The sequence below is a fragment of the Oncorhynchus masou genome, chromosome 33 (assembly GCF_036934945.1).
Source record: "Oncorhynchus masou masou isolate Uvic2021 chromosome 33, UVic_Omas_1.1, whole genome shotgun sequence".
Lineage (NCBI taxonomy): Eukaryota > Metazoa > Chordata > Actinopteri > Salmoniformes > Salmonidae > Oncorhynchus > Oncorhynchus masou.
This window is the reverse complement of record NC_088244.1, coordinates 35,091,550-35,214,437: the sequence shown is the minus strand read 5'-3', so window position 1 is coordinate 35,214,437 and position 122,888 is coordinate 35,091,550. Positions and strand designations below refer to the sequence as shown.

The window sequence follows — 122,888 nt, the reverse complement described above, 5'->3', positions numbered from 1 at the left end:
CAACTCGGAGAGGGTGGAGAGGAGGATCTGATGGTTCACAGTGTCGAAGGCAGCCGATAGGTCTAGAAGGATGAGAGCAGAGGAGAGAGAGTTAGCTTTAGCAGTGCGGAGCGCCTCCGTGATACAGAGAAGAGCAGTCTCAGTTGAATGACTAGTCTTGAAACCTGACTGATTTGGATCAAGAAGGTCATTCTGAGAGAGATAGTGGGAGAGCTGGCCAAGGACGGCACGTTCAAGAGTTTTGGAGAGAAAAGAAAGAAGGGATACTGGTCTGTAGTTGTTGACATCGGAGGGATCGAGTGTAGGTTTTTTCAGAAGGGGTGCAACTCTCGCTCTCTTGAAGACGGAAGGGACGTAGCCAGCGGTCAGGGATGAGTTGATGAGCGAGGTGAGGTAAGGGAGAAGGTCTCCGGAAATGGTCTGGAGAAGAGAGGTGGGGATAGGGTCAAGCGGGCAGGTTGTTGGGCGGCCGGCCGTCACAAGAAGCGAGATTTCATCTGGAGAGAGAGGGGAGAAAGAGGTCAGAGCACAGGGTAGGGCAGTGTGAGCAGAACCAGCGGTGTCGTTTGACTTAGCAAACGAGGATCGGATGTCGTCGACCTTCTTTTCAAAATGGTTGACGAAGTCATCTGCAGAGAGGGAGGAGGGGGGGGGAGGGGGAGGAGGATTCAGAAGGGAGGAGAAGGTGGCAAAGAGCTTCCTAGGGTTAGAGGCAGATGCTTGGAATTTAGAGTGGAAGAAAGTGGCTTTAGCAGCAGAGACAGAGGAGGAAAATGTAGAGAGGAGGGAGTGAAAGGATGCCAGGTAAGTGGTCACATGGTGGCTCCAATCGGTCCTCCTGAAAAACTAATTGTCCCGTCAGATACATTATCAAATAGATATTAGAAAAACACCTTGAGGATTGATTATAAACAACGTTTGCCATGTTTCTGTCGATATCATGGAGCTAATTTGGAATATTTTTCGGCTTTGTGGTGACCGCAATTTCCGGGCGATTTCTCAGCCAAACGTGAAGAACAAATGGAGCTATTTCGTAAACAATTTAATTTGATTGCTTTTCTGATTATCGTGACAAGGTTGCCTGCTGCTAGCAAGGCATAATGCTATGCTATCGATAAACTTACACAAATGCTTGTCTAGCGTTGGCTGTAAAGCATTTTATGAAAATCTGAGATGACAGGGTGATTAACAAAAGGCTAAGCTGTGTCTCAATATATTTCATTTGTGATTTTCATGAATAGGAATATTTTCTAGGGATATTTATGTCCGTTGCGTTAAGCTAATTAGTTTCAGGCGATGATTACGCTCCCGCATGCGGGTTTGGGAGTCACAAAATTTATCATATATATATATATATATATATATATATATATATATATATATATATATATATATATATATACACAGTGCCTTGCGAAAGTATTCGGCCCCCTTGAACTTTGCGACCTTTTGCCACATTTCAGGCTTCAAACATAAAGATATAAAACTGTGAAGAATCAACAACAAATGGGACACAATCATGAAGTGGAACGACATTTATTGGATATTTCAAACTTTTTTAACAAATCAAAAACTGAAAAATTGGGCGTGCAAAATTATTCAGCCCCTTTACTTTCAGTGCCTCAAACTCTCTCCAGAAGTTCAGTGAGGATCTCTGAATGATCCAATGTTGACCTAAATGACTAATGATGATAAATACAATCCACCTGTGTGGAATCAAGTCTCCGTATAAATGCACCTGAACTGTGATAGTCTCAGAGGTCCGTTAAAAGCGCAGAGAGCATCATGAAGAACAAGGAACGCCCATGATCACTCTGGATGAACTGCAGAGATCTACAGCTGAGGTGGGAGACTCTGTCCATAGGACAACAATCAGTCGTATATTGCACAAATCTGGCCTTTATGGAAGAGTGGCAAGAAGAAAGCCATTTCTTAAAGATATCCATAAAAAGTGTTGTTTAAAGTTTGCCACATGCCACCTGGGAGACACACCAAACATGTGGAAGAAGGTGCTCTGGTCAGATGAAACCAAAATTGAACTTTTTGGCAACAATGCAAAACATTATGTTTGGCGTAAAAGCAACACAGCTCATCACCCTGAACACACCAAACCCACTGTCAAACATGGTGGTGGCAGCATCATGGTTTGGGCCTGCTTTTCTTCAGCAGGGACAGGGAAGATGGTTAAAATTGATGTGAAGATGGATGGAGCCAAATACAGGACCATTCTGGAAGAAAACCTGATGAGTCTGCAGAAGACCTGAGACTGGGACGGAGATTTGTCTTCCAACAAGACAATGATCCAAAACATAAAGCAAAATCTACAATGGAATGGTTCAAAAATAAACATATCCAGGTGTTAGAATGGCCAAGTCAAAGTCCAGACCTGAATCCAATCGAGAATCTGTGGAAAGAACTGAAAACTGCTGTTCACAAATGCTCTCCATCCAACCTCACTAAGCTTGAGCTGTTTTGCAAGGAGGAATGGGAAAAAATGTCAGTCTCTGGATGTGCAATACTGATAGAGACATACCCCAAGCGACTTACAGCTGTAATCGCAGCAAAAGGTGGCGCTACAAAGTATTAACTTAAGGGGGCTGAATAATTTTGCACGCCCAATTTTTCAGTTTGTGATTAAAAGGTTTGAAATATCCAATAAATGTCGTTCCACTTCATGATTGTGTCCCACTTGTTGTTGATTCTTCACAAAAAAATACAGTTTTATATCTTTATGTTTGAAGCCTGAAATGTGGCAAAAGGTCGCAAAGTTCAAGGGGGCCGAATACTTTCGCAAGGCACTGTATATATTATTAAGATACACAACTAGTCTAAAGGCCAGTTTTATTGCTTCTTTAATCAGGACAACAGTTTTCAGCTGTGCTAACATAATTGCAAAAGTGTTTTCTAATGATCAATTAGCCTTTTAAAATTATAAACTTGGATTAGCGAACACAACGTGCCATTGGAACACAGGAGTGATGGTTGCTGATAATGGACCTCTGTACGCCTATTTAGATATTCCTTTAAAAACCTGCCGTTTCCAGATGAATAGTCATTTACAACATTAACAATGTCTACACTGTATTTCTGATCAATCTGACGCTATTTCAATTGACAAAATATTGCTTTTCTTTCAAAAACAAGGACATTTCTAAGTGACCCCAAATGTTTGAACAGTATATAAAACACAGGCAATATATAAAACACAAACGCAAATCATGTTTTTGACTGCAGTGGGCCTTTAAGAATTATTTCATCAAGATGGTGTATTGTCTCGTCTTCTGAATGTATTCAGTGAATCATTCCAGCCTCCTCCATCATGTCTTTGGGTGGGTGGTCAAAGTCTCACATTGTCTAATGAATACCTGGCTTGCAACCAAACCAGGCCTCATTATCATGGGCTTTCTCCTAGACAGGGCCCAGCTTGGAAATACATATTTAGATAAAGTCTCTGCCTCAAGGCTTGTGAAACCTTATCTTGATGTCGGTAGAACATGTGTGCATATATTCATGCTCACTTCCCACTGTTAATCCACTTAAAAGCTTCTGATGCGTGAGACGTCAATTTTTAGATAGTGGTATGGTATTTAATGATGTGCCTTGCTGTTTGATTTGTCTTTTTATTTGTCTTGGAATATGCTGGCTGTCTTGATCCAAAGACCGACTGGTTTTGAGTGGACAGAGTAATATCCATACAGCTATTTGTGTTACCATATCCTCAATACATAATAACAAAATCAAATAAAAAAGGTTATAGTATGATTTTTTTTCTTCACATTACAATTAATTGAATGTCTTGAGACTGATAGATGCTGATGATAGTCAATCAAAGATAATCCTCTTTGTAAAGGTCTCAGTACGCAGGAAATGCAGCTTGTAAAGGCATCACTAGTCACTCAATAACCATTTTGAAGCATATGGAGGAAAACAATGGTACACATGACCTTCATGCTTAATTTACAGAACTGCTTATAATTCAGACCATTCTTTGTACCACTTGTTCATAAGTGAACAATAATAAGATAATGAGCAAAGAAAAGGGAGTCTTGAATGTAAAATAAGGGTTAAATTACCCCTTGTAGTGCAATTAAAACTGGCCTCTCCATGAACTTTCTCTGGGCTCACTTGAGGTTCCCTCAGGCTGTTTAGGCCAGGGAAATGCTGACAGCACAGTACAGGCTCTACTTATAGAAGGAACATTGATTGCACTATCACTGCAGTTCTCAATTAATTACTTATGAATCTGAGGATACAGGCAAGAAATTGGATTTGATAACTTTATTATCTTTGTTTATTGTTCAATTTGTAGGATTCTTCATAAAATTCCTAGTTTAGATTTGCCCTTGAAAAATATTACCCAAATCCTATTTGTTAAAAGCTTTTGTGTAATTCTTATTTCTGTATAACTTACCTCAATATATGTCTATTATCATGTATCATTGTCACACCAGGATCTGTTTCACATGTCTTTGTGATTGTCTCCACCCCTCTCCAGGTGTCGCCCATCTTCCCCATTATCCCCTGTGTATTTATACCTGTGTTCTCTGTTAGTCTGTTGCCAGTTCATCTAGTCAACCAGCGGGTTGTCTCAGCTCCTGCCTTTCCCCCAGTCGCTCAGTTTCTAATCCTCCTGGTTTTGACCCTATCCTGCGTCTGAACCCGCCTGCCTGACCACTCTATCTGAGCCTGCCTGCTGTCCTGTACCTTTGCCCCACTACTCTGGATTATTGACCCCTGCCTGCCTTGACCTGTCGTTTGCCTGCCCCTGTTGCTGTATTAAACATGGTTACTTCAACAGTCTGCATCTGGGTCTTACCTTCATACCTGATAGTACGAACTGGCCATGACTGACCCAGCAGACCCGGGCCAGCGGTGCAACGCCATCTCCTCCCAAGGAGCCTCCATTGGTAGGCACAAGCAATTACTTTGTGGTCTTATGGAGGGGGTCCAAATGTTGGCTGAGCGCCATGACCGATACAGGACGGCAGGACGACTTGTATAATGACTGACAAACTGCCCAGAGAATATATGAAACAAAATAGAATAATAGTAAATGTATGGTCGGTAGCGTATTGCTGCCACTCAGAAAAATATTTTTTGATGTCATTATTCCGAGATGAGATCACGCTACTACTGTCATGCATAGGTGTAATAGGTGGCAGGTAAGTCAGGCGCAGGAGAGTCAAATGGAGTGTAAAATGGAGTCTTTTAATAAAGTCCACGGAGTATGCTCCATAACACTAAATGTACATAAACGAACAAACATGGGTTCAAGGACTCAACGCGCACCTATACAACAATCACACTATACTGACAATAAAACAATCTCTGACAAAGACATGAGGGGAAACAGAGGGTAAAATACACAACAGGTAATGAATGGGATTGAAAACAGGTGTGTGGGAAGACAAGACAAAACCAATGGAAAATGAAAAAAGGATCAATGATGGCTAGAAGACCGGTGACGTCGAACGCCGAGCACTGCCCGAACAAGGAGAGGCAACGACTTCGGCAGAAGTAGTGACAACTGCGAAACAATTGAATAACTCATTATAACGAGAAAGAAAATGTTATAACAAGAAATATGTCATTATTATGAAATAATCCAGTTGCACATTATTGCTTGGCTTCCTCTCCTGCACAGGTTGACCTTATGGCTGGTTTGAGTCTATCAACTTTTTATTGCTCCTCGGTTTGAAGCATTTGGATATATTGGTGTCATTGAGCAATATAGATGGTGTTGTCATTAGTTTATGTATATTGTGGAGAATTCTGTGTTCTGCAAGGCTCTACAGGCATAAAAAACATTCAGACCTCCTTGACATAGGGTTATTCCTTATTGATCAGCAGATGCAGCTGTAGGAGTGGTGGTGGCCACTGGAGGGCAACTTTAACACTGGAGCATATGTAGGAGCTCATCGTCATGAAGTTAATCTATTATACTGTTAAAAAGTCACCACTTGCCCAGTACCTTGCCCTAAACCTTAGTCACTTTTCTAGCCAGCTACCACTCTGTATCCTACCCTGCACTCGAGACTGCTGCACTATGTAACAAATTTTGATATGCTACAGCCGTATTCTAAAACAAATTAAATAGTTTTTTCCCCTCATCATGCTACACACCAATACCCAATAATGACGAAGCAAATACAGACTAAGAAATATTAGCACATTTTAAATAAATAAAACAATGGAGATATCACATTTACAGTGGGGCAAAAAAGTATTTAATCAAGCCGCCAATTGGGTATATCACAAAGTATTGAGAAACTTTTGTTATTGACCAAATACTTATTTTCCACCATAATTTGCAAATAAATTCATTAAAAATCCTACAATGGGATTTTCTGGATTTGTTTTTCTCATTTTGTCTGTCATAGTTGAAGTGTACCTATGATGAAAATTACAGGCCTCTCTCGTCTTTTTAAGTGGGAGAACTTGCACAATTGGTGGCTGCCTAAATACTTTTTTGCCCCACTGTACATTACAATTCAGACCTTTTACTCTGTACTTTTGTAACGGTTTTCTTTAGTTGAAGGAGAGGAGGACCAAAATGCAGCATGGTTAGTGTTCAACATATTTAATATCAACGAGAACACTACAAAATACAAAATAACAAAAGTGAAAACCGAAACAGTCCTATCTTGTGCAATGACAGAAGACAATCACCCACAAAATACCCAAAGAACATGGCTGCCTAAATATGGTTCCCAATTAGAGACAACGACAGACAGCTGCCTCTAATTGAGAACCAATCTAGGCAACTGTAGACATACAAAACTACCTAGAAAGGACACAGCCCCATAAACATATAAAACCCCTAGACCAGGCAAAACACATAAATCCCCCATGTCACACCCTGACCTAACCAAAATAATAAAGAAAACAAAGATAACTAAGGCCAGGGCGTGACAACTTTGCCCCTTTTTTTTCAATTTTCGCCTAAATTTACATAGCCAAATCTAACTGCCTGAAGCTCAGGACCTGAAGCAAGGATATGCAAATTCTTGATACCATTTGCAAAGAAACATTTTGAAGTTTGTGGAAATGTGACATGAATATAGGAGAATATAACACATTAGATCTGGTAAAAGATAATATATAGAAAAAAAAAAAAAAAAATGTATTTTTTTGTACCATCTTTGAAATGCAAAAGAAAGGCCATGATGTATTATTCCAGCGCAGGTGCAATTTTTATTTTGGACACTAGATGGCAGCAGTGTATGTGCACAGTTTTAGACTGATCCAATGAACCATTGCATTTCTGTTCAAAATTTTGTGTCAAGACTGCCCAAATGTGCCTAATTGGTTTATTAATAACTTTTCATAACTGTACACTCTCCTCAAACAATAGCATGATATTATTTCACTGTAATAGGTACTGTAAATTGGACATTGCCGTTAGATGAACAAGAATTTAAGCTTTCTGCCAATATTAGATATGTTTATGTCCGGTGAAATGTTCTTGTTTCTTACAACGTCATGCTAATCAAATTAGCGCACATTAGCTCAACCTTCCCGAGGGTTGGACACCGATCTGTAGAGATCCTTGAGAGTTTAAAAGCATGCCAGTCCTGACCTAAGCCTGTGTTCCTGGCCTTAACCCAAGCATCATCTCTTTTATGAATGACTTTGATAATTCCAGAGTGTACCAGGCATTCGATCTACCTTTAACCCTTCATTTTTTTGAAGGGAACATGATTATTGTCACGGATCCCGGTACTGCTGCTCATTCCGTTCACCAGCTCCGAGGTCTACGTCACCGGCCTTCTAGGCATCACTGAACTGGATTCATTACCACCAACCCCGGACTGTCTTGTCTCATTGCGCACACTTGGTTCCTATATTCCCCCTGATTAGTATGTGTATATATGTGCCCTCTGTTCCCCATTGTTCCTGTCGATTATTGTCCCATGTCCGTTGGCCTTGTGAGTACCTGTGCTACTGTGCACTTGTTATTACGGATCTTGTCACATGTGTTATTTATAGGTTTACACCTCGCTCTTTTGTTTGGGTTACATCCCTGTGTTATTTATATATTTATATATATATATATACACACACATGTGTTTGTTTTGGGCTTCGTCCCTGTCGTTTTCATTTTGTACTTTATTTTGGGTGGAGAAATAAAAAAAACTATTACGCATTCCTGCTCCTGTCTCCTATCATTATACAGCGTGGCAATTATCCACAATAGTGTTGAAGAAATCTGCCAATAGGCTCAAAGCTAAATCAGGTTCAGGGATAGATGAAATACAATCAAGGTCATTCAAATAAAGATCATGTAAGAAAAAGAGAGCCTGTTCACTGAAGGGATTAAAGTTCATCTTTGTGGAGGCACGAGGCTCAGATGTTTGTATTCTCTCATCTCCAACACAAACAGCTTTTCTTTGGGGAAGAAAAGAGTAGACACATACAGTACCAGTCAAAGGTTTGGACACAGCTACTCATCCCATGGGTTTTTCTTTATTTTTACCATTTTCTACATTGTAGAATAATAGTGAAGACATCAAAACCATGAAATAACACATATGGAATCATGTAGTAACCAAAAAAGTGTTATTTGAGATTCTTTAAAGTAGCCACCCTTTGCCTTGATGACAGCTTTCCACACATTTGGCATTTTCTCATCCAGCTTCATGAGGTATTCACCAGGAATGCATTTCAATTAACAGGTATGCCTTGTTCATTTGTGGAATTTCTTTCCTTAACGCGTTTGAGCCAATCAGTTGTGTTGTGACAAGGTAAGAGTGGTAAACAGAAGATAGTCATATTTGGTAAAAGACCAAGTCCATATTATGGCAAGAACAGCTCAAATAAGCAAAGAGAAATGACAGTCCATCACTACTTTAAGACATGAAGGTCAGTTAATCCACAAAATTTCAAGAATTCAGTCGCAAAACCATCAAGCGCTTTGATGAAACTGGCTCTCATGAGGACCACCACAGGAAAGGAAGACCCAGAGTTACTTCTGCTGCAGAGGATATGTTCATTGGAGTTAACTGCACCCCAGATTGCAGCCCAAATAAATGCTTCACAGAGATCAAGTAACAGACACATCTCAACTGTTCAGAGGAGACTGTGTGAATCAGGCCTTCATGGTCAAATTGCTGCAAAGAAACCACTACCAAAGGTCACCAAATAATAAGAAGAGACTTGCTTGGGCCATGAAACACAAGCAATGGACACTAGACTGGTGGAAATCTGTCCTTTGGTCTGATAAATTTTTTTGGGGGGATTTTTGGTTCCATCCCCTGTGTCTTTGTGAGACGCAGAGTACGTGAACAGATGCTCTCCGCATGTGTGGTTCCGACCATGAAGCATGGATGAGGAGGTGTGATGGTGTGGAGGAGCCTCCAGTGACAATCTGCGGTCCAGAGCCTTCAGCAGGGGTTCTCAGTCCGGAGTCTCTGGCGACGATCCACGGTCCGGAGCCTCCGGGGACGACCCACTGTCCGGTGCCTCTAGCGACGACCCATGGTCCGGAGATTCCAGCGAAGATCCCCGCACCAGAGCCGCCATGGAGGAAGACGTATCTGCGAGCGTAGTGGGTACTTCCCCCTGCACTGGGGGGTGGGGGGGTACTGATGGGGGAGGTACTGTCACGCCCTGACCATAGTAAGCTGTTTATTCTCTGTGTTGGTTGGGGCGTGATAGTGACTTGGGTGGGTCATCTAGGTGATATTGTATTTCTATGGTCGCCTGATATGGTTCCCAATCAGAGGCAGCTGTTTTTCGTTGTCTCTGATTGGGGATCATATTTAGGTAGCCTTTTCCGCATTTGTGTTTGTGGGATCTTGTCTACATTTAGTTGCCTGAGTGCACACCAGTAGTGTCACCTTTCTTTTGTGTTTTATTGTTTTGTTTTTGGTGAGTTTCAGTTTATTAAAATATGTGGAACTCTACTCCCGCTGCGCCTTGGTCTACTCCTTTCAACGAACGTGACAGGCAGTAGCTTCTGATTAATTTAATTTTCATCGTGAAACAGTGTTTGATGAAGTCATTGTCTGTTTGATGAAGTCATTGTATAGTTTTTTTTGTGTCTTTTCCCCCAGCATTGTCCCAGCCATATCCGCGGCAGCAGGAATAATTAAGTCCTCCACAATAGTATGGGCTCACCATATAAGCCGCTTCTAGCCCCTTCTTATTAATGGTATCTGTTGCTTTTATTACTCTGTCTTATTACTCGAAAGTCATCTTAATTATCACTCAAACTCCCATGGCTTATTTTTCAAATTGGCATGTTTTGTTGCCAAATGTCTGCGCAAGACTGAAAGTTTCATCAAGTCGTGAGATAGTACTTTTGCACATATAACACACTGTGGTTGAGGAAGGGCACTACTCACAATACATTAACCCCAAATCATAGTAGTTCTCATCATATTTGCGCCTCTTCGATGGTCCAACGTCCCTGTCTGTTGTTCGGTGCTTTCCCGGGTAAGGGGGAAGTAGCTCTTTGGCTGCTTCAGATTCACAACTGTCGGTGTATGCTGGGCTAATAACACATGTAGAATTACTGATGATAGCATTGGATGTGCTCTTGGAAGCAGAACAGGTGCATGTGTAGTACTGCTGGTAGTAGCAGTACTACCAGTAGAGCTGGTATGTGTCTCTATGGATGCAGGCCTTACTTTTTTTGAACCATTTATCAATTTTTGAGCAAACGGGTTGAGCAGCAGCTACGTTTGGCTAGATACGGACTGTTAGTGGTATTCCTGCGAGAGAGTAACAGTTAATATGATTGGATGTTAATTATTTGACTAGGCTACCTGTATTTGACATTGTATTATTATTTCGCTGAACACTTGATGATTTAATTTTATTTTTGGCAGTGAAACGAGGCTACTCAGGCGAGAAAATATGAAATATAAATTGACCATTTGAAATTGTGAAGAATAAACAATGCTGAAAAAAGTATATACATATCTAAAAAATAAATGTGAATCATTTTTATATGGCGTACCCCCGATGGCAGGGGGAAAAAAGGAAATAAAGATTTCAGACAAGGATATTTTCTGGTCAATTGTCACTGCCAGGCCGGCTGGGACTGGACGATACTATAGTTATGGTACATAGCATAATCATCAGAGTGCTCATAGTATGTGTCATAAGAGTGGGAGGCTCTTGTGGACAGTACATCAGAATCATCCGATTCAACATCTATGCTCTGTTCAGAGGTAGGGGTTGGATTTGGTACTGGAAGGGGAAGCCTAGCCAGGATGTTCTTGAGGGCAGACTCAATGGTTGCCATACGACTGTACAGTGACTTAATATCTTTGCGTTTCTCAGTACATTGAGATTTGTGCCCAGGTGAAGATGAGCGATGACATGGGTGGAACGACATCCTGTGTACAGCACTGAATCAGCGTGCAAAGAATGGATTTTCACATAAGAGAAGTGTGTTCCATGAAAAAATTAACAAAAAATAGCTTTTTGTTTCAGTGTGTCTCGGTCAGTGGTGTAAAGTTCTTAATTAAGTAAAAATGCTTTAAAGTACTACTTAAGTATTTTTTTTTGAGTATCTCTACTTTACTATTCATATTTCTGACAACTTTTACTTTTACTTCACTATGTTCCTAAAGAAAATAATGTACTTAGTACTCCATACATTTTCCGTGACACCTAAAATTACTCGTTACATTTTGAATGCTTAGCAGCACAGGAAAGTGGTCCAATTTACACACTTATCAAGAAAAGATCCCTTGTCATCCCTACTGCCTCTGATCTGGCGGACTCACTAATGTTTTATTTGTAAATGATGTCTGAGTGTTGCAGTGGGCCCCTGGCTATCCATAAAATTAAAAAAACAAGAAAATTGTGCCGTCTGGTTGGCTTAATATAAGGAATAAGAAATTATTTTACTTGCACTTTTGATACTTAAGTACATTTTAGCAGTTACATTTACTTTTTATGCTTAAGTATATTTAAAACCATATACATTTAGACTTTTACTCAAGTAGTATTATTTTTTAAATTTTCTTTTGAATTTTTACCCCCTTTTCTCCCCAATTTCATGGTATCCAATTGTTAGTAGTTACTATCTTGTCTCATCACTACAACTCCTGTACAGGCTCGGGAGAGACGAAGGTCGAAAGCCAAAACACAACCCAACCAAGCCACACTGCTTCTTAACACAGCGCGCATCCAACCCGGAAGCCAGCAATGTTTCAGAGGAAACACTGTGCACCTGGCGACCTGGTTAGCATGCACTGCGCCCGGCCCGCCACAGGAGTCGCTAGTGGGCGATGAGACAAGGATATCCCTACCGGCCAAACCCTCCCTAACCCGGATGACGCTAGGCCAATATTGCGTTGCCCCACGTACCTCCCGAACGCGGCCGGCTGCGACAGAGCCTGGGAGCGAACCCAGAGTCTCTGGTGGCACAACTCACTTTTACTCGAGTCATTTTCTATTATAGTATCTTTAATTTTACTCAAGTATGACAATTGGGTACAATTGGTGATGTTTGTGGAAATGTGAATTGAATGTAGGAGAATAACACAATAGATCTGGTAGAAGAAAATACAAAGAAAAAAACAACCATTTGAAATGCAACAGAAAGGTCCTAAATCTAACCATCACTCTGGTTGGTGTCTACACGAGGCTGATAACTTGAAGTATGAGCTAGCTACATGACATTTAGTGTAAAGTCACCCAGGTACATTTGGGCAAATCGTGAAGGACACATTTACATTGCATTTTTCTGCAGGAATATCGTCAAATCTGTATATTTGGACTTAGTAGGCATATTGTAAATTCAACATTTGCAAAACACCCAGTTTTCATAACTCTCCATGATCTTGCAATTTTTTGTCCAAAAGGAAAAGCCTTGCTATCGCAGCAAAATTGTGCGACAGATATGGGTTTCTGTAAAGCCCAGCTCATTGGCTATCTAGCTAGCTTTGTTTGACCCCGATTGGTGCTTATTGACAAAGTTACAGTCAATCAAGTGTGAGAGGGTGTCCCTCTCTGACCAAATTTGGTGTCCTATAGGATATACTACACTCCTAATGGATATAGTGAAAACTGGTTACATTCTAGGATCTCTGATTAATAAATACGAACGTAATTTGACTGGTTGAAACAACGTTTAGGGTTAGATTTTCACATATTCCTTTCTTTGCAAATTGAAAGAGTGGAAATACAAAATCGATCGTGCATGCTATATGAACCTTTTTAGGATATGAAAATGATTTTATCTAACAAAATGACACTTCATGTTATCTCTGAGACCCTTGGGATGATAAATCAGAGCAGGATTTCGGAATGTAAGTACACATTTCACCTTCATAGGTGAATTTATCAAACCTATTGCGGTGAAAAAAAAGTGTTTTGTTGTTAGGAGCTCTCCTTAAAAAATAGCATGGCATTTTTTCGCAGTAATAGTTACTGTAAATTGGACAGTGCAGTTATATTAACAAGAATTTAAAATTTCAGCCGATATAAGACATGTACAGTGGGGAGCACAAGTATTTGATACACTGCCGATAATGCAGGTTTTCCTACTTACAAAGCATATGGAGGTCTGTAATTTTTATCATAGGTACTGTGGCAAAGAAGGGGGTCGAGTGGTAAATGGCAGATATGTGAGAGCAGAACTAATAAACGGGCTCTGCCCGATCACTAAAATGGCCACCCCTGTCAGAACTACAGATCACAAAATGGCCGACCACCAAAACTTACAAGTCCCAGAAGCAAGGGGAACCCTCAGAAGGTGGAGCCAACCCACAGATAAAGGGTCAAGAAAAACCAGGAAGAGAAGAGAGTGCTGGAAGGATCTATGAACAATAGAGAAAGGGACAATAGAGATTGGCTGGATTTACCGTGTATGAGCTGGACTGTTTTGGACTTACCTGTTGGCGTTTGGACCTGGACCTACCGAGAACCCAATTCGTGTACCGAACCCTGCTATCCTTGACCTCGCCTACGGCCTGGGTGGACCAGGACGGAGAAACAAACACACAGGTACTGTCCTGTTCGAAAGAACTCTCATTCTTGGGTGATTTGGTGACAGTTTACCACTTAGTTTGTGACAAACGCTCCTAACCTTGAAGAGGTTTGCCACAGTACACTTCAACTGTGAGAGACGGAATCTAAAACAAAAATCCAGAAAATCACATTGTATGATTTTTAAGTAATTAATTTGCATTTTATTGCATGACATAAGTATTTGATACATCAGAAAAGTAGAACTTAATCATATTTGGTACAGAAACCTTTGTTTGCAATTACAGAGATCATACGTTTCCTGTAGTTGTTGACCAGGCTTGCACAAATTGCAGCAGGGATTTTGGCCCACTCCTCCATACAGACCTTGTCCAGATCCTTCAGGTTTCGGGGCTGTCACTGGGCAATACAGACTGTCAGCTCCCTCCAAAGATTTTCTATTGGGTTCAGGTCTGGAGACTGGCTAGGCCACTCCAGGACCTTGAGATGCTTCTTACGGAGCCACACCTTAGTTGCCCTGGCTGTTTCGGGTCGTTGTCATGCTGGAAGACCCAGCCATGACCCATCTTCAATGCTCTTACTGAGGGAAGGGGGTTGTTGGCCAAGATCTCGCGATACATGGCCCCATCCATCCTCCCCTTAATACGGTGCAGTCGTCCTGTCCCCTTTGCAGAAAAGCATCCCCAAAAAATTATGTTTTCACCTCCATGCTTCACGGTTGGGATGATGTTCTTGGGGTTGTACTCATCCTTCTTCTTCCTCCAAACACAGCGAGAGGAGTTTAGACCAAAAAGCTCTATTTTTGTCTCATCAGACCACATGACCTCCCATTTCTCCTCTGGATCATCCAGATGGTCATTGGCAAACTTCAGACGGGCCTGGACATGCGCTGGCTTGAGAATGTGCTGCAGCATTTTAATCCATGATGGCGGAGTGTGTTACTAATGGCTTTCTTTGAGACTGTGGTCCCAGCTCTCTTCAGGTCATTGACCAGGTCCTGCCGTGTAGTTCTGGGCTGATCGCTCACCTTCCTCATGATCATTGATGCCCCACGAGGTGAGATCTTGCACGGAGCCCCAGACCAAGGGTGATTGACCGTCATCTTGAACTTCTTCCAATGGACATGCGCTGGCTTGAGGATGTGCTGCAGCATTTTAATCCATGATGGCGGAGTGTGTTACTAATGGCTTTCTTTTAGACTGTGGTCCCAGCTCTCTTCAGGTCATTGACCAGGTCCTGCCGTGTAGTTCTGGGCTGATCGCTCACCTTCCTCATGATCATTGATGCCCCACGAGGTGAGATCTTGCACGGAGCCCCAGACCAAGGGTGATTGACCGTCATCTTGAACTTCTTCCAATTTCTAATAATTGCGCCAACAGTTGTTGCCTTCTCACCAAGCTGCTTGCCTATTGTCCTGTAGCCTTGTGCAGGTCTACAATTTTATCCCTGATGTCCTTACACAGCTCTCTGGTCTTGGCCATTGTGGAGAGGTTGGAGTCTGTTTGATTGAGTGTCTTTTATATAGGTAACGAGTTCAGGTAACAAGTTCAAACAGGTGCAGTTAATACACTGAGTGGAGAACAGGAGGACTTTTTTTTTTTTACCCCGTTTTCTCCCCAATTTCGTGGTATCCGATTGTTTTTAGTAGCTACTATCTTGTCTCATCGCTACAACTACCGTACGGGCTCGGGAGAGACGAAGGTTGAAAGTCATGCGTCCTCCGATACACAACCCAACCAAGCCGCACTGCTTCTTAACACAGCGCGCATCCAACCCGGAAGCCAGCCGCACCAATGTGTCGGAGGAAACACTGTGCACCTGGCAACCTTGGTTAGCGTGCACTGCGCCCGGCCCGCCATAGGAGTCGCTGGTGTGCGATGAGACAAGGATATCCCTACCGGCCAAGCCCTCCCTAACCAAGGCGACGCTAGGCCAATTGTGCATCGCCCCAAGGACCTCCCGGTCGCGGCCGGTTACGACAGAGCCTGTGCGCGAACCCAGAGTCTCTGATGGCACAGCTGGCGCTGCAGTACAGTGCCCTTAACCACTGCGCCACCCGGGAGGCCAGGAGGGCTTCTTAAAGAAAAACTAACAGGTCTGTGAGAGCCGGAATTCTTACTGGTTGGTAGGTGATCAAATACTTATGTCCTGCAATAAAATGCAAATGAATTACTTAAAAATCATACAATGTGATTTTCTTTATTTTTGTTTTAGATTCCGTCTCTCACAGTTGAAGTGTACCTATGATAAAAATGACAGACCTCTACATGCTTTGTAAGTAGGAAAAACCTGCAAAATCGGCGGTGTATCAAATACTTGTTCTCCCCACTGTATACAGTATGTACTGACGTTTGTTGTTTCTCTAAAATCTGCGATCCTGACACACGGCGCTGAATGATTTACAACTGCCCTGTTGATGGGACGCCTATCCCTAAGAGGTTTTTAAGCATCTCAATCGCGTGAAGGGGAAAGAGTTCCATTAGGGCGTTTGGCGACCCCGTTACAAAATGAATGACAACTCAGAAATCTCTGCAATGTACACAAACTAATGACAACACTATCTATATTGCTCAATGAAACTCATATCTCCCAATGTCACAAACCGAGGAGCAAATCAAATTTAATCAACTCAAGCGAACCACCAATAGGTCAACCTGTGCATGAGAGGGAGCCAAGCTTGCAGAGTAGCCTATGCTAGTGTTTCAGTATAATAAAGGCTATTTATCATAATAATGTGCAACTGATTATTTCATAATAATGTAATCTTATCTCGTAATAATTAAATCAACAACAAAAAAATCGTAGTGGGAGCAATACACCTAAAACTTATGAAAATTAGCATTTTATTTTTTACATGTAAAATGTTCCTCCTTTGAGACACTAGATGGAGATATTCTTCACTTTTAGTTTTTTGGCACCCTCGTCTCTCTTGACTGCTCAAGATTGAATCAAGAGCTGTAGGAGAAGCATTGGAAGGTAAAATGATTTATTTCCAGCAGAAATTACATAAGGCTGTGTTCAGTGAACAAAAACAATTCCCAGGCAGATATTTTGCTTGCCTCTTTAAAATGGCTCATATTGTAGTGCAATATTTTGTAGCCAGTGTCCAAAACTCACAAGCCCCAAGATCACACGTTTACATTTCTCTTTCAAACATATGGCTTCTAAGTGCACTGCCAATGATATTAATTGTATCTGCAAAAAAAGATATATTCTTAGCTTGCATTCATCACATTCTACACAGAGTAGATGATAATATTTTATTCCGGCAGCAGGATATTACCAGAGGTAAAAAGCCCATCGTTAAGAACTTTGACTAATGGCCTCCTGACATCACTAGACACACTGCAATATGTCTCTGCTTGATGGAAATGTACGAGAATACCTAACAACAATTAAAGGGCATGTCATGAAAATAGATTATTCCCTATTCAGTTAACATTTTGTCAAATGTAAAAAAAAATAAAAAAGACTGAGCATTTTTTGGGTGCTTTATATGTGGTGTTGTCATTGACATATAATTATGCATTTATAAAGATGCACATTAGACTGTGGTCGTGAATCAGCCGAATGGACGCGGCGTCAAAAGAGTGATTATACACACACACACACACATCTGTAAACCACACATAATTCCAGTTGGTAGTAGGATGGTACAGCAGGACTGATTAATGTAAGGCTTGCTAGACATCAGTCCCGATGACGTTGTTCCCATGACGTTGACTCCAGACATTTAAGAATTCAGCACAGTCGAATTGTTAATTATTATTAATATGACATTGCAAGTGTGGGATTGAATATCAATACACACCTCTGGAGGGAGAGATGGTAGAGAGAGAGAGAGTGGGGGGGGAGAGAAAAAGATGGACGGAGAGAGGGAGGGACTAGGAAAAACCCAGTATGGGGTAGGAACAGATAATCATAACCTGCTGAGCTAGTACACTTTAATTTCAGACAATAGCAATCATCTCCCCGTGCTCTGATGTGCTTTGCTTAATTAAATGCCATGCTAATTGTTTCATAGTATTGCTCTTCCATGGGGTGGAAGCTTTAGGGAGTTTGTAATAACACACCTTGGCTTTCCTCTATCAGGCAGACAAAAAGTGTGAATTCCTGTGAATCTCCAAGGAAATGCTTGTTATGTATGAGCTCATGTGGGGTGGATTTTATGGCTGCCAACTGGAATGTAGGTGGTTTCTTCTATGAGCTCCCCATCCAAGTGGAGCAGCAAGGGAGCATTTTCACTATTCATCAATGCCGAACAACACCTTGTTGATTTGGTCATTTTAAACCTGCCATTGTAGATGCACTTGATGTCTTAGTTCAATAAAGAGGAATAAGCATTATGTGTCACGGCTTCATTGTGGGAAGGAGGAGCGGACCAAAATGCAGCGTAGTTGTGATTCATTTTATTTAATACGGAAACTATACACGAATAAACTAACAAAATAACAAACGTACGAAAACCGACAACAGCCCTATCTGGTGCAAAACACAGAGACAGGAACAATCACCCACAAACACACAGTGAAACCCAGGCTACCTAAATATGGTTCCCAATCAGAGACAATGACTAACACCTGCCCCTGATTGAGAACCACATCAGGCCAAACACAGAAATAGACAAACAAGACTTCCAACATAGAATGCCCACTCAGATCACACCCTGACCAATCAAAACATAGAAACATACAAAGTAAACTATGGCCAGGGCGTGACAGTACCCCCCCCCAAGGTGCGGACTCCGACCGCAAAACCTGAACCTATCGGGGAGGGTCTGGGTGGGCATCTGTCCGCCGTGGCGGCTCTGGTGCTGCACGTGGCCCCCACTTCACCGCAGTCTTCCCCCACCTTGTCCGCTTCCGTGACCTCCCAGCCACGGCAACCCTACTTAACAACACGGGACAGAGGGGCAGCTCGGGACAGAGGGGCAGCTCGGGACAGAGGGGCTCTTCAGACTCCGGCAGCAGCGCCGGACAGGCGGGAGACTCCGGCAGCACAGGAGAGGAGAAAGGCTCTGGCAGATCCTGGCTGACTGGCGGATCTGGAAGAATCTGGCTGACTGGCGGATCTGGAAGAGTCTGGCAGACTGACGGTTCTGGCAGATCCTGGCAGACTGGCGGATCTGGAAGAGTCTGGCTGACTGGCGGATCTGGAAGAGTCTGGCTGACTGGCGGATCTGGAAGAGTCTGGCTGACTGGCGGATCTGGAAGAGTCTGGCGGATCTGGAAGAGTCTGGCTGACTGGCGGATCTGGAAGAGTCTGGTTGACTGGCGGATCTGGAAGAATCTGGCTGACTTGCGGATCTGGAAGAGTCTGGCAGACTGACGGTTCTGGCAGATCCTGGCAGACTGGCGGATCTGGAAGAGTCTGGCTGACTGGCGGATCTGGAAGAGTCTGGCTGACTGGCGGATCTGGAAGAGTCTGGCTGACTGGCGGATCTGGAAGAGTCTGGCGGATCTGGAAGAGTCTGGCTGACTGGCGGATCTGGAAGAGTCTGGTTGACTGGCGGATCTGGAAGAGTCTGGCTGACTGGCGGATCTGGAAGAGTCTGGTTTACTGGCGGATCTGGAAGAGTCTGGTTGACTGGCGGATCTGGAAGAGTCTGGTTGACTGGCGGATCGGGAAGAGTCTGGCTGACTGGCGGATCTGGACAAGTCTGGCTGACTGGCGGATCTGGAAGGGTCTGGCTGACTGGCGGATCTGGAAGGGTCTGGCTGACTGGCGGATCTGGAAGAGTCTGGCTGACTGGTGGATCTGGAAGAGTCTGGCTGACTGGCAGATCCTGGCAGACTGACGGCTCTGACTGCTCCATGCGGACTGGCAGCTCTGGCTGCTTCATGCTGACTGGCGGAGCTGGCTGCTCCATGCAGATTGGCTGCTCTGGCTGCTTCTTGCAGACTGGCAGCTCTGGCAGCTCCTTGCAGACTGGCAGCTCCTTGCGGACTGACAGCTCCTTGCAGACTGGCAGCTCCTTGCAGACTGGCAGCTCCTTGCAGACTGGCAGCTCCTTGCAGACAGGCAGCTCCATGCAGACTGGCAGCTCCGGCTGCTCCATGCAGACTGGCAGCTCTGGCTGCTCCATGAAGACTGACAGCTCTGGCTTCTCCATGCAGACTGACAGCTCTGGCTGCTCCATGCAGACTGACAGCTCTGGCTGCTCAATGCAGACTGGCAGCTCTGGCTGCTCCATGCAGGCTGGCAGCTCTGGCTGCTCCATGCAGGCTGGCAGCTCTGGCTGCTCCATGCAGGCTGGCAGCTCTGGCTGCTCCATGCAGGCTGGCAGCTCTGGCTGCGCTAAACAGGCAGGAGACTCCAGCAACGCTGTAGAGGCAGAAGGCTCTGGCAGCGCTAAACAGGCGGGAGACTCCAGCAGCGCAGGAGAGGAGGAAGGCTCTGACTGCGCTGAACAGGCGGGAGACTCCTGCATCGAGGGAGAGGAGAAAGGCTCGGGCAGCGCTGAACAGGCGGGAGACTCCGGCAGCGCAGGAGAGGAGGAAGGCTCCGGCAGCGCTGGAGAGGCGAGGTGCACTGTAGACCTGATGCGTGGTGCTGGCACTGGTGGTACTGTACCGAGGACACGCACAGGAAGCCTGGTGCGGGGAGCTGCCATCGGAGGGCTGGTGTGTGGAGGTGGCACAGGATGGGCTAGACCGTGAAGGCGTACTGGAGATCTTGAGAGCAGTGCTGGCACAGGACATGCAAGGCTAGGGAGGTGCACAGGAGGCCTGGTGCGTGAGGCTGGCACCAACTTCACCAGCCGACTAGCACGCACCTCAGGACAAGTATGGAGCGCTGACCCAGGTGCCATCAAATCCCCGACACGCTCCGTCGGGTGAATTCCATATTTAAAGCACCAACAAAGCAACTCCCTCATTACTCTCTCCTCCAATTTCCCCATTAACTCCTTCACAGTCTCTGTTTCGCTCACCTCCAATACTGGCTCTGGTTCTGGTCTCCTCCTTGGCTCCTCACGATAAACAGGGAGAGTGGGCTCAGGTCTGACTCCTGACTCTGCCACACTCTCCCTGAGCCCTCCCCCAAGAAATTTTAGGGGCTGACTCTCGGGCTTCCATCCGCTTCGCCGTGCTACCTAAATATGGTTCCCAATCAGAGACGATGACTAACACCTGCCCCTGATTGAGAACCATATCAGGCCAAACCCAGAAATATACAAACAAGACATCCAACATAGAATGCCCACTCAGATCACACCCTGACCAATCCAAACATACATTTACATTTACATTTAAGTCATTTAGCAGACGCTCTTATCCAGAGCGACTTACAAATTGGTGAATTCACCTTCTGACATCCAGTGGAACAGCCACTTTACAATAGTGCATCTAAATCATTAAGGGGGGGTGGTGAGAAGGATTACTTATCCTATCCTAGGTATTCCTTGAAGAGGTGGGGTTTCAGGTGTCTCCGGAAGGTGGTGATTGACTCCGCTGTCCTGGCGTCGTGAGGGAGTTTGTTCCACCATTGGGGGGCCAGAGCAGCGAACAGTTTTGACTGGGCTGAGCGGGAACTGTACTTCCTCAATGGTAGGGAGGCGAGCAGGCCAGAGGTGGATGAACGCAGTGCCCTTGCTTGGGTGTAGGGCCTGATCAGAGCCTGGAGGTACTGCGGTGCCGTTCCCCTCACAGCTCCGTAGGCAAGCACCATGGTCTTGTAGCGGATGCGAGCTTCAACTGGAAGCCAGTGGAGAGAGCGGAGGAGCGGGGTGACGTGAGAGAACTTGGGAAGGTTGAACACCAGACGGGCTGCGGCGTTCTGGATGAGTTGTAGGGGTTTAATGGCACAGGCAGGGAGCCCAGCCAACAGCGAGTTGCAGTAATCCAGACGGGAGATGACAAGTGCCTGGATTAGGACCTGCGCCGCTTCCTGTGTGAGGCAGGGTCGTACTCTGCGGATGTTGTAGAGCATGAACCTACAGGAACGGGCCACCGCCATGAAGTTGGTTGAGAACGACAGGGTGTTGTCCAGGATCACGCCAAGGTTCTTAGCGCTCTGGGAGGAGGACACAATGGAGTTGTCAACCGTGATGGCGAGATCATGGAACGGGCAGTCCTTCCCCGGGAGGAAGAGCAGCTCCGTCTTGCCGAGGTTCAGCTTGAGGTGGTGATCCGTCATCCACACTGATATGTCTGCCAGACATGCAGAGATGCGATTCGCCACCTGGTCATCAGAAGGGGAAAGGAGAAGATTAATTGTGTGTCGTCTGCATAGCAATGATAGGAGAGACCATGTGAGGTTATGACAGAGCCAAGTGACTTGGTGTATAGCGAGAATAGGAGAGGGCCTAGAACAGAGCCCTGGGGGACACCAGTGGTGAGAGCGCGTGGCGAGGAGACAGATTCTCGCCACGCCACCTGGTAGGAGCGACCTGTCAGGTAGGACGCAATCCAAGCGTGGGCCGCGCCGGAGATGCCCAACTCGGAGAGGGTGGAGAGGAGGATCTGATGGTTCACAGTATCGAAGGCAGCCGATAGGTCTAGAAGGATGAGAGCAGAGGAGAGAGAGTTAGCTTTAGCAGTGCGGAGCGCCTCCGTGATACAGAGAAGAGCAGTCTCAGTTGAATGACTAGTCTTGAAACCTGACTGATTTGGATCAAGAAGGTCATTCTGAGAGAGATAGCGGGAGAGCTGGCCAAGGACGGCACGTTCAAGAGTTTTGGAGAGAAAAGAAAGAAGGGATACTGGTCTGTAGTTGTTGACATCGGAGGGATCGAGTGTAGGTTTTTTCAGAAGGGGTGCAACTCTCGCTCTCTTGAAGACGGAAGGGACGTAGCCAGCGGTCAGGGATGAGTTGATGAGCGAGGTGAGGTAAGGGAGAAGGTCTCCGGAAATGGTCTGGAGAAGAGAGGAGGGGATAGGGTCAAGCGGGCAGGTTGTTGGGCGGCCGGCCGTCACAAGAAGCGAGATTTCATCTGGAGAGAGAGGGGAGAAAGAGGTCAGAGCACAGGGTAGGGCAGTGTGAGCAGAGCCAGCGGTGTCGTTTGACTTAGCAAACGAGGATCGGATGTCGTCGACCTTCTTTTCAAAATGGTTGACGAAGTCATCTGCAGAGAGGGAGGAGGGGGGGGGAGGAGGATTCAGGAGGGAGGAGAAGGTGGCAAAGAGCTTCCTAGGGTTAGAGGCAGATGCTTGGAATTTAGAGTGGTAGAAAGTGGCTTTAGCAGCAGAGACAGAGGAGGAAATTGTAGAGAGGAGGGAGTGAAAGGATGCCAGGTCCGCAGGGAGGCGAGTTTTCCTCCATTTCCGCTCGGCTGCCCGGAGCTCTGTTCTGTGAGCTCGCAATGAGTCATCGAGCCACGGAGCGGGAGGGGAGGACCGAGCCGGCCTGGAGGATAGGGGACATAGAGAGTCAAAGGATGCAGAAAGGGAAGAGAGGAGGGTTGAGGAGGCAGAATCAGGAGAAAGGTTGGAGAAGGTATGAGCAGAGGGAAGAGATGATAGGATGGAAGAGGAGAGAGTAGCGGGGGAGAGAGAGCGAAGGTTGGGACGGCGCGATACCATCCGAGTAGGGGCAGTGTGGGAAGTGTTGGATGAGAGCGAGAGGGAAAAGGATACAAGGTAGTGGTCGGAGACTTGGAGGGGAGTTGCAATGAGGTTAGTGGAAGAACAGCATCTAGTAAAGATGAGGTCGAGCGTATTGCCTGCCTTGTGAGTAGGGGGGAAGGTGAGAGGGTGAGGTCAAAAGAGGAGAGGAGTGGAAAGAAGGAGGCAGAGAGGAATGAGTCAAAGGTAGACGTGGGGAGGTTAAAGTCGCCCAGGACTGTGAGAGGTGAGCCGTCCTCAGGAAAGGAGCTTATCAAGGCATCAAGCTCATTGATGAACTCTCCGAGGGAACCTGGAGGGCGATAAATGATAAGGATGTTAAGCTTGAAAGGGCTGGTAACTGTGACAGCATGGAATTCAAAGGAGGCGATAGATAGATGGGTAAGGGGAGAGAGAGAGAATGACCACTTGGGAGAGATGAGGATCCCGGTGCCACCACCCCGCTGACCAGAAGCTCTCGGGGTGTGCGAGAACACGTGGGCGGACGAAGAGAGAGCAGTAGGAGTAGCAGTGTTATCTGTGGTGATCCATGTTTCCGTCAGTGCCAGGAAGTCGAGGGACTGGAGGGAGGCATAGGCTGAGATGAACTCTGCCTTGTTGGCCGCAGATCGGCAGTTCCAGAGGCTACCGGAGACCAGGAACTCCACGTGGGTCGTGCGCGCTGGGACCACCAGATTAGGGTGGCCGCGGCCACGCGGTGTGGAGCGTTTGTATGGTCTGTGCAGAGAGGAGAGAACAGGGATAGATAGACACATAGTTGACAGGGTACAGAAGAGGCTACGCTAATGCAAATGAGATTGGAATGACAAGTGGACTACACGTCTCGAATGTTCAGAAAGTTAAGCTTACGTAGCAAGAATCTTATTGACTAAAATGATTGAAATGATACAGTACTGCTGGAGTAGGCTAGCTGGTAGTGGCTGCGATGTTGACACTACACTAATCAAGTCGTTCCGTCGAGTGTAATAGTTTCTACAGTGCTGCTATTCGGGGGCTAGCTGGCTAGCTAGCAGGTTGATTGCGTAACGTTACCTTAAAAGAACGACAATAGCTGGCTAGCTAACCTAGAAAATCGCTCTAGGCTACACAATTGTCTTAGATACAAAGACGGCTATGTAGCTAGCTAGCTACGATCAAACAAAACAAACCGTTGTACTGTAATAGTTACTACAGTGCTGCTATTCGGGGGCTAGCTGGCTAGCTACGTTAAAAGAACGACAATAGCTGGCCAGCTAACCTAGAAAATCGCTCTAGGCTACACAATTGTCTTAGATACAAAGACGGCTATGTAGCTAGCTAGCTACGATCAAACAAAACAAACCGTTGTACTGTAATAGTTACTACAGTGCTGCTATTCGGGGGCTAGCTGGCTAGCTACGTTAAAAGAACGACAGTAGCTGGCCAGCTAACCTAGAAAATCGCTCTAGACTACACAATTGTCTTAGATACAAAGACGGCTATGTAGCTGGCTAGCTACGATCAAACAAATCAAACCGTTGTACTGTAATGAAGTGAAATGAAAATGTGATACTACCTGTGGAGCGACGCGGAATGTTGACCGGGTAGTTGGAGTTCAATTCGGTAGAGGTTGGCTAGCTGTTGGCTAGCTAGCTAGCAGCATCTCCTACGTTAAGGACAACAAATAGCTGGCTAGCTAACCTCGGTAAATTAAGATAATCATTCTAAGTCTACACACTCTAAACTGCACAATTATCTTGGATACGAAGACAGCGAAGACAACTATGTAGCTAGCTGACACTACGCTAATCGAGTCGTTCAGTTGAGTGTAATAGTTTCTACAGTGCTGGTGGACAGCGGATGTTAGCTAGCTGCTTAGCTAGCTGCTGGGCAGATACGTTAGGACGACGAAATACGATAATTATGCAATTATCTTTGATACAAAGACGGCTATGTAGCTAGCTAAGAAGAAATTGCTAAGATTAGACAAATCAAACCGTTGTACTATAACGAAATGTAATGAAAAGTTATACTACCTGCGGACCGAAGTGTAGATGCGACCGCTCGCTCCAACCGAGCGGTCGCATCTACATAGAAACATACAAAGTAAACTATGGCCAGGGCGTGACAGTATGTGGATTTACACCACACTGCTTCAGCACCCTCGGCAAACCAGACCCGTTTAAATACGTGTATATGAATATTTGTTATATAAAAAAAAACATTCTGTGTATTTGAGTATTTTAAAATACACAGCCCAAAACAAGTACTTTTATTTGAAAGGTTATTTGGTAAAAAAATAAAATAAATTAAAATACATATTTCAAATACTATTATCATAAATACCTGGGTTAAATGCATGGGAGTGTATTTAAGTATTTTCAAATACTTTCCAAGTGCATTTCCAAATACATTCCAATATTATACTGAAATAGTATTTCAATCCAGCTCTGCTATAAACACATTGACATAATCTGGGTAGACATGCCGGAGAGAATGTACATAGGGTGGAAGACCAAACATACAGTATAATAGTGTTGTCTTTAACATGGAAACACCGCTTTCACTTAACAGTGGTTCCTTCTATTATGCATACAGTGTCACCTAAGCAAACCTGTTATTAAGATAACATTCATATTTTAATTAATACGTAATTCCCTTCAAGGCAGATTATATCTCACCAGCGCAGGTCAGGAACAAAAAAAGAAAGAGACAATGAATTTAAGACCCTTTGTAACATCTGAGTTGTTTGGATTCAAAATCTGAGTTGTTGACCAATAGTATTACTGCAAAGTTAACCTCTAATCAGATATCCGACCTACAGTCCTGTAAAGACACAGAACCCTTGCTTCTCAGAGGTGTGACAATAGGGGTTGGCAAGAGCAACACAGAGAATGCTGAATTCCTAACACAATACAGTTGATAAGATTCCCTTCGGGGGCTGGGCCGCCCTACATACTTTTAGGGTCAGGTGGGTGACCCGTGTGCTCACTTGGTTGTTTGTTGTTCCATGCAGCCTGAGCCCATACAATTAGTTCTTTGTCAACCATGTCATAAAATGATGTTTTTCATTTAGTGGACAAAACAACTGCTTTTGTTTCCTGATGTCTCATTGGATGGCAATCAGAAGCCAACGATCTGTACCCTTGTGGTCGATTGCTGTCTGTCAGCCCTTGTTTTAAAGACTTGGTACTCATTATCACCAACGTCAACAAAACAAAGGAGATGATCGTGGACTTCAGGAAACAGCAGAGGGAGAACCCCCCCATCCACATCGACAGGACAGTGGTGGAGAGGGTAGAAAGTTTTAAGTTCCTCGGCATACACATCACGGACAAACTGAAATGGTCCACCCACACAGACAGCGTGGTGAAGAAGGTGCAGCTACGCCTCTTCAACCTCAGGAGGCTGAAGAAATTTGACTTGTCACCAAAAGCACTCACAAACTTTTACAGATGCACAATCGAGAGCATCCTGTCGGGCTGTTTCCCCGCCTGGTACGGCAACTGCTCTGCCCACAACCATAAGGCTCTCAGGTCTGCACAACGCATCACCGGGGGCAAATTACCTGCCCTCCAGGACACCTACACCACCCGATGTCACAGGAAGGCCATGAAGATCATCAAGGACAACAACCACCCGAGCCACTGCCTGTTCACCCCGTTATCATCCAGAAGGCGAGGTCAGTGCAGGTGCATCAAAGCAGGGACCGAGAGACTGAAAAACAGCTTCTATCTCAAGGCCGTGAGACAGTTAAACAGCCACCGCTAACATTGAGTACATGTAAAATGTAAAAAATGTATCACTAGCCACATTAATCAATGCCACTTAATATAATGTTTACATACCCTACATTACTCATCTCATATGTATATACTGTACTCTGTACCACCTACTGCATCTTGCCATCTTTATGTAATACATGTATCACTAACCACTTTTAACAGTGCCACTTAATATAATGTTTACATACCGTACAATACTCATCTCATATGTATATGTATATACTGTACTCTATATCATCTACTGCATCTTTATGTAATACATGTATCACTAGCCACTTTAAACTATGCCACTTTGTTTACATACCCTACATTACTCATCTCATATGTATACTGTACTCGATACCATCTACTGCATCTTGCCTATGCCGTTCTGTACCATCACTCATTCATTTATGTACATATTCTTCATCCCTTTACACTTATAAGGTAGCTGTTGTGAAATTGTTAGGTTAGGTTACTCGCATTGTCGGAACTAGAAGCACAAGCATTTCGCTACACTCGCATTAACATCTGCTAACCATGTGTATGTGACAAATAAAATTAGATTCGATTTGATTTAACGCCCCTTATTCCCATATGCAATACATGTTTAAATCCAAATTACACACACACACGGGATGGTATTCTTCCTCTCAATACAACCATTCAACGCTTGCCTGAACAGTCTAGTCTCATGTAGTTTGTCATGAAAAAAAAGCACACAAGTCTGCTTTATAATCCTGATAAATCATGTCTGATGTCAGATTTGCTGATGGTGTACGCATCATAATCAGTAACTGAATGAGAGCATGGTGATGTGCATAACATCTGCAGCCACCGAGTCCCACTGCAGGGAAATAAAGGAATAAACATGGATGGAATTAGGGAAAATGTCCCTCTGTCTTTGAAATGACATTTTGAAGTTTATACTGCCTATTCCGAACACCATCAAAGAGCTCCAACAGAACATTAGAAGTCTTTTCATTATGTCCAGTCCCTTAACTTCGTAACGTCAGCAAAAATTCTTTTTTTTATACACACATTCATCATATTTCTGTCTTGTTTTCTTCAGACATGGGGAATAAAGAGCCACTGCTGCGTCCATCCAGGCCTACCACCCACTGCAGAAACTCAGCAGACGTTCATCCCTTACATTATCCCTATCTCCTCTCCATTAACACTGCACAATCAATCATCCATGTCACATAATGTATGCAACTGTAGAGTAGCTCAGAATGACACATTTAAACAACACAGAGGAGGTTTAACTGCCACATTGACTATACCCTTCAAGAGGAAATCTGCAGTTGATACATCCATTTTTGGACTTAAATTAATGAGGGGGACATGTCCCCGCCACATTCTGACATTGCATTTTTGACCCCCCCCCCCCCCCCCCAGCTTTATCATTGTGATGCAAAATGAGGCAACTTTGTGCTTTAGGACCATGCAGATGCCTCCGGGCGGTCGGGTAGGCTGTTTGGAGTATTTATCCAACTGGATAAAAAAAAAAGTTATCTCCCCCCCACTTCTAAAACCAAAGTTGCGCCCTTGATGAAGTGCACCCATTGATTGTTGAAGAACTTAACTTATAAACGCCTCATGAGCTTAGTTCAGCTGTTGCAGCCCATCAGAATCAGAAAGTGTAGTTTTTTTACTCCAATGTTTGTAAAGAAATTAAAAGTAAACAAACACTGTATAGCCTCAAAACATGATTAAAATGTTCATTTTAACACCTTGCATCTATGGCACTATCAATTTGAGAGTGGTTACATTTCTCCAGACCCATTACTCAGCTTTATACCGAAACAGTGGTGAGGATTACGTTTTGCTATTGTTTGAACTCCGGATTACTCCTTCAAGTGGAATTTTTGTGTATTGACTGTGACTTTTAGAATTAAAATCTAATACACTCTTGTGTAGTTTTATGCAGTTTATGAAGTCAGTCATCATTATTTTCATAATTACTTCCAATGTACTAAGAGATTGATACGTTTTGCCTTAATGAGAGATAATGAGGGAGGAGATTTATAAATGGAGACACTATCTTTGACCCATCTCGGAATGTGGAACTTGCAGAATTCAGAACACGGAACACTCTGAACACTCTCAACAGTCAAAGTGAAAGAAAGTCAATATATTTTTTATAAACTCCACGAAGAAGTCAAGTGACTGTATGATGAGAAGGAAGTTTGCCGAAAAGAGAGACATGAAAGGAATCACTGAGAGATGTCTGAACGTCTTGTACTCACCATGTTAAACCGACTCAGTAGGGTGCAGTGGTGCATGTGCTTAGCTCCAGGCCCTGTCATGGCTGCTGCTGTGACTCACCGGATGCAGAATAATGTATGTCCACAACAAGGTTCACTGACTCACTGACTAACTGAGCCGGCCAAACACAGGGCTTCAGCTAAAGGTCAAGAGGTCAAATAATCAGTGTCGGTGGAGCAGACATGGCAAAATGTCACAGTGACATTATATGTCAAGCACCGGTTTAAATTCCTACAGGAGCATTAGAAACTGACATTGCATATTGTATTAAACTTGAAAATCATTGGGTGAAAGCTACTATGTTGGCGGAATGTTCTCACTGGTTTACTTATTATGCAAAACCACAACACTGCTGGACGGCATGTTATGCTACGTCAACCATGTGAACAGCTCATAATCACGAGGGAAATGTGTTCCCTGTGTTCCTCCCAACAGACTAATTCCCTGCATGTGGAATGAAATGACACCGACATGACAGTGGCCCTGCTGCTAAAGTGTTCATTCTGGTTCAGTTTGTGGAAAATAACAAGACATTAAACTCCAGGAGGCGTCGAGAGCTGGATGTTTCTGCTTCACAGACTGTCTATGGAGTGCAGCTTCGCCTCTCATCACTAGAGATATACACACACACACACACAATCTCTCTCACACACACAGTCTCATACACACACCCACACACACACACACACACACACACACACACACACACACACACACACACACACACACACACACACACACACACACACACACACACACACACACACACACACACACACACACACACACACACACACACACACACACACACACACACCCCCCGAAGACACTTGACACTTACCATAGTGGCTCCTGCCATATTGTAGAGGCAGCTGTGTTATTAGGACGGTGGATGGCGCTTGTTGAGTCTTGGTGGGCTGGAGAATGACTCAACTGGTCATTAGCTAGGAATAAAAGAACCCTGCAGCACTAACTACTGGTGTGTTTGGTGTGATGATTATCTGCCGCATGGGTGCATTTAGCTTTCAATGGCTCTCATGCGAGCTTACTGCCTGCTTTGTGCTGTATTGTAAAATGTTGCTCATGGCAAAACATTGTATATTATGTTTGAGTGGAGCAGATTCATAACACAGCAATATTAAAGAATTAACTGGCTAGGCACAAAAAAAAACATGACCTCATATTGTAATGAAAAAGTTACATCAAAACAAGATGACTTGGTGAGATGTTTTCATCCAGTAGAAGATGTGATTATTTCCTGCCAAACACACTTTAAAATTGAAACATAAGTGTTTGCGACAGTCTCAGAGAACAGTGAGGGTTGTGTTTATCCACACAGAAAGAAATCTCATACTTCTGCCTCGGAGCCGACAATCAGATCATTCTGCCCCAGTAATTTCACACACCGAAAATGTGAAATTAGACACAATGCATCAGGTAGAGGTAAGGAGAGCAGGGTCTGCACTTTTCCAAAAAGGGTTCTTCCTAGAACCCTAAAGGTTTCTTCAGCTTACAAACACCCTAGTGCTTAATTCTCTGCACAGTGTGCTCTTCATTGCTGCTTAGTTATGTCCAATGTCATCACCACACTCCCAATGGGATGCTTCAATGAATCCCATATCCATTTGACTCCCGAGTAGCAGAGCGGTCTAAGGCACTGCATCGCATTGCTCGAGGCGTCACTACAGACCCTGGTTCGGTTGTATCACAACCGGCCGTGATTGGGAGTTCCATAGGGCGGCGCACAATTGGCCCAACGTCGTCCGGGTTAGGGGAGGGTTTGGCCGGGGCAGGCCATCATTGTACATTAGAATTTGTTCTTAACTGACTTGCTTAGTTAAATAAGGGTTAAACAAATAAATACATGTACGTAAACTCTGAGGAGTGTCTGAATTGGCTCAGACTTATAATTGTTTCAATCAGATGTTTTCATGAAGTGGAATGGAGTCTGCTGTGAGAAAGAATTGGACTGAGAAGGTTTTGATGTTTTTTCCTCACAAGATATTATATTTGAATTTCTCAATGGATAGTAAGTAGGCTTATCTCATGTGTAATTCAAACAAAACAGCACATTTAGAATAAACCGCGTTTCCTCTTTCATGAAGAGGGTATGATGAACATTGTTTTTCCCTGTGACTCGAGAAAGGTATGAAATCTCAGCTGTCAATCACTTATTTGGAATCATCATTGTTATCTATTCTTTGCTGTTATCTTAGAGGATTTTTTTGTTGTTGAATTCTTGGAATATAGAACCCCTCACCCCTCCCTCCTCTCCCTTTGGGATTTGTTGCCATGGTGATGTCTATAAGCATTTTATCCCGAGGAATGTGAAATTTAGCCTCTCATTTCCTGTTGTAGCTGCTGGTACCAGTCATTGGTATGAGGCTCCATGCATCTTAAATCACTTACAAGACAAAGCATGAGCAAAGAGATGCCTACTAGTCCAGAGGCCTAGAATCCTAGGAAATTAGAAAACCATACAACCATTCTCCAATGGACAGGATACAGCATTAGGGATTTCGTTCCATTTATAACATCTGAAGGTGTGACTTTTTCAAACCAAAACTAAACACCATTGACCTATAAACAATACCAAGTTTACAGTAACCTGATCACCCACGCTCGATATCCACAGGGTGTCACAGCATCTAAATGCCTTGGATGAGACTCATTTAAATAAGAGAATTCCTGAGAGGACAATAAACCCTTTGCATAGAGTCATTTAGAGTTCACCCTGCACATATACAACTTTCCACCGATATCATACATCTATATAGATGGCATAAAAGTTCTCCTCAGAGGACAGGTTTTAGACAGATACCAGACATGACTGCTATAGTATTATTCTATCGCACGTTCCAGTAATCAACCCTCTGGATACTGTAGAGAGTGAGAAATACATTTTGGCCCCTCAGAGAGGGGAAGGTCATACTAACCCTTAGGCATTGTCTTGGGCCATTTGCCATGTGGCTGGTGGTGACAGAGAGCACATAAATTAGGGCTAAGCCTAAAAGGGTGCTGACTGGGGTCGCTGACTGGAGTACTTTAATTGTTAATAATTATAACAATTATTTAGCTTGAGCTTTTTTTCAATTGTGTACATTTTCACTAACTGGCTTAAAGCAATCTTTTTAAGTGGTTGTGGTAGTCGCACAATGTTTCTGTGCATATAGATGCGATAAAGTGATCAATGGAATTCGACCAAAACAATGGAAATGCCACAGAAATGCCACTCATGCAGAACAAATAGGAATAGCTGATTGGCAGCGGAGAGGCCAGGTGCGTCAGTGCACATGAAAGAACAGTGAAGACATGAGACACGCAGCTCAAAAGTCTCCCCTAATGATCTTGTTTAGGGACACAATTCTACTCTAGGCTGCAGTGAAACTGTAATTTGAATAACTGCACAAAATGTTCCATTCCATTCACTTCATTTGTATCAGCTTTACGTGTCCTCAACCGATTGTGTTTTTTTGTTAGTATATTTCCATTGTTTGTAACTTAATTTTTTCAACTTATTTTGTACATAATGTTTACTGACCAAAAATAACTTCTGCGATTACTCACCACGGACTGGCAGAATCCTTTTTTTCCTTTAACGAGTCTGGCGAGCCTGACGCAAATTATATACTGCTTTCTCGGGAACAGGCCTAGATCCCGTGGTTTGCGTGAAGAGGAAAAAGGGGCCAGAGGGCAAGCTGCCTAATGAGAATTTGATCGAATAAACCCCCACTTCCTTCCATTCTGCTAGCAAACGTTCAATCTTTTGGAGAATAAAATCGATGACATATGCGGAAGATTAAACTACCAACAAGACATTCAAAACTGTAATATCTTATGCTTCAAAGAGACGTGGCTGAAGGACAACACTATCAACATACAACTGTCTGGTTATTCGCTGTACCGGCAGGATAGAACAGCAGGTAAGACAGTCTGGTAAGACAAGGGGCGGCGGACTACGTATTTTTGTAAATAACAGCTGGTGCACGATATCTAAGGAAGTCTCAAGCTATTGCTCGCCCGAGGTAGAGTATCTCATGATAAGCTGTAGACCACACTATCTACCTAGAGGGTTTTCATCTGTATTTTTCGTTGCTTTTTACATACCACCACAGACTGAGGCTGGCACTAAGACAGAATTGAATGAGCTGTATTCCGACCATAAGCGACTAGTAGCGACTAGTAGCCGGGGACTTTAATGCAGGGAAACTTAAATCAGATTGACCAAATTTCTATCAGCATGTTAAATGTGCAACCAGAAGGAAAAAAACCCGGACCACCTATTTGCTCCACACACAGAGACGCATACAAACCTCTCCCTCTCCCTCCATTTGGCAAATCTGCCATAATTCTATCCTCCTGATTCTCTGCTTACAAGCAAAAATGAAAGCAGGAAGCACCCGTGGCTAGATCAATAAAAAAAGTGGTCAGATGAAGCAGATGCTAAACTCCAGGACTGTTTTGCTAACACAGACTATAATATGATCCGGGATTCCTCCGATGGCATTGAGGAGTACACCACATCAGTCACTGGCTTTATCAATAAGTGCATCGATGATGTCGTCCCCACAGTGACCGTACGTACATACCCCAACCAGAAGCTAGGGATTACATTATAATTATAATTCCAGCATCCAAACTGTGCAGCAGCCATTTAATGAATGGGAAAAGACGTCTGTTACATCACACCAAAACGTTTATCATTTGGAGATTGTCAAGACGAGCTTGGAAACTGGGTAGTTGTGCAACGGAGGGATGGATGTATTTTCTGTTTGTCGATATTGACATAGTCTATTTGATCATGGTGTTGAAAACGCAAACCGTGATATTGAAGCACCCAAAGTCTGTATGCTTTGCTTATTGGTTATGTGGTGCATTGGTGGAAAATGAATTGCATAGGGCTGATCATTGTCTGCAGCTGGCTCTGATCATGGTGTGAATGAAACAGGCAGGGAGAGTGAACTCATCCGTGGTGGTCGACAAACCCTTCTGGCCCATAGTCCTGCATTGTATCAACTGTGCCACAAAAGCATGCTGAAGTGGCAAAGTCCACATTTATAAACACAGGATCACTACAGTTATTGTTATTTGTGGTCGTGAACATTATTGTGAGGGGGGAGGCTGTGCAGTACAAGCTGAGGGTCATGTAAAACATATTTTATACGTTGGGGACGAGTTGGACCAGCAAACAACATAGCTTAGTATTTTAATTATATCTTTTATACAGTGATTTTTGCTAATCTTTGCTCATAATTATCGAAATGGGATTTCAGTAACCACATTAAATCATGACGTAATTTTACGGAAATCTACTTTGTTCGAACAGATTGTTTTAACGGCTGCCAATGACGTCATCCTTGCGCTATTTACGTAATGGCTGCTGACAATACATAGGCACATACAATGTTTTGTAGGACTTTTGTGTCTTTACCTATGTCTGCTCTTTACAGTCAATGTTCAAGGACGACAGTCATCAAACCACTGAATTATTGATTCATGTATTTATTTATTGATTCACCATTTATTTTTTGGGTCGGCAGGTAGCCTATGGGTTAGAGCGTTGGACTAGTAACCGAAAGGTTGCTCGATCGAATCCTCGAGCTGACAAGGTAAAAATCTGTCGTTCTGCCCCTGAACAAGGCAGTTAACCCACTGTTCCTAGACCGCCATTGTAAATACGAATTTGTTCTTAACTGATTTGTATGTACAGTAGATAACGGGTTTTGTGAATATAGGATATTTCGTTTTGTATACAGACGTGTGTTTTGGTGGCAATCGTTATTATAAAAATGTAAAAACCTTTATTCATTTACCTTCAGGTTTCTTCAGCATCCTGTGTTCAATACACCAGAGATGATGGTTAGAATGACAAATAGATTGTTAAATGCTGTAATGAGGACTTGGTATTGTGATATGGCTGATAATGTTCCTATTGAGTTGACATTTCGAGGGAGTAGGGAATAGCTCCTTACCAGACAGATCATGATTCTTGGTCCTTGACCAATACGGGTAGAAGGTATATGATCATTCTAATCAATGCAAATCTCCTGATATACGCTATAATCAAATACATTTTGTCTTAGTACAAACAACACAAAACAAGCTTTCAATAAAAGTATACTTACTTCCTGCAGTGGAGCTGCACAGTCATAGCATTCAAGTTGAGAACTCCAATTATTCCTTTTAAAACAGACAATACTGTCATTATCATTCTTCTTACACCATGATGTGTAGATCATGTAATTCTGTTCTGGGTTACCAATCCTGGAAAATGTTTAATGTAACATCCTTCTATTCCTGGATTGAGACATTATTGTGTGTCAATTGTCAACAATCGACCACACCATAATAATCTTCCCTCCGATGGCATGTAGGACACGTTGGTAGAGGTACTATGAAGTAATACTGTGAACGTCTCGCGGACTGAGACACCTCATGTTGCTGTGACTAACATTATGTCTCTCTCTACACCAGGATGTAATGCATCCCCCATACATTACTGTTTACAGTCTTAGACCCACATGTACGGTAGACTACATGTAATGAATTATATTTTATGTGTATGTGAGTCACCCTGAGCAGTTCACTGAAACAGTATGTCTGTATTCAACTGCAAATCCTACGAGTTTATGTAATCTTCAATGACAGGTTAATGTGTTTATAGATCATTTCCCCCTCTCATTTGACCTATTTACTAGTAGCTAGTAGCCAGGGAGCTCTAACATACAGTCTTGGGGGTGTCTATAATGAGCTTAACTGTGAGTCAAAATTGAAATATCTTCTGATTCCACTAAAGCTAAAGTTAAAAAATGTGTGACTAACATACTGTGACAGAGTGCCGTACATGCGAATACTCACTCAAATAATTAATTCCCATTCAATATCCTATTTTCCCTCGCCCCTTAACCTAACCCTAACCTTAACCCCAAACCCCTTAACCTAATCCAAAACCTAACCCCTAATTATATCCCTAAGCCTAATTGTAACCCTAATCCTAAACCTTACCCATAAACCTTAATAAGCCATTTTTCTTGTGGGGACCGGCGAAATGTCGCCACTTGTCAGAATTTTCCGTTTTTTCCTTAACCCTAACCCTAAACCTAATCCTAACCCTTATCATAACCCTAAACCTAACCCTAACCCTAATCTTAACCAGTAACCCTAACCCAAACCCTAAATCTAAACCTAAACCTAACTCCTATCCTAAGGGGTCAGCATGCTTCAGTTCGGCTGGCTCGGCTAGGTGAACCGAACGAGTGTGCTCGCATACTCCCTTAAAAGACATTTAGAAAAAAGCAGCAATAGTACTGTTTGTCCATTTTGTGAAGCCGTTTTCAGTATTTTTCCTCAAAATTAATTTATGAATTTAAGATAACTCAAGAAATCTGTCATTAAAGATGTTTGGTGCAGTATTTCTTAATGAAAAAATGTGCGTGAAAATGAGTCTTCTCTCATTGAATGACAACAAAGACTTTATTCAAGAATCCCAACTGTTGACCAATCACCAACGAAGGGGCATAGACTTCGACGACAGACTTTGGCTTGCCTCAAGAAAAAAAGTTGTGCACCTGAACAGCTTAAAAAACTCTTACCCAAGTCCAAAACTAACAAAAACATCATCAAAGTATGTGCACAAACTCTTCCGAACTGTATCGGCTGGGAAGCATGTGGACGCCTTAACCCCAAACCTAACCACTAACCCTTTACCATTACCCTAATTCTAACCCTAATTGTAACCCTAGACCTACAGTAGTACCCCTAAGCTTAAAATAGCCTTTGTCCTCATGGGGATGTGGGATATGTCCTCATGAGGTAGAATTTTCCTTGTTTTACTGTCCTTGTGGGGACTTATGGGGATTATAGGTCCCCACAAGGATAGAAGAACTAATCCCCCCCCCCCCCCACACCATATACAAAAATTGTCACATGGCTATCCCTCAGGTCAAGTTCATAGGAGTGCTGATGCTGATTAGCATAGCTTTGACTGAGTGGCCCCTTTGTCATGCATTTGCCACTCTGAATCAAGTTCAACACCTACAGCCACAGACCTGTCAGAGCACAGAGATTTACCACGCATGATGTTGACACAAAACCCCATTTACATATCAAAGTGAGGACCTCGTGCAGCAAACTCCCTCATTTACTGAGAAGAATAGTGCCCAAGCACACCTGCTACACAGTGATCAGTATTAGTAACACCCCCACCAGTCCTCATTATTTATAGATAGCCTAGCCTGACATCTTGGCCAGAAAGGTAAGAGATGTGGTGTGTGTGTGTGTGTCCCAAATGGTATCTATTTCCCTATATAGTGCACTACTTTTGACCAGGGCGCATAGTAATACACTAGGGAATAGGGTTCCATTTGGGATGCAGATTTGGAATACAAGGATGGGAAGGTTTAATGCTGAGGCTAACTGGATTAGCTTTGAGTGCTCTTAGCAGTGGCATAGAACCTTGATTAACACTTGAATTTGTCATTACCATACAGCAAAGTTTCCTTTAATGCTAAGTAGTTCTAAATAATTCAGAGAGTAGAATATAGTATTTCAATTCAGTCAGTTGCTATACAATGCAATACTGTGATCTTAAAGATGAATGAATAATGAAGAAGCTGGGTTATACATTAAATCTGTTATGTTTAATCAATGTTGTATTCTGTTTAACAGATGGGGGATGGATGGTCATTACAGGGCTGGTGGTTCACAGGAGATGGAGAGGAAATGGGGAGAACGTGGTTAGAAATGTAGGTAAATGATACTTAAGTTGTTAGTAGTTTGTTTCGGGCCCAAGCTAACTTTATGTATCACTTTAAGAACAATTTGCACCCACACTATTTGTGGACCGAAATGCCCCTGTGAACAGCCCATATGTTATAAATGCCATGCTGCACTGTACTGTAGGTAGTACGCCTAATGAACGTTTTGGGATGAATAGGGTAGCATAGATGTTTGTGTTGTGTCCCTTTCACCTCGGTGAAGCATATTACTTCAGTCAGCTGTCACAGAATTATTAAATATGGATATACATGGATTCAAAAATATATATATATTGCAATGGCACTATTTGTTTATATTAAGTCTGGATACTGCCAGTCAGCAAGGCTGTAGGGCAAACAGGACTGTCACGTCCACAATTCTATTTCTCTCTCAAGCGCATTAGCAAAATACAGCGCCGTCACACCAGTCTATCACCATGCTTAAATGAATGGTTTTCAGCAGTGGCAGACATGAGGCTGCTCTGTCCCGATAGTAATAATGTTATATTATTTATATATAAGCATTTTAATCTTTTAATTAAGTAGGGACAGACACAATTGTCTCCCCATTGATACAGTGTATAAACAACAGTCTGATGCATTACACCATTACGCTTTAGTTTATGCCACTTTCCAGTGTTTCCCACTGCTCCCATATACAGTAATACCTACCTTATGGCTTGGGCAACAGGTGGCTGGTGAGTGACCCTCCAGTATTAGCAACATACACCACAGGTAAATAAAGATGACCGGATCAGCTTGAGCAGATGGAGAAAGTAATTGACTCCTTTGAAGAGGTGCTGCCGGAAACGATTTGTTGTCTGAGCAGATCCAATCCTCATTACCTGGGAGTAACCCATGTATCCAACCAGGATCGGAGGAGACGAGGGGGCGAACAATGACAGAGATAAGCGTGCTATTATCCTAGCAACCATCTGAAGAAACACCTGCCAAAAATGGACACGACTCTTTCAACACAGCGGCTCTGTCTCTAGCCAGGTCACGCCATTTGTCTCGACTCAGTCAAGTAAGGGAGTCAAGAGGGAATCTAGGCTGGTTCGGCCTCAATATGATTTTGTATGTAGGCTAGAGGAATTGTTTGCTCCATCCCATTCTTCATTAGGTTGATTTAATCCCAATTTTATAATGTTCAAGTCAGTATCAATGTAATTAAGGCTCAGCGTCAGGGAAGTTCATGAAGAGTTTTACTATGATTGTGTGGAGACTAAGTCAAGTCAATTAAAACACTGACTGTAGATTCATGCAAATGAATGATTCATATAAAATATATCTCGAGGGTCCAACCCTTATCATAACAATGATCTGAAAATAAACCCAGTATTGTGTTCAGTCAACAGTTGAATTAAATATTACCAAGAGAATGTAGCTGTTAGTTTCAAAGGAATCCTAACACAGCAAATATCACACATTTCTTATAGTATTAAGGGCAGTGTTCTAATATAACATATCGATAAAGCATCTTAACGTACACCTGCGCATACAGAAACACTCTCATTTACCAATACACACATGTGCAGCCAAAAACACTTAAAAGGCTATTAAAGATGCAGCCACTTGCAAAAATCACTCTGAAGTCGAAACAGACAGGGATTAGGTCGGGTGATATGTCTCCCATACGCAGTCAGTCCCTCTTCCTCCTCTCTCCTCCTCCACCCTCCTTCTAACTATTGTAAACACTCAGCACGCTGAGAAACCTGAATTCAGGGCTAGACATAACATAATAAAGTTAATCCGGGACACAAAAATTAGTATAATATGTTAAGGTCCGTATGGTATGTAATTAATTTGTGGATGTCCATCATACATTTTGTATGATGTTTTTGAATTACAATTCAAATGATATGTTATGAATTGCAATTTGTTCAATATGTTATGAATTTGCTAAACATATATGTTCCGAATTCCAATTTGTTGTGGCTAACGTTAGCTAGGTGGCTAACGTTAGCTAGGTTAGGGGTCAAGGTTAAGGTTAGGTTTAAGGTTAGTGTTAAGATTTGGGTTAGGAGTTGGGTTAAAGGAATTTAGTTTAGGGGAAAGGTTAGCTAACATGCTAAGTAGTTGAAAAGTTGCTAATTTGCTAAAATTGTCTGTGATGAGTTTCAAACACACAACCTTTGGGTTGCTAGATGTTCACATTATCCAGCCCTTCCACCCTGATCAACTACCCTACTTTTGTATTTGCCTTAAGTAACCTTCTCTAATATGTAACCATACCAAACATAACATATCACACTAATTTGAGTGTCCCGGATGTACCTTTACTATGTTACGCCTAGTCTATGATACCAGGCTATAAGCACAAGCAATCACGTTGTGGAGGAGGGAGAGGGAGAAGAGAGGAGCAGGGAGCAGTGCCAGACACAGGGGATTTATTTTAGCCCAGGGAGGGAGCGATACCGGAGGGGAGTGAAACCAGAGGGGAGACCCGGAGCGGAGGGATCAGCCAACCTGAGAAAAACAAGCAGCCCACTGGTCCTAATGAGAGGCTTTTCATTACTACACACACACACAGACAGAGACAGAGGTAGTGCCATGGCGTGGGAGGAAGGGGGGGTGGGGGGAACAAGGGGAGGAGGTCTTTAGTATCCATATGAAGGTGTTGCTGGGTAAACTCATCTGTTGTGGTTCTTTTGAAGGGGGTTAGACTGAGGGAGGGGTGGGAGAACGGGGAACGGGGGAGCGAGGATGCACAGTTCCTATTCAATTGTTGCCGAGTGAACTCATCTGTTGCGTTCCATTTGCCAGAGCTTCAGAATAAATGTGATGCAATTATTCTTTCCCTAGAATAACTGGGGGCATAAATGATAAATTAAGCCTTAGCCTACACACTTGTACACATACGCTGTCCCCAACCGTAAGCCACATGTGGGCATACACACATACATATACACACACAAAATACACATACGCACAAACTTGGCCAAGATCAGACATACACTCACATTTAGACATGCACATACACACTAACCTCCAACCTGTCACACTGTCACACACACACACACACACACACACACACACACACACACACACACACACACACACACACACACACACACACACACACACACACACACACACACACACACACACACACACACACACACACACACACACACACACTCACTCTTGAGAGACAGTACAAGACAGAACAACAAGAATCAGCCGTACGTACAGAGACAAGTCTCGTTTATCTTCTGTCTATGCCGGGCGGCTGTGTGTCCGTTTGCCTGGGTGCAGTGCTGCATGCGTTACGTGGCGTGAGTCTCCTTAGAGGATCACGTTGCTGAGATACAGTGCTGAGAGACAGAGGATGCAGCTGGGAGCATGAGTCCTGACGGAGAGGAGCATGACATGTTCTGTCAGAAAGCTGTGACCCTGATTGTTGACCTCTGCCTCCAGAACCACCAGTTATTGGACCAGGACACCTGCCAGGACTTCTTGTTTCTGTTGTCCAACCAGAACTCGGACTACAAGGACCCAGGTAAGAACATTTTACAACATTGTAATAGAACATTACGCACGTTCTATTATAGTGTCTATATTCCAGAATATTCCAGGCACTATGTTTCTGCACTGTGTGAGTTGGTGACTGTAATTGGTTTTCCCTGCTGTCACTACTTTTTGTTTCTGAAACAGTGAGCTCATATTTGTGACATTAGCGCTGAATGTGCCTTTCTTGAGGTAACAACTTGTATATACAGTACAGTATGATTGGGACTTTGATTTAATTACATTTTATATGTAGATGCAATTTTCCAGAACTAATGTATTTTTTTGAAGAAAGAATTCACACATGCACACGCACACGTTCATGCTCACATTCGGTATTACTTTTTTTCTTTCACTTTTTTTTGTTACCCCCCAGTCGATGGTTGCTTGGGTAGGGGTCAGGCTGTGCCTTGGACCCATCTCAGGAGTTTGTGTGACCGCGGGGCAGAGCAACCATAAGTATACAAAAATAAACTCAGAGTGACTTTTTAGTTTGTCTGGGTGAACAGAGCTCCTATAACACTAACAAATCAGCCTTTAGCTGACTAATGACTAAGCCTTTATCCGATGATGTCCTGATCACTCAACCTTAATATTAGCATTATATAGTTGTACACCCACAACTTTCTGCCACTGAATTGAATAATATTCAGTGGTGTAAAGTCCTTAAGTAAAAATACTTTAAAGTACTACTTTTAAGTAGGATTTTTATATATATATATATATATATCTGTGCATTACTTTACTATTCATATTTTCGACAACTTTTACTTCACTATATTCCGAAAGAAAATAATGTATTTTTTACTCCATACGTTTTATCTTACACCCAAAAGTACTCGTTACATTTTGAATGTTTTAGCAGCACAGGAAAATGGTCCAATTTAAACACTTATCAAGAAAACATCCCTTGTCATCTCTACTGCCTCTGATATGGCGGACTCACTAAACACAAATGCTTTATTTGTAAATGATGTCTGAGTGTTGGAGTGTGCCCCAGGCTATCCATGAATTAAAAAAACATGAATACGCTGCCTTCTGGTTGGCTTAATATAAGTAATAAGAATTTATTTAAGGCCTCCCGAGTGGCGCAGTGGTCAAAGGCACTGCATCGCAGTTGCTAGCTGTGCCACTAGAGATCCTGGTTCGAGTCCAGGCTCTGTCGCAGCCGGCCATGACCAGGAGACCCATGGGTCAGCACACAATTGGCCCAGCGTCATCTGGGTTAGGGGAGGGTTTGGCCGGCAGGGATGACCTTGTCCCATCGCTGTGGTGGGCTGACACGGTCGCCAGGTGTACAGTGTTTCCTCCAACACATTGGTGTGGCTGGCTTCCGGGTTAAGCGGGCAGTGCGGCTTGATTGGGTTGGGTTGTGTTTCGGAGGACACATGGTTCTCGACCTTCGCTTCTCCCGAGTCCGTATGGGAGTTGCAGCGATGAGACAAGACTGTAACTACCAATTGGATACCATGCAATTGGGGAGAAAAATGGGTAAAAGTAAAAAAATATATAAAAAATACACTTTGACTTATACTTTTGATGCTTATACTTTTGATGCTTTTGATGTATATTTTAGTGATTACATATACTTTTGATACTTAAAACCTTTTGTGACTAAGGGGCAGTATTTTCATTTTTGGAAAAATAACGTCCCGTAGTAAACAGGATATTTTGTCAGGACAAGATGCTAGAATATGCATATAATTGACAGCTTAGGATAGAAAACACTCTAAAGTTTCCAAAACTGTAAGCATATTGTCTGAGAGTATAGCAGAACTGATATTGCAGGCGAAAGCCTGAGAAAAATCCAATCCGGAAGTGACTCATCTTTTGAAAGCCCTGCGTTCCAAATCGTCCCTATTGAGCAGTGAATGGGCTATCAACCAGATTACTTTTTCTCCGTATTCCCCAAGGTGTCTACAGCATTGTGACGTAGTTTTACTTACGCATTTATGTTGAAGAATACCCGTAAGCGGCTACATTGCGCAACTGGTCACCTGATGGCTCCCAGAGTGATTCTCGCATAAAATACAGAGGTACCCATTATTCCAATCGGTCCTACTGAAAAACCAATTGTCCCAGAGGATATATTATCAAATAGATATTTGAAAAAAACCTTGAAGATTAATTATAAACAACATTTGCCATGTTTCTGTCGATATTATGGAGCTAATTTGGAATATTTTTCAGCGTTTTCGTGACTGCAATTTCCGGGCGATTTCTCAGCCAAATGTGAGGAACAAACGGAGCTATTTCGCCTACAAAAATAATATTTTTGGGAAAAAATGAATACTGGCTATCTAACTGGGAGTCTCGTGAGTGAAAACATCCGAAGCTCATCAAAGGAAAACAATTTAATTTGATTGCTTTTCTGATTTCCGTGACCAAGTTACCTGCTGCTAGCTGGACAAAATGCTATGCTAGGCTATCGATAAACTTACACAAATGCTTGTCTAGCTTTGGCTGCAAAGCATATCTATGATGACAGGGTGATTAACAAAAGGCTAAGCTGTGTCTCAATATATTTCACTTGTGATTTTCATGAATAGGAATATTTTCTAGGAATACTTATGTCTGTTGCGTTATGCTAATTAGTGTCAGTCGATGATTACGCTCCCGCACCGGGATGGGGAGTTACTAGAGGTTATTAAGTATATTTAAAACCAAATACTTGTAGAATTTTACTCAAGTAGAATTTTACTGGGTCTTGTCATTTTCTATTAAGACCCTAACCCTAACCCTTTAATTTTACTCAAGGATGACAATTGAGTACTTTTTCCACCACTGACAATATTGACACTTGGATGGAAAAATGTAATGAGAGGACTCATGAGAGTCTAGACACCCTTTACTTTAGTGAAGAATCTCACAAAATGCTGAGAGGTACTTTCAAAAGTTCTCAAATGTCCCGCTGTCATCCGTTATAGGCGTCATCCCAATCATTAATTATATCGTGTACACACGGTCTATTTTTCCCATTAACATTTATCATTTATCTGAGGGCCTATCATAATGAAAAAGATGACTCATCCTACATTACAGTCATCTGCATATTGTTGGGTATTGAAATGGCTAGGACAAGTTCTGCTCATACATTTAACATAAGTGTGCAAATGTTAGCTTTTGATGACATAACCTGTAGGCCCATACATTGCAATCTATTCCAGAGAGTTTTAGAATAACATAGCCATTTATATAACAGCTCATTATAGGAAGTTGACTGATTTACTATTCATATATTTGACCATTAATTGTATTCATGATTATAAAAGATCTTGAAATATACGTATATGTCTATATGAATGGAATACGTTGTTAACATTTAAATGGTTTTGTAAATGTTTATGCATAGATGAATACATCAGTGAAACATAGAGCTACAGTATAAGACATGTTTGAAGAGCCAGCCAAAGAATTGGGACTGTAGGCAGGTACACAGCAAATGTCATTCAGCTATGTTTCTGCTAAGATGAGTCCCCTGAGGGCATGCGTCACACCATTCCTGACAAAATCCTGTGTCACTCCGCATTATCCTCAGTGAGGGAATCGAACATACTTCACCGTGCCATGGGCGTTCGCCACTAAGCTGTAGGGGCATTAAATGCCATTGCATGTTATTCACTCATCACTGCCAATCTCTTCTGCCACATGAAGGATAAACTGAAGGCGTTTGTCTTTCTTATTGTGTGGGAGAGATGTAGAGGGGAGATATAGACAGAACTCAGATCAGGCTAAAGCCTGGCACTTGCTACCTGAGACTATGTTGGGCAACTGTAGGATACTGTTTACTGTATATTGACATACCAAAGGAGAGGTTTATTATAAGACATCCATTTTGTATGAGAGGCTATATATCAAATCAAATGTATTTGTCACATGCGCAGAATACAGCAACTGTAGACTTTACTGTGAAATGCTTAAGGTGGCAAGAAAAAGTATGTGAACCCTTTGTAATGACATGGATTTCTGCATAAATTGGTCATCAATTTGATCTTATCTACATCTAAGTCACAACAATAGACAAATACAGTGTGCTTAAACTAATAACACACCAATTATTACATTTTTCTTGTCTATATTGAAAACGTCATTTAAACAAATCTCGGTATGCGATTTGGAGTGTGTCCAGTTTTTCTAGGATGATGGTGTTGATGTGAGCCATGACCAGCCTTTCAAAGCATTTCATGGCTACAGATGTGAGTTCTTGAGCATGTGGACTATGGTTGTCTGCTTGATAAATGTGGGTATTTTAGACTGGGTCAAGGAGAAGTTGAAAATGCAATTGAAGATACTTGCTAGCTGGTCAGTTCGTGCTCTGAGCACTCATTCTGGTAATCTCTGGCCCTGCGGCCTTGTGAATGCTAACCTGTTTAATGGTGTATGGTGTTACTCACATCGGCTATGGAGAGCGTGATCACACAGTCGTCCAGAACAGCTGATGCTCTCATGCATGGTTCAGTGTTGCTTGCCTCAAAGCAAGCATAGAAGGCATTTACCTGGTAGGCTCGTGTCACTGGCCAGCTCGTGGCTGGGTTTCCCTTTGTAATCCGTGATAGTTTGCAAGCCCTGCCACATCAGACGAGCGTCAGAGCCGGTGTAGTAGGATTCGATCTTAGTAATGTATTGGCGCTTTGCCTGTTTGATGGTTTGTCAGAGGGGGTGTCTGGATTTGTGTCCCACCCCTTGAAATTGGCAGCTCTAGCCTTTAGCTCAGCGCAAATGTTGCCTGTAATCCAAGGCTTCTGGTTAGGATATGAATTTAAAGTCACTGTGGGCACTGCGACCTCAATGCACTTATTTATGAAGCCGGTGACTGATGTGGTAAACTCCTCAATGACATTGGATGAATGCCGGAACATATTCCAGTCTGTGCTAACGCAACAGTCCTGTAGCTTAGCGGCCACTTCATCGGACTTCTTCTGTATTGAGCGCATCATTGGTACCTTCTGTTTGAGTTTTTGCTTGTAAGCATGAATTAAGAGGATGGAGTTATGGTCAGATTTTCCAAATGGAGGGCGAGGGAGAGTAGAGGTGATAGAGTTGTTTCGCCTCTAATTGCACAGGAGACACAATACACTATAATGTCAAAGTGGAATTATGGTTTAGACATTTTTACAAATTAATTACAAATAAAAAGCTGAAATTTGTTGAGTCAATACTTATTCAACCCCTTTGTTATGGCAAGCCTAAATAAGTTCAAGAGTAAAAATGTGCTTAACAAGCCACATAACAAGTTGCATGGACTCAGTCTGTTTGCAATAATAGTCTTTAACATGATTTATGAAAGACTACCACATCTCTGTACCCCACACTTACAGATAATTGTAAGGTCCCTCAGTCGAGCAGTGAATTTCAAACACAGAATCAACCAATTCAAGACCAGGGAGGTTTTCTAATGCCTCGCAAAAGAAGGGCACCTATTGGTAGATGGATACAAATCTGAAAAAAGCAGACACTGAATAACCCTTCGAACATGGTGAAGTTATTATTAATTAGATTTTGGATGGTGTATCAATACACCCAGTCACTACAAAGATACAGACATCCTTCAGTTGCCAGAGAGGACGGAAACCACTCAGGGATTTCACCATGAGGCCAATGGTGAATTTCTACAGTTACAGAGTTTAATGGCTGTAATATGAGAAAACTGAGGATGGATCAACAATATTGTAGTTAATCTATAATATTAACCCAAATGACAGTGAAAAGAAGGAAGCCTGTACAGAATAAAGTATTCCTAAACATGCATCCTGTTTGCGAAAGGAACTAAAATAAAACTGCAAGAAAAACTGTCTTGAATAAAAAGCATTGTGTTTGGGGCAAATACAACACATCACTGAGTACCAATCTTCATATTTTCAAAATGGTGGTGGCTGCATCATGTTATGGGTATGCTTGTCATCAGCAAGGAGTTTTCTTTAGGATAAAAAGAAACGGAATAGGGATAAGCACAGGCAAGACCCTAAAGGAACACCTGGTTCAGTCTGCTTTCCAGCAGACACTGGGAGACAAATTCTCTTTTCAGCAGGACATTAACCTAAAACAGCTTGACATTAGAGTATTTTCTGTAGATAGTTGCTAAAAAAAGACAATTAAATACATTTAATCCCACTTTGTAACACCACAACATTTGGAAAAGTCAAGGGGCGTGAATACTTTCTGAAGGCACTGTACATACATTGAATGGTATACCTTGAGAGAGATGGCTTGAATGGGTTTATATAAGATATCCACTTATTATTAGAGGCTATCCTTTTCACCTTCTAGAACATGCTTTGAGGATAATTTTTAGTGGCAGAAGATTTCATCAGAAATGTAGTGACATGTACACTCTAGATCCATCATTGTCGTGTAGAAACTCTTTATAGTTCATGTCTTAAAAATGTTTGACAGTGACATGAGGATTGACGCTGTTCAGCGAAAGGAAAATGCCAATGGGAGGTCTTGATTCAACTCATTATTGTTATTTGTCACTACCGGGAATGTATTTTAAAATAACCTTATTGTGTTGTGTTTACCTTTTTGCTGCTGCCTTTGGAGAGATAGGAGGGTATGAAAAAGCTAATGTATTTTTCTGCTGCTTTTCATGGTGGTGATTGAAGTCATTTTCTTCTTTGTGACAAAGCTCAAGAACTACGGCTTTGGGAACAAACAATCATATATCTTCAACTGTCAGACGGCAGACGCACAGCAGCAGTGGTAATGTACAGGCATGGGAATTTCCCAGAGAGCACTGTGCTTCTCGTGTAGGTTTAATGTTAGTCTTTCCTCATTTATTCAAATGCTGTTAGATTTCTAATAATTTCTAAATTTCTCCTATGTGCATTCTTTACAGAACAGGGTCTTGATATTGCTTTAGAATATTGATCTTCGTGTATGGTATTGATGGGGTTAATTTGTTGAAATTGAGTCTGGTTGTATTCCTATGAAAATGGTCATATAGAGGGACACACCTGCTGCTTCGTACGAAAATGAAGACAACGCTGTTTAATAAGATGAATGAGAGAAAAGAAAACCATCTCAGACAGATACTACTGAGATAACATTAGATTTCCCAGTTGGCAACTTCCTGGACTGACATTTATTCAGTTGATGATACAGGCTAGAAATTATACAGACTAGAAAGTGTGTCACTCAAGCTGTGGCGCATTGGTCAATGACTAGTAGCGAGCTTTTCCCATTCACTTGTGGAGCCTCGCGCACCCATGAAATGTTTGACTGATTTCACGGTGAATTCACGTTATTTGACAAGTCAACCAAATGTAAATCAAAACACGACGTTGAACTGACGTCTGTGCCCAGTGGGTCATGCTTAATACATATGCAGGTCTCATTACTAGGCACAGCTTCAAGGTGGGTGGGCTTGACAAGGCTTATGCGATCACATTGTACAGTATCTCACTCGCCTCTGTCATTGTATTACCTTCATCACTTTGGTGCCATTTTTACGAGTATGTGGTACATTTCACTCTTTCAATTTGATTACAAGTATCTGCTTTTCAAAATGCAATATTCACATTACTTTATGATTTGTTAACAATACATTTAACCAACAATTCATTAAAATGTGTATGTGTGCCATTCCGATGGTGAATGGGTAAGACAAAAATATTTAAGTGCCTTTGAACTGGGTATGGTAGTAGGTGACAGACCAGGAGTAGGGGTTTGTGTCAAGGATTGCAACGTTGGATATCCAGCAAACTTGACACAACTGTGGAAACTACTGTATGAAATTGTTTACCATTGACTATTCTTTGTATTCAGCACTTCAAAAAGAACCGTTTTGAAATGTGTATGTTATATTTTTTGCTTTCGGATTAAATGTTAGTTCAATTTGTAAGTCGCTCTGGATAAGAGTGTCTGCTAAATGACTTAAATGTAAATGTAATGTTAGCGAAATGACGAAATAGTGAGCCTATCATCAGCTGTTGTATTGGTGACTAAATTAAATGTTCTCATGGTATTTCACAGGAAACTTGGATTTCACATGATTGTCTCAGGGTTGAAAGGTGTGTTCAACTCCGATGAATGCATAATCGAAGGTTCTGAACCTAAGATGGGGGCATAACAAATGTTATCAGTTTAGACTTTTGTACTTAGAGTTTTGAAAATATATCACTTATATCTGAAATATGTGCCAAAGTGATTGGCATCACCCGGGTGCATCCCAAATGACACCCTAAATGTGCACTACTTTTAACCAGGACCCATAGAGTTCTGGTCAAAAGTAGTGCAATATATAGGCAATAGGGTGCAATTTGGGACGTAACCCAGATAATTTATTTAGAATGGTCTGGTCGCCCCTCAGTCATCTATTGGCAGGCCAGGAACGGATGACGCATTGCAGGTGAAATCCAAAACAACAAGACAAGAACATCAAACTGTGGAGATTACTGTAGAACACCCCAGAAGAACCACCCTTCAATCATTTATTTTCACACACCCACACTGACTCTGTGTTTTACAGAGACAACATTTCACAGTGAGTACACAAACACACACAAAAAAACTTTGAAAAGCAGTCCCTGTCACTGTGTGAGACAACATAGTGATTGATGCCTATGCCTCATTATTACGACATGAGCACTGCTGTGGTAGATCTTCCGACAAATACAGAATCTTATCGGAGACAACGTCACGGGTGGATTGCAATGAAGATGCTGAACTTCGCGTGGATCACTGTGTTAGCGCTGGTTCTTAAACTTAAGGCTAGGCGTCCGCTAGCGGGAATGGAGCACTGTGTTAGCGCTGGTTCTTAAACTTAAGGCTAGGCGTCCGCTAGCGGGAATGGAGCACTGTGTTAGCGCTGGTTCTTAAACTTAAGGCTAGGCGTCCCGCTAGCGGGAATGGAGCACTGTGTTAGCGCTGGTTCTTAAACTTAAGGCTAGGCGTCCCGCTAGCGGGAATGGAGCACTGTGTTAGCGCTGGTTCTTAAACTTAGGGCTAGGCGTCCCGCTAGCGGGACAACTTCCAGTAACACTGGAGGGTGCACAATTCTAATAAATAATCATAAAAATTATGGATATTAAACATTTACGTACATACAAGTGTCTTATATCGGTTGAAAGCTTAAATATGTGTTAATCTAACTGCACTGTCCGATTTACAGTAGGCTTTACAGTGAAAGCATGCCATACGATTGTTTGAGGACTGCGCCCCACATCAAAATGTTTTTCCACCGGCACAGGTTTCATAAATTCACAAATAGCGATTCAATATTCACTTACGTATCTTCCTCTGATTTGTCATCCAAAGGGTCCCAGCTATAACATGTAGTGTCGTTTTGTTTTTTAGTTTAGTTTATTAATTCGACCATTTTAAACAACAAGCACACAAAACTTAAAAGCCATACATGCATATGAATAAAATCATTGAGGGTAACACACAATAAAGTCTGGGACTTATTTCCATTCTGGTCCTCTTGAGACAAGATGGCAAGACAAGATCAAACACAGTATGGCAGTGAAATAATAAAACAAAAACATAGAAGAAGAACATCTCTCTCATCATTCCAGTTACATCATAGGGGCACAGAAGACATCAAACATATTTTTACTTTATTTTTTAAAGCTGTCCAGAGAGGATGTTGTTTTTATAGGCAGAGGCAACTCATTCCATTCTGAGGCTCCAGTATACAAGACCGTACCTTTCCCAGCATTACTCCTGAACCTGTATTAGCACACATCAGCAACATCAGCAACACCTGATCTGGTGCTGTGATTGTGTGCATCCCGAACACGAGGAAAGTCATCACTTAGATATCTGGGTGCAGGACCATAAATACTCCTGTAAACCAAACCTAGTCTAATCTGGGACACCCTAGCCTCAACAGGCAGCCAGTTTACTTCCTGAAAGCAGCTCCTGCCTGTGTGAGTACGTGGACACACCTTAAAAAACTACCCTGATCAGCTTATTCTGGGCTATCTGGAGCTTCCCCTTCATAAGTTTAGATAAGCCCACAAACCAGGAAATACTAGCATAGTCCAAATGGCATTGATTGAGGGCAGTAGCTAGCACTTTCATGGAGTCCTTATCAAGCAGCTTGGACCTCCTAGCCAAAAATATTAACCTTCCCTAGCACCTTATTGGCCATGCTCACACCTCCCCGAGCACCTTATTGGCCATGCTCACACCTCCCCGAGCACCTTATTGGCCATGCTCACACCTCCCCGAGCACCTTATTGGCCATGATCACACCTCCCCTAGCACCTTATTGGCCATGCTCACACCTCCCCTAGCACCTTATTGGCCATGCTCACACCTCCCCGAGCACCTTATTGGCCATGCTCACACCTCCCCTAGCACCTTATTGGCCATGCTCACACCTCCCCTAGCACCTTATTGGCCATGCTCACACCTCCCCTAGCACCTTATTGGCCATGCTCACACCTCCCCGAGCACCTTATTGGCCATGCTCACACGTCCCCGAGCACCTTATTGGCCATGCTCACACCTCCCCTAGCACCTTATTGGCCATGCTCACACCTCCCCTAGCACCTTATTGGCCATGCTCACACCTCCCCTAGCACCTTATTGGCCATGCTCACACCTCTCCTAGCACCTTATTGGCCATGCTCACACCTCTCCAAGCACCTTATTGGCCATGCTCACACCTCTCCTAGCACCTTATTGGCCATGCTCACACCTCCCAAGCTTCCATCAAGGATACATCCCAAGTAGCTAGCGGGAATGGCCCCATTAATTCTTTCCTTCACACGGATCAGTCGTCCTGGTCCCTTTGCAGAAAAACAGCCCTAAAGCATGATGTTTTTATCAAAAAGTTATATTTTGGTTTCATCTGACCATATGACATTCTCCCAATCTTCTTCTGGATCATCCAAATGCTCTCTAGCAAACTTCAGACGGGCCTGGACATGTACTGGCTTAGCAGGGGGACACGTCTGGCACTGAAGGATTTGAGTCCCTGGTGGCGTAGTGTATTACTGATGGTAGGCTTTGTCCCAGCTCTCAGCAGGTCATTCACTAGGTCCCCCCGTGTGGTTCTGGGATTTTTGCTCACCGTCCTCACTCAATCATTTTGACCCCACGGGGTGAGATCTTGCGTGGAGCCCCAGATCGAGGGAGATTATCAGTGGTCTTGTATGTCTTCCATTTCCTAATAATTGCTCCCACAGTTGATTTCTTCAAACCAAGCTGCTTACCTATTGCAGATTCAGTCTTCCCAGCCTGGTGCAGGTCTACAATTTTGTTTCTGGTGTCCTTTGACAGCTCTTTGGTCTTAGCCATATTGGAGTTTGGAGTGTGACTGTTTGAGGTTGTAGACAGGTGTCTTTTATAGTGATAACTAAGTTCAAACAGGTGCCATTAATACAGGTAACGAGTGGAGGACAGAGGAACCTCTTAAAGAAGTAGGTGACGAAATACTTATTTTCCACCATAATTTGCAAATAAATTCATTAAAAATCCTACAATGAGATTTTCTGGATTTTTTCCCCCTCATTTTGTCTGTCATAGTTGAAGTGTACCTATGATGAAAATTACAGGCCTCTCATATTTTTAAGTGGGAGAACTTGCACAATTGGTGGCTGACTAAATACTTTTTTGCCCCACTGTGTATCCTACGAACGGGACATTAAAAACTAATATCTTATGTTTCACCGTGGAGTCGTGGCTGAATGACGACATGAATAACATACAGCTGGCAGGTTTATATACTGTATCGCCAAGATAGAACAGCAGCCTGTGGTAAGAGAAGGGGTGGCGGTCTATGTATATTTGTAAACATTGGCTGGTGCACAAAATCTAATATTAAGGGAGAACGTTTTCCTGTTTGCCATGAGCGAACATGAAAATGCTCATCCAGAGGTGGCACTCCTAGTGGCCGGGTACAAAACAGTACAGGACTGTTTTGCTAGCACAGACTGGAATATGTTCCGGGATTCTTCCGAGGTCATTGAGGAGTAGACCACATCAGTCACTTGCTTCATCAATAAGTGCATCGACGGCGTTATCCCCAAAGTGACTGTACTTTCATACCTCAACCAGAAGCCATAGATTACAGGCAACATCCACACTGAGCTAAAAGGTATAGCTGCCACTTTCAAGGAGTGGGATTCTAACTCGGAAGCTTATAAGAAATCCCGCTATGCCCTCCGACAAACCATCAAACAGGCAAAGCATCAATATAGGACTAAGATCAAATCATACTAGACCGACTCCGACGGATGTGGCAGGGCTTGCAAACTATTACAGAATACAAAGGGAAGCACAGACAAGAGCTGCCCAGTGACAGGAGCATAACAGACAAGCTAAATTACTTCTATGCTCGCTTCGAGGCAAGTAACACTGAAACTTGCATGAAAGCATCAGCTGTTCTGGATGACTGCGTGATCACACTCTCCGCAGCCGATATGAGTAAGACCTTTAAACAGGTCAACATTCACAAGGCCGCAGGGCCAGACGGATTACCAGGACGTGTACTCCGAGCATGCGCTGACCAACTGGCAAGCATCTTCACTGACATTACATTTTCAACCTCTCTCTGTCTTGTTAAAAGCAGACCACCATAGTCCCTGTGCCCAAGAACACTAAGGTAACCTGCCTAAATGACTACCAACCCATAACACTCATGTCTGGAGCCATGGAGTGCTTTGAAAAGCTGGTCATGGCTCACATCAACACCATTATCCCAGAAACCCTAGACCCACTATAATTTGCATACCGGCGCAACAGATCCACAGACGATGCTCTCTCTATTGCACTCCACACTTCCCTTTCACACCTGGACAAAGGGAACAGCTATGTGAGAATGCTATTCATTGACTACAGCTCAGCGTTCAACACCATAGTGCCCTCAAAGCTCATCACTAAGCTAAGGACCCTGGGACTAAATACCTCCCTCTGCAACTGGATCCTGGAATTCCTGATGGGCCGCCCAAAGGTGGTAATAGTAGGCAACAACACACCCGCCACGCTGATCCTCAACACAGGGCTGGTTGAGAGAATGTCAAGAGTGTGCAAAGCTGTCAAGGCAAAGGGTGGCTACTTAGAATCTCAAATATAAATTCTATTTGGATTTTTTAAACACTTTTGGTTACAACATGATTCCATATGTGTTATTTCATAGTTTTGATGTCTTCACTATTAACCTACAATGTAGAACACTGTAAAAATAAATAAAAACCTGGAATGAGAAGGTGTGTCCAAACTTTTGACTGGTACTGTAAATAGCACTTTTCAGTAGTGCTCAAGCATGCCATTCCATGAGCCCAGAACTTTTGCCCCAACTGTAATCAATGAGCCCAATCAGTCCTCCATGACAACAAAATCATAAACAACAGAGTAGGGCTGGCTAATAAATCCTTAGTTTTGAGGATATGCTCAGCAAAGCAAAATTGGCTAATCTATACTTCCATATTTCCAAGTCCTATTCTTGAAGATCGAGATCATATTGGAATGACTGAGATACTGATAAACATTTGTTTTTAAAGATACGATTAAATTATATCATATGTAGTAGAAAGCAATGGGTTAGAAGAAGCCTACATAACCAACCCATAAAGTAAAATTTAACATCCATATGTGGCCAGCTATATAAACTTTAACATTGATTTATCCTACAATAGCTGTTGTTCAATTGTTAACAGGTCTTCTAATGCCTCTTAAGGGGAAAGTAATCCAAAAGTAACTGAATGTAATCAGATTACATTGAGTTTGGGTAATCCAAAGTTACATTACTGATTGAAACTTTGGACTGTAACGGATTACATCTAGAAAGTAACCTACCCAACCCTGCTTACCAGAAATTCGACTTCCCTGTTCACCACAGGAGCCCTTCCTATTACATATCTTAAATGCTTCATCAGAAACAACAGTTCCTTGGGCTGTATTATCTCGATGCAGAAAACACTTTTTAAAGATTGGTTATCCTCTTGAAACTCCCTATCCCGGATCCGGGATCGTGACTAAAGCCTCAGGCTGATTAGCATAACACAACGTTAACGATTTCTGAAAATCGCAAATAAAATGAAAATAATGCGCCTGCTCTCAAGCTTAGCCTTTTCTTAACAACACTGTCATCTCAGATTTTCAAAATATGCTTTTGAACCATAGCAATTGACTAATTTGTGTAAGAGTATGCTAAGCTAGCTTAGCATTTTGAGTAGCATTTAGCACGCAACATTTTCACAAAAAACAGATAACCAAATAAATAAAATCATTTACCTTTGAAGATCTTCGGATGTTTTCAATGAGGAGACTCTCAGTTACATACCAAATGCGCAGTTTTTCCTGAAAGCGTCTGTGTGTAGGAGAAATCGCTCCGTTTTGTACATCACATTTGGCTACCGAAACGAACCGAAAATTCAGTCACCTACAACGTCAAACTTTTTCCGAATTAACTTCATAATATCGACCGAAACATGGCAAACGTTGTTTGGAATCAATCCTCAAGGTGTTTTTTCACATATCTCTTCATTGATATATCGTTCGTGGAAGCCTGCATTCTTCTCTGAATTCTGTGGAAAAATACTTGCAGCTGACTTTTGCGCACCAATTTCGGCGCAGGACACCGGGCGGACACCTGGTAAATGTGGTCTCTTATGGTCAATCTTCCAATGATATGCCTACAAATACGTCACAATGCTGCAGACACCTTGGGGAAACGACAAAGGGCAGACTTACTCCTCTCGCATTCACAGCCATATAAGGAGACAATGGAAAACAGAGCCTCAAAAATCCTGCTCATTTCCTGGATGCCGTCTCATCTTGGTTTTGCCTGAAGCTCACGTTCTAGGGCACGCACAGAAAATATCTTTGCAGTTCTGGAAACGTCAGAGTGTTTTCTTTCCAAAGCTACCAATTATATGCATAGTCGAGCATCTTTTTGTGACAAAATATCTTGTTTAAAACGGGAACGTTTTTCATCCAAAAATGAAATTGCGCCCCTAGAGTTTCAAGAGGTTATACAGCATCTCTGGCCCATCTTAGAATATATGGGAATTGGCTCCAATTTCAATAATTTGATTAAAATGTTATATGCCAATCCTTCAGCCATAGTTCTAACAGGCAATGACTGCCCTACTCTGTTCAGAATGACTAGAAGCAATAGACAATACAATCCAATTTTTATTATCCATGGCACCCAAGGCAATAACACTAATTTGCTTAAAATCTATTGATCACTTCACCTAATTATATGCAGACTATATTTCAGTAAATCTAGACAATGTATCTGAATCGCATCCAAACAGATTGAAGTTTATAAATCAATTCAAATTCGTCTCAAGTTATAAAATGGATCTAACCAAATCAGCCTTACTGCCTCTCAAGACCCTGATGGAGGATCTCTACTTATGGAATCCCAATCGTTTCCCAGTTTAAATACTTGGGATTAGATATATTTCCTTCTTTAGATAAAACCATTGACAAAACCTTTAACAGAAAGCGCAAATCAATTCAATACGATCTCGTTAGATGGAATAATATGCCAGTTGCTTTAACAGGCAGAATATTTATAGTCAAAATGAATACTTTGCTACGACTTCCCATGGCTATTGGGATAAAATTCATAGTACGGTTTCAAAATGAAAATGAAATCTATACCCTTGCCGATATCATATAATGATTTGAGAACATTCTAAGATTTGAAAGATACATACTAAACAGATACAAAGTCCTCCATCATCACCCCCCCCGACAAATCAGACTATGCCTCCATCTTACTTCTAACATTCAAGCAGGAAGTACAAAAGGTAAGATCTGTTCACCTCTGGTCTGACCAATGAGAACTTATGCTACAAAACACCTTTGATCACATGGACTGGGAAATGTTCAAGGTCGCCTCCGACAATGTCAATGTGTATACAGACTCAGTCAGAGGGTACATCAGGAAATGCACAGGGGATGTTGTCCCAATAATGACTATCCCAACCAGAAACCTTGGGTAACTAGCAACATCAGCACAAAACTGAGAGGATGGACCAACGCATTTACAGTGCCTTTGTAACTGGTATGAAATGGCTAGCTAGTCAGAGGGGTGTGCGCTAATAGCGTTTCAATCGGTGACGTTACTCGCTCTGAGACCTTGAAGTAGTTGTTTCCCTTGCTCTGCAAAGGCCGCGGCTTTTGTGGAGCGATGGGTAATGGTGCTTCGAGGGTTACTGTTGTTGATGTGTGCAGAGGGTCCCTGGTTCGAGACCAGGTAGGGGTGCGAGGAGCGGGACGGAAGGAACACTTGCATTGATGCTGTTGACCCGGATCACTGGTTGCTGTGGAAAAGGGGGGTGAGTGAAATGGTTAGCGGGGTGCATGCTAATAGTGTTTCAATCGGTGAGGTCACTCACTTAGACCTTGAAGTAGTTGTTTCCCTTGCTCTGCAAGGACCACAGCTTTTGTGGAGCGATGGGTAATGATGCTTTGTGGGAGGCAGTTTTTGATGTGTGCAGAGGGTCCCTGGTTCGGGGTGAGGAGAGAGACAGAAGCAATTCTGTTACACTTTCAGAAAGTATTATACCCCTTGACTTATTATTTTGTTGTGTTACAGCCTGAATTCTAAAATCTACACACTGAATTGTGATACAGTGAATTATAAGTGAAATAATCTGTCTGTAAACAGTTGTTGGATAAATTACTTGTGTCATGCACCACGTAGATGTCCTAACCGACTTGCCAAAACTATAGTTTGTTAACAATACATTTGTGAAGTGGTTGAAGAAAGAGTTTGACTCCAACCTAAGTGAATGTAAACTTCTGACTTCAACTGTAAGTCAAAACTGTAACTAGGCTGCTCAGGAACAGTCAATGTTGTCTTGTTAAGCAGCTCCACTATATATTTGGCCTTGTTTTATGTTATTGTCCAGGTGATTTTGTCTGTGCTTAGCTCTATTCCATTTATTTTTTATCCCTAATCCTTGTTGATGACAAGCATACCCATAACAAGATGCAGCCACCACCACCATGCTTGAAAATATGAAGAGTGGTACTCAGTGACATGTTGTGTTGGATTTGCATTCAGGACATAAAGTTAATTTCTTTGACATTTTTAGCAGTTTTACTTTAGTGCCTTATTGCGAACAAGATGCATGTTTTGGAATATTTGTATACTAAACAGGTTTCCTTGTTAGGTTAGTATTGTGGAGTAACTACAATGCTGTTGATCCAGCCTCAGTTTCCTCCGATCACAGCCATTAAACTCTGTAACTGTTTTAAAGTCAGCATTGGCCTCATGGTGAAATCCAGGAATGGTGTTCTTCCTCTCCGCCAACTGAGTTAGGAAGGATGCCTTCATTAAGTTTGCCTATGACATGACGGTGATGGACCTGATCGGCGTCGAGACAGCTTACAGGAGGTTAGAGCCCTGGCAGAGTTGTGCCAAGAGAACAGCCACTCTGTCAACGTCAGCAAAACCAAGGAGATGATCGTGGACTACAGGGGGAGCACATCCCTATTGTCATCGACAGGGCTGCAGTGGAGAGGGTAAAAAGCTTCAGGTTCCTTGACAAATGACCTGACATGGTCCAATCACACCACAGCCGTGGAGAAGGCGCTACAGTGCCTCTTCAACCTCAGGCAGCTGAAGAAATTCGGCATGGGCCCCTCAGGTCCTCAAGAAATTCTACAGCTGCACTATCGAGAGCATCTTGACCGGCTGCATCACTGGTACAGCATACATCACTGGGAGGGAGCTCCCTGCCCTCCAGGACATCTACTCCAAATCGTTAAGCACTCCAGTCACCTGAGCCACAGACTGCTCACTCTGTTACCATCTGGCAAGGGGTATCAGAGCATCAGGTCTCGGACCAACAGGCTCCGAGACAGCTAGTACCACCAAGCCATCAGACTGCTGAACAGCTAATCCCAGCTGTCACCCTGCACCTTAGAGATTATTTGCAATGACTACCCACACATCCAACCCTTACACACAAAACTATACACAAACACATGTGCACTCTCAAACACACACACACCCAGCCAACACTCCTGTCCTATTAGACAGCACATTATTGATTCCAATGCATGACCAAGTCACTACATACTTTATATTTGTGAATACAGTCCTATATTACTATCCATACTGCCTCTTATTACTTCTATTACTTGTTATTTTTTGACCTGACTCCGGTTATTGTTATTGGCTGAATTACTGCATTGTTGAGGGAGCTACTACATAAGCATTTCACTGCACCATTTATACCTGCTGTAAACTGTATGTGACCAATAGATTTATTTGATTTGAAGAATTATATGACGTGTATAGAAATACATGCATGCCTGAATCTCAACTAGAAGAATTGCATTATCTCCTCAATTTTCTCATTTACAACTCACATCCGTGCTTTGAACTCAACTCATTTTCCCAGAGATGTAGATTTGTCACCGCCTATGCTGCTGACAACGCCACAGAGAGAGGTTGGGATCGTTGACTTGGCTCGAAGCAGACAGAGTTTGCATCTCAAATGCCACCCTATTCACTTTATAACACAATGACCAGGGCCCAAATAGTGCACTATATTAGGGAATGGGGTCCCATTTGGGACACCAACAGTCATTCTATTCTGTTTCCCCATCATCAGGACTGCTCTATGCAGCCTTTCATGCTGAAAGCTATAGCTCCAGCTAACCCTCTGGGGGTAAAACTCCTGCAATGCTCACTGAGTTGATGTAGAAACACTTACAACCAGACGTGGGCCCCCACTTCATCAACCACATTGATGTGCGAACATTAGACACACTTGATTTTGTCTTAAAATGTTAATGTATCCAATCAACTTGGATTTGATCTTGGAGTAGGCAACATTTCGGTGAGACTTAGAGTAGATGCCTTAGCCAAATCTGGCCTCTTCTTAGTGTTTTGGCGAATCTTGAGGATGAGTCTGTAGCCAAATGTAGCCCATTCTTCTTACATTGGTTTTGCTTGCAGTGAGGTGGCATGGTGTTATGGCTGTGGGCAGAGGGAAGTAAGAGAGCTGTTATTTACATGCACTACATTAGAGCCCTGGGGGTAATACAGTAGTATGGCAGTATAATGAAGAGGAGGTTAACATTGTCAACACCTTATTCGCTAATTGGATGAAATCGTTGTATGCGTGAAAGAACGTAATTAGTTACAAAATATCACAGCTTTTTCAGGGGCAAGCCAAAGGTATAATGTATTACATGTTGCTGGATGGTCAGTGTTGTCTATTGTTTAAGCTACACAGCAGAGCTCGTCTTGCTTTATCATCTATCATTACAGAGTGGAACTGAAAAGCAGATGAAGCATGCTTTCATTTTATTCAATCATGTTTGATATATACTTACAAATTCTCTGCCATTTATATACACGTATATTACTCTTACTCAAGATATGTAATGTTCGTGCTCAGTACTTTGTTGTAGGGTAAGTTCATAGAAATGGGGTTACTCAGCACACCTCCTGCACCCGTTGCCATTGGCCCTTTAATTTCCTGGAATCTTTCCTGGTTCCAATTCTGTGTTTTCCCTTATAGTCCCATTAACTGTCCCCTGAGGAAATCTCACTCCAAAACAAGTGTGTGTGCGTGGAAAGAAGCACTTTTCTGCTTATGAGTGTGCCAGAGCATTTGAAGGGGGGGTGTTGCATTAAAGCTAATGACAATATGTTTGTCTCACTTGCAAAGACAAAACGGAGGGGCAAATTAAGGTTTGTTGTGACATTTTATTTCTTGATTGTATTAGAGCTCTGTGCAAACCGGCTAAAGCATGAAGTGATGTTACCCATTCTGACAGGAATTGATGGAATGACCTTCTAGCTTGTTAAACTCCTGATAACCTCTCCATGGGACACTGAGGAACACGTGGAAAGAGACAGTTATGCCTCTATGATGAATTTGTCACTTATGTTCTACCTACAAAACACGGAGGTTGCATGGCCACAGGAGATTTGTGAAGCATACTGAATGAAAGGTAACTAGGGAAACAATGCATTAAGTAATGGTATTGGCTACATACAGCCGGATCTTGGATTGTCATTTAGCTGTGTTGATCTTGGCTCGTCATTTAGCTGTGTTGATCTTGGCTCATTTTACGTAAATGCTGGAATTATGAAAATGTGTTACCCTGTTCATTGGCTATGCCATTTATAGTAATTTTGTTTGCATATTTAACAGTCCAAAACATACAAATAAAAATCACAGTATTGCACTTCACATTATCAGCTTCCAGAATATGTGAAAAACCAGTCAAACCAATTTACGAGCTGTCAATAATGACCTGGGCTCAGTGTAGGAAATTCCTTCATGTTAATATATCACAGATGACAATCTGCCTGAATATGAATTGCCTTCCCCACAAGGTAATCTGCAATGAGGTGTGTAATTAAGAACATGATGAGGACGGTGCTATGCGACATCATTTGTGTGTTTTTAGTTTAAGCGATCACTGACTAAACAAATGGAAAACTGATGATGCTCTCAAACCCTTCAGATTATGACAAATACATTGGAAGAGGATAGTAATTAACTGCTGCACTGAGTAGTTTACGAGTTCAACTTTAGATTCTCAGAATGTTTCTAGTACAAGGATGTTCCTGTAACAGATTCAAGTTGAGAATATTCGAGCAACGCTCAGAAGCCCAGGAGCATATTGAATTAGTCAGGAAATCAAGTGAAACATAATGCGTGACAATTTAAAACATGCTTAAAAATGTCTCCTTTAATGTTAATATCAGTTCAGTGTGAATCCCTATTAACGTCACCCAACACAGGATTTAATGTTCTCCAGCACACAGCATGGGACCCACCCTTGGCCCTGCTCTAGTCTGCTAACCCCTCCAACGGACTCTACTGCTATAAGACAAAATAGGGGGGGGGACAGACAACGTATAGAAAGGGGGTGACAGTAACCAGGCCTCGCACACGGAGGGGAGAGGGAGCTGCTGGATGGTTGACCGTTCACACCTGGTTGTAAATTCAAAGAGAGGGAGACTCTCTCGCTCTTTATCAACCAAAGGAATGCCTTTGTCTCGAGAGACTTCTGCCCGTCCAAAACTCCAAAGTCCATAAAGTGAATGGAACATAATCTCTAATGGAACGATGTGGGAAAATGTAGAAAACTAATGTAATATTGGTTTTTATTTTGTGATGTTATTAAAAATAACGGTATGGACTAAATAGTGTAACTTGGAAAGGATACCCCTTTTATCTGGCAAGTTTTCATACAATGTGAAAATATTGTGTTTTTGTTGAGATAGGAATGTGATTTTAGGAGTCAGAAGAGAACTTCTAATAATATCCTTTGCACATTAAGTGGCCACTCCCCGAGTGAGGTCAGAAGAGCGTGTCAGAGGGACAGAGCCATCTCCTTTGGCCATAGTGCATAATAGCCTTTGTAACAAAATTAACATTAGACCAAGAAACGTGAAGCGAGAACTACATGTTTTAAATGGTCGAAACTCTGAACCTCAACACAAGGTGAAGAAATAAACTCCCCTTCCATTAGACCAGAGAGGAACAGCTGCAGCTCATGTCTATCATGGTCCGAATCCTGAATACCAACACAAGGAGGAAGAGGCGAGAATTTCACCTCAGACAATCACTGGGACAGCTGATGAGATGGCATCAGATATCAAGAAAATATTACCTAAACAAATATCCTACTATGCTCATAACCAATGGGAATCATTGACACGGCTGATTAGCCTGTCTTCAGAGGACCAATCTTCCAGAACGAGTGGAAGGGAACAGTTCCACTCGTTCTGCCCCAGACTACATGACAAGTCATTGAAGCCATAGAGAACTACGGACATTGACCTCGTGGACAATCAGAGCCTTACACCCACAACTTTCCGAGAAGGCTTGGTTCCGACCGAGATACACGACAAATGAAGGCATTTCACACAAATGCATTGATTTTTTATTCCAAACAGGCGGCGGTTCATGTGCATAAATTACACCAATTGCTCTGGTAATAAATAATGCGCAAGGCTGAGGTTTTTTCAGATCCAAGGTTATGAGCATTCAGAATAAGTATTTGATAAGAGGTAATGATTAATAAGGTAACTATTTATCTATGTTATAGGTAAAGACCTTAGTTTTATTCGGGAGATGGTAACTCTAAACAACTTCTACCGTGGTGCCCCAAATCCTAATGATTGAATTGTTACATAGTAATTTAACCTCTTGGAACTCCCCATCCCGGATCCGGGATCGTGACTAAAGCCTCAGGCTCATTAGCATAACGCAACGTTAACGATTTCTGAAAATCGCAAATAAAATGAAAATAATGCGTCTGCTCTCAAGCTTAGCCTTTTCTTAACAACACTGTCATCTCAGATTTTCAAAATATGCTTTTGAACCATAGAAATTGACTAATTTGTGTAAGAGTATGCAAAGCTAGCATAGCATTTTGAGTAGCATTTAGCACGCAACATTTTCACAAAAACCAGATAACCAAATAAATAAAATCATTTACCTTTGAAGAGCTTCTGATGTTTTCAATGAGGAGACTCTCAGTTACATACCAAATGCACAGTTTTTCCTGAAAGCGTCTGTGTGTAGGAGAAATCGGTCCGTTTTCTACATTGCATCTGGCTACCGAAACGAACCGAAAATTCAGTCACCTACAACGTCAAACTTTTTCCGAATTAACTACATAATATCGACCGAAACATGGCAAACGTTGTTTGGAATCAATCCTCAAGGTGTTTTTTCACATATCTCTTCATTGATATATCGTTCGTGGAAGCTTGCTTTCCTCTCTGAATCCCATGGAAAAATACTGGCAGCTGACTTTTGCGCACCAATTTCGGCGCAGGACACCGGGCGGACACCTGGTAAATGTGGTCTCTTATGGTCAATCTTCCAATGATCTGCCTACAAATACGTCACAATGCTGCAGACATCTTGGGGAAACGACAGAAAGGGTTGACTCACTCCTCTCGCATTCACAGCCATATAAGGAGACAATGGAAAACAGAGCCTCAAAAATCTTGCTCTTTTCCTGGATGCCGTCTCATCTTGGTTTTGCCTGAAGCTCACGTTCTAGGGCACGCACAGAATATCTTGGTAGTTCTGGACACGTCAGAGTGTTTTCTTTCGAAAGCTATCAATTATATGCATAGTCGAGCATCTTTTTGTGACAAAATATCTTGTTTAAAACGGGAACGTTTTTCATCCAAAAATGAAATAGCGCCCCCAGAGCATCAACAGGTTAATCAGGTAACAATTAAACAGTTAGTGGATTAAATAACAGTCATCAGAATGTGGGGATAGGCTCTCGATTTCTAGAGCCCAACGATGCCCCACAAAATAAAAGTCTGTATGGTGATATCCAGATCCGCACGGCTCCCTGTCCTGGAACTCGAACGGTCTGAGACTCTGCTTGGCGACGTCACCAATGGCCCCGGCTCAATCAAAAGTGGCTTTAGTGCCATCAATAGTGGCTTTCAGTACTGTGGAAGAAGATAGCCCAGAGAGAGAAGAGTAGTGTAAGGGGAACAGGAAAAATCGCATCCCTTACTTGGAGTTAAAGCTCCTAGATCTGCACTGTACCAATACCTCTCTCAGTCCTCTGCTTTTGGATCACCTCTCAACTCCACAGCCCCAGTTCGTCAACAGCGCAGCCGCCCACTTTCTCACTTGATTTCGCCAGGAAGACGTCTGATCCCGCAGACACTGGTCCAGTGCAATCACAGCAAACACCCACGACATGGACACTTGCATATGGGACCGATCCCCAAAAAGAGACATTATCCACTCAACTCCCAGCCCCAAACAACACAAAACACAGGGCTTTAAAAAGGAAATTACAGCCAATCCCCAGCTACCTGTCTGATTAGCTAACTCGTTGCTGGTGCGTCTGATCACACCAGCCCTGCCACCCACTTATCCACATAACTACCAATCCATCTCGTGACATTATCATACAACCAAGGTGGACCAAACTGAAAAATAAACTTCTGCTCTCTGTTAACTGTTATTATGTTTTGTGCCTGGTTTGTTAATGCAGTTAAGCCTCCACATGTGTTAATGTTAACACATTACAGTAATAAATAACACAAATATATGAGAACAATATTTTTTGTGAACAAATTTGGGCGTTATAATAACGTTGGTAGCAACATAGTTAATCATTGTGGAAATCAGTTGAATCTAAAGTCAAAATCCACAAGGCAATGCTCTCTCTGTAGGCTGGGTGGCTAGCTAGCTAGGATTGTCTGACATTCTGCTAGGTGGGGCGTTATATGTTCCTTCATTCATTGGATTCCTATCTCCTTTCTATAATATCTCTGGTAATGGCACCATGCAATGCACCCTGGATGAAAGAGGCAGACAAATAGGAAAAGTGTGCTAGACCCTCAGTTAAATTACAAATTTTTCGAGGTAGGAATATCTCAAAAGTATGATCAATGGCTCATTCGAGAGAAGACATCCTCCCAAGTTATGACATCGGTCAGTATTGAAATCTGACAAGTACAGTATTATAGACGTTTTTGTGATCTAAGTCACAATCCTAAGTCACAATCCTATTAACTTCCAGTGTAGTGAGAGTGATTTTATCACAGTGCTAGGTCATACTGGTCGGATTTCTGCCTGCTTGAACTCCAATAACTCAGATACATGTGAAAATATGAAATGACTCAGGGAATCAATAGAACATCACTCAGAGATGCACAAAGACAAACATTCAAAATGGGTGAACCGTTCCTGTAATACCAGAACGACACCGTTTTTCCAAAACGAAGAGCACTTTAGAAGTAGACATGTTTAGCACTTCCTCGTAATTTGCCCTTATAACGGTATTGCTGATTGAATTTAGTTTCAAAATCATGCTCATCACAACAACAGGGGACTAAAACGAACAGACAATGCATGATTATGAATCTGTCGTAGTGTACACGACGCAGAAAGGGTGTCCATGCAATCTGGCCTATAGGGTTAGAGTGAGGTTGCTCAGTGGGTTCAGTGCTAGAGACGTCCTTGGCATTCAGAGCAGATAGGAGGGAAAGATGGGTCATTATGGGAGCACATCAGGGAAAGCACTCTGCTAGATAAAGAACTTCTGGAGATGAAAACGGCAATAAATGTGGTGAAGAAGTCAATGGAACGCAGTGAGGGACAGAAGAAAGATGCCGGAGAGTTGCACATTCAAATTCCAATCTAACCAAGTGAAAATATGTAAAATCATGATTGATGTATAATAAGAGGCCCACAATGTGGGTTACTAAAGTCAGATGTTGATATATTTGGCTGTTTTCACTGGATAACATTTAGAAGTTGTCCTTTATCCGGTTTAGAAGAATTGACTGCTAAATGCTAACTCCCGTTTGTATAAACGGGTAGCATAGCTAGCATAGAGAAATCTGTGGCGGTAGTCAGTCTTTTTTAACTGTAATGCAGTTGATTGGTGATGATGACATGAACATGTGTTGGGGTTGACATCCATACAGCATTATACTCTGATTTTAACCTCAACATAGTGTGAAATACACATGTAAACAGCCTAAATGTAAGCTAATGTTGCCTGTGGGGCAATGAGGAGATTCAGGATCTTTCCCCACGGTATCATTCCCCCACTCGTTTCCATGGCATTTCCATTGTTTTGGTTGAGTTCCAATGACCTATTTACCACATCTATTTAGCTTATCCAGTTATTTTTGTCTGGTTTCATGGTCAATAAAGACATGGGATGACAATGTATTTATGTTGTCCCGTTGTATCCCATTTTTTTTTGTTGGTTTCATGGTCAATTAAGACACGGCAAATGTAATAATTGAAATGTATTGATCTACTGCTTAAATCTTTTAACGACAACTGCTCTGCAATAATATATCCCAAAAATATTGTAGGCCTATTTATTTAGACAGCATGTTTTTATCAAACAGGGCTCACATGCATTGAAATAAACAAACACTGCAAAAAGGTAGAATATCCTTGTATTGGTCTTTTTTTCCGCTTTCTATGAAAAAAGCCCCTTGGTAGAGAAGATGAGTAATGTTAATGTCAGGGCCCGCAGCAATGCTGTAGTCACAATGTCACATATAATCTGCACTGTCCGCTTCAGTGGTTTCCCTGGTAATTCATATCACAGATTACTTTCAACTGTGAGCAACACTGAATTAATTGCAGATTTGTTTGCCCTTACTACAATATAGGCTGGTGTGATACATATCACAGGGCCATTACAGCTTTCACTGATTACATTTGGAATGAATAGACCCCCCCCCCCCGTCTATTGTCAATTGGTGTGTTTGTGAAAGTCACAGTTTGTTCCAAACACTGTTTAGAGATAAACATTGGTTAGATACTGTAGCTCTAAATCCCCTGAAAGGAAAGGGCTGTAGACATTAAAGCCACCCCCATCCTCCATTGTGTATGAACTCCCTCTTATCATGCCCTTCTTTCGCTAATCTCTGCACCGCCTCAGCCCTCAGTCCATTTTTTACTTGGGTCTGTCCTCTACCTTCTTCTCTCCTTTCCCAAGTTAACAGATCGGAAGGATTTTGAAGGAGGCTATATTAAATTTCTCGAAAGGCGTCTTTGAATAACTGAGTGGATTTCGATTTCGATTTCGATTCGTATTCTCAGAGAGCAGTTCCAAGAAGGACACATCTCAACCCTGGGCTGAGCTTTCCCTTTGAACCTCTGTTCTTTAGATTCCTGCGGTAGGGTTTCAGGTACAGAGTGATCCGCAAGCCGTTCATGCCTAAGATGACAGAGGCTGTTGATGTATTGTTCAGTAGAAAGATGAATGGTGTGGAGCTATATGCTTAGAGAGGCCTGACCCGGAGATGTGCCTGTAGTTCTACTATGTATTCAGGGCAGAGCGCCTTCCCTCTACTCGGATTGGAAGGCCCCATGCTTCTTCCATGATCAACTGACAGGTACCATGTTGAATCTCTAGCTACAGACACAATGAAAGAGGCAAGTAAATCCATGCACAGTGGCAGATCATGAATCAGGCAGCACACCACTAGCACATGGCACACCCCCTCTACAAGGCAGGGATACGCAACTGTCCCTATGAGTCATTTCAAGTTGATAGGAAGTACGCTTGGAGAATGAATTATAATACCTGCCACTAAGTGAGACATGGTTAATAGGATGACTTGTCATCAAGTTTAGTCATGGATTGTATTCAGCCAGTGAATGTGCTTCATACGGTATATGGCACTGTAAAGGGTTCAATATTAAACCCTTTTGTAGTCTATATAGAACCTTTTGGCTGTATACCTATGGTCAGAATGTAAGAACCCTTTTTGGAAAAAGATTCTATATAGCCTACGAGGGTTCTACAGGTAACTGCCAAAATAAAGGCATCGGCAACATAAAGTGTCTTAATAGGGCGTGGGGCCACCACGAGCCACCAAAACAGCTTCAATGCGTCTGGAACTCTATTGGAGGGAAGCGACACCATTCTGCCAAGAGGAATTCCATAATTTGATGATTTGTTTGTCAGGATTTGGCCAGGGTTGTTCCGGGTTTTTGTCAGTAGATGTCCCCATTGTGCTTTTTGTCCCTGTGTTTTTCCCTTGATCCCCATTATTGTTTGCACCTGTGTCTCGTTTTCCCTGATTGTATTTAAACCCTTTGTTTCCCTCAGTTCTGTGCTCTGTGTTTGTATGTTAGCACCCTGCCCTAGTGTTCTGTGTGCTCTTGTCGATTCCGGGTGACGTTCTTGTGGTATTCTGTTTTTTGTTTTTGTTTATTTTTGGTGAGTTTCTTTTGAGTTCTTTTGTGTTTTACCTACCACCTTTTGGATTTGCCATTTTTGTATTTTAGGATTTTTTCTTTATTAAATTCACCGTCTTAAGTACTGCTGTGTCTGCCTCATCTTCTGGGTTCTGCTGTCTATTCGTGGCTCAGTTGGTTAAGTGACTGTTTCTCACTCCGGAGACCCAGGTTCGAAACCGGGTCCTGACATTGTTGATGGTGGTGGAAAAGGTTTTCTCAGGCAGCGCTCCAGAATCTCCCATAAGTGTTCAAGGAAGTTTGTCCTAAAATGTCTCTCCTATATCTGAGCGATATAAGGAAGGTCATGTTAATATTTATTGAACCCCATATTTTTTGGCATTAAAAAGTCTCCATATATACTTCCATTCACTTGTTTTAACTGGTACCAGGGGCCTTCGGACGAGTCTTGTGAGGCGTCCTACAGCAAAACAACCAACATGTTTGTGAAAGTCTCACCATTGCTCAGAGGGGTCATATTAGTTTGGAAGCTACAGACAGAAGTTGGCAGATCGGCTGTACTGACTTCAGACGAGTCTACTGACACTTGTGGAGGTCTTAAAGCAAAATGGAGAACACCATTGTGTTCGTGAGAGTCTCGTCTTTCCATAATAGTTTGTAGGCCAAAATGTTTGGATGCTACAGACTATTTTGTGAGAAGACCGATTTTCATGGTCCGACCAACACCGCTCTAGCTCTGTCACCTCTCACCAGAGATGCGGAAATTTGACATAGGCGGATGTGGTGGATGTGGTGAAACACATTCAATGCAAAAATTAACATCTCTCGTTTAAACTGATGGATTTTTATGGTGATTTTTTTATTTATTCTAAACTATTTTAAACCTATGCTCATTTCAGACCCCTTTTTCAAAGTGGACATTTTTATACACTAAGCATTGTGGGATGCTAAGTGCTTAATTAACCTGCTTCCAAAATACGTATCTCTTATTTACTCAAGTGTTTCCTTTATTTTGGCAGTTACCTGTATATAGAACCTTACAAAGTGCCATATATGAAGCAAGCGATAGAATCCTTTTTCGTTCTATATAGAACCCTTTTTTCTAAGAGTGTACTAAACCTACAATATTCTAGAATATTCTACTTTTGGACTGAGGGTTAAGGCTTTGACTGAGGGTTGAGGCTTTGTCATTGACCTATCACTTCAAATGCACAGTTGTGCCTTTACCACCCTGTCAAGTGTCAGTCCAGCTGTTGTCAGCTCACTGTCATAAGGTCCCTGCCCTTTTGAAGTTCTCTGTCATGAATAGTTTATGTAATACAATAAATAGCACATTTGACTCCATATCAATTTAATTCAGTATAACATATTTCTCAGATGCTCTGTGAATTGACCTGTCTATTTTCCATTAGAGGTGCATTTTCATTACATTTTAAGTAGAAAGGCAAGGACAATGTCCGTTTTTACATCTAGTAGAACAACATTTATTTGTTGTGCAGCATCCTTCAAAATACCAAGGCATGTGTCTCCAGTGGCCACTGCTTCTAAGAGTTGGCAATGTGTGATAATGTAATCTTGTGTATTAATCAGTGTACTAGGCATTGGTGTTGGTGGACATACTATACAGCAGACCCAAGATGGTATATGAAACTTGCAGTGGTTCTAATCTCTGCTCTGACACCACTGAGTAATGTTCACCATAACGGTTATTACCCTGTAGTAATGTATAGTGTGTGTGTGTGTGTGTGTGTGTGTGTGTGTGTGTGTGTGTGTGTGTGTGTGTGTGTGTGTGTGTGTGTTTGTCTGCAGCATGTTGGTAATATGTCAGCAATGGTTCGGCAGAGACTCCTCCAAGCAGGCCATGCAATAGTGGTTGAAGTTGGCATATCGTACATGACACTAGGTCCATTTTAATCTAAACTTTAACTCATAAGTCTCCATAGGGAGACTCCACTGCAATGCTAGCAGTTAATGTAAGCAGCTAAGGGATGCTCCTCTCATCTGCTCCTTCAGTACAAATCCCTCTTTTAAGGGTCCCAGTTTGAGCACCTGCCACCGTATCATGAAATAATGCATCTTTAAATCTGATAAATCTGTGTATTTTCCCGTGTGTAGTTGGGTATTTAATTGATTTCAGGTTACCTTCACTGTGGCTGCTGGCTGCTGGTAAGGATGTTTCTCTCTGTGCAGAGTCGACTGCATCAAGGCTGCTCAAGGCTAATCTGATGCCAGTGGTGTAGTGAAGGGTATATACCTTATTTTTCACTGGGCATTGCGTATACTCCCTTCTTAATCCCCAGGATGCGTATCCTAAGTAGTGTAGTGGAGGTGTACACCGTATCAATTAATAAGGCTGATGGAACAGATCAGAATGTTTAGCTTGAGACGTTCATGAACTGTTATTTGTTCACATTTTAAATGCAGCAATGTGCACGCGGTGGTAGGTCCAAGCATGAATGTGAACCGATCATGCAAGTGGTTTCATGGACAGAGATGGAAATATCCATTAGGAATTTAGAGAGGGTAGATCTAAAGATTCAACAACTATCATGGGTTTCTGTCACGACTTCCGCCGAGGTCGGTCCCTCTCCTTGTTTGGGCGGCTTTCGGCGGTCGAAATCACCGGTCTTCTAGCCATCGCCGATCCACCTTTCATTTTCCATTTGTTTTGTCTTGGTTTCCCGCACACCTGGTTTTCATTCCCGCATTACTCATCTTGCATATAACCCCCATTTCCCCCCATGTCTGTGTGTGGAATTGTTATGTGTAAATTTATGTGTACTCCAGGCTGGTTCGCGCCGGGTTATTGTAACCCGTGTGTGTTTAGTTTTCTTAGTACCGTGTTCTGTTCGCCTCAATAAAGGGCTCCGTTTGCTCCCCATTTCTGCTCCTGACTTTGCTGCAGCCAGTTACGCACACCTGTACAGTTTCTAATGTGAGTAGGATCATGCCGTTGGCTGCTAGACAGTGGAAGAAAGTTTAATGCATGTGAGGAAGTCTTTATAAAAAACAAATGTGTCTACATTTCTATGGTGGGATTTTGTGTAGAGGCTACTTTGAGGCAATGTAAGACATAATATTACAGGCCTAATCTTCTCCTGGTAGATGGAAAGCCTTTCCCAAAAATATTCTTATTTAAATGTTAACTAGCTGTGCCTGGCAGAAAGATATCATGATTATTTGCATCAATCCATTTGACCATTTGTTTTCGAACACCATCTCATGTTCAACAGAAACATTGCTAACCAAACAACAGCGCAAGTTGCCTGAACACTTGTCTTAAAGGGTAATTACATTCAAAAATCTCAAAAGTGGTTTCCTAATGTGGTTTAAGCATTGTTAAAGACATAGAACATCCACTTGTCTTTTTGCTGTAAGAAAAAGTGTGACTTTCAGAGCGAAAGCCTCTGATACCTGTGAATTTCTGACTCAGTTAACAGCCTCATTTATCTGTTTCAATAGTAGGCCTACTATTAGCTTACTGCAAAGTACAGCTTGGGTTGGCCTGACTCTGAAAGACCAATATGGGATTTATCCTTTTAGATCATTCAGCGTGTATGTCACTGTTTCTCATATAATTTCTCACAAGGGGCGCATTTCCTTTGCCGGGTGGGCCATTGGGGAATTGTTTGGCAAAATTAAAGTATACCCACTTCTTCAGGCACCACTACACCAATGACTGGTGCTAAGCTCAACAGAGAGAGGGGGAGGCTAGGAGGTATTGCTATCTCTCTCTCGCTCTTTCGCTCTCTGTGCTGCAATATCTTCTAATCTCAGACAGAGCTATCGCAGCAGACTGAGGCAAAATGTCTCCCAAGCATATTCAATCGATGTTGTATGGTTCTTGATCTGGCATGTGGATGTACATGTATTCCTCACAGCAGATCATCTCGATTCTAGAACACTAAGGGGAACAAATGGCCACAGTGTTCCATGTATTCATAGCATCATAAAGAGTCCCTTTTATCTTCATCTAACACATTTGCTTAATCTCATTCAATCTCAAAATAAAACAAACCTTTGGAGAATATGTTATCTGGGCATCTATTCAACAAGATGTTTGATATTCATAAGAGAGCGTCTCCTTTATTGATATTCATTCCGTCTAAACTTCTGTGTGTCTTCCTCCTCCTTTTGATACGCATATATTCTGTGCACAACATACAGAGTACTATTTACAGAGTATGTTATGTTATGTTTTGTCACCCACTACAAATTCACATCTATTCTCCACACACATACAGGTGTACTCTCTTCATTTGATCACTCTGTTGTCGCAGATTATTTGCCTGCATAGCAGGAAATGCTAATTGTACTGTATTCAAGGTTAACAAGGCTTCTAAAGTTTGTAATTTCCAATTTAAAATGTCCGATTTGAATTTGCCTAACAAAAAAATGTATCAAACCCTACCAAAAAGCCCCGTAAAACCCTTGGCCTACAATTTCCACACCTCTGCAGAAATCTAATTAACACAATCAAAAAATCCCTATCAAAATCCATTTCTTTAAAACTAGAGACATCCGTTTTTTTTGTTTTTTTGCATGGGCTGTGTCTCAATCCACTGCATCTGCCGATATTGCCCTGCCATATCTGCTGTGGAATGTGGCATATCTGCTGTGGAATGTGCCATATCTGCTGTGGAATGTGGCAGAGCTAGAGTGGTGTTTGTCAGCCCCTGTGACATCCAGAAAAATCGGTCTTCTCACAAAAAGCCTGCCGTTTCCGAACAGTTTGGCCTACAAACTATTGTGACCACTCTATAGAGACTCTCATGCACACGCCCACAAGCCCCCATAGGATGCCCACAAGCCTCACGGGACTCGTCTGAAGGTCCCTGCTACCAGTTTAAAAAATGAATGAAAGTACAGTGCTTTCGGAAAATAATTCAAAACCCTTGACATTTTTCACAATTTGTTACGTTACAGTCTTATTCTTTTTTTTCTTGTATTTTATCCCCCTTTTTCTCCCAAATTACGATCTTGTCTCATCGCTGCAACTCCCCAACAGGCTCAGGAGAGGTGAAGGTCAAGTCATGCGTCCTCCCGAAACATAACATGCCAAGCCACACTCCTTAACACCCGCCCGCTTTACCCGGAAGCCAGTCGCACCAATGTGTCTGAGAAAACACAGTTCATCTCAGTCAACCTGCAGGTGCCCGGGCCTCCACAAAAGAGTTGCTCGAGCACGATGACCCATGGAAAGCTCCCCAGCCAAACCCTCCCCTAACCTGGATGACGCTGGGCCAATTGTTTGCCGCCCTATGGGACTCCTGCTCACGGGCAGTTGTGACACAGCCTGGGATCAAACCAGGGTCTGTAGTGACGCCTCAAGCACTGCGACGCAGTGCCTTTGACCACTGGGCCACTTGGGAGGCCCGTTACAGCCTTATTCTAAAATGGATTCAATGAAAGAAAATCCTCATCAATTTACACACAATAAACCATAATGTTTGCAAATGTATTAGACATAAAAACAGAAATACCTTATTTACATAATTATTCAGACCCTTTGCTATGAGACTTGAGACTTGCTTGTTTCTATTGATCATCCTTGAGATGTTTCTATAACTTGATTAGAGTCCACCTGTGGTAAATTAAATTGATTGGACATGTGTTGCAGCACTGAAGGTCCCCAAGAACACAGTGACCTCCATCATTCTTAAATGGAAGAAGTTTGGAACCATCAATACTCTTCCTAGAGCTGGGTGCCCAGTGAAACTGAGCAATCTGGGGAGAAGGGCCTTGGTCAGGGAGGTGACCAAGACCCCAAAGGCACATGACAAAGCTCTTAGAGTTTGCCAATAGGCACCTATATTAATCTGAACCTAGAGGAAAGTCTTTGTCCTCAGGTCTGGAGCGAATTGAAGTAATTCCGCTACCCAAGAGTGGTAAAGTGGCCTTTACTGGTTCTAACAGCAGACCTAGAAGCTTGCTGCCAGCTTTTAGCAAACTGTTGGAAAAAATTGTGCTTGACCAAATACAATGTTATTTCTCTGTAAACAAATTAACAACAGACTTTCAGCATGCTTATAGAGAAAGGCACTCAACATGTACTGCACTGACACATGACTGATGATTAGTTGAAAGAAATTGATAAGAAGAAGATTGTGGGAGCTGTACTGTTAGATTTCAGTGCAGCCGTTGATATTATTGACCATAATCTGTTGTTGAAAAAACTTAAGTGCTATGGCTTTTCAACCTCTGCGATATCGTGGATTCAGAGCTGTCTATCTAATAGAACTCAAAGGGTTTTCTTTAATGCAAACGTCTCTAATGTCAAACATGTGAAGTGTGGTGTACCACAGGATAGCTCTCTAGGCCCTCTACTCTTTTCTATTATTACCAGTGACCTGCCACTGGCATTAAACAAAGAATGCGTGTCCATGTATGCTGATGATTCAACCATATACGCATCAGCAACCACAGCTAATGAATTCACTGAAACCCTTAACAAGGAGTTGCAATCTGTTTTGGAATGTGTGGCCTTTAATAAACTGGTCTTGAACATCTCTAAAACTAAGAACATTGTATCTGGTACAAATCATTTCTTAAGTGCTAAACCTCAGCTGAATCTGGTAATGAATGGTGTGGCTGTTGAACAAGTTGAGGAGACTAAATTACAAGGCATTACCTTAGATTGTGAACTGTCATGGTCAAAACATATAGATTCAACGGTTGTAAAGATGGGGAGAGGTCTAGCCGTAATCGAGATGTTCTGCTTTTTTGACACCACACTCCAAAAAGCAAGTTCCGCAGGCTCTAGTTTTGTCTAATTTTGATTATTGTCCATTCGTGTGGTCCAGTGCTGCAAGGAAAGACCTAGTAAAGCTGCAGCTGGCCCAGCACAGAGTGGCACGTTTTGCTCTTAATTGTAATCAGAGGTCTGATATAAATACTCTGCATGCCAGTCTCTCTTGGCTGAGACTGGCAATCCCCGGTTTAGGCAGCGATTGGACTCCAGAGGGTTAATTATAATCCACTAAATAAATCACATTTCTTGTTGCTGTAGGGTTATTTTTCTGCTGTGAGAAACTGGTCAATTTAAGATTGTACACCTGTACACACCACTATGTGAAAGCAAACTGAAGTGACTTGAGTGGGGGGTTGATCACAACAGGAATTAGGCTATTTGTGAAGTGAGTGACTATAACTGCTCTGGACTGAGTGAGGAGGGATCTGCCCCTAGACATTTTCTACGGTACAATATCCTGCTGACTGGCTTGCTCTCGCCTCGCAGTGCCATAGAAACTACGTTCCTGAGTGCAGTGGAAGCGCATTCTGTCTAGGAGCTAGCGAGGGAGGGGATCGAGAGGAGAGAGAGAGTGTGAGAGAGAGAGAGGGACTGAGTGAGTAAAGAAGAGAGAGTGAAAGAGAGAGGGAACAGGGAAACATAGTGAGAGAGACAGTCACCGGTGAGTACCATGCAAGCTGTCACTTTATATTGGATGAGTTTGTGAAAATCCTTTGCTTTGAGCTCTTTCTTTCTTTTGATCTTTGATTTCTCCAGGTGGTTTTCTCTGATGGTATGGCTGTGTGAGAAACAGGTTGTCAGTTTTTGGGGGATGAGAGGAGAGAGAGAGAGAGCCTAGCCCTGTCTTGTCTGTGTGGTGCTTTGGTCTTCGAGGCAAGCGGATGGACGGTACACCCCTGGCTTTTGTTTGCGGAATGGCTCAAGTTCATTATTGTTGCATAATTAAATTGTGTATGCATGTGGCACAGTGTGTGTGTGCGTGTGCATGTGCGTGTGCATGTGCATGTGTGTGTGTGAGTGTGCGTGTATGTGTGTTTGCCTCTTCAAAGAGGGGGCTATCCACTGATCCTTTTAAGCGGGGACAGACTGCTCTCTTCTTATTTGTTGATTATGTTCTGCCACTATTTCAATCCAACCAGTGTCAAATCAGTGTCTTCTTGGCTGTGAAACAAGTCTGACCTTCTATTTCGAATAGTGTCTCTTTCTCTTCTGTATCATTTATGAAGTACTGTGTAAATATTTGATAAGAATGATTTTCTACTGCCACAGCTTTTGGCCGCATCTTTTCTCACACCTTAGCTTCAACCTAGGGTGAATTTGCCAAAATCGGACTTATTTTCTGTCTCTTGTATCTATCTATGTATGTATTTTTGTATATCTCGTGTATTTACTGTATTTTGATCAATATACAGTACCCGCAGAGTCTATATCTCTTGTGTTTTCTAATGTATCTCTTGTGCATCCATAACTACGTAGTCAGTGGTCCTGTATAATAGTACTGTAGCAGGGGCACCTGTTTAGCTGCATAGCAGGAAATGTACAGCAGAGAGTCAGGTTAGTCACAGGTGTCTGCTATTGTTTCCTCCCATCAGGTAGTTAACCCATGTTCTCTGTGGACACATGAGCCGTGCATGGGTTTCATTATCAAACCTCAGCAGACGGATCAGGGCTCTGTCACATTGATTAACGCTCATGGTCTGCTGCCAAGCTAATGTGAGAGACGGACCAGGGTGCCCTTTGCTTGCTTTCATCTGTAGCTTGCACATGTACAACACGGATCAGACAGAACATCATTATGTAGTTCACTGTGTATTAGGATATATAAGTCACTGGGGTAAGGTACTTATAACTATACTGAACAAAAATATAAACGCAACTTGTAAAGTGTTGGACCCATGGTTCATGAGCGGATATTGAAGTCGGAAGTTTACATACACTTAAGTTGGAGTCATTAAAACTCATTTTTCAACCACTCCACAAATTTCTTGTTCAGAAACTATAGTTTTGGCAAGTCGGTTAGGACATAATTTTTCCAACAGTTGACTGTGCCTTTAAACAGCTTGGAAAATTCCAGAAAATGATGTCATGGCTTTATAAGCTTCTGATAGGCTAATTGACATCATTTGAGTCAATTGGAGGTGTACCTGTGGATGTATTTCAAGGCCTACCTTCAAAATCAGTGCCTCTTTGCTTGACATCATGGGGAAATCAAAAGAAATCAGCCAAAATCTCAGAAAAAAAACTGTAGACCTCCACAAGTCTGGTTCATTCTTGGAAGAAATGTCCAAATGCCTGAAGGTATCACGTTCATCTGTACAAACAATTGTACGCAAGTATAAACAGCATGGGACCACGCAGCCGTCATACCGCTCAGGAAGGAGACACATTTTGTCTCCTAGAAATTAACATACTTTGGTGTGAAAACTGCAATCAATCCCAGAACAACAGCAAAGGACCTTGTGAAGATGCTGGAGGAAACAGGTACAAAAGTATCTATATCCACAGTAAAACTAGTCCTATATCGACATAACTTGAAAGGCCGCTCAGCAAGGAAGAAGCCACTGCTCCAAAACCGTCATAAAAAAAGCCAGACTACGGTTTGCAACTGCATATGGGGAAAAATATCATACTTTTTGAAGAAATGTCCTCTGGTCTGATGAAACAAAAATAGAACTGTTTGGCCATAATGACCCTCGTTATGATTGGAGGAAAAAGGGGGAGGCTTGCAAGCCGAAGAATACCATCCCAACTGTGAAGCACGGGGTGGCAGCATCATATTGTGGGAGTGCTTTGCTGCAGGAGGGACTGGTGCACTTCACAAAATAGATGGCATCATTAGGGAGGAATATTATGTGGATATATTGAAGCAACATCTCAAGACATCAGTCAGGAAGTTAAAGCTTTGTCGCAACTGGGTCTTCCAAATGGACAATGACCCCAAGCATACTTCCAAAGTTGTGGCAAACTGGCTTAAGGACAACAAAGTTAAGGTATTGGAGTGGCCATCACAAAGCCCTGACCTCAAACCTATAGTAAATGTGTGGGCAGAACTGAAAAAGCATGTGTGAGCAAGGAGGCCTACAAATCTGACTCAGTTATATCAGCTCTGTCAGGAGGAATGGACCAAAATTCACCCAACTTATTGTGGGAAGCTTGTGGAGGGCTACCTGAAACGTTTGACCCAAGTTCACTAATTTAAAGGCAATGCTACCAAAAACTAATTGAGTATATGTAAACTTCTGACCCACTGGGACTGTAATAAAATAAATAAAAGCTGAAATAAATCATTCCTTCTACCATTATTCTGACATAAAGTGGTGATCCTAACTGACCTAAAACAGGGAATTTGTACTAGGATTAAATGTCAGGAATTGTGAAATAACTGAGTTTAAATGTAGTTGGCTAAGGTGTATGTAAACTTCCGACTTCAACTGTAAATGACCCCAGAAATGTTCAATATGCACTAAAAGCTTCTTTTTTTATTTATTTTGTGAACACATTTGTTTCCATCCCTATTAGTGAGCATTTCTCCATTACCAAGATAATCCATCCCCCTCAGAGGTGTGGCATAACAAGAAGCTAATTAAACAGCATGATCATTGCACAGGTACACCTTGTGCTGGGGACAATAAAAGGCCACTCTAAAATGTGCAGTTTTGTCCCACAACACAATGCCACAGATGTCTCACGTTTTGAGGGTGCGTGCTATTGGTATGCTGACTGAAGGAATGTCCACCAGAGCTGTTGCCAGATAATTTAATGTACATTTCTCTACCATAAGCTGCCTCCAACGTAATTTTATAGAATATGGCAATACATCCAACCGGCTTCACAACCACAGACCACATGCAACCATGCCAGCTCAGGACCTCCACATCCGGCTTCTTCACCAGCGGGAACATCTGAGTCCAGCCACCTAGACAGCTGATGAAACTGAGGAGAATTTCCATCTGTAATAAAGCCCTTTTGTGGGGAAAAGCTAATTCTGATTGGTTGGGCCTGGCTCCGCAGTGGGCGGGCCTTGCTCCCAAGTGGGTGGGCCTATGCCTTCCCAGGCCCACCCATGGCTGCGCCCCTGCCCAGTCATGTGAAATCCAGACCAGGGCCTAATTTATTTATTTCAATTGATTGATTCCTTACATGAACTGTAACTCAGTAAAATCGTTGAAATAGTTATTTTAAATTTACATTTCATGAATTGATTTGCATTGGTATTGATAGGGATAGGATCTCTTGTTGGCAGTGGATTGTGTCTATAAAGAATTTTTCTGCCAACCTCAAATTGCTTTAGATTGTTTGTGGATGGCTGGGCATTCAGTGAAGAATGATGATTGCATCTCTGTGGTAGGTATTGGTCCCCCATAGAGATAAGACTTTTTTATCTCTGGGTCCCCCACATACCTTCACCTGTTCCTACGGTGCTGTTCCAGGCTGCCCGTCACTCTGTTACCAGCAGAGTACAGCAGTAGGAGGGAGCCTAAACTAAATAAATCCTTTCCTGCCTAATCAGTTTTCCTTTGAGTCATGCCAAAGACTGGACCCTGGTGGCGTACGAGGCGGGCAAGCGGGCAAGAGGCTGGCGGCGTGTGTGCAGGCAGGCAGCAGCCGTGACATGATTGTGGTTGATTAGAATGACCGCAGGGGTCTTTCTCTCTCTCTCTTTTTCTGAGGAAGAAAACAGAGGGATGGATGGTCTTTTTTCTTCATGCTGCACATTTGACAACTTCTTGTTAAAATGTCACTTGCCTGTAAAAAGCCCCAGTGAGGCAGCTCAATGTGTGACTAGTGATGCACAATGGAGCAATAAACGTCACTGAGTAATGTGCGTGTGGCACGGTTTTCCACAGTTTCCAATGGCCTTTTGGAGATACAATCTGTGGATGCAGCCCTGACGCTGTCAAACGTGCCCTTCTGGGAGATACATGATGAAAGGCTCGATGGTGATGGTAGCCATTCCTCGAGTTCATGTTCACCTTCAATGCATCATGAGGAAGTTGCCCTCTGACTCCGACCACTGTGGCATCTCTCATTGGTTCAGAGACTCATAACGATGATGCATCAACATCATCTCTGAATGCTGGCTGGAAGTTGTGTTTCACGGGCAGAGGACCAAGGTCAGATTACATCAAGGCCATTGTAACAGATGTCATCGTTAATGCTCTTGCGTCGTGTAATAAAGAAAGGAATGCCTGCCAGTGGCCCCAGTTGGTCACAGCACATTAGATGTGCAATGCTTGATGTTGCTGATGGCTGTAGATAACATTAACCCCTTGGATAGAATTTTCAGACTGGGATTTGCAATAATCAATGACAAAAATGAAAACAATATGACAAAATACAACATGTGTAAGTACCTCATAATAGATAGTGACATCACAGTAGATGTGCAAAGCTCAATTTTGTTGACGGCTTGATTACATGAATCTGTAACTCTGTATTAGCAGGGAGCTAAATACATTTAGAGACCATTACATTTAGAGCATGCTAGCTAACTTGTTCATTCAAAAGCACATCACAGGAAGCACCCCATATCTAACAAGTACCATACACATATACATCAGGAAATGTACATAGTGTACATGTTGTAAACTGAATATAGTATTTCAGACTGGGAAGAATTGGCATTTGCAATCTTCCTCTATCTGCAAGCGTAGCCAATGACAGTACAGTTATTGAACCAACCATTTGGAATACATAAACACTGAAAACATATTTCTGCATTGGGAAGTGTAAACAACCAACCCTTTTACACCGCTGTAGAAACCAATATTTAACAGCAGTTTGGAGTAGTGGCTACTGACTAGGGAATGGCTTATTCAAAGACGCTGTGAGTTTTTCAACACAGGATTTCAATGGACTGAAAAATGGATGTAAGCTGTCAAGAAGGAAAAACATGAAGGTTGTCAAGTGTCAGAATTCCAAACTGACCATGACTGGTCCTGTTGAATACATTTAGAATGAACATGAAACACTCTTGATCAAAAGGAGTAAGTAGGCTACTCATCTCATTTTAAACTCTGCAGTGGACCTATATGCGGTGTGGGAGTGTAATGATTGTCGTTGGGAGAAGGAGAAGAGGACCAAAGTGCAGAGTGGTACGTATTCATAATGATTTTAATAAAGATGAATACTGGAACAAAAACAACAAACCAACAAATGAACAGTTCTGCAATGTGCAACAAAAACACTAAACAGAATAACTACCCACACTCATAGTGGGAAAACAGGCTGCCTAAGTATGGTTCTCAATCAGAGACAACGATTGCCAGCTGCCTCTGGTTGGGAACCGTACCAGGCCAAATGCATAGAAATAGAAAACATAGAACACCAAACATAGAATGCCCACCCCAACTCACGCCCTGACCAAACTAAAATAGAGACAAAAAAAGGAACCAAGGTGACGTGATGTGACCAAGGTGACCAAGGTGAACCAAGGTGACCAACGTGACAGCACCCCCCCCAAAGGTGCGGACTCCGGCCGCAAAACCTAAACCCATTGGGGAAGGTCTGGGTGGGCATCTGTCCGCGGTGGCGGCTCTGGCGCGGGACGTGGACCCCCTTCCACCATAGTCTTGGCCCACTTAAGGGGCGCCTTTGGAGCGGCAACCCTCGCCGCCGACCTCGGATTGGGGACCATTGCTGCAGGCCCCGAATAGACGGGAGACTCCGGCAGTGCCGGACAGGCGGGAGACTCTGGCGGGGCCAGAGTGAAGGGCGACTCCGGCAGCTCCTGACTGACGGGTGGCTCCGGCAGCTCCTGACTGACCGGCGGCTCCGGCAGCTTCTGACTGACGGGTGGCTCCGGCAGCTCCTGACTGCCAGAGCCTATGTGAGAATGCTGTTCATCGACTACAGCTCGGCATTTAACACCATAGTGCCATCCAAGCTCGTCATCAAGCTCGAGACCCTGGGTCTCGACCCCGCCCTGTGCAACTGGGTACTGGACTTCCTGACGGGCCGCCCCCAGGTGGTGAGGGTAGGCAACAACATCTCCACCCCGCTGATCCTCAACACTGGGGCCCCACAAGGGTGCGTTCTGAGCCCTCTCCTGTACTCCCTGTTCACCCACGACTGCGTGGCCACGCACGCCTCCAACTCAATCATCAAGTTTGCGGACGACACAACAGTGGTAGGCTTGATTACCAACAACGACGAGACGTCCTACAGGGAGGAGGTGAGGGCCCTCGGAGTGTGGTGTCAGGAAAATAACCTCACACTCAACGTCAACAAAACTATAAGGAGATGATTGTGGACTTCAGGAAACAGCAGAGGGAACACCCCCCTATCCACATCGATGGAACAGTAGTGGAGAGGGTAGTAAGTTTTAAGTTCCTCGGCATACACATCACAGACAAACTGAATTGGTCCACTCACACAGACAGCATCGTGAAGAAGGCGCAGCAGCGCCTCTTCAACCTCAGGAGGCTGAAGAAATTTGGCTTGTCACCAAAAGAAACTCACAAACTTCTACAGATGCACAATAGAGAGCATCCTGGCGGGCTGTATCACCGCCTGGTACGGCAACTGCTCCGCCCACAACCATAAGGCTCTCCAGAGGGTAGTGAGGTCTGCACAACGCATCACCGGGGGCAAACTACCTGCCCTCCAGGACACCTACACCACCCGATGTTACAGGAAGGCCATAAAGATCATCAAGGACAACAACCACCCGAGCCACTGCCTGTTCACCCCGCTATCATCCAGAAGGCGAGGTCAGTACAGGTGCATCAAAGCTGGGACCGAGAGACAGAAAAACAGCTTCTATCTAAAGGCCATCAGACTGTTAAACAGCAACCACTAATATTGAGTGGCTGCTGCCAACACACTGACTCAACTCCAGCCACTTTAATAATGGGAATTGATAGGAAATTATGTAAAATATATCACTAGCCACTTTAAACAATGCTACCTTATATAATGTTACTTACCCTACATTATTCATCTCATATGTATACGTATATACTGTACTCTATATCATCTACTGCGTCCTTATGTAATACATGTATCACTAGCCACTTTAACTATGCCACTTTGTTTACATACTCATCTCATATGTATATACTGTACTCGATACCATCTACTGTATCTTGCCTATGCTGCTCTGTACCATCACTCATTCATATATCTTTATGTACATATTCTTTATCCCCTTACACTTGTGTATAAAACAGTTTGTTTTGGAATTGTTAGTTAGATTACTTGTTGATTATTACTGCATTGTCGGAACTAGAAGCACAAGCATTTCGCTACACTCGCATTAACATCTGCTAACCATGTGTATGTGACAAATAACCTTTGATTTGATTTGATTTGTAACTACCCACACCCATAGTGGGAAAACAGGCTGTCTAAGTATGGTTCTCAATCAGAGACAAGAATTGCCAGCTGCCTCTGATTGGGAACCATACCAGGCCAAACACATAGATATAGAAAACATAGAACACAAAACATAGAATGCCCACCCCAACTCACACCCTGACCAAACTAAAATAGAGACATAAAAAAGGAACTAAGGCCAGGACATGCCAGGGAGGTTGAAACCTAAAGAGATAGTGAGAGGAAGCAGAAAGCCCATGACCTGAACTTTGAGTAGCCTCACCCACAGCCGTTGATTGAAGTGGTGTCAATCATCGCAACACTATACTGAGAGCATTTGAACTAGTCTAATGCACCACATGCTCTCGTCTTAATGCATCCTCATGCTGTCATTTGCAATATCCCTCTGTGATAATGTCCCTTTATCAGTGTTGTGCCTGTGCAACTTCGGGGTCGTTGTCACGCTGGCATAAAGTGTCGGGAGACAGGTGCAGGAATGCGTAATGTTTTTTAAATCATACCCAAATTACGGCGTGCCGTGTAAAAGAACTGGGACGAAAACCAAACAGACACTATACAAAACAGGGTTGAAAGGGCACACGTATACTAGTACAAATCAGTGGGAATAGGTGACAGGTGTCCGTAATGAAAGTTCCCGGAGGGATCCGTGGCAGTACCCCGACATGCGGCACCAGCAGTTCAATGACACCGGCCTCGGGGACGCGCACAGGAACGCAGTGCGGGTCGAGCAGGACCCGATGCAGCTGCCGAAGTTGCGTAGTTGTCAGAAGGGCCAGTAGCAGACGGACAGGTTGTGGCGGCATCGGACGGGCCAGTTGTAGCTGCCGAAGTTGCGTAGTTGTCAGAAGGGCCAGTAGCAGACGGACAGGTTGTGGCGGCATCGGACGGGCCAGTTGTAGCTGCCGAAGTTGCGTAGTTGTCAGAAGGGCCAGTAGCAGACGGACAGGTTGTGGCGGCATCGGACGGGCCAGTTGTAGCTGCCGAAGTTGCGTAGTTGTCAGAAGGGCCAGTAGCAGACGGACAGGTTGTGGCGGCATCGGACGGGCCAGTTGTAGCTGCTGAAGTTGCGTAGTTGTCAGAAGGGCCAGTAGCAGACGGACAGGTTGTGGCGGCATCGGACGGGCCAGTTGTAGCTGCTGAAGTTGCGTAGTTGTCAGAAGGGCCAGTAGCAGACGGACAGGTTGTGGCGGCATCGGACGGGCCAGTTGTAGCTGCTGAAGTTGCGTAGTTGTCAGAAGGGCCAGTAGCAGACGGACAGGTTGTGGCGGCATCGGACGGGCCAGTTGTAGCTGCTGAAGTTGCGTAGTTGTCAGAAGGGCCAGTAGCAGACGGACAGGTTGTGGCGGCATCGGACGGGCCAGTTGTAGCTGCTGAAGTTGCGTAGTTGTCAGAAGGGCCAGTAGCAGATGGACAGGTTGTGGCGGCATCGGACGGGCCAGTTGTAGCTGCTGAAGTTGCATCGTCGGAAGGACTGCTTGTGGCAACGTCAGACGACCCAGTTGCAGCTGCCCCAGTCGCAGCGTCGTCGGACGGGTTATTCCCGCTGTCTTCCTTAAAGGTCCATTATTCTGTCACGTTGGTTTGAAGATGAAGTTGATGAAGATGAAGTTTTTTATGAAGCCCAAATTACGGGGACGAATACCAAACAAACATGTAACAAAACACAGGATAGAATCCCAAAACAAAAGAGCGAAGAGTACTTCGAATAAATAACACACGCGCACAGTGATTAACTCACTGGACTAGACCTGTAATTATCTGCTCAATCCACAATGGCACGAAAGCCAAAACACGCAGCACAGGTATTCACACGCACCAACAGACATTGTAACAATCATCAACAGGACACTGGTAAACCAAGGACACACTTATACAATTACTAATCACTGTGAATAAGGGCCAGGTGGGCGTAATGGAAGTTCTGGAGGGATCCGTGACAGTCGTCTTAGACTCCATTAAATGTCCATCTAGCTTAGCGCTTTAATAAACTATCAAGATGTGTTAATAACCTAATAATAGGAAGCAAGACTTATCTCCATTTTTATTATATTCATCCACATATCTTTTCATACCCAATCAAAGGCAATAAGAAGCCATCTGCCTTTCCACTCTATGTACCAGCACTCATATCTTTATATATGACAACTGGTAGTTAGTGGTTATTCATTGCTGAGAAATGGCTTGTTTTTTGGGCAATAAAGCATTTTGTGGGAATTAAGCTTTTTTTTGATATCTATTTAGATGTTAAATGGGCTTAATCTATTTTTTTATAGCAGCTCGAATGAGACCTGACAGTTTTATTGTGATACCTTTGGAAATTAAAACCTATGGCATGGCACAGTGTTGGGCTGGGCTGCTGCAACCTGATCTCAGAGCAAAGGGTTTTATGTTTTGCTAAAAAATGTGTGCCACTCCATTTAGTATGATATGCTACTTTACTTTAGGTTACATTACATTGTTCTAACAATGCAATAGTGGTCACATTTGACACGTTAAGGATGCTATATTACGTTCAACTGCTTTAGTATGATATGCTACATTAGGGTTAAGGTTAAGGTTAGGGTTAGGATTTAGGTTAAAGGGTCAAAGGGCTTTAAGGTTAAGGTTAGCGGAAGGGTTAGTTAACATACTAAGTAGTTGCAAAGTAGCTAAAATGCAGTAAGTAGTTACGAATTAGCTAAAGTTTTCTGTGATGAGATTTGAACATGAAATCTTTGGGTTGCTAGACGTTTGCATTGCATGCCTACCCATCCATCCAACCTGACCAATCACCCTCCTTTCGTTTTTAACCTACTGTCCATACCAAACGTAACATACAGTATCAAACTAATTTGAGTGTCCTGGATTTACATTTACTAAGTTACATCTAGTCAATGTAATATAGCCTAATGTAAAGTAACATATCATGCTAAATGGAGTGGCATGAGTGAGTGAGTGAGTGAGTGAGTGAGTGAGTGAGTGAGTGAGTGAGTGAGTGAGTGGTTAACAGGAGTGGCTGGGTTTCAACGAGGCGAAGTCATGATACTCCCATACTGTATAATCAGTTAGGATCTTCTCATATGTTGAAGTTATGCAGAGTGTGTCAGGAGTTAACATTTCCTCACAGAGGATTTAAGCAATTGTATAGAATGCATAGAAATAGAATGACTAGAACATGGCATCATTGACTTGAATGGGGACGCCCGTTTTATTCATTTATTCATTGTATTCATTTATTCTATTTCTATACTTTTAATCCTTCCGATTGCCGAAATCCGATCAGATAACTTTTAAGAAACTGGGTCTTGGAGATAAAAATGAGGAATAAAAGCAGGGTTGGCATGCCGATTGGCACAGGCCCCCTCATTTTCTTTCCATTTGTACACTGAAAATGCACAAGAGAGCTTATTATTTATAATGCACATAATTATTTCATATTTTTGCGCCTGTAATAGGCATTATGAATTTAATATGAAGAAGACATGACCAGAGGGCTATCATTGTCAGTTTATTGTCCTCGTGAAAGCAGGGCGTGGAATTTACATGTACACATTTTATGTCATTTCGCAGACACTCTTATCCAGACTTATTTACTGGAGCAATTAGAGTTAAGTGCCTTGCTCAAGGGCACATTGACACATTTTTCACCTTGTCGGCTCGGGGAATTGAACCAGCTGCCCAAACGTTCTAACTGCTAATATACCTGCCGCCCTATACATGTATTACAATACATATAATACACCATTCATTTCTATTGGGCGCAACATCATCTGAAACACAGCTAAAACAAGCTGCAAATGCATCCAGCAAGTTTGTAGAGTCACACGCTTGATGTAGTCATTGCGTGCTAGGAATATGGGACCAAATACTACACTTTTGACTACTTTAATACCAGACTGGCCTCAGAGCCATACGAAACACATTCCACGTATTTCTGAACACCTCCAAGACGTATAATATCTATTCATAGAAATTAAAGAAGGGAGGATGGGTGGGCATAATCTGCGACCGTCTAGAAATCTAAAGGACGCATGTTCAAGTCGAATGGGGAACAACTGTAGCATTTTAGCTAACCCTTATTTTTAAACTTAACCCAATTAATCTAAGCTTCTACGTACTGTAAGTTCACAGAACCTTTGTCCTTTTAGTTCCCCTAACCTTTCACGTAAATTATCCTAACCTTTGTTGTTAGTTCACCTTGCCATCAACGTAAATTCTCACCGTAATTGTCCTTTGTTGTTACCATGCAACAAGCAACCTGGTCTCAGAGAAAGACATACTGAGTGTACAAGATATTAGGGTCACCTTCCTAATATTGAGTTGCACCCCCTTTTGTCCTCAGAACAGCCTCAATTCGTTGGGGCATGGACTCTACAAGGTGTCGAAAGCGTTCCGCAGGGATGCTGGCCCATGTTGACTCCAATGCTTCCCACAGTTGGGTCAAGTTGACTGGATGTCCTTTGGGAGGTGGACCCTTCTTGACTGTTGAGCATGAAAAACCCAGCAACGTTGAGTTTCTTGATACACTCAAACCAGTTCGCCTGGCACCTACTACCATTCCTCGTTCAAAGGCCTTCTTTAACCGGTTTCCTCCCCTTCATCTACACTGATTGAAGTGGATTTAACAGTTGACATCAATAAGGGATCATAGTTTCCACCTGGATGCACCTGGTCAGGCTATGTCACGGAAAGTGTTCTTAATGTTTTGTACACTCAGTGTATGCTCTCAATTTAAAATGATACCAGTAGACATTTGTATGATGTTGTACAACCACTATTCCATTCATTATGTAAGCTAACATATCATACTAAATGCAGTGTCACAGATTTAAGTACAGAATAATATGAATTGCCCTGAGACAACGTTGTTAACACACATAAGAGAATTTATCCAAATACTTAGGACTAGATACATGAAGTGCTGTCATTTCTAAACAGTAAAACAGATATGCATGAAAATACCCTAAAATAAAAAGTGACATTCTGTACTGTCGCCTTATTTGAAACATTTGATCTCAAATCCAAAATGCTGGTGTATAGAGCCTAATTAAAAGTTTCAGCTTCACTGTCCAAATAAATACGTAGGGAAGTGTATTTAGGGCAGTCCACTCGGTGACAGGGTTGAGCACAGGGCAGGGCTGAAGGCTGTAGGCAAGGCATGAAGCAGAGAGCCAGGAGGCAGGCAGGGGACACGGCAGGGTGAAAGTCAACAGACTGCAAGGGCTGGTCAGGCGTTAAGGCTTGTAAGGGCTTGGCCTAGTGCTTCCAGAGAGGCTGAGTGGATGGTCCAAGGTCTGAGCTGGGCAGGTGTGGAGTGTTCTCTGCCAGCTGGAGATGGGAAGAGTAGGGGGATTGCTTTCAGCAGTGGAGAGAAAAGAAATAGGAATATGGAATAAAAAGGTAGCTAGTGCTGGCAGAAAGGATTGTCCAAGGTCAGGCTTATCTGGTAGCTGGAGACTGAGTAGAGTAAGGTGTAAGGGAAACGTTGCACTGTAAACAAGCTTATATGTTTAAATACAAAACATTCATCCATGGAATGACTTCAGTGCCTACCTCTCTGTGTGAACCTGTGAGAGAAGCTGGGGCCTTATTCATCAAAGGTACACCAGTTTACACGCAAAGGTTGGTATTTATACTTTTTTAACTTGATGGGAATGTGTGAGTATTTCTACACACTTAAAAAAAAACACGTACGCACAACTTTTAGTGGTTGATCAATTGTATTGCAAATATTATTATTTTGGGGGGGAAAATGGAGGTGTTTGATCCACAGGAATTATATTAATGCTAGGGTAAAACAAACATTAAAACATAGGCCTAATGATAAAACAGGTGCATTTGCCAATGGTAAGAAGATCGCATAGCAGCATGTAGCCTAATAAAAGTAACTGCCAAAATAATGGTAACACTTAAGTAAATTAACAATACAAAGTATATTGAAATCAGGTGCTTCCACACAGGTGTGGGTCCTGAGTTTATTAAGCAATTCATTAATTTAATCTCAGAGCGTATACCAAGGCAGGACGTTTTCCCTCCAGAAAAACGTTTCCATCAAATTGACTTGTTGCGGATAAAAGGCTGTGCGTGATGACGTAGTGCACAAACAAAATTCTTTTGATAAATACAAGTTCAATGGGTATCCGTCACATTTTGAACTTCACTGATGGTTTTCGCACATAAAATGTTTTGAGTTACCAATATTTTGAGTTACAAAGAATAAGAGCCTTTATATTATATATATTATATATATATATAATGGAGCATCTAGCTTATCACCTTGCACCTTCACCACCCTGTGAAATTCATCACTTGTTTCATCTGTAGCCTAATGAACTGCATGTTTTCCTGAGTCGTGGTGGGAGGAACACACAGCATGTCATTTAATTCGATATGTTGGTTATTACATCAATATCTGGCCTGTCATTTAAATGTTTTATCCAACATGTACTTCACTCGCTTAGAAAGGTTGGATGGAGACTTGGTTATAGAAACCAAAGAATGTATTGATGAACAAAAAATATTGTGTGTGGAGGAAATGGAATGGGATAATTACAAGGAAATGTGATGATGGCCTGGAGATGGTGGGTGTGAGTATGTGGGTCTGGGCAGGTGTGATGTAGTTGATTGTTTAAAAATGTAGGATGTAGCATTTACTTTTAAATGGTTTGAATAGGCAATCAATATTGCAGAATACGCTGACAGTGTTTGGCACTCGCTATAGGAGGCATGCATTTTTTTTGTCAAGGCCCAGTTCCAACTTATCCAAATCATATAGCAAATGAGGGCATTTTTGCTACCATGGAAGGTGGGCTATTTCTAAGCGAGGTTGCAACGCTCGTTCATGAACACACAAAAATAGTAAGGCTCTGATGAAAACGTGTATATGTTGCGCGCGACAGTTTAATAAATTGCAATCATTTGTTGCTCCCGCAAATCCTAGGATGTCCACATATGCCAAAACATAGTGAGAAATGTACACATGGTTGATTCATGAGGCCCCTGGAGAGGAGCTGGAGAATCCTGGCAGTCGGTTAAGAGGGCCTGGCTGGCACACCAAAAGCTGTTTGTCAGAGATAGAGGCTCCTGGTCAGCAGGCAGACTAATTGCCTGATAGGACCAGGGGCCTCATTTATCAATCATGCATAAATCTCACAAAATTGTTATGGTCCTTTGTAACGTAGATTGTAGAGCAAGGTGCTTGTAATGCCATGTTGCAGGGTTTGATTCCCAGGATCCCCAAAAACAGTAGGTCCGGGACAAGGTAGCACATCCGGTGAACAGGTCAGGGTTCCATAGCCACAAGCAGAACAGTTGAAACTGGAGCAGCAGCACGGCCAGGTGGACTGGGGACAGCCAGGAGTCATCAGTCCAGGTAGTCCTGAGGCATGGTCCTAGGGCTCAGGGTCATCCACGAGGGAAAGGAGAGAGGGAGAGAGAGAGAATTAGAGGGACTATACTGATATTCACACAGGACACCAGATAAGACAGGAGAACTACACCAGATATAACAGACTGACTCTAGCCCCTTGGCACAGACTATTGTAACATACAGTGCATTCAGAAAGTATTAAGACCCTTTGACTTTTTCCACATTTTGTTATGTTACAGCCTTCTTCTAAAATGTATTAAATGTGTTTTTTTCCCTCATCAATCTACACACAGTACCCCATAAGGACAAAGCGAAAACAGATTCTAGACATATTTTAGACAAATGTTTTACAAATAAAAAACAGAAATACCTTATTTACATAAGTATTCAGACCCTTTGCTATGACACTCAAAATTGAGCTCAGGTGCATTCTGTCTCCATGGATCATCCTTGAGATGTTGCTACAACTTAATTGGTTGGAGTCCACCTGTGATAAACTCTATTAATTGGACATGATTTGGAAAGGCACACACCTGTCTATATAAGGTCCCACAGTTGACAGTGCATGTCAGAGCAAAAAACAATCAATGAGGTTCAAGGAATTGTCTGTAGAGCTGTTGTTGTCTTTCAAAGGCAGGGACTGGGAGAGTAGTCATGATCGAGGGAAAGATGAACGGAGCAAAGTCCAGAGAGATCCTTGATGAAAACCTGCTCCAGAGCGCTCAGGACCTCAGACTGAGGCGAAGGTTCACCTTTCCAACAAGAAGACGAACCTAAGCACACAGCCAAGACAGCACAGGAGTAGCTTCGGGACAAGTCTTTGAATGTCCTTGAGTGGCACAGCCAGAGCCCAGACTTGAACCTGATCGAACATCTTTGGAGGGACCTGAAAATAACTGTGCAGCAAATTTCCCCATCCAACCTAACAGAGCTTGATAGGATCTGCAGAGAAGAATGGGAGAAACTCCCCAAATACAGGTGTGCCAGGCTTGTAGCGTCATACCCAAGAAGACTCGAGGCTGTAATCACTGCCAAAGGTGCTTCACCAAAGTACTGAGTAAAGGGTCTGAATACTTATGTAAATGTGTATACATTTGCGAAAAATTCTAAAAACCTGTTTTTGCTTTGTCATTATGGGGTATTGTGTGTAGATTGATGAGGAGGGAGGGGAATGATTTAATCTATTTCAGAATAAGGCTGTAACATAACAAATGTGGAAAAAGTCAAGGGTTCTGAATACTTTCCAAATGCACTATATGTACAGCAGGACCAAATCGGAGAGATAGTTAGGAACAAGCCCATGTAATGCTTTGTAGGTTAGAAGTAAGACCTTTAAATCATCCCTAGCCTTAACTAGAAGCCACTGTAGAGAATGTGCTGCCATCAACTTCCTTATGTCTAAAACACAGGCTTCCAGGGTAGGCCATTTTTGGGCTTCACCATGTTTCATCGAAATGTACAGCTGTGTGTCGTCTGCATAGCAGTGACAGTTGACATTGTGTTTCTGAACAACATCACCAAGAGGTAGAATATATAGTGAAAACAATAGTGGTCCTTAAAAGGAACCTAGAAGAACACTGAAACGTACAATTGATTTGTCAGAGGACAAACCATCCACAGAGGCAAACTGATATCTATCGGACAGATAAGATGCAAACCAGGCAAGAAGTTGTCCGTGTAGAGCAATTAGGGTTTCCAATCTCTCCAAAACAATGTGGTGATCGATGGTGTCAAAGTGGCACTAAGGTCTAGGAGCACGAAGACAGATGCAGAGCCTCGGTCTGGGGCCATTAAAAGGTCATTCACCACCTTCATAAGCACAGTCTCAGTACTATGATGGGGTCTAAAACCAGACAGAAGCATTTTGTATACATTATTTGTCTTCAGGAAGGCATTGAGTTGCTGTACAACTGCTTTTTCTTACATTTTTGAGAGGAACTTGGTCAAGGTTTGGCTTTTTCAAAAGAGGCTTTATTACTGACACTTTCTGTGAGTTTGGTACACATAGTGAGCCGTTTATTATGTTGAACATAGGAGGGCCAAGCACAGGAAGTAGCTTTTTCAGTAGTTTAGTTGGAATAGGGTCCAGTATGCAGCTGGAAGGTTTAAAGGCCATGACTATTTTTGTGAATGTGTCAAGAGATACAGGATAAAAAACTTCAGTGTGCCCATTGATCCTAGCTCCTGGCAGTTCTGTGCAGACTCAGAAGAACTGAGCTTTGGAGACAATTCATGAATTCATCACTGCTGAAGTGAAATCCTCTTTTGGGGAACGATGCTTTTTAACTAGTTTTGCGACAGTATAAAAAATACATTTGGGATTGTTCCTTTTCTCCACAATTAGGTTGGAGAAATAGGCTGATCGAGCAGCAGTGATGTCTCTTTGATAATGCACGGTACTTTCCTTCCAATCTAGTCAGAAGACTTCCAGTTTGGTGAAGCGCCATTTCCGTTCCAATTTTCTGGAAGCTTGCTTCAGGGCCGGGGTATTTTCTGCATACCAGGGAGCTCATTTCTTGTGACAAATGTTTTTTGTTTTTAGGGGTGTGACTGCATCTAGGGTATTATGCAAGGTTACATTTAGATCCTCAGTTAGGTGGTTAACAGATTTTTGTACTCCGACGTCCATGGGTAGGTGGAGGGAGTCTAGGAAAGGGAATCTAGGAATCTTTGGGTTGTCCGAGAATTTAAAGCATGGCTTTTGATAATCCTTGATTGGGGTCTGAACAGATTATTTGTTGCAATTGCAAGCATAGTAAGATGGTGGTCCGATAGTCGTCCGATAGTCCAGGATTATGCAGAGAAATCCACAATATTTATTCCAAGGGACAAAACTAGATCCAGTGTAAGACTGTGGCAATGCGTAGGTCTGGAGAAATGTTGGACAAAACTCACTGAGTTGATGAAACTCACTGAGTTGACTCCAAAAGCCTTAAGGAGTGGGTCTGTGGTCTATTCTATGTGAATATTGAAGACACCAAAATGTGAATATTATCTGCCATGACTACAAGGTCCGATAGCAATTTAGGGAACTCAGTGAGGAATGCTGTATACAGCCCAGGAGGCCTATAACCAGTAGCTGTAAAAAGTGATTGAGTAGGCTGCATAGACTTCATGACTAGAAGCTCAAAGATGTATAGAAACGTTTTGTCGTAAATGTTAGCAGCACCTCCGCCTTTGTGGGATGTGTGGGGGATGTGCTTAATAGTGTAACAAGGAGGAGAGTCCTCATTTAACACAAATTAATCAGGCTTGAGCCATGTTTAAGTCAAGCTGTCACGTTCTGACCTTAGTTCCTTTGTTTTGTCTTTGTTTTGGTATGGTCAGGGCGTGAGTTGGGGTAGGCAGTCTATGTTTGGCCTGGTATGGTTCTCAATCAGAGGCAGCTGTCAATCATTGTCCCCGATTGAGAACCATACTTAGGTAGCCTGGATTCACTTTTGAGTTGTGGGTGATTGTTTCCTGTGTTCCACACGGAACTGTTTCAGTTTGTTATTTTTGTATTTTGTCGTGTTCAGTTTATTATATTAAATATGGACACTTACCACGCTGCGCATTGGTCCTCTGCTTCTCCTTCATACGACGACCGTTACACAGGCCAATCACATCAAGGTTATGATCAGTGATTAGTTCATTGACTATGACTGCCTTGGAAGTGAGGGATCTAACAAACCTCTACAGGAATGGTGGGTCCCCCTCAGAACGGTTCAGCTAACGTAGGCTAATGTGATTAGCATGTGATTGTAAGTAACAATAACATTTCCCAGGACATAGACAAATCTGATATTGGCAGAAATCTTAAATTCTTGTTAATATACAGTAACTGCACTGTCCAATTTACAGACGTTTACATACACCTTTGCCAAATACATTTAAACTCAGGTTCACCATTCCTTACATTTAGTCCTAGTAACAATTCCCTGTTTTAGGTCAGTTAGGATCACCACTTTATTTTAAGTGGTGAATGTGAAATGTCAGAATAATAGTAGAGAATTATTTATTTCAGCTTTTATTTCTTTCACCACATTCCCAGTGGGTCAGAAGTTTACATACACTCAATTAGTATTTGGTAGCATTGCCTTTAAATTGTTTAACTTGGGTCAAACGTTCTGGGTAGCCTTCCACAAGCTTCCCACAATAAGTTAGGTGAATTTTGACCCATTCCTCCTGACAGAGCTGGTGTAAGTGAGTTAGGTTTGAAGGCCTCCTTGCTCACTCACACTTTTTCAGTTCTGCCCACAAATTTTCTATAGGATTGAGTTCAGGGCTTTGTCATGGCCACTCCAATACCTTGACTTTGTTGTCCTCAAGCCATTTTGTCACAACTTTGGAAGTATGCTTGGGGTCATTGTCCATTTGGAAGACCTATTTGCGACCAAAGCCTTAACTTCCTGACTGATGTCTTGAGATGTTGCTTCAGTATATCCAAATAACCCCCGTGCCACCCCGTGCTTCACAGTTGGGAAGGTGTTCTTCGACTTGCAAGCCTCCCCCTTTTACCTCCAAACATAACGATGGTCATTATGGCCAAACAGTTCCATTTTTGTTTCGTCAGACCAGACCAGAGGACATTTCTCCAAAAAGTACGATCTTTGTCCCCACGTGCAGTTGCAAACCGTAGTCTGGCTTTCTTATGGCGGTTTTGGAGCAGTGGCTTCTTCCTTGCTGAGCGGCCTTTCAGGTTACTTCAATATAGGACTAGTTTTACTGTGGATATAGATACTTTTGTACATGTGTTCTCCAGCATCTTCACAAGATCCTTTGCTGTGGTTCTGGGATTGATTTGTACTTTTCGCACCAAAGTACGTTCATCTCTAGGAGACAAAACGCGTCTCTTTCCTGAGTGGTATGACGTCTGCGTGGTGCCATGGTGTTTATACTTGTGTGCAATTGTTTGTACAGATGAACGTGGTACCTTTAGGCATTTGGAAATTGCTCCCAAGGATGAACCAGACTTGTGGAGGTCTACAATTATTTTTCTGAGGTCTTGGCTGATTTCTATTTATTTTCCCATGATGTCAAGCAAAGAGGGACTGAGTTTGAAGGTAGGCCTTGAAATACATCCACAGGTACACCTCCAATTGACTCAAATGATGTCAATTAGCCTATCAGAAGCTTCTAAAGCTATCACATAATTTTCTGGAATTATCCAAGCTGTTTAAAGGCACAGTCAACTTTGTGTATGTAAACTTCTGACCCACTGGAATTGTGATACAGTGAAATAATCTGCCTGTGAACAATTGTTGGAAAAATTACTTGTGGCATGCATAAAGTAGATGTCTTAACCGACTTGCCAAAGCGATAGTTTGTTAACAAGAAATTTGTGGAGTGTTTGAAAAACGAGTTTTAATGACTTCAACCTAAGTGTATGTAAACTTCTGACTTCAGCTGTATTACAGTGAAAGAATACCATGCTATTGTTTGAGGAGAGGAGAGTGGAATAGTACATTTTTAGCCAGTTAGATTTGGGTCCTGAGCTACAGGCAGTTAGATTTGGGTCCTGAGCTACAGGCAGTTAGATTTGGGTATGTCATTTTAGCGTCGAAAATTGAAAAAAAGTGTCCTAACATTAAGAGGTTTTCGCCCTATTTTATATGTGAGATATCTCTTTCAATAATGACAGTGTCACGGTGCTGACTTTTGCCCAATACTTGCAGCAAAAGCCTCTACCCCATCCTCTGGCTAGGCAGAGTACTTTAGGATTTATGTTACTTCGGTGTAACAAGGGCCTTGCCGTGCGGCCCTACCAACCTTCCTATGTATTCGTAATGGCCCTTCGCGTGAGTTGGGTTTGTTCCTTCTTTCACGTTGTCACTCCCTTATTTTCCGGTCTAGTATGAGGCCTTGGATAGATATACTCCTATTTAAATATTCTTAAACGTTATGGATTCCTCCTATATTTCCTTACCCTCAAGTTATCTTTACCTATGTATATATCAATACGTAATAACAACTCCTAGTAGTTATTATGCTCGTCAGCTAGTAGTCACTCGGAAACTAGTATTGGTATATGTTTTGACTCTCTTAAAAATATATTATTGTCCACACAATGAAATATTCTTTAGTGCAATCACTTTAACCTATAACCAGGGTCACTTTCTGTTCAGTGAGAGTGTCAAAGGCATTTGCTCTCCAGATCGTTAATCTGGCCTAGTTGTCAAAGTTTCAAGCTTTTATTAAGTCACTCTGTTTCTTGTCTTATACACATCATTACAATTCAATGGTTTTACAGTTTCTCAATACAACAATAATGCTCAATCAATCCTCAATGCTTTAAGCTATGCCAGATAATATTGCAAAACTTTAAATGCGTTAACACTTCTAACAATATTGACAAAATAGCAAAAATAGTTCAATTACCTTAAATGCTCAGCCCCTTGGTCACTTTTCCGTAATCGGTATTCTCGCAGCTATGACGCTAGATTCCGAATTCCAGTATCTTAATACACTTACAAATCTGTGTATAGACTCAATATGTTGTAACTGGTATTTTGCTGTTTCCTTGTATTGCCAATCACATCTGTACCTGATATCTCACTGAGTGACTGCCACTTCGTCTGTATTCAAGAGGTGTTTAGACCTTTGTGTTTCGTAGACTCAGTCTCGGGGTTACCAAATTCAACCAAGTATATTCAGAGAGTGATCCAATAAGTACTTAGGCAAAATAATCCAATTCTCTAATATTGTTATAGTCTAACAAAAAGCGTATAGTGCAATAGTAAATTTACCTGTGATGATTCTCCATATGAAGTCTGTCTCATATGTTATAACGAGGATCATACTGTCTCATGATCTCTGTTCTCTTTATATAACTTTTTGAAGGGGAAGTTCCCACTGGGGCTGTAGACCTACGTAATCTTAGGCCTGTGTGTTAAACGGAAGCTTCTTATTATTACCATTTAAGGTCATGCACTACTGACTCTCACATTGCTGCTTCCGTCTTACTGTTGGCTGATTCTACTCAATCATACCAGCTGTTTTTTTCTACCACTGGAGATGGCGTAGGTGGTATGTCAAGCGTCAGCTGGGAGAAGTCTATGATAGGTATCTCCTCTGCTTCTCCCTGTTGTCCAGTTTCTGCAGGTGCGGTCCATGGTTCCATGAGGTCCTGTGAATGCCCTGTGTTGTTGTCCCCATTGCTTGATGGAGTGGGCAGATTCTTTTCATCTCTTGTCACAACAGAATGGAAGAGGTCTTTATTCCATTGAGATTGCTAAGGCGAACACCGCCATGTTTAGTTTTGCCCAACAGGTCGAGGCACAGACAAGGTCTCATTGGGAATAGCTGAGCAGGCTGGCTAAATGCCTGCTACCTGGCCTGCACCCTATCTCAATGTGGAGCTAGAGGAGTTAGAGCCCGATCTATGTTGATAGATAATATGAGAGCAACCCTCCAGGTAGGATGGAGCCTGTCAGTTCAGCAGTTCAGGCTTTGTCCTGCTTGTGGGTGAGTCCAGACAGAGGGCCAATTATCTATAAATTCTATATTTTGGGAGGGGCAGAAATGGGCTTCCAACTCGGCTATCCTCACTACAAGGCGATAGTTCTCCTGTGTATTATGAGTACAGCGACTGCAATTAGATGGCATGGTGTTGATGTTACTACTTTTTGTTGTTTATCATGTCCAGATAAGGCGTCCGAGGTGAAAAACGTTGAATGAAAATAGTAGAGCGAGGAATAACCTATGACATTGGTAAATGTGTTAAATGCAGAGTTTTGACAAAATGGTTATTAAAAGTAAACAAACAGCAACAGCAGCACGGAGACAACGTGGTGTGGGCAGAATGTTTTTCTTTATTTATTAACAATTATTGCGAGGGACTTTGTCTTACATGTCCTTTCCATCATCCCATCCCGTTTTCTCCGCACAAAATCAGGGATGCTGCTTCTATGGATTCCGTCTAGCCCCAACCCTAAATAATACCATTATCGAATAGTAGACCTCACCCCAGCTCAGTGTGAGAATGAATGTTACTGTGGGGGTGTCTTATATTCTTTCCCATAATCCATTCCCATTTGCTCCTCACACCTCTAGCAGGCAGGCAGATTTACTGGACATTTACGCACACCTCTGGCAGGCAGGCAGGCAAGCAGATATGTTGGAGCCTAACCCTCGTCTTCCTCGCATGCTGTGGAGCTTAAGGATTTAGGGATGCAGAGGATTAGAGGATTTCAGATTGCGGCGAGGAAGAGAGAACAAAAAAAAGAGAAAGCCATGAAATGCAGCTGTCTAAAAATGGATCAGGTGCTGCAGCATCTAGATCAGAACCCATTATTTCACCCCCTGAGGGAGAGAAGAAAGAGAAGCCACCATTGAGAGCCCATTGTTGCATGCCTGGGAGGGCGTGCTTTAGAATACTTAGAAGTAAAGGAGGTAACTAACAGGGACATGGGAACCCTGCCTTTAATCTTCTTGTACTTTCCTGGGTATACTACTCTTCAATTATACTAGTATACTATACAAATAATGTGATCTTTTTATCATGTTGTACTGTGTCTTAAGATATTTGCATTTCTTGTGAACATCGAAATTGTGTGAAAACCAGATTCCCCGCTGGAAAATACAGAATTATAATCACAATTCTTTCAAAGCCAATTTCACTTGGGGAGTTTGGAAATGCCACAGTTGCACATCTATGAAATGAAAGGGTTGGAATCATATCCCAACAAAAGAGCCATCCTACTGGGCACACACTGGTTGAATCAATGTTGTTTCCATGGAATTTCAAATCAAATTGTATTAGTCATACAGCAGAACAAAATACAACAAAATATGGATAAGAATAAGAAATAAAAGTAACAAGTAATTAAAGAGCAGCCATAAAATAACAATAGTGAGACTAAATACAGGGGGCCGGTACCGGTACAGAGTCAATGTGCGGGGGCACCGGTTAGTTGAGGTAATATGTACATGTAGGTAGAGTTTTTAAAGTGATTATGCATAGATGATAAGAGTAGAGAGTAGGCCATTTGATTAGGTGTTCAGGAGTCTTATGGCTTAGTGGTAGAAGCTGTTTAGAAGCCTCTTGGCACTCCAGTACCGCTTCTTGCCGTGCGGTAGCAGAGAGAACGGTCTTTGACTAGGGTGGCTGGAGTCTTTGACAATTTGTAGGGCTTTCTTCTGACACTGCCTGGTATAGAGGTCCTGGATGGCAGGAAGCTTGGTCCCAGTGATGAACTGGGCCGTTCACACTACCCTCTGTTGTGCCTTGCGGTCGGAGGCCGAACAGTTACCATACCAGGCAGTGATGCAACCAGTCAGAAAGCTCTCGATGGTGCAGCTGTAGAACCTTGAGGATCTGAGGACCCATGCCAAATCTTTTCAGTCTTTTTTTTCCAGATTTTGTTGTGCCCTCTTCACAATGAGATTACATTGAACCAACATGAAATAGATGTTAAATTGATGTCTGTGCTAGTGGTGCACTGGTCAGCTGTTTGTTCACCCGCACCAACCGCAATTGCTAATAACCCATCCGCAACGGCCGACTGTATATGATAAAGTGAAAATCTTTAGCAGATACTTTTTCTAAACCCGAAAAGGGACAACTTCTAACTTCTTATTCAGCGAAAAAGGCAAATATCCAAATCAGATTTTAGTAACCACATTGTGGGCCTGTACATCAATCATGATGGATTGACAAATATCTACTTTGCTACATACAGATTTGTTGAATGTGCAACAATCAAGCATCCTTCTGCCCCCCCCCCGTTCTGCATTCCACTGACCTCTTTACCACATCTATCCCCATTACCTTCCCTATGTCTTTCCAGGAGTTCAAACTAATTTTTGTGTGTTTGAAATCCAGACACAAGGTATCATAAAGGTGTATTTTGTTCTTGTTCTGATAGTAGAGCGAGCCTTTAGCCTTCTGTTAAAGTTATACATGTTTGTTATCAAGGAAGTTATTAAGGAAGTGAGTTTGTGTTTAAACAGGACTTACCGCCCCCCTACCGTCATGTCAATGTGGAGCTATGCAGATTCCTCTGCAATGTTACAAACTTCGGGCGGTGCTCGGCATGCTGGGAGACTCCGGACTGCTAGTATAGACAATGTGCTTTAGGCTACAGCTAGAGACTGCTGAACAATGTTTTAACGGGGTGCAGGATATTTTTTTTGTTGCCTGATGTAGGTTGCCTTTGCTTATAATTTGTAGGCTATTTGTTAGTCAACTTGTCTATAATTAGGTAGGCCTACATACAGCTTCTCTTCTGTTGTTATACTGTACAATGCCCTAGAACAGAGTTTCTGTTTTGGTTTTAGCCCTAGCACTACACAGCTGATTTAAATAATCAACGCTTGATGATGAGTTAGTTATTTGAATCAGCTGTGTAGTGTTAGTGCAAAAAAAAACATGCAACATGTAAAGTGTTGGTCCCATGTTTCATGAGCTGAACGAAAAGATCCCAGAAATTTTCAGATGCAAAAAAAACACATTTCTCTTGAATTTTGGGCACAAATTTGTTTAAATCCCTGTTAGTAAGCATTTCTCCTTTACCAAGACAATCCATCCACCTGATAAGTGTGGCATACCAAGAAGCTGATTAAACAGCGTGATCATTACACAGGTGCACCTTGTGCTGGTGACAATAAAAGGCCACTCTAAAATGTGCAGTTTTGTCACACAACACAATGCAACAGATGTCTCAAGTTTTGAGGGAGCATGCAATTGGCATGCTGACTGCAGGAATGTCCACCAGAACTGTTGCCATTTAATGTTCATTTCTCTACCATAAGCCACCTCCAATGTAATTTTATAGGCCTGCATACTCACCAAACATGTCACCCATTGAGCAAGTTTTGGTTGCTCTGGATCAACGTGTACAACAGCGTGTTCCAGTTCCCGACAATATCCAGCAACTTTTCACAGCCATTGAAGAGAAGTGGGACAAGATTCCACAGGCCACAACCAACAGTCTAATCAACTCTATGTGAAGGAGATGTGTCACGCTGCATGAGACAAATTATGGTCACACCGGGCACTGGCTGGTTTTCTGATCCACTCCACTAACTTGTTTTTAATGATATCTGTGACCAACAGATGCATATCTGTATTCCCAGTCATGGAAAATCCATAGATTAGGGCCATATGTATTTATTTAAATTTACCGATTTCCTTATATGAACTGTAACTCAGTAAAATCTTTGAAATGGTTGCATGTTGCATTTATATTTTTGTTCAGTGTAAGCTGACATCGGTAAAGTTTTCTCTGTCATCTCTGCTTCTTTCGCAAAAAAAATACATTAAGGTACCGGGGATAAAATGCAATAATGGAAAAGAAAAGGGAAATATTTTCTGTGCAAAATTTCTAAATGACATCCGTTTGACTGGTTGTAAGGAAATACAAAGCTGTGCAAACTACCCAACATGTTTCTGATAAGATTTCAGTTTGGCTTGGATGCATATTTTATGTGGTTGAAATACTATCAGCTTTTAATCTGCTGGTAAAGACAGCGCCTCTACAGATGGTATCTAACTGTGCATTGGCATTCTCTCAACTAAATGTTTTCTCTTAATGAATTGAACTCCATAGTCCTTTTTTCCTCTTTGGATCAACATGAACCGTTTCTGCCCTGAAAGCATTTGGGGATTGGTGTGTAGGCTATTTGGCGCGCTTTGTGCACTTACAGTTAGGACCTAAGATTTAGGCTTATGCACCATTGCCAGATTGCCTAAAACAATTAAAGAAAAACCCCAGTGTAGCCTATAGATATAAATTGCCCAAGAATTATATATTTATGAATTTGTCAAGGTATTGTTTTTCCCTTTATTCAACCTGCCACCCATCCTTCATCCACGCGCAATATTTAATGACGGGGGCTATGAGTCAACCCGTGCATCACTAGTCTGTGCCTAGTGGGATATCTAGGAGATGTGATATTATAGCACAACTGAATGCTCCTGTCTTTGATAGCAGCGTGACTCTGAGCCACTCTCCATTGCTGTGGCTCCCCTCTCCTTCACAGGGAAATATCAGCTGTCATGGCGATGTGTTGTTGGAGGGAGAGCTTTGAGTTGTAATTGAGGGGCACAAGGCAGGGATAGCACCGCTGCTCCCACCTCCCTCAGAGATGTCCCTTTCCAGAAAATGAGCGAAGCAATACACGCCAACATTTTTTAATTCATTTGATCACCACGGATACTTAAGGATCTTGAAAGATTTCAATCTAAAAGGTCGACCTTGGCTTATCATTACACACTCTCCTTGTTGCATTGTGGACTGCAACATGTGTAATACAAGTTCGAATGCATCATTACTAATGCAATACAACTCATGTTGTGCGCTGCAAGCAGTGTATTTGGTATCTATCGTGTCGTTAGGTCTTTGCAAAGATGGACTGGACAGTCTTGTTTTTGCTGGAGAGCTGAGTCGATTCATAACAGCGAGGAGAGAGAGTGCATACATCTGTCTAATGACTAGGTTTCTATGGAAACCAGGTTATATTTTGAAGGCACTTGAGGTGAAAAACCCCAGGGCTTCCGTTTTTCTCTTTGACTCTGCTTCAAAACAATGCTTAATTAAATTAGTGGGCTATTCTGAAAGGCTGCATATGCTCCAGACAAGGCCTAGCTTGGTAGCACTTTATATTGGCTGAGGTCTCAGTCAGCCCTTTTTATCTTCCATTATCCTTCTATTTAAATAGACTACTTTACAGTAGAGCTTTTTACCGGGCCTGCTGGCGCCAGCGTTGAGTGTGATGTTGATATAAATGTATGTCGGAGCTTCTGAGCTTTTAAGACAAAACAATACAAATACATTTTAAATTATGAATCCTTTTTTTCAATTATAAGTCCAGAAACATGACATATTCTGTCATGTGGTCTTTTGATACAAGGCCTTTGTAGGCTCAAACACATGGATTGATGTTGTGGAAATATAAGGGTTGAATCACAGCTACAGTGGCTTGCGAAATTATTCACCCCCCCCCCCCCTTCGCATTTTTCCTATTTTGTTGGCTTACAACCCGGAATTAAAATAGATTTTGGGGGGATTTGTATCATTTGATTTACACAACATGCCTACCACTTTGTAGATGCAAAATATTTTTTCTTGTGAAACAAACAAGAAATAAGACAAACAAATCTGAAAACTTAAGCATGCATAACTAATCACCCCCCCCCCCCCTCAAAGTCAATACTTTGTAGAGACACCTTTTGCAGCAATTACAGCTGCAAGTCTCTTGGGGTATGTCTCTACAAGCGTGGCACATCTAGCCACTAGGATTTTTGCCCATTCTTCACATAAAAACTGCTCCAGCTCCTTCAAGTTGGATGGGTTCTGCTGGTGTACCGCAATCTTTAAGTCATACCACAGATTCTCAAATGGATTGAGGTCTGGGCTTTGACTAGGCCATTCCAAGACATTTAAATGTTTCCCCTTAAATCACTCGAGTGTTGCTTTAGGGTCATTGTCCCGCTGGAAGGTGAACCTCTGTCCCAGTCTCAAATCCCTGGAAGACTGAAACAGGTTTCCCTCAAGAATTTCCCTTTAGCGCCATCCATCATTCCTTCATTTCTGATCAGTTTCCCAGTCCCTGCCGATGAAACACATCCCCACAGCATGATGCTGCCACCACCATGCTTCACTGTGGGGATGGTGTTCTCGGGGTGATGAAAGTGTTGGCTTTTTCCATATGTTTGGGGAGTCTCCCACATGCCTTTTGGCGAACACCAAACGTGCTTGCTTATTTTGTTCTTTAAGCAATGGCTTTTTTCTGACCACTCTTCCGTAAAGTCCAGCTCTGTGGAGTGTACGGCTTGAAGTGGTCCTATGGACAGATACTCCAATCTCCGATGTGGAGCTTTGCGGCTCTTTCAGGGTTATCTTTGGTCTCTTTGTTGCCTCTCTGACTAATGCGCTCCTTGCCTGGTCTGTGAGTGTTGGCGGGTGGCCCTGTCTTGCCAGGTTTGTTGTGGTGACATATTTAAAAAAAAAATGTAATAATGGATTTAATGGTGCTCCGTGGGATGTTCAAAGTTTCTGATATTTTTTTAGAACCCAACCCTGATCTGTACTTCTCCATGACTTTGTCCCTGACCTGTTTGGAGAGCTCCTTGGTCTTCATGGTTTTGCTTGCTTGGTGGTGCCCCTTGCTTAGTGGTGTTGCAGACTCTGGGGCCTTTCAGAACAGGTGTATATATATATACTGAGATCATGTGATAATTAGATTGAACACAGATGGACTTTATTTAACTAATTATGTGTCTTTTGAAGGTAATTGGTTGCACCATATCTTATTTAGGAACTTCATAGCAAAGGGGGTGAATACATATGCATGCACCAATTTTCCTTTTTTTTCTTTTATTATTTTTTGAACAACTTTTTTTTCTTTTCATTTCACTTTACTAATTTGGACTATTTTGTGTATGTCCATTACATGAAATTCAAATAAAAATCAATTTAAATTACAGGTTGTAATGCAACAAATAGGAAAAACACCAAGGGGATGAACACTTTTGCAAGGCACTGTACATGTACCACTACTGCACTAGCTGTCGTTAGTATTTACTGTGGTTGGACCTTTCTCATTTACATCATGGTGTAATGTAATGAATCAAAAAATATTGGCCCAGGGAGAGCCAATAATGCAAGACACCATATTGATGTTTAAACCATTGGGAGTACTCCAGCTGGCTTAGAGATAAAGCACAGATGCCATATCTGTGCTATTAAAATAGCAGTAGTCAATCATCTATCACTGCATCATACCTCAATATTTTCTTCCTCACCTTTCTAAATCCACACCTGAAGGAGATCTTCACACAGTCGTGTCAACCTCTGAGAGTATCGATTGAGTAGCCTAAGCTGACTGGTTCTGTCATGAGAAGGCGTCCTGCACAATTCCTGTTGGTTGATTGTAAAGCTGATCCGTCTTGGGAGGATGTGATCATCAATAGTGTTTTAAATCCTGAGGTCAGTCCGTTCCCACGCTGTCTGTCTGTCTGTCTGTCTGTCTGTCTGTCTGTCTGTCTGTCTGTCTGTCTGTCTCAGTGTGGTTGGGCCCTGCACCCCACTTGGAGTAACGGCCTCACACTGCTCTGCTTCATTACCCTATATTATTTGTTTGTCGGTTTGGGAAGGAACACCACCCTTGCACCATTACCAATACTCTGTGTACCTCCCAAAATGGCACCCTAATCCCTATATAGTGTACTACTTTTGACCAGAGTCCATAGGTCTGGTTAAAAGTATGGCACTGTATTGGGAATAGGATGCCATTTGGGATGCAGCCCCTGCCTGTATGTCTGTCTGCCTGTATGTCTGTCTGTCTGTCTGTCTGGGAAGGAACACAAAAGACTGCACCATGATCAGCCCCCAGTGGGCCTTGGCCTCGCTGCCCAGTATCTACAGCTGCAGCACTGTCTACTGTGTACATTACATCACACAGAGACAAAATAGAACTTCACTGCCTCTAAAGCTGTGGGCGTACATCACTGTCTCTAGTGTGGACACCACTGTATGTAGAGCAAATAGAGCTCTGATAGCTGTATGTCAACGATCTAATGTGCGGAAGTGTCTTGTGACAGATTGTCAGTGCACGCAGTATTTGGCTCCGTGTTCCGATGATTCAATGTCCGGTTATGCTGTCATATTGGGAAATAAATATGTGCTTAGGATAATTAATCGGATACTGACAAGTGTTAGTGCAATGACTGGAAGACTGAGGTATCCCTTTATCAACCAATTGGTAATGTGTTTAATGTTATCGGTGGTTACATATCTTGGGAAAATTCTTCTCAGCCATCGTAGACCATTTCAGCGACATAAAATATCCAGTCTATGCTCCCTTCAGATAGTCAACATAAACCATCAATCTACTGTATCTTCTCATTTTTCATCACAGCAACTGAAAAATGTGCCAGTGATAGGTTGATCAACACTGTCCTTTGTGCAGAGCTGTGAGGAATGGTAGTTGACAAGGAGAAGTCATGGCTGGGGATAATGTTGAAATCCCCTAGGAGCAGAGGCACAAATCCTCCAGTCTTGGAAATGTAGTCTCCATCTTGGATAAGCCTAAAGCGCTCCGTACTGGACACTCAATTTAAAAAATGATTTGATGGATGGTTTCTGAACATGAGAGTTTTTTCGTCTGAGTAAGAATTAACCGTTTTTATCTGTGGAAATGTGAAAGTTATAAGTGCACTCGAAACCGTAAAGCATGCATGAAGATATCTAATAATAATAATACAAGATCAGGTAAAGTGTGAAAGGATTCTGAAAGGATCAAATGTAGAAAAAGAAGAATCCATGCTGATATTGCATCCATGTTTCATTTGAACCACTTGCAAATCTTCCCCTTTAAATATGATGTCATAGGCTATAATGTAACTGTTGAAAAAAACAAATATCCTGCAGTAATAATGTTTAACATATGCTCATATTTGTCCATTAAACGGAGAAACAGTTGAGCCAGCTGAATTTATAAAATGAACTAATTGAATCTGCCTCGGAGCAGGTCGTCTTATCTATCTAACAGTTGGGAATTATGTTGAGATTGGAGTCAGAATACACGTAGAAAGCCCCAAGATGCTCAGGGACTGTTCAGTGTGAATTATTGCAGACAAATCAGAGTAATCAAGACTGCAGCAGCAAAGAACGAATGCTGCAGCAAACCGAAGAAATAAAAGTCAATTTTCCACTGTGGAAGTATGGAAACGTTGGCAAGTATATCAGGTGGAGAAAAATAATTACATTGCATCAAGAATATATTTACTGTATAACACTGGGTGAAGCCAAGCCAACAGTGTGATGTTTTCTCTATGCCTTCTCAATTCATATTAATGTTTGCTTGGTGCTGCCTGTCAGCATTTTCGTTGGCTCTCCAGTTCTTTGGATCCCATTTGTTCTTCCAGAAAGCATATTCATAATATTGAAAAAGAAATGACTTGGGTTGTTCCAAGCCCACCCCACCCCCATCTCATCTTAACACCCACACACATACAGATAGGCTAGAAACACACCCCATTCATTGACGCAACTATCTCTGCAGCAGTTATCCCAAGAGTCTTTGTTGCTATTGAAATAGATGATATGCCTATTTATGATTTATCAGAGTTAACTGTAATTACTTTTTTTAACTCAGTTGCAAGTCTAACAAAGTGTGTGCTACTGCGATAACAACTGTGTGTGTGTGTGTGTGTGTGTGTGTGTGTGTGTGTGTGTGTGTGTGTGTGTGTGTGTGTGTGTGTGTGTGTGTGTGAGTTACTTATCTTTTTACTGCTTTAAAGCTGTAATCCTTAATGGGGGAACTGCCACATTCGTTTGGGATATTACAACAACAAAGAAGTTACTGCAAACAACCAACACTGTTTTTCCCCCTCGGGCTTCATTGCACACGTGATAGAACAACAAAATATGTACAGCAATTTTTTTGGACCACACTGCTCGACGCACCTCACCTCTGTTTCGTTCACGAAACAAAAACAATAACAAAGGAAGCTGGGGTGAACAGTGGCACTTTATCCCCTCTTGCAGAGTCCATTTCTAAGGATGAGCTTTTATGTATTTATCACACACATCCATACAGCAATGAAGACAAATGTATAATATGATCATCAATCTCCCGAAAACAGGTTGGATAGTAAACATTTGGCTGACCTCCGCCAGCATTTCATTGCCACTGATACAGCAAAACCAATCTACGGTGTTAATGTGATGCTGCACCCGCTGTGCCATACTGATCTACTGTTCCATATTTTGTGTTTCAATCTAATTGATTCTGATTTTCTTCTCACTGTCTCCACCATCTGTTTGTCCATATTGTGTGATCCTGCGTTTGGTCCCTGCGGATCTGCTCCAGATGTCACTTTTGGCCTCCTACTCAGCGTGTTTGTGGTGTGCGGACTTGTCCTGTTGACTCTTTGTGCCTTCGCCTCCTGGAAACTGTGCTGGGTGCCTTACTGGCAGAACAAGACGGCAGCAGCCCTTTCCTCCAGCTCTGCAGCCCTGACCCCGGCCTGCGGTCCCCCAGACGACTGCCCCCCCTTCCACCTCCACATCCACCCCCCACAGCCCCAGCACCAGTTCCTCCCAAGCCCCAACCAGCAGAAGTCACCGGTCACCATGGCAACGGAGAAAGTGAAGGACCCGATGGGTTCCGTGGGTTTCCTGGAGGCTGCTGTGAAGATAAGCCACACGTCACCTGATATCCCAGCGGAGGTGCAGCTGTCAATGAGGGAACACTTTATGAGGCGTACTCAACGCATGCAGCGGCAGGCCACTGAGCCTGCTTCCTCCTCCAGGTTAGCACACACTCGCGCCATCGACATGAATACATAAACACACAAACATACGCACACACAGAGGCGTGGTCAGAAAACTAAAAGGCTCAGTTAGTTGGCAGAAATATCAATAGTCAGTTCTAAAGAATCCCAGGAATTGGCAACCCTCATAGGAACCTGACAGTACAGGCCAAATATTCACATAATGGCAACAAAGATAGAAAATGCACTTTTAATCTACCAGAATCCACTTGAGTATTCCACAGCCGCACATACACACGCACACACACGTGCACGCACACACACACACACACACACACACACACACACACACACACACACACACACACACACATGCACACACTAACATAGACACACAAATACATACAGAAAACTGAATGGGTCTGGTAGTCAGCAGAAATATCAACCGTCAGTTATGAAGAATCCTCATAGGGACCTCACGAATCTCCTAATAACTGCACTAAGAAAGTTGGTCATTCATTTTTTATCCGAATCCAATTTGTTATTCCGCAGGCATTTAAAAATACAGTTTCTGCATGATTATCACAGTGCAAAAAGGCAATTAAGTTTCATTTTGTTTTGGTCGTCCTAAGCCCATATACTTTCTGCCTGTGAGCCATTTGGTGCTGTTAATTTAAAATATGGTAATTATAATCTCCAGATCACTTCATGAGAAGTAATGGAATACAGTTTAGCGTGGGGGGAAACACCAGTAAAACAATCCCACAGCTATTATTTCACATAGCCACAACTCCAACAGGGGGTCTGATTATTGGATGTATCTCAAATTGTTTTTCAATAACATAATCTCTATGTGCTGTTGTCTTGTAAGACCCCATACCCGTATTGAATAACAGACCCTAAGATGAGGACCATTTGTACTACTGAGTAAAATAAATTGCATCGAGGACCATACGGTTCTCAGTTGCAGAAACACTATTAAGATTCAAAAACCACTTGGAATTGAATTCACCTGCTGGGCAATCAAGCACAATTCTTCAAACACTGACTCCTCCAGGCACCATAATGAAGCTGTTTATATTTCCCCCTCTCTCTCCACTGTCTCTGCTTTTGTATACACTGCCCTTTGCCACTGCCGATTGCATGGTTTTATAAGGTTCTCGTATTTTCCCCCCCTCTCTCTCCTCTGTCTCCTCTGTCTCTGCAGACACAGCTCGTTCAAAAGGCACCTGCCCAGACAGATGCAGTCGATCAGCCTGGACCTTGGCAATGACTATTTGGACGAGGACGAGCAGCCCACCAGCATCGGACGCATCAAACCCGAGCTCTACAGGCAGAAGACCCTGGACACTGACGAGTCCGCCAAGAACAGCAACGCCAAGAACTGTGGGAAGATCAACTTCTCACTGAAGTACGATTATGAAAATGAGGCCCTCCTGGTCAACATCCTCAAAGCATTCGACCTGCCCGCCAAGGACCTGTGCGGCAGCTCCGACCCCTACGTCAAAATCTATCTTCTCCCTGATCGCAAGAAGTTCCAGACGCGCGTCCACCGGAAGACGCTCAACCCCACGTTCGACGAGTCCTTCCAGTTCCCCGTGCCTTATGATGAGCTGGCTTTTAGGAAGCTCCACATGAGTGTGTTTGACTTTGACAGGTTCTCCAGACATGATGTGATCGGGGAGGTGGTGGTGGATAACCTCGTTGAGACGTCAGACCTCTCCAGGGAGACGGACATTTGGAGGGACATTCAGTACACCACAACTGTAAGAACATATGTCTGTTTGTCTCTCACTTAAAGCAGAGTTGACATAGTCTGGTCCCAGATCTGTTTGTGCTGTCTTGCCAACTCTTATAGCCATTGTTTGGCATAGGAGCGTGGCAAGAGAGCACAAACAGATCTGGGACCAGCCGAGAGTTAACATTGTTCACATGTGTAACCAGTTAGAATAATAACCCCATTCAAATCATTATGACCCCAGAAAAAAAGATGAACATTTTACTTTTTTTAAACTTAAATACTTTTCTAATGTAAGATGTTGTTCTCATCATATGAAATGACAGTAGTTATAAGCTAAAGGCATAACAAGTACTTGTAATCATCGCAAAGGTCGTGAAACTGTCTGGGCCCAAAAAAAAAATGTGATCCTTCCAACGACATACTAAAAGTGGTCATTAATTTTTACACTAATCCTTTTTTGATGGTGTCATGAGGATGTCTTGTTGTGCTAAGTGCAGCAGTGCACTATGTTGTTGGCATCGGTTGGGAATCTATTCGATGCTTCTCTTCACTGGCAGGCACTTCAGCCAGAGTATTATCTGTGGCCCGTATTGTTGAACTTCAGCTGCCTTTGGAGGCACCGCTCAATAATCTAGTAGTTATTGCTAAAGTGGCAGAAAGCAGTTGCCTCGTTGCTCAGCACACACATTTTATTGAACAAGGAAATGACTCACTGCCAAAACTCCCCAGCTCACCATCTTGTAGGCAATTGCAAAGTTAAGTACGCAGTATGCAGACAAGGTGGTTCGAAATGTCTCGTGAATTGTTTCTTTAAGGACGCAGTAGATTAAACAATACGGGGGTTTAGGAGCATGTACCTGTAACATGAGCCTGAGCCTTGGGATGGACGAAAGGACTGTTTACAAATGTAAATGTTTAGAGCTGAGAATAGAGCTGAGAACCCCAAACGCTGGTCAGAGGGGGGTTTGTGTGAAGAAGAGTATCAGCCGACCGCTGTACTCTGTTAATAGTTAATAGATCATGGGAATGCATGGATAATACCAACCCACGGGCATTAGGAAGATAAAGAGTCTAGAGGGGGCGGGCTGGGAGAAGGACAGAGCGAAAGAATTATTGACATCAGGCACTGTCTTAGAGCATGTTTGATCCGTACAAACTATTTCGGGAGGGTTTGCTTACTAATCATTGACCGGTTAGAGGGAGATTAATCAATATCTGTAATACATAATAGAAATGTGTAGGTAGGCCCACTGTTTCCACTGCTTCATCCTGTGGTGACATAGTACTAAATGACAGTGGCTGACTAGAAAGTCAGAGGAATTGCACGGGTGTGGTTGTATTGCTTCAGAACTCAAAAAAACGATCTGACCTGAGCCATATTTTAAATTTGAACACTAATCCTGGCTCAAACCCAGATTTTTGCATTTTCCCAAATAACATTGACACTTGCAGCCCATGCCTTCGCGCCACACCCAACCCCCGCTTTAATCCTTGCCCTTTGGCTACTACGCTGCACTAATACCCTGAAAAGTAATACTTTTTTTACTGAGAGGAGGCATTAATAACAGGTCATATTGCCTTCAGACAGAGAGGGCAAAGGGGCAATGCTTAAACTAACTGATTTGAGAACATTACTGCAGTCTCCACATAGTTCCTTAGCTTCGTTTCCTGTAACCCACTGTAACTTTCTATGTTGTATGTCTTTAACTGGGTATTTCCACAAAAGAGCCATAGAGTGCCCATTTGTCACTGTCCTGCAGATGTTTCATTAGAACTTATTGAGCGTGAGCCTGATAGTTCTGTGTGCGATGGCAGGCTTCACACAAATACAGCTCTTGAGGGATATTGTCATGACTTTGGCTTTTACAATCCATTTCCATCCTAGTGTTTTTGCCCTTGCGTCAGTAGGGCCTGAAGGAATCCTTCCGGTGCTGTGTGTGTGTGTGTGTGTGTGTGTGTGTGTGTGTGTGTGTGTGTGTGTGTGTGTGTGTGTGTGTGTGTGTGTGTGTGTGTGTGTGTGTGTGTGTGTGTGTGTGTGTGTGTGTGTGTGTGTGTGTGTGACTTTCATTTTTTTCTGTTTGTTCCACACAGGAGAGTGTGGACCTGGGAGAGATCATGTTCTCACTATGCTACCTGCCCACTGCTGGACGACTCACTCTCACGGTCATCAAGTGCAGGAACCTCAAGGCCATGGATATCACGGGATACTCAGGTGTGTGTGTGTGTGTGTGCGTCCATGTCTACGTGCATATGTGTGACTCATTGTTTGTGGTAATGACTCAAAGTAGAAATACACCCTACCCTGACTGTTACATACGAAATTATAAATACAGTCACATAGAATGTCAAATAAAAACAGCAAACTAAGGGAAGTCCTCTCTACCGCTTCTAGTTCTGTGGGAATCTATTAATATTTATCAGTGGCAATATGAAGATGTCATCTCCAGCAGTTTATTTCTATGAGGTTTCAGGCGGTGTTCATTGTTATGTAAGTTTGCATCCCAAATGGCAGCCTATTCTCTATATACTGCATAGGGCTCTGGGCAAAAGTAGTGCACGATGTAGGGAATGGGGTGCCATTTGAGACACAACCTAAAAGTCTGCTGTTCCATATTCCATTTATGTTATCAATAACCGGATACCATTGCAGGAAATATGTTTGCTTCGAAATGAAAGTGACATTCACTGTGAGTTAAATGTCATGAATCGGGTTGTATTCATTCAACCCAAAATAAGACATGTTATTATTTACCTCTCATCTTTATTTACATTTTACAAGTTATACATCTCTACTCAGAGGATTTACATGTCTCCCAGTTGTTGCTGAATTGAACTGGATCTGTGTGCAGTAAACCATGGCTAATCAACGGTACCCTGAAGAAGCATATTTGGTTGCAAAGCAAGCCCTCCTTATATTTTGTTTATGAATCAAGGGCAGCTTACATCTGACTATTATACTGGCATAATGTATCATAGGAGCTGACAGATGAAGATTGAAATCAGTATTCACCACAATAATGTTTCACTTTATCCCGTTAAAGCACTCTGTCAAATGCCTTCACTTCCTCCGCTTTCAACACTTGAGGTGTTGACTCATCAATATTTAATGTACAGCGAATTATTCCAGACATCTTCAAGGATGTTATTGCTATATTTAGGTTTAAGTAGAGCAGGAGTGGGAATACACATGGGAAATACACATGGGAAATACATGTGGGAAGTGAAATTGATCGCCGCAGCTGCTGTATCAAAACTGATGTGTTTGAGTTAAGGTGAGGTCACTGTAGGCCTACAGTAATTAGAATAGCATTCGATTCTCAAATGCTGAGACAATGCCTGCATGTCAAGTGTTATAGAAGTAGATCTACACTATCTCTATCGAAAAATCACACTAACAGAGACTAACTTCCAAGCATTGAAAGACAAACTTGTCATCTCATTCTCTCAGCATGTCTCTCGTGACAGACTGTTTGCAGGAAATTTGATTTGAGGATTAATCTCAAGAAAATGTAGCTATAGAATTTAGATTCGTTTTCAGCACCTCATACCTTTCCTATTCTCTCATTGGCAGATCCCTACGTCAAAGTGTCTCTCGTCTGTGACGGGAGGCGCTTGAAAAAGAAGAAGACGACCATCAAGAAGAACACTCTGAACCCCACGTACAACGAGGCCATTATCTTCGACATCCCCCCAGACAGCATGGACCACGTCAGCCTGCACATCTCAGTCATGGACTATGACTTGTACGTACTGTTTCAAAAATATATATTGGCACCTACGGTGTAAGTCGGAAGTTTACATACACCATAGCCAAATACATTTAAACTCCGTTTTTCACAAATCCTGACATTTAATCTTAGTAAGAATTCCCTGTCAGTTAGGATCACCACTTTATTTTAAGAATGTGAAATGTCAGAATAATAGTAGAGAGAATTATTTCTTTCAGCTTTTATTTCTTTCATCACATTCCCAGTGGGTCAGAAGTTTACATACACTCAATTAGTATTTGGTAGCGTTGCCTTTAAATTGTAACTTGGGTCAAATGTTTTGGGGTAGCCTTCCACAAGCTTCCCACAATAAGTTGGGTGAATTTTGGCCCATTCCTCCTGACAGAGCTGGTGTAACTGAGTCAGGTTTTGTTGGCCTCCTTGCTCGTGCACGCTTTTTCAGTTCTGCCCACACATTTTCTATAGGATTGAAGTCAGGGCTTTGTGATGGCCACTTGTTGTCCTTAAGCCAGTTTGCCACAACTTTGGAAGTATGCTTGGGGTCATTGTCCATTTGGAAGAGACATTTGCCACCAAGCTTTAACTTTCTGACTGATGTCTTGAGATGTTGCTTCAATATATCCACATAATTTTCCTACTTCATGATGCCATCGATTTTGTGAAGTGCACCAGTCCCTCCTGCAGCAAAGCACCCCCACAACATGATGCTGCCACCCCTGTGCATCACGATTGGGATGGTGTTCTTCGGCTTGCAAGTCTCCCCCTTTTTCCTCCAAACATAACGATGGTCATTATGGCCAAACAGTTCTATTTTTATTTCAGCAGACTAGAGGACATCTCTCCAAAAAGTACGATCTTTGTCCACATGTGCAGTTGCAAACCATAGTCTGACTTTTTTATGGCGGTTTTGGAGCAGTGGTTTCTTCCTTGTTGAGCGGCCTTTCGGGTTATGTCGATATAGGACTCATTTTACTGTGGATACTTTTGTACCTGTTTCCTCCAGCATCTTCACACGGTCCTTTGCTGTTGTTCTGGGATTGATTTGCACTTTTCGCACCAAAGTATGTTCATCTCCAGGAGACAAAACGCGTCTCCTTCCTGAGCGGTATGACAGCTGCGTGGTCCCATGCTGTTCATACTTGCGTACTATTGTTTGTACAGATGAACGTGGTACCTTTAGGCATTTGGAAATTGCTCCCAAGGATGAACCAGACTTGTGGAGATCTACAATTATTTTTCTGAGGTCTTGGCTGATTTCTATTTATTTTCCCATGATGTCAAGCAAAGAGGCACTGAGTTTGAAGGTAGGCCTTGAAATACATCCACAGGTACACCTCCAATTGACTCAAATGATGTCAATTAGCCTATCAGAAGCTTCTAAAGCCATGACATCATTTTCTTAAATACTCAAAGGTGTTTAAAGGCACAGTCAACTTAGTTTATGTAAACTTCTGACCCACTGGAATTGTGAGACAGTGAATTATAAGTGAAATAATCTATCTGTAAACAATTCTTGGAAAAATGACTTACGTCATGCACAAAGTAGATGTCCTAACCAACTTGCCAAAACGATAGTTTGTTAACAAGAAATTTGTGGAGTGGTTGAAAAACGAGTTTTAATGACTCCAACCTAAGTGTATGTAAACTTCTGACTTCAACTGTCAATACAAATCTGCCGTGCACACTTTCCAGCCACTTGGTGGGAGTCTGTCAAGAGAGACAATGTTTGATTGAACTCAGTTTTACGTCTGCTGAAACATTGTCAAAACATTTAACTCCGACGCTTCTTTCAGAGGAGTATCCTGTATCTGTGCAGTTTGCACGATACGCCTCCTCGAATAGAGCACTCTGTGTGTTGTCTATTCTTTTTTTTTAAACAAACTGGACAACAAAGAGAAAGAAAAGGTCAGGAGTCAGGACATTCACTTCGCTGGCTGAAGGGATGCTCTGAGGGTCGTCTTTATCAACAAACACGGCTGGTTAAATGGGTGCAGGTGTGCTAGTTTATTAATACACGTGTGTGTTGCTAACTGGCAAACCGAGTCTACTGTGGTTATCAAGTTGTCTTTGTTTTGTGTACTAGTCAGTCCCTTCGATCTAGGTTTATTTTGTGGGTGTAGGGATTATGACGAGGGAGAACAAACATCACCATTGGTCTGAGCCAATCCAGAGAGGAGTTTGTTGGTGCCGTTATCGTTTGTAGTTGTTGAGCACAAACCCTTTCTTCATCGCATTTACATTTCAGACATAATCTCTCAAAGAGATATGGAAATGTCCCCTTTTAACCACCTAGATGACTCAGCTCTATTCACATGAATTACAACCGCGACATGATCACCTCACCTCTCCCTTTCACTTCTTGCAACTGTATCCTCTGATAACAAAATGTATGTAATAAGAGTTGGAGATGCCAAATTAGTTTATTTAAGGTGAATTCCACTATTTTACATTGGTGGGTTCACAGAATATTTTTTTCCATTTACACTGCCGCATGTAATACAAATTCAGCTATAGAATCAACCCTGCATTTTGTAATGTAGTGTGTCTGAAGAGCAGGATTAGCTGTAAGGTTGTGTTGTCGTTGTGTGATGTTGTGTGTGTTGTCTGGCCCCTGCAGGGTTGGTCACAATGAAATCATTGGTGTGAACCGTGTGGGGTGCAGTGCTGAGGGGCTTGGCAAGGGCCACTGGAACGAGATGCTGGCGTACCCACGCAAGCCCATTGCACACTGGCACCCCCTACTGGAGGCCAAGAAATCAGAGAAAGAGGTTAGTTCATACAGTACGTTGCAGTGTGTGAAGAATAATGTGTAAATAATGTGACTATATTTACTATACGTACTATATTGTATATAGTAAAATATACTTTTTTTCAACAATCACATGTCGGATAAAATCAATGTCAGATATTGTAACAGTGTAATATCTATGTTCTAACTGTGTCTGTCTGTCTGTCTGTCTGTCTGTCTGTCTGTCTGTCTGTCTGCCTGTCTGCCTGTCTGCCTGTCTGCCTGTCTGTCTGCCTGTCTGCCTGTCTGCCTGTCTGCCTGTCTGCCTGTCTGCCTGTCTGTCTGTCTGTCTGTCTGTCTGTCTGTCTGTGTACTGCAGTGGAAAACGCGGACGGCCAGTTTTGACAGCCAGGGCTCCTGCCCCTCCCCCAGGCGTCCTGCGAGCCCCTGAGCAGAACCACATGTGACCCTAGCGGAACGGCCCAGGTTTGGTTTGGGCCTCTTCTATCTCTCCTACTGATCTTACTTCCTGTCTGTTCTGTCCGCCTGAGCCTAAGGAGAAACCTAACCCCACTGAGTCTCTCTCTCAGTCTTCACTTTCCCTCAAGTGTAGCCACAGAGTGCTCCCAGTCCTAAGACCAGATCCTGGATCAGCATCGTCAGTTATTTGTGAAAGTAACGTTGTTTAAAAATAAAATAAAATCAGCATTCGAATGACTGATCTGGAGTCAGACCTAATACTTGGGAGGCTTTGGTTTGGTTTTTATCCTGAGCTGATCTTCTCACGTGAGTCCCCAAAGGGGAAGATTGTTGTCTGAGTGGAACAGCAGACAGCCGTTTTCCAGTGTATCTATCTTTGGGTTGAGGCTGATGGAATGTGATCACAGCGCTCTCACAGGGACTCGGTCTAAACACACTGACGTTTCTGCTCAGCACTGCAGAGCTCTTTGATGAGAGGCCCCACATGGAAACCACACTTTGAATGCAGTTGATGTTCCCCAGGGTAAAATAGGAACTGAAGGAAAGTGGAAGGAACTATGGAATGTCTAAAGCCGTCTGCCCTTTCTTTCTCCTTTTGTGCGGCAGTAACAAAAAAAACATTGTGACACAGTCAAATGTGTAGTTCTTTCACCAAACATTAACTGTCATAGTAACCAAGCCAAACAAGGCAACAAACTCATTTGACAATAGTAGCTATGTTGTATATCTTCTCGACACAAACCATTACATTTTCAGGAGTAATGAACAAGAGCTTAAAGGGGTGGTTTTAACCAGTCAAATAGTGTTCATCGAGTTTCTAGCGGTTCATTGAATCAACAAATATGATCAGCACATAATACGAGCACATTGCAACAATGTTGGAGCATAGCACCTGAGTGTCTTTCTATGGAACAACGAAGAGTTGAATAGCACACAGACTCCGAACCACCCTTACCTCTCGCTTTGTTTTCTCCTAGTCAGTCTTGGTTCTCTTACCTCTTCCATCGAAGTGTATTCTCATTACTCCTGTTCCCATAGTTTTCCTCTCAGCTGAACGTACCGCACTTCTTCAGCACCTTCTTATCGTGTTCTGTTCTCTGGGGTTGGTTTCAAACTGTACAGCACAGTCCTCTATCTGCTCATGTAAAGTTTGTATTTCCCACCAGAATACAAATTAGGTATAGAACTAGTATTGTTGTGTTTTGGGAGTTTTCCTTATCCTGCAGTGTCCAGACCTCTTCTCCAGAATAGGAGAATATGACCCTCGGTGGACCAATAATCAACTACTCATTTCCTATTGTCTTGTCTATCATAGGCCAGAGGTACACTGGAGCAATTTGTAATGGGGTGACGTTCAATCTGCTCTCTATACAAGGATTAGTTTATTGAATATTGTTGAGGAGTTTGATCTAAATCCAAACATATGATTTGCGTTATTGAACATTATTCAACAAAATCCAATAAATCAGTGTTTACGGTACATGTAGGCAGTCATGTAGCTACTTCTTCTACTGTTTTTTTTTAATGGTTGTACTGCTGGATATTGGACAGATATACAGTACCAGTCAAAAGTTTGGACACACATACTCATTCAAGGGTTTTTCTTTATATTTGACTATTTTCTACATTGTAGAATAATAGTGAAGACATCAAAACTATGAGAACACTTATGGAATCATGTAGTAACCAAAAAGGTGTTAACAAATAACTGTTTGCCTTGATGACAGCTATTGCAGTCTTGACATTCTCTCAACCAGCTTCATGAGGAATGCTTTTCCAACAGTATTGAGGGAGTTCCCACATATGCTGAGCGCTTGTTGGCTGCTTTTTCTTCACTCTGCAGTCCAACTCAGTCCAAACAATCTCAATTCGGTTGAGGTTGGTTGATTGTGGAGGCCAGGTCATCTGATGCAGCACTCCATCACTCTCCTTCATGGTCAAATAGCCCTTACACAACCTGAAGGTGTGTCTTGGCTCATTGTCCTGTTGAAAAACAAATATATGCGGATATCATCTGTTCACCTACTCTGTGTCTCAAAGACACGGCGGTTGGAACAAAAAATCACTCAAATTTGGACTCATCAGACCGAAGGACAGATTTCTACCAGTCTAATATCCATTGCTGGTGTTTCTTGGCCCAAGCAAGTCTCTTCTTCTTAATGGTGTCCTTTAGTAGTGTTTTTATTGCAGCAATTCGACCATGAAGGCCTGATTCACACAGTCTCCTCTGAACAGTTGATGTTGAAATGTGTCTGTTACTTGAACTCTGTGAAGCATTTTTTCGGGCTGCAAACTGAGGTGCAGTTAACTCTGATGAATTTATTCTCTGCAGCAAAGGTAACTCTAGGCCTATGGCGGTCCTCACGAGAGCTAGTTTCATCATAGCGCTTGATGGTTTTTGCGACACCACTTGAAGAAACTTCAGATTGACTGACCATCATGTCTTAAAGTAATGATGGACTGTTGTTTCTCTTTGCTTATTTGAGATGTTCTTGCCATAATATGGACTTAGTCTTTTACCAGATAGGGTTATCTTCTGTATACCACCCCTACCTTGTCACAACACAACTGATTGGCTCAAACGCATTAAGAAGGAAAGAAATTCCACAAATTAGAGGTTCCACACTTGGTAATTGAAATGCATTCCAGGTGACTACCTCATGAAGCTGGTTGAGAGAATACCAATAGTGTGCATAGCTATCGTCAAGGGAAAGGGTGGATTTGTTTAACACTTTTTTGGTTACTACATGATTCCATATGTGTTATTTTATAGTTTTGATGTCTTTACTATTATTCTGCAATGTAGAAAATAGTAAAAATAAAGAAAAACCATAGAATGAGTAGGTGTCCAATCTTTCAGCTGTATAAAAGTTTAAAATAATATTGGTTTGATTATAATTGTTATTTAGTCTATTTCTACATTGTGGTACTATGAGTACAATCTAATAATTGATGTCATCTCAATACCTAAATGTGTATCAAACAAACAAAAGAAAACAACCCGATTGGTGTATAGTTTTTTGGTGCCAAACATGTTTGTAGCAAAGGTAAACTATAATTTGTTCTGTCACAAAAATGATTAAAGTAATGTCAGTCATTGAAATTCCCAACCCACCCATTCGTAAAATGTCTGGATAAAAGCGTCTGCTAAATGGCATATGTTATATATTATTAATTCATGTTTTCTTTCCAGTGAGACTCATTATATTCTGTGCTATGTAGTAAATGTATTGTTTCAATTATTAGAGAAAATACAGCAGGGATTGCAAATAGTTTTTAATAATAACTTGTGCAACCAAACATGGGCTACCAATTAATTGATTTATTTTCCATCAATTTTCCATCAATGTAATTGTCTGCATTATTTCCAATCCCCCATATTTATTTCCAATCCCCATAATCCCCCCCTATTTTTTTGTAAATATATATAAATATATATATATATTTTTTAAATATATTTTCCTTTATTATTTTCCCTAACCCTACCACCTCTCCCCTAATTGGGGTAAAGTAATGGACAACAACACTGAGGCTTCTACTTCCAGCTGATACTGTACATGCTATATACATTTTATATTTTACAATAGCTTTCTTTTGTTTTTAGTCCCATTCTTCAGATACCCTCAACCCCTCCCATCTATCTCTGAAGACCATCCAGTTTTGATTTCTATTTGCCATATATTTTTAACTGTGCAGTTTCAATAAAGTTCTGAACCTAAATACATTTTACGGACACAGTATATTTTACATGAGTTATCTTGTTATTTTTAGTCCCACCCTTCAGCTCCACTCAACCCCTCCCATCTATCGCTGAACACCATCCAGTTTTGATTTCTATTTGACATATATTTTTCAACTGTTCTCATAATTTCTACAGGTTGTAAATTAAAGATACCAATTTGATTAGAAGGGTTCTAGTTTGACTCAGTTGGGTTATGTAAGATGTAATAGAAATCAGGAATCTTCCTTAATGTTATTTTATGTTGACCATGACAGTGTTTTGATTATTTTACTAATTGACAAGCACATGTTTGAAAGCACATAGAGAAACAGGTTGGTATAGTGGGTATCAGGAAGTGGGTGTTGTTTACAGAATGTAAGGAGTGGTTTTAAGAGGCACCTTCTCCTATTTAAGCTCTTGAGTGCCCTAAACCAAAGCCTCTGCATTAATGTATCCTGTCAACACAACTGTGGTT

At 42.5% G+C, this 122,888-nt stretch overlaps 1 protein-coding gene across 1 annotated transcript; it reads left to right on the top strand.

Annotated features, from left to right (window-relative positions):
- Positions 1 to 41,604: 41,604 nt before the first annotated feature.
- On the top strand, positions 41,605 to 120,262 carry LOC135527473 (synaptotagmin-6-like). The gene is made up of 10 exons (XM_064955989.1): positions 41,605 to 41,761; positions 59,262 to 59,388; positions 76,181 to 76,229; positions 76,762 to 76,789; positions 109,613 to 110,054; positions 111,223 to 111,781; positions 113,848 to 113,968; positions 115,328 to 115,499; positions 118,102 to 118,252; positions 118,592 to 120,262. The coding sequence occupies exons 1-10, from the start codon at positions 41,605 to 41,607 to the stop codon at positions 118,661 to 118,663; spliced, it is 1,878 nt and encodes a 625-aa protein (XP_064812061.1). The 3' UTR covers positions 118,664 to 120,262.
- The last annotated feature ends 2,626 nt before the right edge of the window (positions 120,263 to 122,888 follow it).

Coding starts and splice junctions, on each gene's coding strand:
- LOC135527473 (XM_064955989.1), top strand. CDS start 41,605: ATGAGTCCTGACGGAGAGGAGCATGACATGTTCTGTCAGAAAGCTGTG. Junction 59,389..76,180: donor CTTGACCGGCTGCATCACTG/GTACAGCATACA, acceptor CGTGTGGTCCAG/TGCTGCAAGGAAAGACCTAG. Junction 113,969..115,327: donor GGATATCACGGGATACTCAG/GTGTGTGTGTGT, acceptor TCTCATTGGCAG/ATCCCTACGTCAAAGTGTCT.